The 144,179-nt window shown below is 46.3% G+C and overlaps 1 protein-coding gene and 13 non-coding genes across 14 annotated transcripts; 7 read left to right on the top strand and 7 right to left on the bottom strand.

Moving 5' to 3' along the window:
- Positions 1–44,907: 44,907 nt before the first annotated feature.
- On the top strand, positions 44,908–47,595 carry LOC137335633 (zinc finger protein 850-like; the record flags this gene model as incomplete). The annotated part of the gene is made up of 1 exon (XM_068000930.1): positions 44,908–47,595. A coding segment is annotated over one exon (2,442 nt), but the record flags the coding sequence as incomplete, so codon positions are not given.
- A 19,833-nt stretch (positions 47,596–67,428) lies between these two features.
- trnas-cga (transfer RNA serine (anticodon CGA)) lies at positions 67,429–67,510 on the top strand. Its single transcript has one exon. It is a non-coding gene; the product is annotated as a tRNA-Ser (tRNA).
- Positions 67,511–73,586: 6,076 nt separating this feature from the next.
- Positions 73,587–73,660, bottom strand: trnat-cgu (transfer RNA threonine (anticodon CGU)). Its single transcript has one exon. It is a non-coding gene; the product is annotated as a tRNA-Thr (tRNA).
- A 4,153-nt stretch (positions 73,661–77,813) lies between these two features.
- Positions 77,814–77,902, top strand: trnap-agg (transfer RNA proline (anticodon AGG)). The gene is given in 2 exon segments: positions 77,814–77,849; positions 77,867–77,902. It is a non-coding gene; the product is annotated as a tRNA-Pro (tRNA).
- A 5,761-nt stretch (positions 77,903–83,663) lies between these two features.
- Positions 83,664–83,745, bottom strand: trnas-gcu (transfer RNA serine (anticodon GCU)). The gene has a single exon. It is a non-coding gene; the product is annotated as a tRNA-Ser (tRNA).
- Positions 83,746–104,134: 20,389 nt separating this feature from the next.
- On the bottom strand, positions 104,135–104,207 carry trnak-cuu (transfer RNA lysine (anticodon CUU)). Its single transcript has one exon. It is a non-coding gene; the product is annotated as a tRNA-Lys (tRNA).
- A 770-nt stretch (positions 104,208–104,977) lies between these two features.
- On the bottom strand, positions 104,978–105,051 carry trnai-aau (transfer RNA isoleucine (anticodon AAU)). Its single transcript has one exon. It is a non-coding gene; the product is annotated as a tRNA-Ile (tRNA).
- A 1,890-nt stretch (positions 105,052–106,941) lies between these two features.
- Positions 106,942–107,031, top strand: trnap-ugg (transfer RNA proline (anticodon UGG)). Its single transcript is given in 2 exon segments — positions 106,942–106,977; positions 106,996–107,031. It is a non-coding gene; the product is annotated as a tRNA-Pro (tRNA).
- A 526-nt stretch (positions 107,032–107,557) lies between these two features.
- trnai-aau (transfer RNA isoleucine (anticodon AAU)) lies at positions 107,558–107,631 on the bottom strand. The gene has a single exon. It is a non-coding gene; the product is annotated as a tRNA-Ile (tRNA).
- A 4,400-nt stretch (positions 107,632–112,031) lies between these two features.
- Positions 112,032–112,121, top strand: trnap-ugg (transfer RNA proline (anticodon UGG)). The gene is given in 2 exon segments: positions 112,032–112,067; positions 112,086–112,121. It is a non-coding gene; the product is annotated as a tRNA-Pro (tRNA).
- Positions 112,122–123,688: 11,567 nt separating this feature from the next.
- On the top strand, positions 123,689–123,759 carry trnag-gcc (transfer RNA glycine (anticodon GCC)). The gene has a single exon. It is a non-coding gene; the product is annotated as a tRNA-Gly (tRNA).
- Positions 123,760–126,609: 2,850 nt separating this feature from the next.
- trnak-uuu (transfer RNA lysine (anticodon UUU)) lies at positions 126,610–126,694 on the bottom strand. Its single transcript is given in 2 exon segments — positions 126,610–126,645; positions 126,658–126,694. It is a non-coding gene; the product is annotated as a tRNA-Lys (tRNA).
- Positions 126,695–138,189: 11,495 nt separating this feature from the next.
- trnar-ucu (transfer RNA arginine (anticodon UCU)) lies at positions 138,190–138,281 on the bottom strand. The gene is given in 2 exon segments: positions 138,190–138,225; positions 138,245–138,281. It is a non-coding gene; the product is annotated as a tRNA-Arg (tRNA).
- A 2,637-nt stretch (positions 138,282–140,918) lies between these two features.
- trnar-acg (transfer RNA arginine (anticodon ACG)) lies at positions 140,919–140,991 on the top strand. Its single transcript has one exon. It is a non-coding gene; the product is annotated as a tRNA-Arg (tRNA).
- The last annotated feature ends 3,188 nt before the right edge of the window (positions 140,992–144,179 follow it).

Genomic DNA, 144,179 nt, shown 5'->3' with positions numbered 1-144,179 from the left:
CTCTGTCACATTCGCCCTCTCACATTCACTCTCTCACATTCACTCTCTCACATTCGTCCTCTCACATTCGCCCTCTCACATTCCCTCTCTCACATTCCCTCTTTCACATTCGCTCTCTCACATTCCCTCTCTCACATTCACTCCCTCACATTCACTCCCTCACATTCACTCCCTCACATTCACTCTCTCACATTGACCCTCTCACATTCGCCCTCTCACATTCACCCTCTCACATTCGCTCTCTCACATTCGCCCTCTCACATTCACTCTCTCACATTCACTCTCTCACATTCGCCCTCTCACATTCACTCTCTCACATTGACCCTCTCACATTCACCCTCTCACATTCGCTCTCTCACATTCACCCTCTCACATTGACCCTCTCACATTCACTCTCTCACATTCGCCCGCTCACATTCACTCTCTCACATTCACTCTCTCACATTCGCCCTCTCACATTGACCCTCTCACATTCGCTCTCTCACATTCACCCTCTCACATTCACCCTCTCGCATTCACTCTCTCGCATTCACTCTCTCGCATTCACCCTCTCACATTCACTCTCTCACATTCGCTCTCTCACATTCACTCTCTCACATTCACCCTCTCACATTCACTCTCTCGCATTCACTCTCTCGCATTCACTCTCTCGCATTCACCCTCTCACATTCACTCTCTCACATTCACTCTCTCACATTCACTCTCTCGCATTCACCCTCTCACATTCACCCTCTCGCATTCACTCTCTCGCATTCACCCTCTCACACTCACCCTCTCACATTCACCCTCTCACATTCACTCTCTCGCATTCACCCTCTCGCATTCACTCTCTCGCATTCACCCTCTCACACTCACCCTCTCACATTCACCCTCTCACATTCACTCTCTCACATTCACCCTCTCACATTCACTCTCTCACATTCACCCTCTCACATTCACTCTCTCATTCACTCTCTCTCATTCACTCTCTCACATTCACCCTCTCACATTCACTCTCTCACATTCACCCTCTCACATTCACCCTCTCACATTCACCCTCTCACATTCGCGCTCTCACATTCGCCCTCTCACATTCACCCTCTCACATTCACCCTCTCACATTCACTCTCTCACATTCACTCTCTCACATTCGCTCTCTCACATTCACCCTCTCACATTCACCCTCTCACATTCACCCTCTCACATTCACCCTCTCACATTCACTCTCTCACATTCGCTCTCTCACATTCACCCTCTCACATTCGCGCTCTCACATTCGCCCTCTCACATTCACCCTCTCACATTCACCCTCTCACATTCACTCTCTCACATTCACCCTCTCACATTCACCCTCTCACATTCACCCTCTCACATTCACCCTCTCACATTCACCCTCTCACATTCGCGCTCTCACATTCACCCTCTCACATTCACTCTCTCACATTCCCTCTCTCACATTCACCCTCTCACATTCACTCTCTCACATTCACCCTCTCACATTCACTCTCTCACATTCACTCTCTCATTCACTCTCTCACATTCACCCTCTCACATTCACCCTCTCACATTCACCCTCTCACATTCACCCTCTCGCATTCACTCTCTCACATTCGCCCTCTCGCATTCACCCTCTCGCATTCACTCTCTCACATTCACTCTCTCACATTCACTCTCTCACATTCACTCTCTCGCATTCACCCTCTCTCACATTCACTCTCTGCCATTCCCTCTCTCACATTCGCTCTCTCACATTTACTCTCTGCCATTCACTCTCTCACATTCCCACTCTCACATTCACTCTCTCACATTCCCACTCTCACATTCACTCTCTCACATTCACTCTCTCACGTTCACTCTCTCACATTCGCTCTCTCACGTTCGCTCTCTCACATTCGCTCTCTCACGTTTACTCTCTCACATTCGCCCTCTCACATTCGCCCTCTCACATTCGCTCTCTGACATTCACCCTCTCTCACATTCGCCCTCTCACATTCACTCTCTCACATTCACCCTCTCAATTTCACCCTCTCACATTCGCCCTCTCACATTCGCCCTCTCACATTCGCCCTCTCACATTCGCCCTCTCACATTCGCCCTCTCACATTCACCCTCTCACATTCACCCTCTCACATTCACTCCCTCACATTCTCTCTCTCACATTCACCCTCTCACATTCACTCTCTCACATTCGCCCTCTCACATTCTCTCTCTCACATTCACCCTCTCGCATTCACTCTCTCACATTCGCCCTCTCACATTCTCTCTCTCACATTCACCCTCTCACATTCACTCTCTCACATTCGCCCTCTCACATTCTCTCTCTCACATTCACCCTCTCGCATTCACTCTCTCACATTCACCCACTCACATTCACCCACTCACATTCCCTCTCTCACATTCACTCTCTCACATTCCCTCTCTCACATTCCCTCTCTCACATTCCCTCTCTCACATTCCCTCTGTCACATTCGCCCTCTCACATTCACTCTCTCACATTCGCCCTCTCACATTCCCTCTCTCACATTCACTCTCTCACATTCCCTCTCTCACATTCCCTCTGTCACATTCGCCCTCTCACATTCACTCTCTCACATTCACTCTCTCACATTCGCCCTCTCACATTCGCCCTCTCACATTCCCTCTCTCACATTCCCTCTTTCACATTCGCTCTCTCACATTCCCTCTCTCACATTCACTCCCTCACATTCACTCCCTCACATTCACTCCCTCACATTCACTCTCTCACATTGACCCTCTCACATTCGCCCTCTCACATTCACCCTCTCACATTCGCTCTCTCACATTCGCCCTCTCACATTCACTCTCTCACATTCACTCTCTCACATTCGCCCTCTCACATTCACTCTCTCACATTGACCCTCTCACATTCACCCTCTCACATTCGCTCTCTCACATTCACCCTCTCACATTGACCCTCTCACATTCACTCTCTCACATTCGCCCGCTCACATTCACTCTCTCACATTCACTCTCTCACATTCGCCCTCTCACATTGACCCTCTCACATTCGCTCTCTCACATTCACCCTCTCACATTCACCCTCTCGCATTCACTCTCTCGCATTCACTCTCTCGCATTCACCCTCTCACATTCACTCTCTCACATTCGCTCTCTCACATTCACTCTCTCACATTCACCCTCTCACATTCACTCTCTCGCATTCACTCTCTCGCATTCACTCTCTCGCATTCACCCTCTCACATTCACTCTCTCACATTCACTCTCTCACATTCACTCTCTCGCATTCACCCTCTCACATTCACCCTCTCGCATTCACTCTCTCGCATTCACCCTCTCACACTCACCCTCTCACATTCACCCTCTCACATTCACTCTCTCGCATTCACCCTCTCGCATTCACTCTCTCGCATTCACCCTCTCACACTCACCCTCTCACATTCACCCTCTCACATTCACTCTCTCACATTCACCCTCTCACATTCACCCTCTCACATTCACTCTCTCACATTCACCCTCTCACATTCACTCTCTCATTCACTCTCTCTCATTCACTCTCTCACATTCACCCTCTCACATTCACTCTCTCACATTCACTCTCTCACATTCACCCTCTCACATTCACCCTCTCACATTCACCCTCTCACATTCGCGCTCTCACATTCGCCCTCTCACATTCACCCTCTCACATTCACCCTCTCACATTCACTCTCTCACATTCACCCTCTCACATTCACTCTCTCACATTCGCTCTCTCACATTCACCCTCTCACATTCACCCTCTCACATTCACCCTCTCACATTCACCCTCTCACATTCACTCTCTCACATTCGCTCTCTCACATTCACCCTCTCACATTCGCGCTCTCACATTCGCCCTCTCACATTCACCCTCTCACATTCACCCTCTCACATTCACTCTCTCACATTCACCCTCTCACATTCACCCTCTCACATTCACCCTCTCACATTCACCCTCTCACATTCACCCTCTCACATTCGCGCTCTCACATTCACCCTCTCACATTCACTCTCTCACATTCCCTCTCTCACATTCACCCTCTCACATTCACTCTCTCACATTCACCCTCTCACATTCACTCTCTCACATTCACTCTCTCATTCACTCTCTCACATTCACCCTCTCACATTCACCCTCTCACATTCACCCTCTCACATTCACCCTCTCGCATTCACTCTCTCACATTCGCCCTCTCGCATTCACCCTCTCGCATTCACTCTCTCACATTCACTCTCTCACATTCACTCTCTCACATTCACTCTCTCGCATTCACCCTCTCTCACATTCACTCTCTGCCATTCCCTCTCTCACATTCGCTCTCTCACATTTACTCTCTGCCATTCACTCTCTCACATTCCCACTCTCACATTCACTCTCTCACATTCCCACTCTCACATTCACTCTCTCACATTCACTCTCTCACGTTCACTCTCTCACATTCGCTCTCTCACGTTCGCTCTCTCACATTCGCTCTCTCACGTTTACTCTCTCACATTCGCCCTCTCACATTCGCCCTCTCACATTCGCTCTCTCACATTCACTCTCTCGCGTTCCCTCTCTCGCATTCCCTCTCTCACATTCACCCTCTCCCATTCCCTCTCTCGCATTCGCCCTCTCGCATTCACCCTCTCACATTCACCCTCTCTCGCATTCCCTCTCTCGCATTCACTCTCTCACATTCACTCTCTCACATTCACTCTCTCACATTCACTCTCTCACGTTCACTCTTTCACGTTCGCTCTCTCACGTTCACTCTCTCACATTCACCCTCTCACATTCACCCTCTCACATTCACTCTCTCACATTCACTCTCTCACATTCACCCTCTCACATTCACCCTCTCGCATTTTCACCCTCTCCCATTCACTCTCTGCCATTCCCTCTCTCACATTCACTCTCTGCCATTCACTCTCTCACGTTCCCTCTCTCACGTTCCCTCTCTCGCATTCCCTCTCTCACATTCACTCTCTGACATTCCCTCTCTCCCATTCCCTCTCTCGCATTCACCCTCTCCCATTCCCTCTCTCGCATTCCCTCTCTCACCTTCCCTCTCTCACATTCCCTCTCTCGCATTCCTTCTCTCACATTCCCACTCTCACATTCACTCTCTCACATTCACTCTCTCACGTTCACTCTCTCACATTCGCTCTCTCACGTTCGCTCTCTCACATTCGCTCTCTCACGTTTACTCTCTCACATTCACCCTCTCACATTCGCCCTCTCACATTCGCCCTCTCACATTCGCTCTCTCACATTCACTCTCTCGCGTTCCCTCTCTCGCATTCCCTCTCTCACATTCACCCTCTCCCATTCCCTCTCTCGCATTCGCCCTCTCGCATTCACCCTCTCTCATTCACCCTCTCTCGCATTCCCTCTCTCGCATTCACTCTCTCACATTCACTCTCTCACATTCACTCTCTCACATTCACTCTCTCACGTTCACTCTTTCACGTTCGCTCTCTCACGTTCACTCTCTCACATTCACCCTCTCACATTCACCCTCTCACATTCACTCTCTCACATTCACTCTCTCACATTCACCCTCTCACATTCACCCTCTCGCATTTTCACCCTCTCCCATTCACTCTCTGCCATTCCCTCTCTCACATTCACTCTCTGCCATTCACTCTCTCACGTTCCCTCTCTCACGTTCCCTCTCTCACGTTCCCTCTCTCGCATTCCCTCTCTCACATTCACTCTCTCCCATTCCCTCTCTCGCATTCCCTCTCTCACATTCACTCTCTGCCATTCACTCTCTCACGTTCCCTCTCTCACGTTCCCTCTCTCACGTTCCCTCTCTCACGTTCCCTCTCTCACGTTCCCTCTCTCGCATTCCCTCTCTCACCTTCCCTCTCTCACATTCCCTCTCTCGCATTCCCTCTCTCACATTCCCTCTCTCACATTCCCTCTCTCGCATTCCCTCTCTCACATTCACCCTCTCCCATTCACTCTCTCGCATTCCCTCTCTCTCATTCCCTCTCTCACATTCCCTCTCTCACATTCCCTCTCTCGCATTCGCACTCTCGCATTCACCCTCTCGCATTCACCCTCTCACATTCACCCTCTCTCGCATTCCCTCTCTCGCATTCCCTCTCTCGCATTCGCACTCTCGCATTCACCCTCTCGCATTCACCCTCTCACATTCACCCTCTCTCGCATTCCCTCTCTCGCATTCCCTCTCTCGCATTCGCACTCTCGCATTCACCCTCTCGCATTCACCCTCTCACATTCACCCTCTCTCGCATTCCCTCTCTCGCATTCCCTCTCTCGCATTCGCACTCTCGCATTCACCCTCTCGCATTCACCCTCTCACATTCACCCTCTCTCGCATTCCCTCTCTCACATTCCCTCTCTCGCATTCGCACTCTCGCATTCACCCTCTCGCATTCACCCTCTCACATTCACCCTCTCTCGCATTCCCTCTCTCACATTCCCTCTCTCGCATTCCCTCTCTCACATTCACCCTCTCCCATTCACTCTCTCGCATTCCCTCTCTCTCATTCCCTCTCTCACATTCCCTCTCTCACATTCCCTCTCTCGCATTCGCCCTCTCGCATTCCCTCTCTCGCATTCCCTCTCTCGCATTCACTCTTTCACATTCACTCTCACATTCACCCTCTCACATTCACTCTCTCGCATTCACCCTCTCACATTCACCCTCTCACATTCACTCTCTCATTCACTCTCTCACATTCACCCTCTCACATTCACCCTCTCACATTCACTCTCTCACATTCCCTCTCTCACATTCACCCTCTCACATTCACTCTCTCACATTCACCCTCTCACATTCACTCTCTCACATTCACTCTCTCATTCACTCTCTCACATTCACCCTCTCACATTCACCCTCTCACATTCACCCTCTCACATTCACCCTCTCGCATTCACTCTCTCACATTCGCCCTCTCGCATTCACCCTCTCGCATTCACTCTCTCACATTCACTCTCTCACATTCACTCTCTCACATTCACTCTCTCGCATTCACCCTCTCTCACATTCACTCTCTGCCATTCCCTCTCTCACATTCGCTCTCTCACATTTACTCTCTGCCATTCACTCTCTCACATTCCCACTCTCACATTCACTCTCTCACATTCCCACTCTCACATTCACTCTCTCACATTCACTCTCTCACGTTCACTCTCTCACATTCGCTCTCTCACGTTCGCTCTCTCACATTCGCTCTCTCACGTTTACTCTCTCACATTCGCCCTCTCACATTCGCCCTCTCACATTCGCTCTCTCACATTCACTCTCTCGCGTTCCCTCTCTCGCATTCCCTCTCTCACATTCACCCTCTCCCATTCCCTCTCTCGCATTCGCCCTCTCGCATTCACCCTCTCACATTCACCCTCTCTCGCATTCCCTCTCTCGCATTCACTCTCTCACATTCACTCTCTCACATTCACTCTCTCACATTCCCTCTCTCGCATTCCCTCTCTCGCATTCACTCTCTCACATTCACTCTCTCACATTCACTCTCTCACATTCACTCTCTCACGTTCACTCTTTCACGTTCGCTCTCTCACGTTCACTCTCTCACATTCACCCTCTCACATTTAGCCTCTCACATTCACTCTCTCACATTCACTCTCTCACATTCACCCTCTCACATTCACCCTCTCGCATTTTCACCCTCTCCCATTCACTCTCTGCCATTCCCTCTCTCACATTCACTCTCTGCCATTCACTCTCTCACGTTCCCTCTCTCACGTTCCCTCTCTCGCATTCCCTCTCTCACATTCACTCTCTGACATTCCCTCTCTCCCATTCCCTCTCTCGCATTCACCCTCTCCCATTCCCTCTCTCGCATTCCCTCTCTCACCTTCCCTCTCTCACATTCCCTCTCTCGCATTCCCTCTCTCACATTCCCTCTCTCACATTCACTCTCTCACATTCACTCTCTCACGTTCACTCTCTCACATTCGCTCTCTCACGTTCGCTCTCTCACATTCGCTCTCTCACGTTTACTCTCTCACATTCGCCCTCTCACATTCGCCCTCTCACATTCGCTCTCTCACATTCACTCTCTCGCGTTCCCTCTCTCGCATTCCCTCTCTCACATTCACCCTCTCCCATTCCCTCTCTCGCATTCGCCCTCTCGCATTCACCCTCTCTCATTCACCCTCTCTCGCATTCCCTCTCTCGCATTCACTCTCTCACATTCACTCTCTCACATTCACTCTCTCACATTCACTCTCTCACGTTCACTCTTTCACGTTCGCTCTCTCACGTTCACTCTCTCACATTCACCCTCTCACATTCACCCTCTCACATTCACTCTCTCACATTCACTCTCTCACATTCACCCTCTCACATTCACCCTCTCGCATTTTCACCCTCTCCCATTCACTCTCTGCCATTCCCTCTCTCACATTCACTCTCTGCCATTCACTCTCTCACGTTCCCTCTCTCACGTTCCCTCTCTCACGTTCCCTCTCTCGCATTCCCTCTCTCACATTCACTCTCTGACATTCCCTCTCTCCCATTCCCTCTCTCGCATTCACCCTCTCCCATTCCCTCTCTCGCATTCCCTCTCTCACCTTCCCTCTCTCACATTCCCTCTCTCGCATTCCCTCTCTCACCTTCCCTCTCTCACATTCCCTCTCTCGCATTCACTCTCTCACATTCCCTCTCTCGCATTCCCTCTCTCACATTCACCCTCTCCCATTCACTCTCTCGCATTCCCTCTCTCTCATTCCCTCTCTCACATTCCCTCTCTCACATTCCCTCTCTCGCATTCGCACTCTCGCATTCACCCTCTCGCATTCACCCTCTCACATTCACCCTCTCTCGCATTCCCTCTCTCGCATTCCCTCTCTCGCATTCCCTCTCTCGCATTCACTCTTTCACATTCACTCTCACATTCACCCTCTCGCATTCACTCTCTCGCATTCACCCTCTCACATTCACCCTCTCACATTCACTCTCTCATTCACTCTCTCACATTCACCCTCTCACATTCACCCTCTCACATTCACTCTCTCACATTCACTCTCTCACATTCACTCTCTCACATTCGCTCTCTCACATTCGCTCTCTCACATTCACTCTCTCACATTCACCCTCTCACATTCACTCTCTCATTCACTCTCTCACATTCACCCTCTCACATTCACTCTCTCATTCACCCTCTCACATTCACCCTCACATTCACTCTCTCACATTCACCCTCTCACATTCACCCTCTCACATTCACTCTCTCACATTCGCTCTCTCACATTCGCTCTCTCACATTCACTCTCTCACATTCACCCTCTCACATTCACTCTCTCATTCACTCTCTCACATTCACCCTCTCACATTCACTCTCTCATTCACCCTCTCACATTCACCGTCTCACATTCACACTCTCACATTCACCCTCTCACATTTACCCTCTCACATTCACTCTCTCATTCACTCTCTCACATTCACTCTCTCACATTCGCCCTCTCACATTCACCCTCTCGCATTCACTCTCTCGCATTCACTCTCTCACATTCACTCTCTCACATTCCCACTCTCACATTCACTCTCTCACATTCACCCTCTCACATTCACCCTCTCGCATTTTCACCCTCTCCCATTCAATCTCTGCCATTCCCTCTCTCACATTCACTCTCTCACATTCACTCTCTGCCATTCGCTCTCTCACATTCGCTCTCTCACATTCACTCTCTGCCATTCATTCTCTCACATTCCGACTCTCACATTCACTCTCTCACATTCACTCTCTCACGTTCACTCTCTCACATTCGCTCTCTCACGTTCGCTCTCTCACATTCGCCCTGTCACATTCGCTCTCCAACATTCGCTCTCTCACATTCGCTCTCTCACATTCCCACTCTCACATTCCCACTCTCACATTCACTCTCTCACGTTCCCTCTCTCACATTCCCTCTCTCGCATTCCCTCTCTCACATTCACTCTCTCCCATTCCCTCTCTCCCATTCCCTCTCTCACGTTCCCTCTCTCCCATTCCCTCTCTCACATTCCCTCTCTCACATTCCCTCTCTCGCATTCCCTCTCTCACATTCACCCTCTCCCATTCCCTCTCTCGCATTCACCCTCTCTCGCATTCCCTCTCTCGCATTCCCTCTCTCGCATTCCCTCTCTCACATTCACTCTCTCACATTCACCCTCTCACATTCACCCTCTCACATTCACTCTCTCACATTCACCCTCTCGCATTCACCCTCTCACATTCACTCTCTCACATTCACTCTCTCACATTCACCCTCTCACATTCACTCTCTCACATTCACCCTCTCACATTCCCCCTCTCGCATTCACCCTCTCGCATTCACCCTCTCGCATTCACCCTCTCACATTCACCCTCTCACATTCACCCTCTCACATTCACTCTCTCACATTCACCCTCTCACATTCACTCTCTCACATTCACTCTCTCACATTCACTGTCTCACATTCACTCTCTCAGGTTCGCTCTCTCTTTCCCTCTCTCGCATTCACCCTCTCGCATTCACCCTCTCACATTCACCCTCTCACATTCAGTCTCTCACATTCACCCTCTCCCATTCACTCTCTGCCATTCACTCTCTCACATTCGCTCTCTCACATTCACTCTCTCACATTCCCACTCTCACATTCACCCTCTCACATTCACTCTCTCACATTCACCCTCTCACATTCGCCCTCTCACATTCACTCTCTCACATTCCCACTCTCACATTCACTCTCTCACATTCGCCCTCTCACATTCACTCTCTCACATTCACCCTCTCACATTCACCCTCTCACATTCGCTCTCTCACATTCCCACTCTCACATTCACTCTCTCACATTCGCCCTCTCACATTCCCACTCTCACATTCACCCTCTCACATTCACTCTCTCACATTCACCCTCTCACATTCGCTCTCTCACATTCCCACTCTCACATTCACTCTCTCACATTCGCCCTCTCACATTCCCACTCTCACATTCCCACTCTCACATTCACCCTCTCACATTCACTCTCTCACATTCACCCTCTCACATTCGCTCTCTCACATTCCCACTCTCACATTCGCTCTCTCACATTCGCTCTCTCACATTCCCACCTTCACATTCACTCTCTCACATTCGCCCTCTCACATTCACTCTCTCACATTTACTCTCTCACATTCGCTCTCTCACGTTCACTCTCTCACGTTCACTCTCTCACATTCGCCCTCTCACATTCGCCCTCTCACATTCGCTCTCTCACATTCACTCTCTCGCGTTCCCTCTCTCGCATTCCCTCTCTCACATTCACCCTCTCCCATTCCCTCTCTCACATTCCCTCTCTCGCATTCCCTCTCTCCCATTCCCTCTCTCGCATTCGCCCTCTCGCATTCACCCTCTCGCATTCACCCTCTCTCGCATTCCCTCTCTCGCATTCCCTCTCTCGCATTCACTCTCTCACATTCACTCTCTCGCGTTCCCTCTCTCACGTTCACTCTCTCGCATTCCCTCTCTCACATTGACCCTCTCACATTCACCCTCTCCCATTCCCTCTCTCGCATTCCCTCTCTCGCATTCCCTCTCTCGCATTCACCCTCTCCCATTCCCTCTCTCGCATTCGCCCTCTCGCATTCACCCTCTCGCATTCACCCTCTCTCGCATTCCCTCTCTCGCATTCCCTCTCTCACATTCCCTCTCTCACATTCGCCCTCTCACATTCACTCTCTCACATTCCCTCTCTCACATTCCCTCTCTCACATTCGCCCTCTCACATTCCCTCTTTCACATTCCCTCTCTCACATTCACCCTCTCACATTCACTCCCTCACATTCACTCCCTCACATTCACTCTCTCACATTCACTCTCTCACATTGACCCTCTCACATTGACCCTCTCACATTCGCTCTCTCACATTGACCCTCTCACATTCACCCTCTCACATTCACCCTCTCACATTCACCCTCTCACATTCGCCCTCTCACATTCGCTCTCTAACATTGACCCTCTCACATTGACCCTCTCACATTCGCTCTCTCACATTCGCTCTCTCACATTCACCCTCTCACTTTCGCTCTCTCACTTTCGCTCTCTCACTTTCGCTCTCTCACTTTCGCTCTCTCACTTTCGCTCTCTCACTTTCGCTCTCTCACATTCGTTCTTTCACTTTCGTTCTCTCACATTCCCTCCCTCACATTGCCTCTCTCACATTCACCCTCTAACTTTCGCCCTCTCACATTCGCCCTCTCACATTCGCCCTCTCACATTCGCTCTCTCACGTTCGCCCTCTCACATTCGCTCTCTGACATTCACCCTATCTCACATTCGCCCTCTCACATTCGCTCTCTGACATTCACCCTCTCTCACATTCGCCCTCTCGCATTCACTCTCTCACATTCACCCTCTCAATTTCACCCTCTCACATTCGCCCTCTCACATTCGCCCTCTCACATTCGCCCTCTCACATTCGCCCTCTCACATTCACCCTCTCACATTCACCCTCTCACATTCACTCCCTCACATTCTCTCTCTCACATTCACCCTCTCACATTCACTCTCTCACATTCGCCCTCTCACATTCTCTCTCTCACATTCACCCTCTCGCATTCACTCTCTCACATTCGCCCTCTCACATTCTCTCTCTCACATTCACCCTCTCACATTCACTCTCTCACATTCGCCCTCTCACATTCTCTCTCTCACATTCACCCTCTCGCATTCACTCTCTCACATTCACCCACTCACATTCACCCACTCACATTCCCTCTCTCACATTCACTCTCTCACATTCCCTCTCTCACATTCCCTCTCTCACATTCCCTCTCTCACATTCCCTCTGTCACATTCGCCCTCTCACATTCACTCTCTCACATTCGCCCTCTCACATTCCCTCTCTCACATTCACTCTCTCACATTCCCTCTCTCACATTCCCTCTCTCACATTCCCTCTGTCACATTCGCCCTCTCACATTCACTCTCTCACATTCACTCTCTCACATTCGCCCTCTCACATTCGCCCTCTCACATTCCCTCTCTCACATTCCCTCTTTCACATTCGCTCTCTCACATTCCCTCTCTCACATTCACTCCCTCACATTCACTCCCTCACATTCACTCCCTCACATTCACTCTCTCACATTGACCCTCTCACATTCGCCCTCTCACATTCACCCTCTCACATTCGCTCTCTCACATTCGCCCTCTCACATTCACTCTCTCACATTCACTCTCTCACATTCGCCCTCTCACATTCACTCTCTCACATTGACCCTCTCACATTCACCCTCTCACATTCGCTCTCTCACATTCACCCTCTCACATTGACCCTCTCACATTCACTCTCTCACATTCGCCCGCTCACATTCACTCTCTCACATTCACTCTCTCACATTCGCCCTCTCACATTGACCCTCTCACATTCGCTCTCTCACATTCCCTCTCTCACATTCACCCTCTCACATTCACTCCCTCACATTCACTCCCTCACATTGACCCTCTCACATTGACCCTCTCACATTCCCTCGCTCACATTCGCCCTCTCACATTCACTCTCTCACATTCACTCTCTCACATTGACCCTCTCACATTCGCCCTCTCACATTCGCTCTCTCACATTGACCCTCTCACATTGACCCTCTCACATTGACCCTCTCACATTCGCCCTCTCACATTCGCCCTCTCACATTCGCCCTCTCACATTCACTCTCTCACATTCACTCTCTCACATTGACCCTCTCACATTCGCCCTCTCACATTCGCTCTCTCACATTGACCCTCTCACATTGACCCTCTCACATTGACCCTCTCACATTCGCCCGCTCACATTCGCCCTCTCACATTCGCCCTCTCACATTCGCTCTCTCACATTGACCCTCTCACATTGACCCTCTCACATTCGCCCTCTCACATTCGCTCTCTCACATTGACCCTCTCACATTGACCCTCTCACTTTCGCTCTCTTACTTTCGCTATCTCACTTTCGCTCTCTCACGTTCGCCCTCTCACATTCGTTCTTTCACTTTCTTTCTCTCACATTCCCTCCCTCACATTGCCTCTCTCACATTCACCCTCTAACTTTCGCTCTCTCACATTCGCCCTCTCACATTCGCCCTCTCACATTCGCCCTCTCACATTCGCCCTCTCACATTCGCTCTCTCACGTTCGCCCTCTCACATTCGCTCTCTGACATTCACCCTATCTCACATTCGCCCTCTCACATTCGCTCTCTGACATTCACCCTCTCTCACATTCGCCCTCTCGCATTCACTCTCTCACATTCACCCTCTCAATTTCACCCTCTCACATTCGCCCTCTCACATTCACCCTCTCACATTCGCCCTCTCATATTCGCCCTCTCACATTTACCCTCTCACATTCACTCTCTCACATTCCCTCTCTCACATTCACTCTCTCACATTCCCTCTCTCACATTTGCTCTCTCACATTCCCTCTCTCACATTCGCTCTCTCACATTCACTCTCTCACATTCACTCTCTCACATTCACTCTCTCACATTCCCTCTCTCACATTCCCTCTCTCACATTCACCCTCTCACATTCACTCCCTCACATTCACTCTCTCACATTCACTCTCTCACATTCACTCTCTCACATTCCCTCTCTCACATTCGCTCTCTCACATTCCCTCTCTCACATTCACTCCCTCACATTCACTCCCTCACATTCACTCTCTCACATTCACTCTCTCACATTCACTCCCTCACATTCACTCCCTCACATTCACTCCCTCACATTGACCCTCTCACATTCGCCCTCTCACATTCCCCCTCTCACATTCGCTCTCTCACATTCACCCTCTCACATTGACCCTCTCACATTCGCCCTCTCACATTCACTCTCTCACATTCACTCTCTCACATTCGCCCTCTCACATTCGCCCTCTCACATTGACCCTCTCACATTGACCCTCTCACATTCGCTCTCTCACATTCACCCTCTCACATTCACTCTCTCACATTCGCCCTCTCACATTCACCCTCTCACATTCACCCTCTCACATTCGCCCTCTCACATTCGCTCTCTCACATTCGCCCTCTCACATTCACCCTCTCACATTGACCCTCTCACATTCACCCTCTCACATTGACCCTCTCACATTCACCCTCTCACATTGACCCGCTCACATTCGCTCTCTCACATTCACTCTCTCACATTCGCCCTCTCACATTCGCCCTCTCACATTCACTCTCTCACATTCGCCCTCTCACATTCACTCTCTCACATTCGCCCTCTCACATTCGCCCTCTCACATTCACTCTCTCACATTCACCCTCTCACATTCACCCTCTCACATTCACTCTCTCACATTCACTCTCTCACATTCGCCCTCTCACATTCGCCCTCTCACATTCACTCTCTCACATTCACTCTCTCACATTCACTCTCTCACATTCGCCCTCTCACATTCACTCTCTCACATTCGCCCTCTCACATTCACTCTCTCACATTCGCCCTCTCACATTCACCCTCTCACATTCACCCTCTCACATTCACCCTCTCACATTCACTCTCTCACATTCGCCCTCTCACATTCGCCCTCTCACATTCACTCTCTCACATTCACTCTCTCACATTCACTCTCTCACATTGACCCTCTCACATTCACTCTCTCACATTCACCCTCTCACATTCACTCTCTCACATTCACCCACTCACATTCCCTCTCTCACATTCACTCTCTCACATTCCCTCTCTCACATTCCCTCTCTCACATTCCCTCTGTCACATTCGCCCTCTCACATTCACTCTCTCACATTCGCCCTCTCACATTCACTCTCTCACATTCACTCTCTCACATTCCCTCTCTCACATTCGCCCTCTCACATTCCCTCTCTCACATTCCCTCTTTCACATTCGCTCTCTCACATTCCCTCTCTCACATTCACTCCCTCACATTCACTCCCTCACATTCACTCCCTCACATTCACTCTCTCACATTGACCCTCTCACATTCGCCCTCTCACATTCACCCTCTCACATTCGCTCTCTCACATTCGCCCTCTCACATTCACTCTCTCACATTCGCTCTCTCACATTCGCCCTCTCACATTCACTCTCTCACATTCACTCTCTCACATTCCCTCTCTCACATTCGCCCTCTCACATTCACTCTCTCACATTGACCCTCTCACATTCACCCTCTCACATTCGCTCTCTCACATTCACTCTCTCACATTGACCCTCTCACATTCACCCTCTCACATTCGCTCTCTCACATTCACTCTCTCACATTCGCCCTCTCACATTGACCCTCTCACATTGACCCTCTCACATTCGCTCTCTCACATTCACCCTCTCACATTCACTCTCTCACATTCGCCCTCTCACATTCACCCTCTCACATTCACCCTCTCACATTCGCCCTCTCACATTCGCTCTCTCACATTCGCCCTCTCACATTCACCCTCTCACATTGACCCTCTCACATTCACCCTCTCACATTGACCCTCTCACATTCACCCTCTCACATTGACCCGCTCACATTCGCTCTCTCACATTCACTCTCTCACATTCGCCCTCTCACATTCGCCCTCTCACATTCACTCTCTCACATTCGCCCTCTCACATTCACTCTCTCACATTCGCCCTCTCACATTCGCCCTCTCACATTCACTCTCTCACATTCACCCTCTCACATTCACCCTCTCACATTCACTCTCTCACATTCACTCTCTCACATTCGCCCTCTCACATTCGCCCTCTCACATTCACTCTCTCACATTCACTCTCTCACATTCACTCTCTCACATTCGCCCTCTCACATTCACTCTCTCACATTCGCCCTCTCACATTCACTCTCTCACATTCGCCCTCTCACATTCACCCTCTCACATTCACCCTCTCACATTCACCCTCTCACATTCACTCTCTCACATTCGCCCTCTCACATTCGCCCTCTCACATTCACTCTCTCACATTCACTCTCTCACATTCACTCTCTCACATTGACCCTCTCACATTCACTCTCTCACATTCACCCTCTCACATTCACTCTCTCACATTCACCCACTCACATTCCCTCTCTCACATTCACTCTCTCACATTCCCTCTCTCACATTCCCTCTCTCACATTCCCTCTGTCACATTCGCCCTCTCACATTCACTCTCTCACATTCGCCCTCTCACATTCACTCTCTCACATTCACTCTCTCACATTCCCTCTCTCACATTCGCCCTCTCACATTCCCTCTCTCACATTCCCTCTTTCACATTCGCTCTCTCACATTCCCTCTCTCACATTCACTCCCTCACATTCACTCCCTCACATTCACTCCCTCACATTCACTCTCTCACATTGACCCTCTCACATTCGCCCTCTCACATTCACCCTCTCACATTCGCTCTCTCACATTCGCCCTCTCACATTCACTCTCTCACATTCGCTCTCTCACATTCGCCCTCTCACATTCACTCTCTCACATTCACTCTCTCACATTCCCTCTCTCACATTCGCCCTCTCACATTCACTCTCTCACATTGACCCTCTCACATTCACCCTCTCACATTCGCTCTCTCACATTCACCCTCTCACATTGACCCTCTCACATTCACTCCCTCACATTCACCCGCTCACATTCACTCTCTCACATTCACTCTCTCACATTCGCCCTCTCACATTCACCCTCTCACATTGACCCTCTCACATTCGCTCTCTCACATTCCCTCTCTCACATTCACCCTCTCACATTCACTCCCTCACATTCACTCCCTCACATTGACCCTCTCACATTGACCCTCTCACATTCGCCCGCTCACATTCGCCCTCTCACATTCGCCCTCTCACATTCACTCTCTCACATTCACTCTCTCACATTGACCCTCTCACATTCGCCCTCTCACATTCGCTCTCTCACATTGACCCTCTCACATTGACCCTCTCACATTGACCCTCTCACATTCGCCCTCTCACATTCGCCCTCTCACATTCGCCCTCTCACATTCACTCTCTCACATTCACTCTCTCACATTGACCCTCTCACATTCGCCCTCTCACATTCGCTCTCTCACATTGACCCTCTCACATTGACCCTCTCACATTGACCCTCTCACATTGACCCTCTCACATTCGCCCGCTCACATTCGCCCTCTCACATTCGCCCTCTCACATTCGCTCTCTCACATTGACCCTCTCACATTGACCCTCTCACATTCGCCCTCTCACATTCGCTCTCTCACATTGACCCTCTCACATTCACTCTCTCACATTGACCCTCTCACATTGACCCTCTCACTTTCGCTCTCTCACTTTCGCTCTCTCACTTTCGCTCTCTCACTTTCGCTCTCTCACGTTCGCCCTCTCACATTCGTTCTTTCACTTTCTTTCTCTCACATTCCCTCCCTCACATTGCCTCTCTCACATTCACCCTCTAACTTTCGCTCTCTCACATTCGCCCTCTCACATTCGCCCTCTCACATTCGCCCTCTCACGTTCGCCCTCTCACGTTCGCTCTCTCACGTTCGCCCTCTCACATTCGCTCTCTGACATTCACCCTATCTCACATTCGCCCTCTCACATTCGCTCTCTGACATTCACCCTCTCTCACATTCGCCCTCTCGCATTCACTCTCTCACATTCACCCTCTCAATTTCACCCTCTCACATTCGCCCTCTCACATTCACCCTCTCACATTCGCCCTCTCATATTCGCCCTCTCACATTTACCCTCTCACATTCACTCTCTCACATTCCCTCTCTCACATTCGCTCTCTCACATTCCCTCTCTCACATTCACTCCCTCACATTCACTCCCTCACATTCACTCTCTCACATTCACTCTCTCACATTCCCTCTCTCACATTCCCTCTCTCACATTCCCTCTCTCACATTCACTCCCTCACATTCACTCCCTCACATTCACTCTCTCACATTCACTCCCTCACATTCACTCCCTCACATTCACTCCCTCACATTGACCCTCTCACATTCGCCCTCTCACATTCCCCCTCTCACATTCGCTCTCTCACATTGACCCTCTCACATTCGCCCTCTCACATTCACTCTCTCACATTCACTCTCTCACATTCGCCCTCTCACATTCACTCTCTCACATTCGCCCTCTCACATTGACCCTCTCACATTGACCCTCTCACATTCGCTCTCTCACATTCACCCTCTCACATTCACTCTCTCACATTCGCCCTCTCACATTCACCCTCTCACATTCACCCTCTCACATTCGCCCTCTCACATTCGCTCTCTCACATTCGCCCTCTCACATTCACCCTCTCACATTGACCCTCTCACATTCACCCTCTCACATTGACCCTCTCACATTCACCCTCTCACATTGACCCGCTCACATTCGCTCTCTCACATTCACTCTCTCACATTCGCCCTCTCACATTCGCCCTCTCACATTCACTCTCTCACATTCGCCCTCTCACATTCACTCTCTCACATTCGCCCTCTCACATTCGCCCTCTCACATTCACTCTCTCACATTCGCCCTCTCACATTCACTCTCTCACATTCGCCCTCTCACATTCGCCCTCTCACATTCGCCCTCTCACATTCACCCTCTCACATTCAATCTCTCACATTCGCCCTCTCACATTCGCCCTCTCACATTCACCCTCTCACATTCACTCTCTCACATTCACTCTCTCACATTCACTCTCTCACATTCACTCTCTCACATTTGCCCGCTCACATTCACTCTCTCACATTCACTCTCTCACATTCACTCTCTCACATTCACTCTCTCACATTCACCCTCTCACATTCACTCTCTCACATTCACCCTCTCACATTCACTCTCACATTCACTCTCTCACATTCACTCTCTCACATTCACTCTCCCACATTCACTCTCTCACATTGACCCTCTCACATTCGCCCTCTCACATTCACTCTCTCACATTCACTCTCTCACATTCACCCTCTCACATTCACTCTCTCACATTCACTATCTCACATTCACTCTCTCACATTGACCCTCTCACATTCGCCCTCTCACATTCGCTCTCTCACATTGACCCTCTCACATTGACCCTCTCACATTGACCCTCTCACATTCGCCCTCTCACATTCGCTCTCTCACATTGACCCTCTCACATTGACCCTCTCACATTCGCCCTCTCACATTCGCTCTCTCACATTGACCCTCTCACATTCACTCTCTCACATTCACTATCTCACATTCACTCTCTCACATTGACCCTCTCACATTCGCCCTCTCACATTCGCTCTCTCACATTGACCCTCTCACATTGACCCTCTCACATTGACCCTCTCACATTGACCCTCTCACATTTGCCCTCTCACTTTCGCTCTCTCACGTTCGCCCTCTCACTTTCGTTCTTTCACATTCCCTCCCTCACATTGCCTCTCTCACATTCACCCTCGAACTTTCGCTGTCTCACAATCACCCTCTCACTTTCGCCCTCTCACATTCGCCCTCTCTCACATACGCCCTCTCGCATTCGCTCTCTGACATTCACCCTCTCTCACATTCGCACTCTCACATTCACCCTCTCACATTCGCACTCTCACATTCACCCTCTCACATTCGCCCTCTCACATTTGCCCTCTCACTTTCGCGCTCTCACGTTCGCCCTCTCACATTCGTTCTTTCACTTTCGTTCTTTCACATTCCCTCCCTCACATTGCCTCTCTCACATTCACCCTCGAACTTTCGCTGTCTCACAATCACCCTCTCACTTTCGCCCTCTCACTTTCGCCCTCTCACATTCGCCCTCTCACATTCGCCCTCTCACATTCGCCCTCTCTCACATACGCCCTCTCGCATTCGCTCTCTGACATTCACCCTCTCTCACATTCACCCTCTCACATTCACCCTCTCACATTCGCTCTCTCACATTCACCCTCTCACATTCACTCCCTCACATTCACTCTCTCACATTCGCCCTCTCACATTCTCTCTCTCACATTCACCCTCTCGCATTCACTCTCTCACATTCCCTCTCTCACATTCCCTCTCTCATATTCGCCCTCTCACATTCGCCCTCTCACATTGACCCTCTCACATTCCCTCTCTCACATTCACCCACTGACATTCGCCCTCTCACATTGACCCTCTCACATTCCCTCTCTCACATTCACCCACTGACATTCGCCCACTCACATTCGCCCTCTCACATTCACTCTCTCACATTCCCCCTCGAACTTTCGCTCTCACATTCGCTCTCTCACATTCCCTCTCTCACATTCACCCTCTCACATTGACCCTCTCACATTCACTCTCTCACATTCCCCCTCGAACTTTCGCTCTCTCACATTCGCTCTCTCACATTCGCCCTCTCACATTCACTCTCTCACATTCACCCTCTCACATTCACTCTCTCACATTCACCCTCTCACATTGACACTCTCACATTCACTCTCTCACATTCCCCCTCGAACTTTCGCTCTCTCACATTCACTCTCTCACATTCACTCTCTCACATTCACTCTCTCACATTCACCCTCTCACATTCGCCCTCTCACATTCGCCCTCTCACATTTGCCCTCTCACATTTGCTCTCTCACTTTCGCCCTCTCACATTCGTTCTTTCACTTTCGTTCTCTCACATCCCCTCCCTCACATTGCCTCTCTCACATTCACCCTCTCACTTTCGCCCTCTCACATTCGTTCTTTCACTTTCGTTCTCTCACATTCACTCTCTCACATTCACCCTCTCACATTCACTCTCTCACATTCGCCCTCTCACATTCGCTCTCTCACATTCGCCGTCTCACATTCGCTCTCTCACTTTCGCCCTCTCACATTCATCCTCTCACATTCGCCCTCTCACATTCACCCTCTCACATTCGCCCTCTCACATTCGCTCTCTCACTTTCGCCCTCTCACATTCACTCTCTCACATTCACCCTCTCACATTCACCCTCTCACATTCGCTCTCTGACATTCACCCTCTCTCACATTCGCCCTCTCACATTCGCCCTCTCACATTCGCTCTCTGACATTCACCCTCTCTCACATTCGCCCTCTCACATTCGCTCTCTGACATTCACCCTCTCTCACATTCGCACTCTCACATTCGCCCTCTCACATTCACCCTCTCACATTCGCCCTCTCACATTCACTCTCTCACATTCGCGCTCTCACATTCACCCTCTCTCACATTCACTCTCTCACATTCGCCCTCTCACATTCACCCTCTCACATTCGCCCTCTCACATTCGCCCTCTCACATTCACTCTCTCACATTCACCCTCTCACATTCACTCTCTCACATTCGCCCTCTCACATTCGCTCTCTCACATTCACCCTCTCACTTTCGCCCTCTCACATTCGTTCTTTCACTTTCGTTCTCTCACAGTCCCTCCCTCACATTGCCTCTCTCACATTCACCCTCTAACTTTCGCTCTCTCACAATCACCCTCTCACATTCGCCCTCTCACATTCGCCCTCTCACATTCGCCCTCTCACATTCGCTCTCTGACATTCACCCTCTCTCACATTCGCCCTCTCACATTCGCTCTCTGACATTCACCCTCTCTCACATTCGCTCTCTGACATTCACCCTCTCTCACATTCGCCCTCTCACATTCGCCCTCTCACATTCACCCTCTCACATTCGCCCTCTCACATTCGCCCTCTCACATTCCCTCTCTCACATTCCCTCTTTCACATTCGCTCTCTCACATTCCCTCTCTCACATTCACCCTCTCACATTCACTCCCTCACATTCACTCTCTCACATTCACCCTCTCACATTCCCTCTCTCACATTCCCTCTCTCACATTCGCCCTCTCACATTCACTCTCTCGCATTCACTCTCTCACATTCGCCCTCTCGCATTCCCTCTCTCACATTCGCCCTCTCACATTCACTCTCTCGCATTCACTCTCTCGCATTCACCCACTGACATTCGCCCTCTCGCATTCACTCTCTCACATTCACTCTCTCGCATTCACTCTCTCGCATTCACTCTCTCACATTGACCCTCTCACATTCCCTTTCTCACATTCACCCTCTCACATTCACCCTCTCACATTCACCCTCTCACATTCCCTCTCTCACATTCCCTCTCTCACATTCACTCTCTCACATTCACCCTTTCACATTCACCCACTGACATTCGCCTTCTCACATTCACCATCTCACATTCGCTCTCTCACATTCACTCTCTCACATTCCCCCTCGAACTTTCGCTCTCTCACATTCACTCTCTCACATTCCCTCTCTCACATTCGCTCCCTCACATTCCCTCACTCACATTCACCCTCTCACATTCACCCTCTCACATTCACCCTCTCACATTCACTCTCTCACATTCCCCCTCGAACTTTCGCTCTCTCAGATTCGCTCTCTCACATTCGCCCTCTCACATTCACTCTCTCACATTCACCCTCTCACATTCACTCTCTCACATTCCCCCTCTCACATTCGCCCTCTCACATTCGCTCTCTCACATTCGACCAGTCACATTCGCTCTCTCACATTCACCCTCTCACATTCGCCCTCTCACATTCGCCCTCTCACATTCACCCTCTCACATTCGCTCTCTCACATTCCCCCTCGAACTTTCGCTCTCTCACATTCGCTCTCTCACATTCGCCCTCTCACATTCACTCTCTCACATTCACCCTCTCACATTCGCCCTCTCACATTCACCCTCTCACATTCACCCTCTCACATTCACCCTCTCACATTCACCCTCTCACATTCGCCCTCTCACATTCACCCTCTCACATTCGCCCTCTCACATTCACCCTCTCACATTCGCTCTCTCACATTCCCCCTCGAACTTTCGCTCTCTCACATTCGGTCTCTCACATTCACCCTCTCACATTCGCCCTCTCACATTCACCCTCTCACATTCGCTCTCTCACATTCGCCCACTCACATTCGCTCTCTCACATTCACCCTCTCACATTCGCCCTCTCACATTCGCCCTCTCACATTCACCCTCTCACATTCGCTCTCTCACATTCCCCCTCGAACTTTCGCTCTCTCACATTCGCTCTCTCACATTCGCCCTCTCACATTCACTCTCTCACATTCACCCTCTCACATTCGCCCTCTCACATTCACTCTCTCACATTCACCCTCTCACATTCACCCTCTCACATTCACCCTCTCACATTCGCCCTCTCACATTCACCCTCTCACATTCGCCCTCTCACATTCACCCTCTCACATTCGGTCTCTCACATTCACCCTCTCACATTCGCCCTCTCACATTCGCCCTCTCACATTCGCCCTCTCACATTCGCCCTCGCACATTCGCCCTCTCACATTCACCCTCTCACATTCGCCCTCTCACATTCACTCTCTCACATTCACTCTCTCACATTCCCCCTCTCACATTCACTCTCTGACATTCCCTCTCTCACATTCCCTCTCTCACATTCGCCCTCTCACATTCGCCCTCTCACATTTGCCCTCTCATTTTCGCCCTCTCACATTCGTTCTTTCACTTTCGCTCTCTCACTTTCACTCTCTCACATTCACCCTCTCACATTCCCTCCCTCACATTGTCTCTCTCACATTCACCCTCTAACTTTCGCTCTCTCACATTCACTCTCTCACATTCCCCCTCTCACATTCCCCCTCTCACATTCCCCCTCTCACATTCGCCCACTCACATTCGCCCTCTCACATTCCCTCTCTCACATTCACTCTCTCACATTCCCCCTCTCACATTCCCCCTCTCACATTCACTCTCTCACATTCACTCTCTCACATTCACCCTCTCACATTCGCTCTCTGACATTCACCCTCTCTCACATTCACCCTCTCACATTCACTCTCTCACATTCACTCTCTCACATTCACTCTCTCACATTCGCCCTCTCACATTCACCCTCTCACATTCACTCTCTCACATTCACTCTCTCACATTCACTCTCTCACATTCGCCCTCTCACATTCACTCTCTCACATTCACTCTCTCACATTCACCCTCTCACATTGACCCTCTCACATTCGCCCGCTCACATTCGCCCTCTCACATTCGCCCTCTCACATTGACCCTCTCACATTGACCCTCTCACATTCGCCCTCTCACATTCGCCCTCTCACATTCACTCTCTCACATTCACTCTCTCACATTCGCCCTCTCACATTCACTCTCTCACATTGACCCTCTCACATTCACTCTCTCACATTCACCCTCTCACATTCACCCTCTCACATTCACCCTCTCACATTCACCCTCTCACATTCCCTCTCTCACATTCCCTCTCTCACATTCCCTCTCTCACATTCCCTCTCTCACATTCACTCTCTCACATTCACCCTCTCACATTCACCCACTGACATTCGCCTTCTCACATTCACCATCTCACATTCGCTCTCTCACATTCACTCTCTCACATTCCCCCTCGAACTTTCGCTCTCTCACATTCACTCTCTCACATTCCCTCTCTCACATTCGCTCTCTCACATTCCCTCACTCACATTCACCCTCACACATTGACCCTCTCACATTCACTCTCTCACATTCCCCCTCGAACTTTCGCTCTCACATTCGCTCTCTCACATTCGCCCTCTCACATTCACTCTCTCACATTCACTCTCTCACATTCGCTCTCTCACATTCGCCCACTCACATTCGCTCTCTCACATTCACCCTGTCACATTCGCCCTCTCACATTCACCCTCTCACATTCGCCCTCTCACATTCACCATCTCACATTCCCCCTCTCACATTCCCCCTCTCACATTTGCCCACTCACATTCGCCCTCTCACATTCGCTCTCTCACATTCCCCCTCTCACATTCCCCCTCTCACATTCCCCCTCTCACATTCCCCCTCTCACATTCGCCCACTCACATTCACCCTCTCACATTCCCCCTCTCACATTCCCCCTCTCACATTCCCCCTCTCACATTCACTCTCTCACATTCCCCCTCTCACATTCCCCCTCTCACATTCCCCCTCTCACATTCGCCCACTCACATTCGCCCTCTCACATTCCCCCTCTCACATTCACTCTCTCACATTCACTCTCTCACATTCCCCCTCTCACATTCCCCCTCTCACATTCCCCCTCTCACATTCGCCCACTCACATTCACTCTCTCACATTCCCCCTCTCACATTCACTCTCTCACATTCACCCTCTCACATTCACTCTCTCACATTCCCCCTCTCACATTCCCCCTCTCACATTCGCCCACTCACATTCGCCTTCTCACTTTCCCCCTCTCACATTCACTCTCTCACATTCCCCCTCTCACATTCCCCCTCTCACATTCACCCACTCACATTCACTCTCTCACATTCCCCCTCTCACATTCACTCTCTCACATTCACCCTCTCACATTCGCTCTCTGACATTCACCCTCTCTCACATTCGCCCTCTCAGATTCACCCTCTCACATTCACTCTCTCACATTCACTCTCTCACATTCACTCTCTCACATTCGCCCTCTCACATTCACTCTCTCACATTCGCCCGCTCACATTCGCCCTCTCACATTCACCCTCTCACATTCACTCTCTCACATTCACTCTCTCACATTCGCCCGCTCACATTCACTCTCTCACATTCACCCTCTCACATTCACTCTCTCACATTCACTCTCTCACATTCGCTCTCTCACATTCACCCTCTCACATTCACTCTCTCACATTCGCCCGCTCACATTCGCCCTCTCACATTCACCCTCTCACATTGACCCTCTCACATTCGCCCTCTCACATTCGCCCTCTCACATTCACCCTCTCACATTCACTCTCTCACATTCACTCTCTCACATTCACTCTCTCACATTCGCTCTCTGACATTCACCCTCTCTCACATTCACCCTCTCACATTCGCTCTATCACATTCGCCCTCTCACATTCCCTCTCTCACATTCCCTCTTTCACATTCGCTCTCTCACATTCCCTCTCTCACATTTGCCCTCTCACATTCGCCCTCTCACATTCACCCTCTCACATTCTCTCTCTCACATTCACCCTCTCGCATGCACTCTCTCACATTCACCCACTCACATTCCCTCTCTCACATTCACTCTCTCACATTCCCTCTCTCACATTCCCTCTCTCACATTCCCTCTCTCACATTCGCCCTCTCACATTCGCCCTCTCACATTCACTCTCTCACATTCGCCCTCTCGCATTCACCCTCTCACATTCGCCCTCTCACATTCACTCTCTCACATTCCCTCTCTCACATTCGCCCTCTCACATTCGCCCTCTCACATTCATCCTCTCACATTCGCTCTCTGACATTCACCCTCTCTCACATTCGCCCTCTCACATTCACTCTCTCACATTCCCCCTCTCGCATTCCCCCTTTCACATTCGCTCTCTCACATTCACCCTCTCACATTCGCTCTATCACATTCGCCCTCTCACATCCCCTCTCTCACATTCCCTCTTTCACATTCCCTCTCTCACATTCCCTCTCTCACATTCACCCTCTCACATTCACTCTCTCACATTCACCCTCTCACATTCACCCTCTCACATTCACCCTCTCACATTCGCTCTATCACATTCGCCCTCTCACATCCCCTCTCTCACATTCCCTCTTTCACATTCCCTCTCTCACATTCCCTCTCTCACATTCACCCTCTCACATTCACTCTCTCACATTCACCCTCTCACATTCACTCTCTCACATTCGCCCTCTCGCATTCCCTCTCTCACATTCGCCCTCTCACATTCACTCTCTCGCATTCACTCTCTCACATTCCCCCTCGAACTTTCGCTCTCTCACATTCCCTCTCTCACATTCCCTCTCTCACATTCCCTCTCTCACATTCCCTCTCTCACATTCACCCTCTCACATTCACCCTCTCACATTCCCTCTCTCACATTCACCCTCTCACATTCGCTCTCTCACATTCGCCCTCTCACATTCCCCCTCGAACTTTCGCTCTCTCACATTGACCCTCTCACATTGACCCTCTCACATTCCCTCTCTCACATTCACCCTCTCACATTCGCTCTCTCACATTCGCCCTCTCACATTCACTCTCTCACATTCACTCTCTCACATTCCCTCTCTCACATTCCCTCTGTCACATTCACCCTCTCACATTCGCCCTATCACATTCACTCTCTCACATTCGCTCTCTCACATTCCCCCTCGAACTTTCGCTCTCTCACATTCGCTCTCTCACATTCACCCTCTCACATTGACCCTCTCACATTCACTCTCTCACATTCACTCCCTCACATTCCCCCTCGAACCTTCGCTCTCTCACATTCGCTCTCTCACATTCACCCTCTCACATTCGCTCTCTCACATTCACCCTCTCACATTCGCTCTCTCACATTCGCCCTCTCACATTCGCCCTCTCACATTCACTCTCTCACATTCCCCCTCGAACTTTCGCTCTCTCACATTCGCCCTCTCACATTCACTCTCTCACATTCGCCCTCTCACATTCACCCTCTCACATTCACCCTCTCACATTCACTCTCTCACATTCCCCCTCGAACTTTCGCTCTCTCACATTCGCTCTCTCACATTCACTCTCTCACATTCACTCTCTCACATTGACCCTCTCACATTCACCCTCTCACATTCACTCTCTCACATTCACTCTCTCACATTCACCCACTCACATTCACTCTCTCACATTGACCCTCTCACATTCACCCTCTCACATTCACTCTCTCACATTCACTCTCTCACATTCACTCTCTCACATTCACCCTCTCACATTCACCCTCTCACATTCACTCTCTCACATTCTCCCTCTCACATTCCCCCTCGAACTTTCGCTCTCTCACATTCACTCTCTCACATTCCCCCTCGAACTTTCGCCCTCTCACATTTGCCCTCTCACATTTGCCCTCTCACATTTGCCCTCTCACATTTGCCCTCTCACTTTCGCCCTCTCACATTCGTTCTTTCACTTTCGTTCTCTCACATTCCCTCCCTCACATTGCCTCTCTCACATTCACCCTCTAACTTTTGCTCTCTCACATTCACCCTCTCACATTCGCCCTCTCACATTCGCTCTCTCACAATCACCCTCTTACATTCGCTCTCACATTCACCCTCTCACATTCACTCTCTCACATTCGCTCTCTCACAATCACCCTCTTACATTCGCTCTCTCACATTCACTCTCTCACATTCACCCTCTCACATTCACCCTGTCACATTCGCTCTCTCACATTCGCTCTCTCACATTCCCCCTCTCACATTCGCCCTCTCACATTCGCCCTCTCACATTCGCTCTCTCACGTTCGCCCTCTCACATTCGCTCTCTGACATTCACCCTCTCTCACATTCGCTCTCTGACATTCACCCTCTCACATTCGCACTCTCACATTCGCCCTCTCACATTCGCCCTCTCACATTCGCGCTCTCACATTCACCCTCTCTCACATTCGCCCTCTCACATTCGCCCTCTCACATTCGCGCTCTCACATTCACCCTCTCTCACATTCGCTCTCTCACATTCACCCTCTCACATTCACTCTCTCACATTCCCTCTCTCACATTCGCCCTCTCACATTCACCCTCTCACATTCACTCTCTCACATTCGCTCTCTGACATTCACCCTCTCTCGCATTCCCCCTCTCGCATTCCCCCTTTCACATTCGCTCTTTCACATTCACCCTCTCACATTTGCTCTTTCACATTCGCCCTCTCACATTCCCTCTTTCACATTCGCTCTCTCACATTCCCTCTCTCACATTCACCCTCTCACATTCGCCCTCTCACATTCACTCCCTCACATTCGCCCTCTCACATTCGCCCTCTCACATTCTCTCTCTCACATTCACCCTCTCGCATTCACTCTCTCACATTCACCCACTCACATTCCCTCTCTCACATTCCCTCTCTCACATTCCCTCTCTCACATTCCCTCTCTCACATTCGCCTTCTCACATTCGCCCTCTCACATCCCCTCTCTCACATTCCCTCTTTCACATTCCCTCTCTCACATTCCCTCTCTCACATTCACTCTCTCACATTCACTCTCTCACATTCACTCTCTCACATTCACCCTCTCACATTCGCCCTCTCACATTCACTCCCTCACATTCGCCCTCTCACATTCGCCCTCTCACATTCTCTCTCTCACATTCACCCTCTCACATTCGCGCTCTCACATTCACCCTCTCTCACATTCGCTCTCTCACATTCACCCTCTCACATTCACTCTCTCACATTCCCTCTCTCACATTCGCCCTCTCACATTCACCCTCTCACATTCACTCTCTCACATTCGCTCTCTGACATTCACCCTCTCTCGCATTCCCCCTCTCGCATTCCCCCTTTCACATTCGCTCTTTCACATTCACCCTCTCACATTTGCTCTTTCACATTCGCCCTCTCACATTCCCTCTTTCACATTCGCTCTCTCACATTCCCTCTCTCACATTCACCCTCTCACATTCGCCCTCTCACATTCACTCCCTCACATTCGCCCTCTCACATTCGCCCTCTCACATTCTCTCTCTCACATTCACCCTCTCGCATTCACTCTCTCACATTCACCCACTCACATTCCCTCTCTCACATTCCCTCTCTCACATTCCCTCTCTCACATTCCCTCTCTCACATTCGCCTTCTCACATTCGCCCTCTCACATCCCCTCTCTCACATTCCCTCTTTCACATTCCCTCTCTCACATTCCCTCTCTCACATTCCCTCTCTCACATTCACTCTCTCACATTCACTCTCTCACATTCACTCTCTCACATTCACTCTCTCACATTCGCCCTCTTGCATTCCCTCTCTCACATTCGCCCTCTCACATTCACCCTCTCACATTCGCTCTATCACATTCGCCCTCTCACATCCCCTCTCTCACATTCCCTCTTTCACATTCACTCTCTCGCATTCCCTCTCTCACATTCGCCCTCTCACATTCACTCTCTCGCATTCACTCTCTCACATTCCCCCTCGAACTTTCGCTCTCTCACATTCCCCCTCTCACATTCCCTCTCTCACATTCACCCTCTCACATTCACCCTCTCACATTCACCCTCTCTCTTTCCCTCTCTCACTTTCCCTCTCTCACATTCACTCTCTCACATTCACTCTCTCGCATTCACCCACTGACATTCGCCTTCTCACATTCACCCTCTCACATTCGCTCTCTCACATTCCCTCTCTCACATTCACCCTCTCACATTCGCCCTCTCACATTCACTCTCTCAGATTCACTCTCTCACATTCGCTCTCTCACATTCCCTCTCTCACATTCCCTCTCTCACATTCCCTCTCTCACATTCGCTCTCTCACATTCACCCTCTCACATTGACCCTCTCACATTCACTCTCTCACATTCACTCCCTCACATTCCCCCTCGAACTTTCGCTCTCTCACATTCGCTCTCTCACATTCACCCTCTCACATTCGCTCTCTGACATTCACCCTCTCACATTCGCTCTCTCACATTCGCCCTCTCACATTCACCCTCTCACATTCACTCTCTCACATTCCCCCTCGAACTTTCGCTCTCTCACATTCACCCTCTCACAATCACCCTCTCACATTCGCCCTCTCACATTCACTCTCTCACATTCACTCTCTCACATTCGCCCTCTCACATTCGCTCTCTCACATTCACTCTCTCACATTCACCCTCTCACATTCGCCCTCTCACATTCGCTCTCTCACATTCGCTCTCTCACAATCGCCCTCTCACATTCGCCCTCTCACATTCGCCCTCTCACATTCGCCCTCTCACATTCGCCCTCTCACGTTCGCCCTCTCACATTCGCTCTCTGACATTCACCCTCTCACATTCGCACTCTCACATTCGCCCTCTCACATTCGCCCTCTCACATTCGCCCTCTCACATTCGCTCTCTCACATTCACCCTCTCACATTCACTCTCTCACATTCGCCCTCTCACATTCGCTCTCTCACATTCACCCTCTCACATTCACTCTCTCACATTCCCTCTCTCACATTCGCCCTCTCACATTCACCCTCTCACATTCGCACTATCACATTCGCCCTCTCACATTCGCCCTCTCACATTCCCTCTCTCACATTCCCTCTTTCACATTCGCTCTCTCACATTCCCTCTCTCACATTCACCCTCTCACATTCACTCCCTCACATTCGCCCTCTCACATTCGCCCTCTCACATTCACTCTCTCACATTCACCCACTCACATTCCCTCTCTCACATTCACTCTCTCACATTCCCTCTCTCACATTCCCTCTCTCACATTCGCCCTCTCACATTCGCCCTCTCACATTCACTCTCTCGCATTCACTCTCTCACATTCGCCCTCTCGCATTCGCCCTCTCACATTCACTCTCTCACATTCCCTCTCTCACATTCGCCCTCTCACATTCGCCCTCTCACATTCGCCCTCTCACATTCGCTCTCTCACATTCGCCCTCTCACATTCACCCTGTCACATTCGCTCTCTGACATTCACCCTCTCTCACATTCGCGCTCTCACATTCACTCTCTCACATTCACCCTCTCACATTCGCCCTCTCACATTCGCTCTCTCACATTCGCCCTCTCACATTCACCCTCTCACATTCGCTCTCTGACATTCACCCTCTCTCACATTCCCCCTTTCACATTCGCTCTCTCACATTCACCCTCTCACATTCGCCCTCTCACATTCACTCTCTCGCATTCACCCTCTCACATTCACCCTCTCACATTCGCTCTCTCACATTCACTCTCTCACATTCGCCCTCTCGCATTCCCTCTCTCACATTCGCCCTCTCACATTCGCCCTCTCGCATTCACTCTCTCACATTCCCCCTCGAACATTCGCTCTCTCACATTCCCTCTCTCACATTCCCTCTCTCACATTCACCCTCTCACATTCCCTCTCTCACATTCATTCTCTCACATTCACCCTCTCACATTCACCCTCTCACATTCGCCCTCTCACATTCGCCCTCTCACATTCGCCCTCTCACATTCGCTCTCTCACATTCGCCCTCTCACTTTCGCTCTCTCACATTCGCCCTCTCACATTCGCCCTCTCACTTTCGCTCTCTCACATTCGCCCTCTCACATTCGCCCTCTCACATTCGCCCTCTCACATTCGCCCTCTCACATTCGCCCTCTCACTTTCGCCCTCTCACTTTCGCTCTCTCACATTCGCCCTCTCACATTCGCCCTCTCACATTCGCCCTCTCACATTCGCCCTCTCACATTCGCCCTCTCACATTCGCCCTCTCACTTTCGCTCTCTCACGCCCTCTCACATTCACCCTCTCACATTCACCCTCTCTCACATTCAACTCTCACATTCACTCTCTCACATTCACCCTCTCACATTCACCCTCTCACATTCACCCTCTCTCATTCACCCCCTCACATTCGCCCTCTCACATTCGCCCTCTCACTTTCGCTCTCTCACATTCGCCCTCTCACATTCGCCCTCTCACATTCGCCCTCTCACATTCGCCCTCTCACATTCGCCCTCTCACTTTCGCTCTCTCACGCCCTCTCACATTCACCCTCTCACATTCACCCTCTCTCACATTCACTCTCTCACATTCACTCTCTCACATTCACCCTCTCACATTCACCCTCTCACATTCACCCTCTCACATTCACCCTCTCACATTCGCTCTCTGACATTCACCCTCTCTCAAATTCGCCCTCTCACATTCACCCTCTCACATTCGCTCTCTCACATTCACCCTCTCTCACATTCCCCCTCTCGCATTCCCCCTTTCACATTCGCTCTCTCACATTGCCCCTCGAACATTCGCTCTCTCACATTGACCCTCTCACATTCCCTCTCTCACATTCACCCTCTCACATTCCCTCTCTCACATTCCCTCTCTCACATTCACTCTCTCACATTCACCCTCTCACATTCACCCTCTCACATTCACCCTCTCACACTCACCCTCTCACATTCACCCTCTCACATTCACACTCTCACATTCACCCTCTCACATTCACCCTCTCACATTCGCCCTCTCACATTCGCCCTCTCACATTCACCCTCTCACATTCACCCTCTCACATTCGCCCTCTCACATTCGCCCTCTCACATTCGCCCTCTCACATTCGCCCTCTCACATTCGCCCTCTCACATTCCCTCTCTCACATTCACTCTCTCACATTCACCCTCTCACATTCCCTCTCTCACATTCACTCTCTCACATTCCCTCTCTCACATTCACTCTCTCACATTCCCTCTCTCACATTCACCCTCTCACATTCACCCTCTCACATTCCCTCTCTCACATTCACCCTCTCACATTCACTCTCTCACATTCACCCTCTCACATTCACCCTCTCACATTCACCCTCTCACATTCACCCTCTCACATTCACCCTCTCACATTCCCTCTCTCACATTCACCCTCTCACATTCGCCGTCTCACATTCGCTCTCTCACATTCGCCCTCTCACATTCGCCCTCTCACATTCGCCCTCTCACTTTCGCTCTCTCACGCCCTCTCACATTCGCCCTCTCACATTCGCCCTGTCACATTCGCCCTCTCACTTTCGCTCTCTCACGCCCTCTCACATTCACCCTCTCACATTCACCCTCTCACATTCACCCTCTCACATTCACCCTCCCACATTCACTCTCTCACATTCACCCCCTCACATTCGCCCTCTCACTTTCGCTCTCTCACGCCCTCTCACATTCACCCTCTCACATTCACCCTCCCACATTCACCCTCTCACATTCACCCTCTCACATTCGCTCTCTCACATTCCCTCTCTCACATTCACCCTCTCACATTCACCCTCTCACATTCACTCCCTCACATTCACCCTCTCACATTCACTCCCTCACATTCACTCTCTCACATTCACCCTCCCACATTCGCTCTCTCACATTCGCTCTCTCACATTCGCTCTCTCACATTCACTCTCTCACATTCACCCTCTCACATTCACTCCCTCACATTCACCCTCTCACATTCACCCTCTCACATTCGCTCTCTCACATTCACCCTCTCACATTCACCCTCTCACATTCGCCCTCTCACATTCACTCTCTCACATTCACCCTCTCACATTCCCTCTCTCATATTCCCTCTCTCACATTCCCTCTCTCACATTCACCCTCTCACATTCCCTCTCTCACATTCACCCTCTCACATTCGCTCTCTCACATTCACCCTCTCACATTCGCTCTCTCACATTCACCCTCTCACATTCGCCCTCTCACATTCGCCCTCTCACATTCGCTCTCTCACATTCACCCTCTCACATTCGCTCTCTCACATTCACCCTCTCACATTCCCTCTCTCACATTCACCCTCTCACATTCCCTCTCTCACATTCCCTCTCTCATATTCCCTCTCTCACATTCACCCTCTCACATTCCCTCTCTCACATTCACCCTCTCACATTCCCTCTCTCACATTCCCTCTCTCACATTCCCTCTCTCATATTCCCTCTCTCACATTCGCCCTCTCACATTCGCCCTCTCACATTCGCCCTCTCACATTCACCCTCTCACATTCCCTCTTTCACTTTTGCTCTCACACATTCGCTCTCTCACATTCCCTCTTCCCTTTTGCTCTCTCACATTCACCCTCTCACATTCACACCCTCACATTCACCCTCTCACATTCGCTCTCTCACATTCACCCTCTCACATTCGCTCTATCACATTCCCTCTCTCACATTCACTCTCTCACATTCCCTCTCTCACATTCACCCTCTCACATTCACCCTCTCACATTCACCCTCTCACATTCCCTCTCTCACATTCACCCTCTCACATTCGCTCTCTCACATTCACCCTCTCACATTCGCTCTCTCACATTCCCTCTCTCACATTCACTCTCTCACATTCCCTCTCTCACATTCACCCTCTCACATTCACCCTCTCACATTCACCCTCTCACATTCCCTCTCTCACATTCACCCTCTCACATTCACCCTCTCACATTCCTATCTCACATTCACCCTCTCACATTCACCCTCTCACATTCACCCTCTCACATTCACCCTCTCACATTCACCCTCTCACATTCCCTCTCTCACATTCACCCTCTCACATTCACCCTCTCACATTCGCCCTCTCACATTCGCTCTCTCACATTCGCCCTCTCACATTCGCCCTCTCACATTCGCCCTCTCACTTTCGCTCTCTCACGCCCTCTCACATTCGCCCTCTCACATTCGCCCTCTCACATTCGCCCTGTCACATTCGCCCTCTCACTTTCGCTCTCTCACGCCCTCTCACATTCACCCTCTCACATTCACCCTCTCACATTCACCCTCTCACATTCACCCTCTCACATTCACCCTCTCACATTCACCCTCCCACATTCACTCTCTCACATTCACCCCCTCACATTCGCCCTCTCACTTTCGCTCTCTCACGCCCTCTCACATTCACCCTCTCACATTCACCCTCCCACATTCACCCTCTCACATTCACCCTCTCACATTCGCCCTCTCACATTCGCTCTCTCACATTCCCTCTCTCACATTCACCCTCTCACATTCACCCTCTCACATTCACTCCCTCACATTCACCCTCTCACATTCACTCTCTCACATTCACCCTCTCACATTCACCCTCCCACATTCGCCCTCTCACATTCACTCTCTCACATTCACTCCCTCACATTCACCCTCTCACATTCACTCTCTCACATTCACCCTCTCACATTCACCCTCTCACATTCACCCTCCCACATTCACCCTCTCACATTCACTCTCTCACATTCACTCTCTCACATTCACTCTCTCACATTCGCTCTCTCACATTCACTCTCTCACATTCACCCTCTCACATTCACTCTCTCACATTCACCCTCTCACATTCGCTCTCTCACATTCACCCTCTCACATTCACCCTCTCACATTCGCCCTCTCACATTCACTCTCTCACATTCACCCTCTCACATTCCCTCTCTCACATTCCCTCTCTCACATTCACCCTCTCACATTCCCTCTCTCACATTCACCCTCTCACATTCGCTCTCTCACATTCGCTCTCTCACATTCACCCTCTCACATTCGCCCTCTCACATTCGCTCTCTCACATTCACCCTCTCACATTCGCTCTCTCACATTCACCCTCTCACATTCCCTCTCTCACATTCACCCTCTGACATTCCCTCTCTCACATTCCCTCTCTCACATTCCCTCTCTCATATTCCCTCTCTCACATTCCCTCTCTCACATTCACTCTCTCACATTCGCCCTCTCACATTCGCCCTCTCACATTCGCCCTCTCACATTCGCCCTCTCACATTCACCCTCTCACATTCACCCTCTCACTTTTGCTCTCACACATTCGCTCTCTCACATTCCCTCTTCCCTTTTGCTCTCTCACATTCACCCTCTCACATTCACCCTCTCACATTCACCCTCTCACATTCGCCCTCTCACATTCGCCCTCTCATATTCGCCCTCTCACATTCACTCTCTCACATTCACCCTCTCACATTCACTCTCACATTCGCTCTCTCACATTCGCTCTCTCACATTCACCCTCTCACATTCGCCCTCTCACATTCGCCCTCTCACATTCACTCTCTCACATTCGCCCTCTCACATTCACACTCTCTCATTCACTCTCACATTCGCTCTCTCGCATTCGCGCTTTCGCTTTCCCTCTCTCACATTCCCTCTCTCACATTCGCTCTCTCACTTTCGCTCTCTCACATTCACTCTCTCACATTCGCCCTCTCACATTCGCCCTCTCACACTCGCCCTCTCACACTCGCCCTCTCACATTCGCCCTCTCACATTCGCCCTCTCACATTCGCTCTCTCGCATTCGCGCTTTCACATTCCCTCTCTCACATTCCCTCTCTCACATTCGCTCTCTCACTTTCGCTCTCTCACATTCGCCCTCTCACATTCGCCCTCTCACATTCGCTCTCTCGCATTCCCTCTCTCACATTCCCTCTCTCACATTCGCTCTCTCACTTTCGCTCTCTCACATTTGCTCTCTCACATTCGCCCTCTCACATTCGCTCTCTCACATTCGCCCTCTCACATTCGCTCTCTCACATTCACTCTCTCACTTTCGCTCTCTCACATTTGCTCTCTCACATTCGCTCTCTCACATTCGCCCTCTCGCATTCCCTCTCTCACATTCCCTCTCTCACATTCGCTCTCTCACTTTCGCTCTCTCACATTTGCTCTCTCACATTCGCTCTCTCGGATTCCCTCTCTCACATTCCCTCTCTCACATTCGCTCTCTCACTTTCGCTCTCTCACATTTGCTCTCTCACATTTGCTCTCTCACATTCGCCCTCTCACATTCACTCTCTCACATTCGCTCTCTCACTTTCGCTCTCTCACATTTGCTCTCTCACATTCGCTCTCTCACATTCGCCCTCTCGCATTCCCTCTCTCACATTCCCTCTCTCACATTCGCTCTCTCACTTTCGCTCTCTCACATTTGCTCTCTCACATTCGCCCTCTCACATTCACTCTCTCACATTCGCTCTCTCACATTCACTCTCTCACTTTCGCTCTCTCACATTTGCTCTCTCACATTCGCTCTCTCACATTCGCCCTCTCACATTCCCTCTCTCACATTCCCTCTCTCACATTCCCTCTCTCACTTTCGCTCTCTCACATTTGCTCTCTCACATTCGCTCTCTCACATTCACTCTCTCACATTCACTCTCTCACATTCGCTCTCTCACATTCCCTCTCTCACATTCCCTCTCTCACATTCACCCTCTCACATTCACTCTCTCACATTCACCCTCTCACATTCACCCTCTCACATTCCCTCTCTCACATTCCCTCTCTCATATTCCCTCTCACATTCACTCTCTCACATTCACCCTCTCACATTCGCCCTCTCACATTCGCCCTCTCACATTCGCTCTCTCACATTCACTCTCTCACATTCACCCTCTCACATTCCCTTTCTCACATTTGCTCTCTCACATTCGCTCTCTCACATTCACTCTCTCACATTCGCTCTCTCACATTCACTCTCTCACATTCGCCCTCTCACATTCGCCCTCTCACATTCGCTCTCTCACATTCGCCCTCTCACATTCGCCCTCTCACATTCGCCCTCTCACTTTCGCTCTCTCACGCCCTCTCACATTCGCCCTGTCACATTCGCCGTGTCACATTCGCCCTCTCACTTTCGCTCTCTCACGCCCTCTCACATTCACCCTCTCACATTCACCCTCTCACATTCACCCTCTCACATTCACCCTCTCACATTCACCCTCCCACATTCACTCTCTCACATTCACCCCCTCACATTCGCCCTCTCACTTTCGCTCTCTCACGCCCTCTCACATTCACCCTCTCACATTCACCCTCCCACATTCACCCTCTCACATTCACCCTCTCACATTCACCCTCCCACATTCACTCTCTCACATTCACCCCCTCACATTCGCCCTCTCACATTCGCTCTCTCACATTCCCTCTCTCACATTCACCCTCTCACATTCACCCTCTCACATTCACTCCCTCACATTCACCCTCTCACATTCACCCTCCCACATTCGCTCTCTCACATTCGCTCTCTCACATTCGCTCTCTCACATTCACTCTCTCACATTCACCCTCTCATATTCACTCCCTCACATTCACCCTCTCACATTCACCCTCTCACATTCGCTCTCTCACATTCACCCTCTCACATTCACCCTCTCACATTCGCCCTCTCACATTCACTCTCTCACATTCACCCTCTCACATTCCCTCTCTCATATTCCCTCTCTCACATTCCCTCTCTCACATTCACTCTCTCACATTCACCCTCTCACATTCCCTCTCTCACATTCACTCTCTCACATTCACCCTCTCACATTCCCTCTCTCATATTCCCTCTCTCACATTCCCTCTCTCACATTCACTCTCTCACATTCACCCTCTCACATTCCCTCTCTCACATTCACCCTCTCACATTCACGCTCTCACATTCGCTCTCTCACATTCGCCCTCTCACATTCGCTCTCTCACATTCACCCTATCACATTCGCTCTCTCACATTCACCCTCTCACATTCGCCCTCTCACATTCGCTCTCTCACATTCACCCTCTCACATTCACCCTCTCACATTCGCTCTCTCACATTCACCCTCTCACATTCCCTCTCTCACATTCACCCTCTCACATTCCCTCTCTCATATTCCCTCTCTCACATTCCCTCTCTCACATTCCCTCTCTCACATTCCCTCTCTCACATTCGCCCTCTGACATTCGCCCTCTGACATTCGCCCTCTCACATTCGCCCTCTCACATTCACCCTCTCACATTCACTCTCTCACATTCCCTCTTCCCTTTTGCTCTCTCACATTCACCCTCTCACATTCACCCTCTCACATTCACCCTCTCACATTCGCTCTCTCACTTTCGCTCTCTCACTTTCGCTCTCTCATATTCACCCTCTCACATTCGCCCTCTCACATTCGCCCTCTCACATTCGCCCTCTCACATTCACTCTCTCACATTCGCCCTCTCACATTCACTCTCTCTCATTCACTCTCACATTCACCCTCTCACATTCGCCCTCTCACATTCGCTCTCTCGCATTCGCGCTTTCGCATTCCCTCTCTCACATTCCCTCTCTCACATTCGCTGTCTCACTTTCGCTCTCTCACATTCACTCTCTCACATTCGCCCTTTCACATTCGCCCTCTCACACTCGCCCTCTCACACTCGCCCTCTCACACTCGCCCTCTCACACTCGCTCTCTCACATTCGCCCTCTCACATTCGCTCTCTCGCATTCGCGCTTTCGCATTCCCTCTCTCACATTCCCTCTCTCACATTCCCTCTCTCACTTTCGCTCTCTCACATTTGCTCTCTCACATTTGCTCTCTCACATTCGCCCTCTCACATTCACTCTCTCACATTCGCTCTCTCACATTCACTCTCTCACTTTCGGTCTCTCACATTCGCCCTCTCACATTCGCCCTCTAACTTTTGATCTCTCACACTCACTCTCTCACATTCACCCTCTCACATTCACCCTCTCACATTCGCTCTCTCACATTCGCCCTCTCACATTCACTCTCTCACATTCGCCCTCTCACATTCGCTCTCTCACATTCGCCTTCTCACATTCGCCCTCTCACATTCACCCTCTCACATTCACTCTCTCACATTCACCCTCTAACTTTCGCTCTCTCACATTCGCTCTTTCACTTTTGCTCTCTCACATTCGCTCTCTCACATTCACCCTCTCACATTCCCTCTCTCACATTCGCCCTCTCACATTCGCCCTCTCACATTCACTCTCTCACATTCGCTCTCTCACATTCGCTCTCTCACATTCGCCCTCTCACATTCGCCCTCTCACATTCTCTCTCTCACATTCGCCCTCTCACATTCGCCCTCTCACATTCCCTTTCTCACATTCACTCTCTCACATTCACCCTCTCACATTCACTCTCTCACATTCACTCTCTCACATTCACCCTCTCACATTCGCTCTCTCACATTCGCTCTCTCACATTCGCCCTCTCACATTCACCCTCTCACATTCACTCTCTCACATTCACTCTCTCACATTCCCTCTCTCACATTCGCTCTCTCACATTCACCCTCTCACATTCGCCCTCTCACATTCGCCCTCTCACATTCGCCCTCTCACATTCGCTCTCTCACATTCGCTCTCTCACATTCACCCTCTCACATTCGCCCTCTCACATTCGCCCTCTCACATTCACTCTCTCACATTCGCCCTCTCACATTCGCCCTCTCACATTCGCCCTCTCACATTCGCTCTCTCGCATTCGCGCTTTCGCATTCCCTCTCTCACATTCCCTCTCTCACATTCGCTCTCTCACTTTCGCTCTCTCACATTCGCCCTCTCACATTCGCCCTCTCGCACTCGCTCCCTCACATTCGCTCCCTCACATTCGCCCTCTCACATTCGCCCTCTCCCATTCGCTCTCTCGCATTCGCGGTTTCACATTCCCTCTCTCACATTCACTCTCTCACATTCGCTCTCTCACTTTCGCTCTCTCACATTCGCCCTCTCACATTCGCCCTCTCACATTCGCTCTCTCGCATTCGCGGTTTCACATTCCCTCTCTCACATTCCCTCTCTCACATTCGCTCTCTCACTTTCGCTCTCTCACATTCGCCCTCTCACATTCGCTCTCTCGCATTCGCGGTTTCACATTCCCTCTCTCACATTCACCCTCTCACATTCACCCTCTCACATTCACCCTCTCACATTCGCTCTCTCACATTCGCTCTCTCACATTCCCTCTCTCACATTCACCCTCTCACATTCGCTCTCTCACATTCACCCTCTCACATTCACCCTCTCACATTCACCCTCTCACATTCGCTCTCTCACATTCCCTCTCTCACATTCGCTCTCTCACATTCACCCACTCACATTCACTCTCTCACATTCACCCTCTCGCATTCACCCTCTCACATTCCCTCTCTCACATTCACCCTCTAACTTTCGCTCTCTCACATTCGCTCTCTCACATTCGCTCTCTCACATTCCCTCTCTCACATTCCCTCTCTCACATTCCCTCTCTCACATTCGCTCTCTCACATTCACCCTCTCACATTCACTCTCTCACATTCGCCCTCTCACATTCGCTCTCTCACATTCACCCTCTCACATTCGCTCTCTCACATTCCCTCTCTCACATTCGCTCTCTCACATTCACCCACTCACATTCACTCTCTCACATTCACCCTCTCGCATTCACCCTCTCACATTCCCTCTCTCACATTCACCCTCTAACTTTCGCTCTCTCACATTCGCTCTCTCACATTCGCTCTCTCACATTCCCTCTCTCACATTTCTTCTCTCACATTCGCTCTCTCACATTCACCCTCTCACATTCACTCTCTCACATTCACTCTCTCACATTCGCCCTCTCACATTCGCCCTCTCACATTCACCCTCTCACATTCGCTCTCTCACATTCACCCTCTCACATTCGCTCTCTCACATTCACCCTCTCACATTCACCCTCTCACATTCACTCTCTCGCATTCACCCTCTCACATTCACTCTCTCACATTCACCCTCTCACATTCACTCTCTCACATTCACTCTCAAATTCACTCTCTCACATTCACTCTCACATTCCCTCTCTCACATTCCCTCTCTCACATTCCCTCTCTCACATTCCCTCTCTCACATTCCCTCTCTCACATTCCCTCTCTCACATTCACTCTCTCACATTCACTCTCTCACATTCACCCTCTAACTTTCGCTCTTTCACATTCGCTCTCTCACATTCCCTCTTTCACTTTTGCTCTCTCACATTCGCTCTCTCACATTCGCTCTCTCACATTCGCCCTCTCACATTCGCCCTCTCACATTCGCCCTCTAACTTTCGATCTCTCACATTCACCCTCTCACATTCACCCTCTCACATTCACCCTCTCACATTCACCCTCTCACATTAACCCTCTCACATTCACCCTTTCACATTCACCCTCTCACATTCACCCTCTCACATTCACTCTCTCACATTCACCCTCTCACATTCACCCTCTCACATTCACTCTCTCACATTCACCCTCTCACATTCACTCTCTCACATTCACTCTCTCACATTCACCCTCTCACATTCACCCTCTCACATTCACTCTCAAATTCACCCTCTCACATTCCCTCTCTCACATTCCCTCTCTCACATTCCCTCTCTCACATTCACCCTCTCACATTCACTCTCTCACATTCACCCTCTCACATTCACCCTCTAACTTTCGCTCTTTCACATTCGCTCTCTCACATTCCCTCTTTCACTTTTGCTCTCTCACATTCACTCTCTCACATTCGCCCTCTCACATTCGCCCTCTCACATTCGCCCTCTAACTTTCGATCTCTCACATTCACTCTCTCACATTCACCCTCTCACATTCACCCTCTCACATTCGCTCTCTCACATTCGCCCTCTCACATTCACCCTCTCACATTCACCCTCTCACATTCACTCTCTCACATTCACCCTCTCACATTCACCCTCTCACATTCGCTCTCTCACATTCGCCCTCTCACATTCACCCTCTCACATTCACCCTCTCACATTCGCTTGCTCACATTCACTCTCTCACATTCGCCCTCTCACATTCACCCTCTCACATTCACCCTCTCACATTCACCCTCTCACATTCCCGCTCTCACATTCACTCTCTCACATTCACCCTCTCACATTCACTCTCTCACATTCACCCTCTCACATTCACCCTCTCACATTCACCCTCTCACATTCACTCTCTCACACTCGCCCTCTCACATTCACTCTCTCACATTCACTCTCTCACATTCACCCTCTCACATTCACCCTCTCACATTCGCCCTCTCACATTCGCTCTCTCACATTCGCCCTCTCACATTCACCCTCTCACATTCGCTCTCTCACATTCGCCCTCTCACATTCACCCTCTCACATTCACTCTCTCACATTCACCCTCTCACATTCACCCTCTCACATTCGCTCTCTCACATTCGCCCTCTCACATTCACCCTCTCACATTCACCCTCTCACATTCACCCTCTCACATTCCCGCTCTCACATTCACTCTCTCACATTCACCCTCTCACATTCACTCTCTCACATTCACCCTCTCACATTCACCCTCTCACATTCACTCTCTCACATTCACCCTCTCACATTCACCCTCTCACATTCACTCTCTCACATTCACTCTCTCACATTCACCCTCTCACATTCGCCCTCTCACATTCACCCTCTCACATTCACCCTCTCACATTCACCCTCTCACATTCACTCTCTCACATTCATTCTCTCACCCTTTCACTCATGGTTTCGGACCACTGAAAGATGATGCGATAGGTTTGGATTTCAGCACAGGGAGGAGGGAGAGTGCGGGATGGGGGATTTACAGCTTTGAGGGAGCAAGAGAGGAAAGAATGTTCCGTGGAAACTAACATAGCCTGTTCTGAATTTCGATCCTGTATTTCCAGTGATGACTTTTAAACCTCTTCATGTCAAGATCTGACGGAGTCATTCGAATCATCAGGACCTGAATATCATCGGCCTTTGTATGTGGAAGGAGAAATGTTCGTCTGTTCTGTCTCTGGGAGAAGATTTCAAACACCCGAGTGAGAGTGTTCCAATGCACTGACTGTGGAAAGAGCTTTAACCAGTGACACAGCCTGAAAAAACATTACACCATTCACAGCGGGGAGAAACCGTTCACGTGTTCTGTGTGTGGACGAGGCTTCAACTGATTATCCAACCTGGAGAGACACAAGGACACCCGGAACACGGAGAAATGTGGGGACTGTGGGAAGGGATTCAATTACCCGTCACAGCTGGAAATTCATCGACGCAGTCACACTGGGGAGAGGCCGTTCACCTGCTCCGTGTGTGGGAAGAGATTCACTCAGTCATCCACCCTGCTGACACACCAGCGAGTTCACACTGGGGAGAGGCCGTTCTCCTGCTCCGTGTGTGGGAAGGGATTCACTCGGTCATCCAACCTTCTGACACACCAGCGAGTTCACACTGGGGAGAGGCCGTTCACCTGCTCCGTATGCAAGAAGAGATTCACTCAGTTATCCCACCTTCTGTCACACCAGCGAGTTCACTCTGGGGAGAGGCTGTTCACCTGCTCCGTGTGTCAGAAGAGATTCACTCAGTCATCCCACCTTCTGTCACACCAGCGAGTTCATACTGGGGAGAGGCCGTTCACCTGCTCCGTATGTAAGAAGAGATTCACTCAGTCATCCAGCCTTCTGTCACACCAGCGAGTTCATACTGGGGAGAGGCCGTTCACCTGCTCCGTATGTAAGAAGAGATTCACTCAGTCATCCAACCTTCTGTCACACCAGCGAGTTCACACTGGGGAGAGACCTTTTAAATGTTCTGACTGTGAGAAGAGGTTTCAAAGCAAAAGTAATCTGCTGAAACACCAACGCACTCACACTGGGGAGAGGCCGTTCACCTGCTCTGTGTGTGGTAAGGGATTCACTATTTCATCTGAACTGCTGTCGCACCAGCGAGTTCACACTGGGGAGAGACCTTTTCAATGTTCTGACTGTGAGAAGAGGTTTAAAAGTAAAATTAATCTGCTGACACACCAATGTATTCACACTGGGGAGAGGCCGTTCACCTGCTCCGTGTTTGGAAAGAGATTCACTCGGTCATCCACCCTGCTGACACACCAGCGAGTTCACTCTGATGAGAGACCTTTTAAATGTTCTGACTGTGAGAAAAGCTTTAAAAGCAGAAACGAACTGCTGAGACATCGACGCACTCACACTGGGGAGAGGCCATTCACCTGCTCCGTGTGTAAGAAGAGATTCACTCGGTCATCCCATCTTCTGTCACACCAGCGAGTTCACTCTGATGAGAGACCTTTTCAATGTTCTGACTGTGAGAAGAGGTTTAAAAGCAAAAGGAATCTGCTGACACACCAACACACTCATCCTGGGGAGAGGCCGTTCACCTGCTCTGTGTGTGGGAAGAGATTCACTCAGTCATCCACCCTGCTGACACACCAGCGAGTTCACTCTGAAGAAAGACCATTTAAATGTTCTGACTGTAAGAAAAGCTTTAAATGCAGAAACGAACTGTGGAGACACCAACGCACTCACACTGGGGAGAGGCCGTTCACCTGCTCCGTGTGTGGGAAGGGATTCACTTGGTCATCCCACCTACTGAGACACCAGCGAGTTCACACTGATGAGAGACCTTTTCAATGTTCTGACTGTGGGAAGAGATTTAAAATCAGAAACGAACTACTGAGACACCAACTCACTCACACTGGGGAGAGACCGTTCACCTGCTCGAAGCGGAAGAAGAGATTCACTCGGTCATCACACCTTCTGTCACACCAGCGAGCTCACACCTGGGAGAGTCCGTTCACCTGCTCCGTGTTTGGGAAGAGATTCACTCGGTCATCCCACCAACTGAGACACCAGAGAGTTCACACTGATGAGAGACCTTTTAAATGTTCTGACTGTGAGAAGAGGTTTAAAAGTAAAATTAATCTGCTGACACACCCATGTACTCACACTGGGGAGAGGCCGTTCACCTGCTCCGTGTTTGGGAAGAGATTCACTCGGTCATCCACCCTGCTGACACACCAGCGAGTTCACTCTGATGAGAGACCTTTTAAATGTTCTGACTGTGAGAAAAGCTTTAAAAGCAGAAACGAACTGCTGAGACATCGACGCACTCACACTGGGGAGAGGCCGTTCACCTGCTCCGTGTGTAAGAAGAGATTCACTCGGTCATCCCACCTTCTGTCACACCAGCGAGTTCACTCTGAAGAGAGACCTTTTAAATGTTCTGACTGTGAGAAGAGGTTTAAAAGCAGAAACGAACTGCTGAGACACCAACGCACTCACACTGGGGAGAGGCCGTTCATCTGCTCTGTGTGTGGGAAGAGATTCACTCGGTCATCCCACCTTCTGTCACACCAGCGAGTTCACTCTGATGAGAGACCTTTTAAATGTTCTGACTGTGAGAAGAGGTTTAAAAGCAGAAACGAACTGCTGAGACACCAACGCACTCACACTGGGGAGAGGCCGTTCATCTGCTCCGTGTGTAAGAAGAGATTCATTCGGTCATCCCACCTTCTGTCACACCAACGTACTCACCCTGGGGAGAGACCTTTCAATGTTCTGTCTGTGAGAAGTGTTTCAAAAGCACAAATGATCTGCTGAAACACCAACGCACTCACACTGGGGAGAGACTGTTCACCTGCTCCGTGTGTGGGAAGGGATTCACTCAGTCATCACACGTGCTGAGACACCAGCGAGTTCACATATGACTGCAGGGGTTGGATTCTGCCGTTAATCCCATCCAGGAATGAACCATGTTCATTCTGACAGTTGGGGTTTGTTTCTGCTGATGTTAATAATCCCTATAACTGGGCTGGAGTTTAATATTCTGGATATCTGTTAAATAAATCAGCTTTATTTTAAACCCTTGTTGTAGATTTTGGTCTTTCCCACCTGAGTGTTTAGCATCACCTGACTGGAGCTCAGAAAGGACAATCTGGGGGGAGGATCGTCCGGTGGGAACAGAACTTCAGCCTGGACACAGTCCTTCAGGGCCACACTGAGAGGGGCAAACGGCACTTTGGTCTTTCTCATCTCTCTTCACTGACAGCAAGGTGGCCGTGAGGCATCCAGTCTAAAAATGACTGTGGTAATTATTCTTTGAAGATTTAACCTGTTTGAGTGACAGTCCTGAGTCTACCATTTAAGGCAGGCGTGAACTCATTTAAAATAAATCCGTTAAAAATAAATGAGTTAAAGTCTGCATCAAAATAGCAGAGGGAGGAGTTCACAGGAGCCTGTTAACTGCTGGTACAATTATACAACAGTCATTCGATCTCCAGATAAAGAAGGACCTGCAGTGTGTTTCCAGAATTCATGGTTTTATTGATGTGTGCGTGTTAGACACCAGGATCACTAAAAATACACGACCCGGACCATCCACAGGGTGGGGGCGATCCCGACATTTACTCTGGGATCACTCCCACTGCGGAACTCCACCACTGAGCCTGCTGAAGGTTGCAGGCTCAGGGAGTGGGGCCTCCAGGAGTGGATTGTGAGAAAGCTGGGTTTCAGTATCCTGATAAATATATGCCGAGGAACCAGAGGAATCCTTACTGAGGAACCGTCTGGGATTTTACCTGTCAGTGTGGGTCTAGCGGTGAATGATTCCTGACTCCCTGAACTGTCTTACATTTAACCCAGATCGGATCAGGATGAATTCAGTTTGCAGGAGAATTGGGACAAATATCACCCACAATCGAGGGAGACAAAAGCAGCCATTCGAGAAGCTCAGAGATCTTTGGAAAAGAAGATGGTGCACAATTGTGGGAATAATAGCAAACGTCTTTCCAGCAACGTCAGGAGTCAAGACAATTTAAGATGGTTTAGGGCCACTGAAAGACAGTTCAGGACAGATTCCCGGGCTATGGCAGAGTTGTTAAATGACTATTTCTCATCAGCCTACACTCGTGTGGATGATGCTCAGATTCCAGCTGTGGGATGTGCTGTCAACAATAACATTATAAATATTAAAATAGAAAGGGATGTCATCTTGGATAAAATATGAAATCTCAAAATAGATTGTGTTCCAGGTCCAGATGATATCCACCCACGGGTGTTTAAAGAGATGGGACGGGTGCTCTGTGAGCCCCTTGCCTGTATCTTCAACAGCTCAATAGAGTCAGCGATAGTCCCCTGAGATTGGAAGGTAGCTCATGTAGTTCCCATATTCATTAAAGGGGACAAATCAGAGCCAGAGAATGACAGGCCGATCATTGTGACCTCGATCTGAGGGAAGATGCTTGAATGGATCCTAAGAGATGCTGTTTATGATCACGGGGAAAGAGAAGGGGCCATTAGAGATACTCAACACGGCTTCTGGGAAAGAAGATCGAGTCTTACAAACTTGCTTGAGTTTTTTGAAGAAGTTGCTGGGTTAGTGGATGAGGGTAATCCGGTTCACATTGTCTATCTCAGGGGTGTCAAACTCATTTTCTATGGTGAACCTGACCCGATATCCTGGCACTTGGCCTGAGCCACATTGAGCAAAAGTTATTAAACTCGAAACAGATGAAGATGAACTTTATTGGTACTTACTTACATTTAGATTTTATTTACAGCTACTGCTGCTCCTGATACCTGGCACCTCTTCGCTTGAACCATTGCATCAACATTTGGAGTCAATGAGTGGGCTGAGGCCTGTCTTGGATAAAAACATGAGGACCACTTGTCATTACAGAACTGTGTGCCCCAAACACTAACCGTGGAAGTGAATTTCACAGTCTCACAACTCTCTACGTAAACAAGTTTCTCTTGATCACTGCTCTAAAACAGAGAGTGGAGTTAAAGGTCGCTACTGAGACTGCTAAAAGGTGGAAAATGGAGTTCCACAATGATCGGTGCTGGGACCGCTGTTCACAATTTACATAAACGATTTGGACTCGGGAATCGATGTACAATTTCAAAATTTACAGATGACACCGTATTGGGAATGGGGGCAGGGCGGTGTTTGTTAATACTGATGAAGACTACGAGAAAATACAAGAAGACATTAATAAACTTGCAGAATGGGGGTGTAATTAGCAAAATGAATTTTAATAAAGATGAGGGTGAAGTGGAGCATTTTGGTAGCAAGAACAAGGAGGCCACAGACTGCTTGGACAATAAGAGTCTAAATGTCGTAGAGGAGTCGAGGGATCCAGGGACACAGATACACAAATCACTAAACATAAGAACATAAGAACATAAGAAATTGGAGCAGGAGTCGGCCAATCGGCCCCTCGAGCCTGCTCCGCCATTCAATAAGATCATGGCTGATCTGATCCCAACCACAAATCTAAAGAACACAAGAAGTCGGAGCAGGACCCGGCCACATAGCCCCTGGGCCCTCTCCGCCACCCACAGGGCATTGACCGATCCGAACTCAGCTTCATGTCCAATTTCCTGCCCGCTCCCCATAACCCCTAATTCCCTTTACTTCTAGGAAACTGTCTATTTCTGTTTTAAATTTATCTAATGATGTAGCTTCCACAGCTTCCTGGGGCAGCAAATTCCACAGACCTACCACCCTCTGAGTGAAGAAGTTTCTCCTCATCTCAGTTTTGAAAGAGCAGCCCCTTATTCTAAGATTATGCCCCCTAGTTCTAGTTTCACCCATCTTTGGGAACATCCTTACCGCATCCACCCGATCAAGACCCTTCACAATCTTATATGTTTCAATAAGATCGCCTCTCATTCTTCTGAACTCCAATGAGTAGAGTCCCAATCTACTCAACCTCTCCTCATATGTCCGCCCCCTCATCCCCGGGATTAACCGAGTGAACCTTCTTTGTGCTGCCTCGAGAGCAAGTATGTCTTTTCTTAAGTATGGAGACCAAAACTGTATGCAGTATTCCAGGTGCGGTCTCACCAATACCTTATATAACTGCAGCAATACCTCCTTGTTTTTATATTCTATCCCCCTAGCAATAAAAGCCAACATTCCGTTGGCTTTCTTGATCACCTGCTGCACCTGCATACCAACTTTTTGATTTTCTTGCACTAGGACCCCCAGATCCCTTTGTACTGCAGTACTTTCCAGTCTCTCGCCATTAAGAAAATAACTTGCTCTCTGATTTTTCCTGCCAAAGTGCATAACCTCACATTTTCCAATATTATATTGCATCTGCCAAATCTCCGCCCACTCACCCAGCCTGTCTATATCCCCTTGCAGGTTTTTTATGTCCTCCTCACTCTCTACTTTCCCTCCCATCTTTGTATCATCTGCAAATTTTGATATGTTGCACTCGGTCCCCTCCTCCAAATCGTTAATATAGATTGTAAAGAGTTGGGGACCCAGCACCGACCCCTGTGGAACACCACTGGTTACTGGTTGCCAGTCCGAAAATGAACCATTTATCCCAACTCTCTGCTTCCTGTTTGATAACCAATCCTCCACCCATGCCAGAATATTACCCCCAATCCCGTGATTTTTTATCTTAAGTAATAATCTTTTATGTGGCACCTTGTCGAATGCCTTCTGGAAGTCTAAATACACTACGTCCACTGGTTCCCCTTTATCCACCCTATACGTTATATCCTCGAAGAACTCAAGCAAATTTGTCAGACATGACTTCCCCTTCATAAAGCCATGCTGACTTTGTCCTATTAAATTATGCTTATCTAAATGTTCCGTTACTGTCTCCTTAATAATAGACTCCAAAATTTTACCCACCACAGATGTTAAGCTAACTGGCCTATAATTTCCAGCCTTCTGCCTACTACCCTTTTTAAATAACGGTGTTACATTAGCAGTTTTCCAATCTGCCGGGACCTCTCCTGAGTCCAGGGAATTTTGGAAAACTATCACCAAAGCATCCACAATCCCTACTGCCACTTCCCTCAAGACCCTAGGATGGAAGCCATCAGGTCCAGGGGATCTATCCGCCTTGAGTCCCATTATTTTACTGAGTACCATCTCTTGAGTGATTTTAATCGTATTTAGCTCCTCCCCCCCGAGAGTCCCCTGTTTGTCCAGTGTTGGGATATTCTTAGTGTCCTCTACTGTAAAGACTGAAACAAAATATTTGTTCAGCATTTTTGCCATCTCCATGTTTCCCACCATTAATTTCCCGGTCTCATCCTCTAAGGGACCTATGTTTGCCTTAGCCACCCTTTTTCTTTTTATATAACTATAGAAACTCTTGCTATCTGTTTTTATATTTTTTGCTAATTTCTTTTCATAATCTAACTTCCCTTTCTTAATCAATCCTTTAGTTACTTTTTGCTGTCTTTTGAAGAATTCCCAATCTTCTATCCTCCCACTAAGTTTGGCTACTTTATATGTCCTTGTTTTTAGTCGGATACTATCCTTGATTTCTTTACTTTGCCACGGGTGGCTGTCATTTCTTTTACACCCTTTTTTCCTCAGTGGAATATATTTATTTTGAAAGTTGTAAAATAACTCCCTAAATGAACACCACTGCTCATGTACCGTCTTACCCTTTAATCTATTTTCCCAGTCCACTTTAATCAATTCCGCTCTCATACCATCATAGTCTCCTTTATTCAAGCTCAGTACGCTTGTTTGAGAATCAACCTTCTCACCCTCTAATTGGATATGGAATTCAACCATGTTGTGGTCGCTCGTTCCAAGGGGATCCTTAACTAGGACATTATTAATTAATCCTGACTCATTACACAGGACCAGGTCCAAGGTTGCCTGCCCCCTTGTAGGATCAGTTACATACTGCTCAAGAAATCCATCCCTGATGCACTCAATGAACTCGTCCTCAAGGCTGCTCTGCCCAATTTGATTTGTCCAGTTAATATGATAATTAAAATCCCCCAAAATTATGGCTGTTCCCTTATTACATGCCCCGACTATCTCCTGATTAATACTTCTTCCAGCAGAGTTGCAACTATTAGGAGGCCTATATACTACGCCCACTAATGTTTTTTTTCCCTTATTATTCCTTATCTCCACCCAAACTGTTTCATTATCTTGATGCTTTGTCCCAATATCATTTCTCTGTATTACAGTGATTCCTTCCTTTATTAACATAGCCACCCCACCTCCCCTTCCTTCCTGCCTGTCCTTCCTGATTGTTAAATACCCTGGCATATTTAATTCCCAGTCGTTGTCACCCTGCAGCCATGTTTCTGTAATGGCCACAAGATCATACCCATACGTAGTTATTTGTGCCGTTAACTCGTCCATTTTATTACGAATGCTACGTGCATTCAGATAAAGAACTTTCAAATCTGTTTTGTGACGCTTAGTTCCTGCTTTTTCCTTTTTTAACACTTTACCTATTACTCCATACCTTCTGTCCCTTCCTGTTACGCTTTCCTCTCTCTCCCTGCTCAGGTTCCCAACCCCCTGCCACTTTAGTTTAAACCCTCCCCAACAGCACTAGCAAACACTCCTCCTAGGACAGCGGTCCCGGCCTTGCCCAGGTGCAGACCGTCCGGTTTGTACTGGTCCCACCTCCCCCAGAACCGTTTCCAGTGTCCCAGGAATTTGAATCCCTCCCCCTTGCACCATTCCTCTAGCCACGTATTCATTTGAAATATCCTCCTATTTCTACTCTGACTAGCACGTGGCACTGGCAGCAATCCTGAGATTACTACCTTTGAGGTCCTATTTTTTAATTTACCTCCTAACTCCCTATATTCTGCTTTTAGGACCTCATCCCCTTTTTTACCTATATCGTTGGTGCCTATGTGCACCACGACAGCTGGCTGTTCGCCCTCCCCCTCCAAAATGTTCTGTAGCCGCTCCGAGACATCCTTGATCCTTGCACCAGGGAGGCAACACACCATCCTGGAGTCTCGGTTGCGGCCGCAGAAACGCCTGTCTATTCCCCTTACAATTGAGTCCCCTATCACTATAGCTCTGCCACTCTTTTTCCTCCCAGCCTGTGCAGCAGAGCTACCCGTGGTGCCAGGAAGTTGGCTGCTGCTGCCTTCCCCTGATAAGTCATCCCCCCCAACAGCATCCAAAGTGGCATATCTGTTTGAGAGGGGGATGGACACAGGGGACCCCTGCACTACCTGCCTGCATCTCTTACTCTTCCTGGTGGTCACCCATTCACTTCCTGCCTGTATACCCTTTACCTGCGGTGTGACCAACTCGCTAAACGTGCTATCCACGAGTTTCTCTGCATCGCGGATGCTCCACAGTGAGTCCACCCGCAGCTCCAGCTCCGAGATACGATCGGTCAGTAGCTGCAGGTGGACACACTTCCCGCACACATGGTCGGCAGGGACACTGGTGGTGTCCATGACTTCCCACATCTTGCAGGAGGAGCATATCACGGGTGCGAGGTCTGCTGCCATGACTTGCCTTAGCTGAGTTACCCCTTTTAAATTACGTTGAAATTAGAAAATGTTAACTATACTAGGGACCTAGGTTCACTAAAAAAAAAACACTATCTGCTAAAAGTACTGACGCAGGTTAAAAAGGTCATAAAAAAGCAAACCAAGCACTGGGGTTCATTTCTGGAGGGATAGAATTGAAAAGCAGAGAAGTTATGTTAAACTTGTTTCGAACCTTGATTTGACCACACTTGGAGTACCGTGCACAGTTCTGATCTCCATATTATAAGAAGGATATAGAGATACTGGAGAAGGTGCAAAAATGAATTCCAAAGGATGTCACCAGATAAGTGGTCCCTGGATTTGGTGTCCCAGTGTAAGTGGTCCCTGGATTTGGTGTCCCAGAGTAAGTCCTCCCTGGATTTGGTGTCTGTGTCAGTGGTCCCTGGATTTGGTGTCCCAGTGTAAGTGGTCCCTGGATTTGGCCTCCCAGTGTAAGTGGTCCCTGGATTTGGTGTCCCAGTGTAACTGGTCCCTGGATTTGGTGTCCCAGAGTAAGTGGTCCCTGGATTTGGTGTCCCAGAGTAAGTCGTCCCTGGATTTGGTGTCCCAGTGTAAGTGGTCCCTGGATTTGGTGTCCCAGAGTAAGTGGTCCCTGGATTTGGTGTCCCAGTGTAAGTGGTCCCTGGATTTGGTGTCTGTGTCAGTGGTCCCTGGATTTGGTGTCCCAGTGTAAGTCGTCCGTGGATTTGGTGTCCCAGTGTAAGTGGTCCCTGGATTTGGCCTCCCAGTGTAAGTGGTCCCTGGATTTGGTGTCCGAATCTAAGTTGTCCCTGGATTTGGTGTCTCAGTGTAAGTGACCCTTGATCTGGTGTCGCAGTGTAAGTGGTCCCGTGTGTTTTGAGACATCGCTCGTGGCATTTTTCTCCTCTTTCCACCCATAAAAAAATCGGTGCTATCTTATTAATGCCATTAACTAGCTCTCGGGTAGGACACAGAAAAAATGAGACCTTGTAAGTTTCCCTGAGAACGAAAGGTTCGAATTAAAGAACATTTAGCAATTAAACCAGGCTGGACGGGGCGGGCCTGGGGTGTGACTGAGTAACGGAAAAGTGGCGGCCAGTTATTTTGCACCATGGGGGAGAGACCGAGAACTCGGGATTCTGTATAATTTATTTATTTATTTTGTTTGTTGACCCACTGGCACCAACCTCGATGGGATGGCAATAAATAATATTCTGTTCAGCAATTCCAGCTTGCAATGGCGGAGTATTTCCCCAGAATTCCCCGCGGTTCAGAAAGTGCCCGATCAATGATAGCAGGAGACTATTGCGCAGGCGCAGGACCGGACTGTGCTCTGATCATGCGCAGTGCGAGTGGTGGCGAGGGACTGAGGAGCAACAGGCGAGTCGGAGGCCGGTGGGAGACCGGGCAGGAATTGGAACTGTGGGTGGGCGAGGAAGTTTCACAAACACCTGGGGGCGGCTTGAGGCAACAAATAAGAGAAAAAAGGTCCTGTGTTTGCACATTGGTGTCATCCAGTCGTGAATGGTGGTGGACAATTAAACAACTAACGGGAGGAGGAGGCTCTGCAAACATCCCCATTCTCAATGATGGCGGAGTCCAGCACCTGAGTGCAAAAGACAAGGCTGAAGCGTTTGCAACCATCTTCAGCCGGAAGTGCCGAGTGGATGATCCATCTCAGCCTCCTCCCGATATCCCCACCATCACGGAAGCCAGTCCTCAGCCAATTCGATTCACTCCACGTGATATCAAGAAACGGCTGAGTGCACTGGATACAGCAAAGGCTATGGGCCCTGACAACATCCCAGCTGTCGTGCTGAAGACTTGTGCTCCAGAACTAGCTGCACCTCTAGCCAAGCTGTTCCAGTACAGCTACAACACTGGCATCCACCCGACAATGTGGAAAATTGCCCAGGTATGTCCTGTCCACAAAAAGCAGGACAAATCCAATCCGGCCAATTACCGCCCCATCAGTCTACTCTCAATCATCAGCAAAGTGATGGAAGGTGTCGTCGACAGTGCTGTCAAGTGGCACTTACTCACCAATAACCTGCTCACCGATGCTCAGTTTGGGTTCCGCCAGGACCACTCGGCTCCAGACCTCATTACAGCCTTGGTCCAAACATGGACAAAAGAGCTGAATTCCAGAGGTGAGGTGAGAGTGACTGCCCTTGACATCAAGGCAGCATTTGACCGAGTGTGGCACCAAGGAGCCCTAGTAAAATTGAAGTCAATGGGAATCAGGGGGAAAACTCTCCAGTGGCTGGAGTCATACCTACCACAAAGGAAGATGGTCGTGGTTGTTGGAGGCCAATCATCTCAGCCCCAGGGCATTGCTGCAGGAGTTCCTCAGGGCAGTGTCCTCGGCCCAACCATCTTCAGCTGCTTCATCAATGACCTTCCCTCCATCATGAGGTCAGAAATGGGGATGTTCGCTGATGACTGCACAGTGTTCAGTTCCATTCGCAACCCCTCAGATAATGAAGCAGTCCGAGCCTGCATGCAGCAAGACCTGGACAACATCCAGGCTTGGGCTGATAAGTGGCAAGTAACATTCGCGCCAGATAAGTGCCAGGCAATGACCATCTCCAACAAGAGAGAGTCTAACCACCTCCCCTTGACATTCAACGGCATTACCATCGCCGAATCCCCCACCATCAACATCCTGGGGGTCACCATTGACCAGAAACTTAACTGGACCAGCCATATAAATACTGTGGCTACAAGAGCAGGTCAGAGGCTGGGTATTCTGCGGCGAGTGACTCACCTCCTGACTCCCCAAAGCCTTTCCACCATCTACAAGGCACAAGTCAGGAGTGTGATGGAATACTCTCCACTTGCCTGGATGAGTGCAGCTCCAACAACACTCAAGAAGCTTGACACCATCCAAGATAAAGCAGCCCGCTTGATTGGCACCCCATCCACCACCCTAAACATTCACTCCCTTCACCACCGGCGCACTGTGGCTGCAGTGTGTACCATCCACAGGATGCACTGCAGCAACTCGCCAAGGCTTCTTCGACAGCACCTCCCAAACCCGCGACCTCTACCACCTAGAAGGACAAGAGCAGCAGGCGCATGGGAACAACACCACCTGCACATTCCCCTCCAAGTCACACACCATCCCGACTTGGAAATATATCGCCGTTCCTTCATCGTCGCTGGGTCAAAATCCTGGAACTCCCTTCCTAACAGCACTGTGGGAGAACCGTCACCACACGGACTGCAGCGGTTCAAGAAGGCGGCTCAGCACCACCTTCTCGAGGGCAGTTAGGGATGGGCAATAAATGCCGGCCTTGCCAGCGACGCCCATATCCCGTGAACGAATAATAAAAAAAAACATTGGTGACAGGCCCGCCCGGATGAGCAGTGTGACTGGGCTCCATCTTAGGAGAGGAAATCATGGTGGATTTAAAGCATGCGCGCCCATCTTGGTACAGGAAAAAGGAGTGGGCGGGGTTTCAGGGTCCCAGTGACCGTGAACAAAGAGTGGGCGGGGCTTCAGGGTCCCAGTGACCAGGAACAAAGAGTGGGCGGGGTTTCAGGGTCCCAGTGACCGTGAACAAATAGTGGGCGGGGTTTCAGGGTCCCAGTGACCGGGAACAAAGAGTGGGCGGGGCTTCAGGGTCCCAGTGACCAGGAACAAAGAGTGGGCGGGGTTTCAGGGTCCCAGTGACCGGGAACAAAGAGTGGGCGGGGCTTCAGGGTCCCAGTGACCGGGAACAAAGAGTGGGCGGGGCTTCAGGGTCCCAGTGACCGGGAACAAAGAGTGGGCGGGGTTTCAGGGTCCCAGTGACCGGGAACAAAGAGTGGGCGGGGCTTCAGGGTCCCAGTGACTGGGAACAAAGAGTGGGCGGGGCTTCAGGGTCCCAGTGACCGGGAACAAAGAGTGGGCGGGGCTTCAGGGTCCCAGTGACCAGGAACAAAGAGTGGGCGGGGCTTCAGGGTCCCAGTGAACAGGTACAAAGAGTGGGCGGGGTTTCAGGGTCACAGTGACCAGGAACAAAGAGTGGGCGGGGCTTCAGGGTCCCAGTGACCAGGTGCAAAGAGTGGGCGGGGCTTCAGGGTCCCAGTGACCGGGAACAAAGAGTGGGCGGGGTTTCAGGGTCCCAGTGACCGGGAACAAAGAGTGGGCGGGGTTTCAGGGTCCCAGTGACCGGGAACAAAGAGTGGGCGGGGCTTCAGGGTCCCAGTGACCGGGAACAAAGAGTGGGCGGGGCTTCAGGGTCCCAGTGACCGGGAACAAAGAGTGGGCGGGGCATCAGGGTCCCAGTGACCGGGAACAAAGAGTGGGCGGGGCTTCAGGGTCCCAGTGACCGGGAACAAAGAGTGGGCGGGGCTTCAGGGTCCCAGTGACCGGGAACAAAGAGTGGGCGGGGCATCAGGGTCCCAGTGACCGGGAACAAAGAGTGGGCGGGGCTTCAGGGTCCCAGTGACCGGGAACAAACAGTGGGCGGGGCTTCAGGGTCCCAGTGCCTCATTTATTTTATTCTCACTCTGCCCACAGCGGGTGTAGAACTGAACCCAATCTGAGGAGAGGGAGGGAGAAAACTGGGGGTGGAGGGAAGAAATATTGGAGACAGTGCGATGGGTTTGGATTTCAGCACAGGGAGGAGGGAGAGTGTGTGGGACGGGGATTTACAGCTATGGGGGAACAAGAGAGGAAAGAATTTTCCATAGAAACTAAAATAGTCTGTTCTGAATTTCGATCCTGTATTTACAGTGATGACTTCGTAAACTCCTTTTACAGGGTGTTAGTAGGGGAGGATTTGCTGATGGGAAATTCAAATCAAGAATCATGTCAAATCTGATAGAGTTACTCGATTCATCAGGACCTGAATATCATCGACCTTTGAACGTGGAAGGAGAAATGTTTGTCTGTTCTGTCTTTGGGAAAAGATTTCAAACATCAGTGTGAGTTGAAAAGCACCGAGACACACACACCCGAGTGAGAGTGTTCCAGTGCACTGACTGTGGAAAGAGCTTTAACCAGTTACACAGCCTGAAAGAACATCACACCATTCACAGCGGGGAGAAACCGTACACGTGTTGTGTGTGTGGACAAGGCTTCAACTGATCGTCCAACCTGGAGAGACACAAGGACACCCGGACCACGGAGAAACCGTGGAAATGTGGGGACTGTGGGAAGGGATTCAATTCACCGTCTGAGCTTGAAACTCATCGACGCAGTCACACTGGGGAGAGGCCGTTCACCTGCTCCACACAGAACAGGAAAAGGGCAGTTTCCGGTCTGGGGTGCATAACCTAATCTCACCCGGAGTGGTACTGAGCCCCACAGAGTAGGAAATGCCAAGGTTCAGTCTCAGGCCTCTGCGGAGTTAGCTGTTCTCAGGGTCGTGGGTTCGAGTCCCACTTCGGGTGGTTTGTGTTTTAATTCTTCGGCTGATTTCACAAGCGATCCCCAGTTCTAAATTCCCCCGGAAGAGAGTTCAAGGAGTATTTGATATAAATCAGATTCAAGGGCTTGATTCTGGACTTTGATCTCTCTCCAACCGCTCGCCGCTACAGATTGAACTTGATTTCATCTTCGCTGCATCTCGGCGTCAGTGCGGATCAGAGGGTCTTCAGGGCCGTCTCTCCCTTCACAGCCCATCAGTGGGAGCTCGGGCCCGTCTCTCCCTTCACAACCCATCAGTACCTAGAAAAGAACGCAGAATTTTACACAAATAACGTGTTCTATAAATTTTCATAAACACTTCAGTGATTTTCACTCCGTGTCCAACATTTTAAGCTCTCCCCCGGAGTGTCAGCTTTCTGTGTTTAAAACTTTTCCTTGTATTTCACTCCGAGTCCAACACTGTGAGGTCTCCCCTAGTGTATTAGTATTTAGTGTTTATAAAGAGTGTAAATTATTGACCGGGGGTTTATGTGTAGTGGGTTTGAGGATGAGCTCTGATTCCCGCTCCCTGATGGATTGAATGGAGGAAAGAATGAATGAGAGAGGCGCGATGTGGGGGACGGGATGATTGAAGAATGTGTCCACGAACCTGGTTAAAAGTGGCCCAAACACAAGATAATATTCAGATATCATCAGCAGAACATGAACACAACCTGAGCTCCGAGATCTGGTCGGTCCCATTCCCCCGAAGTAAGGAATGAGCGGGAGAGGCAATTCCACTCGGTTTATATTTTCTTCCAAGGCGAAGCCACACAGTCCAACTGGCGATGGAGCCGAAATAACTCAGTTGGGAGTCTGAAGATGTAAAACTCCCTGGTTCAGTTCCGAATTTCAGCAATGTTTGGTTGTTCTGCTCACGTTCCTTCGGTCGAATCTCTCATTGGAGGCTTGGGGAAGGAATGGAGAGACATCAAGGATAAGAAATATTGGTAGCATCTTTATTTAGCTTTATTTCTCTATTCCCTTCTGAATTTTTCTCTTTTTTTGCCTCTGTGCCGAGCGAACATTTGATTTGAAGCATTTGATTCCTAAACTGATGCCTTTTCCAGATCTTGGGGTGGTCAGACGCGCTCTGTCTGTTTTTGTTAGCACTTGTGGCCATTTACGGGAACAGGCCCCGAGTTACACGTTCATCAGCAAACCGACAGAGAGAAAACACAGCGGGAATAAAACTCGTTGACTCTCGTTGTTACACACTGAGTGACACAGGCTGTAATGTGTGTCAGTAAACATACCCGGATACTGAGTGACACAGATTGTAATGTGTGTTTGCAAACATACACGGATACTGAGTGACACAGATTGCAATGTGTTTCAGTAAAATAGCCGGATACTGAGTGACACAGATTGTAATGTGTGTCAGTAAACATACCCGGATACTGAGTGACACAGGTTGTAATGTGTTTCAGTAAAATAGCCGGATACTGAGTGACACAGATTGTAATGTGTGTCAGTAAACATACCCGGATACTGAGTGACACAGGTTGTAATGTGTTTCAGTAAAATACCCGGATACTGAGTGTCACAGATTGGAATGTGTGTCAGTAAACATATCCTGATACTGAGTGATACAGATTGTAATGTGTGTCAGTAATCATACCCGGATACTGAGTGACACAGGTTGTAATGTGTGTCAGTAATCATGCCCGGATACTGAGTGACACAGATTGTCATGTGTGTCAGTAATCATACCCGGATACTGAGTGACACAGATTGTAATGTGTGTCAGTAAACATACCCGGATACTGAGTGACACAGGTTGTAATGTGTGTCAGTAAACATACCCGGATACTGAGTGACACAGATTGTAATGTGTGTCAGTAAACATACCCGGATACTGCATGGCACAGATTGTAATGTGTGTCAGTAAACTTGCACAGATACTGAGTGACACAGGTTGTAATGTGTATCAGTAAACATACCCGGATATTGAGTGACAGAGCTTGTAATGTGTTTTTTTGATTCGTTCATGGGATGTGGGCGTCGCTGGTGAGGCCTGCATTTATTGCCCATCCCTAATTGCCCTTGAGAAGGTGGTGGTGAGCCGCCTTCTTGAACCGCTGCAGTCCGTGTGGTGAAGATTCTCCCACAATGCTGTTAGGAAGGGAGTTCCAGGATTTTGACCCAGCGACGATGAAGGAACGGCGATATATTTCCAATTCAGGATGGTGTGCGACTCGGAGGGGAATGTGCAGGTGGTGTTGTTCCCATGTACCTGCTGCGCTTGTCCTTCTAGGTGGAAGAGATCTCGGGTTTTGACGTGCTGTCGAAGAAGCCTTGGCGAGTTGCTACACTGCATCCTGTGGATGGTCCACACTGCAGCCACTGTGCGCCGGTGGTGAAGGGAGTGAATGTTTAGGGTGGTGGATGGGGTGCCAATCAAGCGGGCTGCTTTGTCCTGGATGATCAGTAAACATACCCGGATACTGAGTGACACAGATTGTTATGTGTATCAGTAAAGATACCCGGATACTGAGTGACACAGGTTGTAATGTGTGTCAGTAAACATACCCGGATACTGAGTGACACAGATTGTTATGTGTATCAGTAAACATACCCGGATACTGAGTGACACAGATTGTTATGTGTATCAGTAAACATACCAGGATACTGAGTGACACAGATTGTAATGTGTGTCAGTAAACATACCCGGACACTGAGTGACACAGATTGTAATGTGTGTCAGTAAACATACCCGGACACTGAGTGACACAGATTGTAATTTGTGTCAGTAAACATACCCGGAAACTGAGTGACACAGGTTGTAATGTGTATCAGTAAACATACCCGGACACTGAGTGACACAGATTGTAATTTGTGTCAGTAAACATACCCGGAAACTGAGTGACACAGGTTGTAATGTGTATCAGTAAACATACCCGGATACTGAGTGACACAGATTGTAATGTGTATCAGTAAACATACCCGGATACTGAGTGACACAGATTGTAATGTGTATCAGTAAACATACCCGGATACTGAGTGACACAGATTGTAATGTGTATCAGTAAACATACCCGGAAAAAATGGTTTCAGAAATGGAAAGAAATAGAGAGATAGAAAAGGAGAGAAAAGAGTCAGATGGAAAGAGATGGAGACACAGAAAGATGAATGAGAAAAGAAGGATGAAAGTAAAATATAAAGAAAGATGTGTTTCTCCGCCCCAGGGGAACATTTTTTCAAACATTGTAATGAAAATTATCAAAATTATTCCCCGTGACATCTTGTGTGGATTTGCTTGTTTGTAAAATCTGGGTTTTAAAAGTTACCATAACAATTTAATGGCTAGTACAGGGAACGAGCCCGCGACCTTAGCGTGATTAGGCCCAAGTTTTAACCAACTGAGCTAACCGGCATTACATTTTTTACGGTCATGGGCTTGGGGCACGCGTTGGCAGTTTGTTTTCACACTGGGGAACAGGGTTATTGCAAAAACATTGAACAAACTGCTTCCCTTAAACATTGTTACTTGTTTCTGCATAAAACTGGCGAGCGTGTAAATCGAAATTAACAGATAATGAGCATTTTAACATGACAAATTTAATTCTGGTAATTATTATGGTCTGAACCGTGAAGAGCCCATGCCTAAAACACTGCCCCGCTGTAAAACCAGTAGGCAGGACCCTGAGGTACTGCGAAAGCCCTGGATTGAGGTTTCCGTCGTGTTGTGGTTATCATATTCGCCTGATACGCAAAAAAGCTCCATTTCAGGTCCAGCGTAAAAACATTGATTTGAGGAACTTGCTTCGGAAAAACCTCCAAGCGACAACCTGTGCTTAGAGAAGGGACAATTATTGAGTCTTCCTGTTAACTTTAACAACAGCTGTATCAAATTCCTGGTGTCATAAACTCTCAATATTTTTTAACCAGACTCTTGAAATGCAGCAGAAAGTTATCGGTTAAAACAATTATTCATCTTCCACAGACTTTCATTAGTTTCATTAATTAATTTAATAACGTTCATTGGTCACTGCAACCGCAAGCTTTAGCTCGGTGTAATATTAATGTTGTTAATCATGCGATGTGATGTTTTTCTCTGGCACAATCATTTAGCGCGTTCGGCTCTTAACCGAAAAGTTGGTGGTTTGATGACCCCCCCACCCCCCGCCAAGGGACGACACAATATCCCGGATTTCAATGCGTGTTTTCACTGTAAGAAAATGCACCATAAATGAATTTGATGAAAAGTGACTAATATTGTTGACTTGAAATAGTTAGTGTACTACTTGACATTGCACCACATCAGAATCCAAATTAAGGTTCGGGGACAAACATATGAACGGAGGCAGAGGACAAGGCTGAAGTATTAAATGTGTACTTTGTATCTGTCTTTACAAAGGAAGAAGAAACTGCCAAAGCCAACAAAAGAGGAGGTCATGGAGATGCTGGATGGGATAAAAATTGATAAAGAAAAGGTACTAGAAAGGCTGGCTGTACTTAAAGTGGGCAAGTCACACGGTCCGGATGGGATGCATCCTTGGTTTCTGAGGGAAGTAAGGGTGAAAATTTCAGAGTTGCTGGCCATAATCTCCAATCGTCCTTAGATATGGGGGTGGTGCCAGACGACTGGAAAATCTCAAATGTTACTCCCTTTTTAAAAACGTGTGCAAGGATAAACCCAGCAACTACAGGCCAGTCAGTTAAACCTCGGTGGTAGAGAAGCTTTTGGAAACGATAAATACGGGATAAAAATAACAGCCAGTTCGACAAGTGTAGATTAATAAAGGAAAGCCAGCACGAATTTGTTAAAGGCAAATCTTGTTTAACTAACTTGATTGAGTTTTTCGATGAAGTAAAGTGCCACATAATATGCTTCTCAGCAAAATCGAAGTCCATGGAATAAAAGCATGGATACTAAATTGGATAAATGACAGGAAACAGACAGTCGTGGTGAAGGTATTTTTTTCGGACTGGAGGAAGGTAGACAGTGTTGTTTCCCAGGGGTCGGGACTACGACCACTGCTTTTTGATATATATTAATAAATTGGACTTGTCCGGACAGGAACAATTTCAAAATTCACAGATAACACAAAACTAGGAATTGTAGTAAATAGTGAAGAGGATAATAATAGTCTTCAAGAGTACACAGACGGGCTGGTGGAATGGGCGGACACATGGCAGATAACATTTAATGCAGAGAAGTGCGAAGTGATATATTTTGGCAGGAAGAATGAGGAGAGGCAATATAAACTAAATGATACAAATGAGGTGCGGGAATAGAGAGTCCTGGGGGCATATGTGCACACATCTTTGAAGGTGGCAGGACAGGCTGAGAACGTGGTCCTGGGCTTTATAAATATAGGCATAGAGTACAAACTCAAGAAAGTTATGTTGAACCTTTATAAAACACTGGTTCGGCGACAACCAGAGTATTCTGTCCAATTCTGGGCACCGCATTTTAGGAAGGACGAGAAGGCCTTAGAGAGCATGCAGATAAGATTTACTAGAATGGTTCCAGGGATGAGGGACTTCAGTTATGTGGACAGACTGGAGAAGTTGGGATTGTTCTTCGAGCAGAGTCGGTTGAGAGGAGATTTGATAGAAGTGTTCAAAATCATGAAGGATTTAGAAAAAGTAAATAAAGAGAAGCTGTTCCCATTGGCAGAAAGGTCGAGAACCAGACGACATAGATTTAAGGTGATTGGCAAAAGAAACCAAAGGCGAAATGAGTAAAACTTTTTTACGCAGCGAGTGGTTATGATCTGGAAGGTGCTGCCTGAAACGGTGGAAGCAGATTCAATCGTGGCTTTCACAAAGGAATGGGATAAATACTTGAAGGGAAAAAATTGCAGGGCCACGTGGAAAGAGCGGGGGAATGGGACTAACTGGATTGCTCTTACAAAGGGATGGCACGGTCTGGATGGGCCGAATTGATTTCCTTCTGTGCTGTAATCATTCTATGATTCGATGATTGGATGGACAGAGCGGTCTAATAGGATAGGCGATCGGTTGTGGGGAGCAGGGAAACTTTCGACTGGTTGCACGGCTGTGTTACTGACGGCTCGTTGGTCTCGGATTATGGTTTTCACTTTGGGCGTTTCACTAATTGATATGTGAGAGGTCCGGGGTTCAAATTCCTGGACGAGCCCTCCTGTGTCACTATTTTCAGTGGAAATTCATTCATTTCTTTTTCACATCTTTTCAGCGTTGCAGAATACAGGATTGACTTAATTCCAGAGCATGTTTGACGTTTCGTGGCTCGAATGCAGAGGATTTGTCGACGCAACACCACATAGGGAAAGGAAAATGTCTCAACGTGGTGTGCAGATTGAAGCTGAATGTGAATCTATCTCTTTTCAGGGGTGCAGAAAGAAAATGCTCTTTCATCGGCCGGGAATCAATCCCCGTCTCCTAGGGTGGCAGGTGAGAATTCTACCAGTGAAACAGCAACGTCCGGACGGTCGCGGCTGCATGTGTCCAGTTGGAAACCTGTCTGAAAGAACATATAGTCTCACAAATCTCCTGTGAGTACCCTGTTCATTCTGATTTACAGCCGTGCATCAAAGGCGCTCGCAGCTGCGGTAGTCGCGTGGTTCAGACGTTAGATCTGAAACCCAATGGGGTATTCCGGCAGAAGTTGGAATCGTGCTATCGGCGCTATTGTGTAAAGTTTTGTTCAATGCTCAAATAAATATGAACTGGAGATAACGGGCTGCAATTCCTTCCCTCAGAGAGATACTCCACCGCGGCAGATCATTTTAACTGGGAGCCCAGTGGTCACTTGCAAAATATCAAGATACGTGAAGGGAACTTCACAATATTCCACAACTGTCCAAAACTGGGCACCGCACTTTATAAAGGATGTGAAGGCGTCAGACAGGGTGCAGAAATATTTACTGGAATGGTTCCAGGGATGAGGTCTTCAGTTACGTGGGTAGACTGGAGAAGCTGGAGTTGTTCCCTTCGAGCAGAGAAAGTTGAGTGGAGATTTGATAGAAGTGTTCAAATCATGACGGGTTTAGATAAAGTAAATAAAAAAAAACTGCTCCCGTTGGCGGAAGGGTCGAGAACCAGAGGACGCAGATTTACGGTGGTTGACAAAAGAACCAAAGGCGAGAAAAGGAAAAACTTCTTAAACTAGCGAGTGGATATAATCTGGAATGCATCGCCTGAAAGGGTGGTGGAAGCAGATTTAATCCTTGTTTCTAAGAGGAACTGGATAAGTATTTGAAGGGAAAATATTTGCAGGTATACGTGGAAAGAACGGGTAATGGGACGATCTGGATTGCACTAAAAGAGAGCTGGCACAGGCTCGATGGGCCGAATGGCCTCCTTCTGTGCAGTGACGATTCCATGATTCTATATCTCCCAATCTCCATCGTAAATGCTGCAAACTTGACGTTAGGTTTTTTCGATACTTTTATCTCTCTATCTCTCTCTGTCTCTGTCTCTCTGTGTTTCCCCCTGATGGACTTCTCAGGCAGCCTTGAACGGCCAAAGCTGATCGAACCTGCGACACCAGCAGAGAACGGTAAAGATCGAAAGACTGAGACGGGAGGAAAACTAAAAATCCAACCCAGATGATGAACTCGCAGATAATATCTACACATTAATGTCTCTTCGTCCTCATAGTGAAAACATCAGTAATTTTATTCCAGTATAAAAAGAAAGAAAGTCTTGTCTTTATAAAGCGCTTTTCACGACCTCAAGACCTCCCAAAGCGCTTTACAGCCAATGAGGTATTTTTGAAGTGTCGTCACTGTTATACTTGTGGTAGAGTGGATAATCTGCGGATGCCGAGACAGATAACAATGTAACTTTCGAGAAATTAATTCTGAAAAGTCTCACTTGGCATGACAAGTCGCACATTGAAAACGAATGTGGTAAAGAGAGGCTAATATTGTTGATATGAAATAGTTAGTGAACAACTTCACATTGCTGTACATCGGAATAGAAAAAGTGATTGGATGGATCGCAGGATGGCCGATCGGCGATGGGTTGCACCGAATTCTGCACTGGTTGCACCCTTTTGGTAGCAGTAGCTGTTCTGTTTTTGCATAGCTGCGATGGCCGAGTGGTTAAGGCGTTGGACTCGAAATCTAATGGCGTTTTCCTGCGCAGGTTCGAATCCTGCTCTTAGCGCTATTTCTTATAGATTTGTTCAATGATCAAACAAATCAGGACTGGAGTTGACGGACCGTGTTCCCTCCCTCAGAGAGATGATCCAGCGTGGCAAATGCTTTTAATTCGGAGCCAATGGTCTCTTGCAGAGTTGCACGGCACGTGAAAGAATCTCTTCCAAGCTCCATCTTAAATTCTGCTCGTTCGCAAAGCTTGATATTTATCCGATTTGTTTCTATACTTTAATCTCTCCCTGTCCCTGTCTCTTGACTCTCTGAATTTTCCCCTGATGGACTTCTCAGGTTTTCTTGAACGGCCAAGGATGATCGAACCTGCAACACCAGCAGAGAAGGGTAAAGATGGAAAGACTGAGACGGGGGGAGAAGCAAAGGTGCAACCCAGTTGATGTATTCGGAGCTATTGTCCACACATTTATGTCTCTTCGACCTCACAGTGAAAAAAATCAGAAATTTGAGTACAGTGCACTTATGGTAGAGTGTTTAAATGCGAGTGTTGAGAAATACAACAATCGAACCGTTGCCATGGTGATGATCGAATCTAAACACGAGACCACAAGGAAACGCTGAAAATTCTTTGGTGCGAACAAGCAGCCCAACGCGGCCTTTCCCACTTGCCTCTTTGTAATTCAGGTCATTATCGTGCGAGACAAGCTGCCCGCAAAAAAATGGCATTTTCTGTTCAAACTACTATCGCGACAGAAGGTGATGTTCAGGCAATGACAGCACCAAGTGCAACTTGGCATGTACATGAAATGGAAAGTGAGGTAAAATACTGCCACAAGCTGCTGATGGACATGTTTCCATTTCCAAAATTCACGAACCTGAATGCAGCTCATGGGAAAACTGCAAGGCCACGCAGGTCCATCATGAATCATTTGAAGCAACTGGCAGTTTAAAGTGGCATCTCCTCCTGCTTCTGTCGGGGGTGAAGGAGAGACACCGTCGTTCTAAACGTACAGTTTGATTTTGTACAGAACTGTACAGAGAAGGAGCACATATACTGGGGCTGTGAGATATTCTATATTATTCATATTTAACCACAAGAATGTCCGCAGTCAGAAGCTGAAAAGAAGGGAGAGATAAGAGGCCTGAAAATAAACACAGAGCTGAATGAATCACGGAAGAGTGAAAGAAAAGTAAATCTTACCAGTTCTGCTGTGTTCCGTGCGCAATCTTGGGCGCTCCCCGATGGACTGATGGTGAGAATTTAATGCTCCCACCAACGCATGAGTTCGATTCCAAGTCAGCGAATTAACTTTAGCAAAAGTTATTAAATTAATTACATGAAACTAATTAAACCCTGTTGGTAGATGAATGACTGTTTTATTCACCATTAATCAAACGATAACTTTCTATTTCTTATGAAGGGGATGTTGACGTGGTTACCGAGAGACAGTCAAAACTTTAATCAGATTTTTATGCTTTGCAGGTGATCAAATTTCATCATTTTACAGACTGTATCTTAAGGGTATGATTAAAAGCTCAGTGCAGCTGTTGTTAAATTTAAAATGAATAGGAAATTGTCGCCTTTTATTACAAGAACGCCCGAACCGGTTCTACGATCAAGATGAAAGTAACGCAACGAGGAACATCTGATACAAAAATCCCCACCGTTTTGCTTTTCCAACATAAAGGGTGTGACATTTATTTTCTGAACATAGAAACAGTCTGGTCTCGCTCACTACAGAAATCTCCATGTCACAGCGAAACAGCTCTCCTGCAGCGAGTGCGGCCTCCCTTCGGGCCTTTCGGGGGCTTGTCTGCCAAGGAGAATTGTAATTTTCTTGCTTCCAAAACATACATTGAAACCCTGGAACTTTGAGGCGAAGAATCCTGAGGAAAAATCAAATAACAGCTCGAACCATCAAACTTCCGTGCTAACCGACAGCACCAACTAGACAGGCGAAGAGGTCACCTGCTAAACCAATAATTAATTGGGCTAAACTTTGAGTTTGCAGCGACCAATATAACAACTGTCTACAGTCAGTCCAAAATGAATGGTTGAAGCTTGTAGGAGTGAAAATCCAAACAGCCGGTCTTCACTCTTAAAGCAGCAACTGTGAAGAAAAACATGCCGGAGAAATACTCGCTTTCAGTGCGGTGACACTGGGCCAGAGTAAAGTTCAGTTAATATGATTGGTGAGTGGCTGGAGGGTGGATTTAGAACTCCTGACCGACCGCACTGTGCATTTTCCAGATCTGCTTGGAGCACCAATCCCTTCAATTCATCACTTACAATTCGATTCTCGGTTTCTTTTGGCTGACGCTTGGTGAAATTTTACAAATTGGAAGCGATCAGTGTCAAAGCTAACCACGTCACCGACATGCTCGCAGATATAAAGCGGCCACACTCTGCTTCAGCAAGATGAAAGCCGAGAGCGATTTCACGGTCAAGTATAATGGCTAACAAAACTTATTCAAAGAAAGTGCAGGTCGTTGAGTTGCCTTTAAATTCCTGATTGTTCGCATTGAACTTCTTCCCATTGCGTTTGAGAGCCACGTGGGACGATTTGGGGACTTCATTTCATTTTATGCAGAAGTTTCAAATGCAGTTCAAGGTCAAAAGTCCTGGGACCACTGTTGTTCACAATTTATCGGTGCTGTGACCACTGTTGTTCACAATTTACCGGTGCTGGGACCACTGTTGTTCGCAATTTATCGGTGTTGGGACCACTGTTGTTTACAATTTATCGGTGTTGGGACCACTGTTGTTTACAATTTGTCGGTGCTGGGACCATTGTTGTTCACAATTTATCGGTTCTGGGATCACTGTTGTTCACAATTTACCAGTGCTGGGACCACTGTTGTTCACAATTTACCAGTGCTGGGACCACTGTTGTTCACAATTTGTCGGTGCTGGGACCACTGTTGTTTACAATTTACCAGTGCTGGGACCACTGTTGTTCACAATTTACCAGTGCTGGGACCACTGTTGTTCACAATTTACCAGTGCTGGGATCACTGTTGTTCACAATTTACCAGTGCTGGGACCACTGTTGTTCACAATTTACCAGTGCTGGGACCACTGTTGTTCACAATTTACCAGTGCTGGGATCACTGTTGTTCACAATTTACCAGTGCTGGGACCACTGTTGTTCACAATTTACCAGTGCTGGGACCACTGTTGTTCACAATTTATCGGTGCTGGGACCACTGTTGTTTACAATTTGTCGGTGCTGCGACCATTGTTGTTCACAATTTATCGGTTCTGGGATCATTGTTGTTCACAATTTACCAGTGCTGGGACCACTGTTGTTCACAATTTGTCGGTGCTGGGACCACTGTTGTTCACAATTTGTCGGTGCTGGGACCACTGTTGTTCACAATTTATCGGTGCTGGGACCACTGTTGTTCACAATTTGTCGGTGCTGGGACCACTGTTGTTCACAATTTATCGGTGCTGGGACCACTGTTGTTCACAATTTGTCGGTGCTGGGATCACTGTTGTTCACAATTTACCAGTGCTGGGACCACTGTTGTTCACAATTTACTAGTGCTGGGACCACTGTTGTTCACAATTTACCAGTGCTGGAACCACTGTTGTTCACAATTTGTCGGTGCTGGGACCACTGTTGTTCACAATTTATCGGTGCTGCGACCATTGTTGTTCACAATTTATCGGTGCTGGGATTACTGTTGTTCACAATTTATCAGTGCTGGGTTTGAGAATGCATACGGGGCGCCCTTTTAATAAAAATGCATATGGGGTAAGCTTTTAGTGGTTTATAGTGAGATACCTCCATAGCGAAGTAGCAGTGTGGTGAACCAATGGTTAATATAAGTAGCCCATTTTGCTAGCTAGAATTAGAAACAATGAGCTTCTTCTTTGACCACCTGTTTACGTTATTAATTTTCTTTATGTATAAGCCTGCCTTGTGTTAATCAAGCAAAGAGATATGATAAAGTTGAATTCTAGTATAAGGAGTTGTCATGCAGCTGCATTAATGAATGGATCTCCCTTTGCAGGCAAGGTCAAAAAACATCCCAAGCCAGAGATAAGGTCGCCTCCCTTTTCCTTGGCATACGCATGAACAAGTATTACCTGTGAGTGGTCGGTCATTATGTCAGTTAGCATGGCTTGCCAAGACTCAGCTTATGATTGGTTTTAACCCCTTGCTACTCATGTCCCTCCCCACTCTGAAAATGTATAATTGTGTGGATCTGCCTATGTAATTTTGCCTGCTCTATGAGATTGACCAGACTCTGTCAAGAGTTGAAATCAATTCTATAGATAAGGTCAGCTGCAGCTAATAAATTGTGTTAAACTTTCAAGTGTTATTCTCATCAGTTATTGCTGAACCAGACTAATGGTAAAGAAATCCGGTATCGTCAGGTTCACGGTTGTTCACAATTTATCGGTGCTGGGTTCACAGTTGTTCACAATTTATCGGTGCTGGGACCACTGTTGTTCTCAATTTGTCGGTGCTGGGACCACTGTTGTTCACAATTTATCGGTGCTGGGTCCACTGTTGTTCACAGTTTATCGGTGCTGGGACCACTGTTGTTCTCAATTTATCGGTGCTGGGACCACTGTTGTTCTCAATTTATCGGTGCTGGTACCACTGTTGTTCTCAATTTGTCGGTGCTGGGACCACTGTTGTTCACAGTTTATCGGTGCTGGCGCCACTGTTGTTCACAGTTTATCGGCGCTGGGACCACTGTTGTTCACAATTTATCGGTGCTGGGACCTCTGTTGTTCACAATTTATCGGTGCTGGGACAACTGTTGTTCACAATTTATCGGTGCTGGGACCACTGTTGTTCACAATTTATCGGTGATGGGACCACTGTTGTTCACAATTTACAATCATGATTTAGTCATAGGAATCGGAAATACAATTTCAAAATTGACAGACAGCACATAATTGGGAGCTGTAGTTAATACAAAGGAAAAATGCGAAAAATACAGGAAGACGTCAGTAAACTTGCAAAATGGGCGTGTAAATGGCAAATTAGTTTCAATATTTATTGTGTATTCCCTTGCCTTGTTTGCCCTCCCTAAATGCATTACCTCATTCTCCAGATTGAATTGCATTTGCCACTATTCTATCCACCTGTCCAGTCCACTGATATCTTCCTGCAGTCCACAGCTTCCCTCCTCACCATCAACCACACGACCAATTTTTGCATCTTCTGCAAAATTGTTAATAATACTCCGTACATTTAAATCCAAATCAATGATCTGTGCTACGAAAAGCAGCGACCTAGTACGGATCCCTGCGGAACCCCACTCGAGACAGCCTTGCAGTCACAAAAACACCCATCGACCATTGCTTCCTGCCACTCAGTCAATTTTGGATCAACTTGCCAATTTCCCTTGGATCCAATGGGCTTTTACACTTTTGACCAATCTGCCATGTAGGAATTTGTCAAAAGCCTCGCGAAAATCTATGTAGACTACAAAAAACGCACTACCCTCATCCACCTTCATTGATACCTCCAAAAAAATTCAATTCAAACGACCTTCCCTTAACAAATCCATGCTGACTGCCCTTCATTAATCCGTCCCTTTCTAAATGAAGATGAATACTTTCCCCCAGAATTGTGCTCAATACCGAGGTTAGGCTGACTGGCCTGCAATAATTCGATCTATTCCTTTCTCCCTTTTTAAACAACGGTACAACTTCAGCAGTCCTCCAATCCTCCGGCAACACACCTGCAGCCAGGGAGGATTGGAAAATGATGGTCAGAGCCTCCGATATTTCCTTCCTTGCTTCTGTTAACAGCCTGGGATGTATTTCATCCGGGCCTGGCGATTCAGCTGGAGTGATTTGGGGACTTCCTTTCCCTCTTTGCAAACGTTTGCACCGCAGGTCAAGATCACAAGTCTTGGTCCAAATTAGGACTACTTCCGTGTTTGAACCTCAAATCGCGAAATGGACCCCGACCCCAACGAGCCCAGAAACAAGAACGTGTCTTCAAATTAACGTGTTGCAGACACATTCCATGAGAGGTCTGTCTGTGCAATGAAAGGGCGTTTTTGAACTGTCATTCGGTTATCCGTTTCCTCCTGAACAAATACCACAGTGTTATTTTGTCGCTCAATTCCACAAATTAGGTAAAATAACCAGCTGCACAAGGCACTGCTGGGAGTTGAACCAAGGATCTTCTGTTTACGAGACAGACGCTTTAACCAACTAAGCCACAGCGCCAATTGATGACACTTTGCCCCCACCTCCTCTCATTAATATCTATCAGCGACACTTCACTATTGGGGGTTCAGGCCGTTTTATCTTTGTCTGTTTCGCTTGTCCGTTTACCTGTGCATTCCGACACTGACTGGATTTCTCGCTGTGTTTATCTTTGTGTATCCATCAGTGCGTTGATACACGGATGATTATGTGTGATTGTATTTGTTACATTAAATAAATTCGGGGATCAGACAATTCTCGCTCTGACATTGGAGAACTATTGAGCCGAACTTTACAGCGAAGTGTTGTTTATTGTCGTGCTGAAACTAAAAAAAAGCGTGAGAGGAGCAAAAAGGGAAAAGGAGAAAAACTTGTGAGGGAAAATTAGGACAACTCTCAAGGTTTTTCCAAATATATTAAGAGAACGAAGGGAGGCTTGGAGTAATGTGGGCCGCTTGAAGACAGGTGGAGGTGATATTGTAATTGAAAATCAGGAAATGGCAGAGTTGCTAAATTTTTACTTTGCATCGGTCGTCACAGAAATGGATGAGGCTAAAAGCAGAGACACGAGGAAAACTGTTAATAAATCAAGGGGTTTCGTTTTAGTAAAATAATGGCAATGGAGAAAATAATTAGGCTAAAGATAGACAAATCTCCACGACCTGATGTTTACCATCCCAGGGGATTGAAAGGAACAAGTGAGGAAATTGTACATGCTTTAGTCATGATCGATCAAAACTCTCTTGATTTAAGAATTGTTATTTAATGAAGCGCATCTTGATTGGAGGCTTCTGTTTGAGAAAGATCTCGAAGTGATAATTGAGAGACCGAAAATGAAGCTGTTTGGCAGGAGCGCTGATGCTGTCGGTTGTTCGCTGCTCTCGTGTTGCACAATTATTGAGCGTGCGTTACTTATTTACAAGCAGTATGGGCTCCAGAAATGACCAGGTTGTGAGTTCGAGCGTCTTCTAAAACAATCAAACCTTTTACTCCGAACATTTTGACTGGAGTTCAAGGTACAACTGGTATGTTCAATAACGCATCTACTTCTTAGTGTTCCCGTGGGAGCTCTTGGGTTCCTCCGGCCTGCCGTCTTGCAATAGCAGGTGCCAGTTTACTTGTTCATAGGGGGAGAGGGGACTTATAGCGGCAGCTCATATGGCAAAGGGGCCGGTACGAGATCTTTAAATCTAAAGAACCAAACAAACAATTCTTCTTTTCGTTAAGCCGATATTCATCGGTTGGAAGTTTCGTGTTGGCAAAATTTGGAAGGGAAATATGCTGCCTGGTGTCACTGTGTAACGGAAGAAATTATTCAGCTTACAGATATTAATACGCTGAAAGGTCGAGAGGCCTTTTCCAACTCCCGTGTGGGACAAGTTCAGCATTTGAGACGCTGGGTAAAGTGCTATTTTAATTGGTGCTAACGAATGACAAGACATTTGGAACAAACAAAAAGAATTGTAAACTCACGAGTTCACTGTCCATGTTTCTTACATCATGTTCAAGAGGAACAAGGATTCTCCTCAACACGTTGCTGAGAATTTTATCAAACGGACCTCACCCTCGTTCGACGACTGCAGGGATAATTCAGAGATCTCCCATGAATATGCACGATGGGAGTTTATGTAGTATCGAGCCTGGGTAGCTCAGTCGGTAGAGTATCAGACTTTTAAAGTGGGCAGTGAGTTGAAGGTCCAGCGTTTAATTCCCTGTCCAGGCTCCAAATTTCGGAATAGCTGGCAAGCTGTGACTTTGCAGCGGGACCTGCGATGTGTTGTCAAAGTTTCGGAAGTATCCTTTTTCCCAGTGTGGGCAGTAATGTGTTGTCTGAAGCGGTTCACCATCAGGAATTCTAGTTCACTATATTAATTTCGCAACACTCATTAAACTCTGTAAAAAAGACGAATGCTTGTTCAAATCGCCATTAATCAACCAGTAACTTTCTGTTTCCGGCTGAATGAAATGCTAACTTTTTTATGCTCTCATTCACCAGGCCGAAATTAGGGAGTTCAGAGGGGAAGTGAAAAAGGAAATGAGAGGCAAAGAGAAATATGACTATGGACTGACGGCCATCATAAAAGGGAATCCAAAAGTCTTCTGCAGGCATGTAAACAGTAAACGGGCAGTAAGCGGAGGCGAGAGGCGGATTCGTCCGGATCAAGGAGATCTACGAATGGAGGCAGAGGGGATGGCCGAGGTACCAAATGAGTACTTTGCATCTGTCTTTACCAAGGAAGAAGATGCTGCCAGAGTCTCAGCAAAGGAACTTATAGTTGAGATACTGGATGGTCTAAAAATTGAAAAAGAAGAGGCACTTGAACGGCTGGCTGTACTTAAAGTAGGTAAACCTCCTGGTCCGGATGGGATGCATGCTGTGTTGCTGAGGGAAGTAAGGGTGGAAATTGCGGAGGTACTGGCCATAATCTATCAACATCCTTAGATATGTGGGTGGTGCCAGAGGACTGGAGAATTGCAAAGGTTGCACCCTTGTTCAGAAATGGGTGCACGGATAAACCCAGCAAATATAGGCCAGTCAGTTTAACCTCAGTGGTGGGGAAACTTTTAGAAACGATATTCCGGGACAGAATTAACAGTCACTTGGTCGAGGGTGAATTGATTAGGGAAAGGCAGCACGGATTTGTTAAATACAAATCGTGCTTAACTAACCTGTAAGAGTTTTTGATGAGGTAACAGAGAGGATAGATGAAGGCAATTCAGTTGATGCGGTGTATGTAGACTTTCAAAAGGTGTTTGATAAAGTGCTGCATGGTAGGCTTATCATCAAGAAAGGGACAGGAAACAGAGATTGCTGGGGAACGGTTGTTTTTCGAACTGGAGAGAGTTGTACAGTGGTGTTCCCCAGGGATCAGTGCTCGGACCACTGCTTTTCTTGATATATATTAATGACTTGGACTTCAGTGCACAGAGCACAATTTCAAAATTTGCAGATGAAACAAACCTTGGAAGGGTAGTAAACAGTGTTAAGGACAGTGATAGACTTCAAATGACATAGACAGGCTGGTGGCATGGGCGGAGACGTGGCAGATGAAATTTAACGCTGAAAAATGCGAAGTGATACATTTCGGTTGGAAGAACGAGGAGAGGCAATATAAACTCCAGGGCACAAATGTGAAAGCGGTACAGGAACAAGGAGAGGTTCATGTGTACAAATAGTTGAATGTGGCAGGGCAGGTTGAGAAAGCGGTTAAAAAGCATTCGGGGTCCTGGGCTTTATAAATAGATGCATAGAGTGCAAAAGTATAGAAGTCAGGATGAAACATTATAACACATTGGTTCGAACACAACTGAAGTATTGTGTCCGGTTCGGGACACCGCACTTCAGGAAAGATGTGAAGGCCTTGGAGGGGGAGCAGAAAAAAATTACCAGTATAATTGCAGGGATGAGGGACTTTAGTTACGTGGATAGACTGGAGAATCTGAGGTTGTTCTCCTCGGAAAAGAGACGGTTTTGTGGAGATTTGATAGAGGTATTCAAAATCATGAAGGATCTCGACATAGAAGATGGAGAGAAACTGTTCCCATTGGCGGAAGGGTCAAGAACCAGAGGACATCGGTTTCAGGTGATTGGCAAAATAACCAAAGGTGACATGAGGAAAAACTTTTTCACACAGCAAGAGGTTCGGATCTGAAATGCACTGCCCGAGGGTGTGATGGAGGCAGATTCAATCATGGCCTTCAAAAGGGAACTGGATAAGTACTTGAAAGGACAAAAAATGCAGGGCTTCGGGGAAAGGCGGGGGAGTGTTTCTAGCTGGATTGCTCTTGCAGAGAGCGAGCACGGACTCGATGGGCCGAATGGCCTCTTTCCGTGCTGTTGCCTTTCCATGATTCAACTCAATGTGCGTGAGGCGATGCAAAGGGAACAGAGCGTGCCTCAAATCGACACACCTCTCAGTATCCTCCCAAGCAATGCAGTTTAAGAGCAAATAATTCTGAAACGTCTCACTTGACAACTCAAGTCGTACACTCGAAACCAATTTGGTAAAGGGAGACTAATATTGGTGATTGGAAATATTTAGTGTGCAACTTGATATTGATGGACACCGGAGCAGAAAACGAGATTGGATGCACAGACGTGGTCTGAAAGGATGGCCGATCGGCTGTGGGAGGCAACGAACTTTTATACTGGCTGCATAGCTGAAATAATAGCGGCTCGTTGGTCTAGGGTTATGATTCTCGCTTAGGGTGTTTCATTGAGTGATATGCGAGAGGTCCCGGGTTCAAATCCCGGACGAGCCCTCCTTTTAGTGAAAAGTCACCAATTGGCTTCTGATATCTTTTCAGTGTTGCTGTTGGTTGAACTGAATGAAATCCAGAGTATGTTTGAGCTCCAGTGGACTCAATGCCGAAGTTTCGTCGGCGCAACACACGTGAAGGAAATAAAATGTCTCAAGATGATGAGGAGATTGAAGCTGAATTTGGATTTTTCCCAATTCAGGCGGATATTAGATGACGGGATAGAAAGTCACATATCCAAGTTTGCCGATGACACCAAGATGGGCAGCATTGTAAGCAGTGCAGATGGAAACATAAAATTACAGAGAGGCATTAATATAATAAATGAATGGGTAAAATTGTGGCAAATCGATATCAATTTAGTCAAGTGTGAGCTCATCCACTTTGGACCAAAAAGGATCGATCAGAATACTTTGTAAATGGTGAAAAGCTCGAAACAGTGGAGGTCCAAAAAGACTGATGTGTCCATGTACATACATCATTAAAATATCATTGACAGGTACAAAAAATAATCAAAAATGTTAATGGAATGTTGGTCTTTATATCTAGAGGACGAGAATACAAGGGGCTAGGCATTATGCTACAGCTATACAAAGCCCTGCTTAGACCACACCTGAAGTACTGTACTCAGTTCTGGGTAACGCACCAAAGGAAGGATATATTGGCTGTGGAGTGAGTGCAGCGTCGATTTACTGGAATGTTACCTGGACCCCAAGGGTTAAAATACGCGGAGAGATTACACAAACCAGGGTTTACCTCGAATTTAGTCGATTAAGGGCTGATTTGATCGAACTTTTCAAAATATTAAGGGGAACTGATGGAGTAGATAGAGAAAAACTATTTCCGCCGGTTGGGATGTCTAGGACGAGGGGACATCGCCTCAACATTAGGGTCAGGACTTTCAGGAGTGAAGTTGGGAAACACCTCTGCAAGCAAAGGGAGCGAGAAGTTTGGAACTCTCTTCCACAAACGGCAGTTGATGCGAGCTCAATTGTTAATTTTAAACCTGAGATTGATCGATTTTTGTTAACTGAAGTTATTAAGCGATACGGGGCTAAGGCGATTATATGGAGTTCGGTCATATATCAGCCATGATCTGTTTGAATTGCGGAACAGGCTCGAGGGGAGAAATGGCATACTTATATTCCTCAGCTCCCCATTGGTGAGAATGATTCTGCATTGGCCGGAAATCGAACCAAAGTCTCCCGCATAAGAATTGAGAATTCGACCCCTGCACAACCAATGCGCGCGTTCTTAATAGCGGCAAGTGTCCATTTGGAATCCGATCTGAACGAACATGCCGTTTACAGCTGCGGTGGCCGAGTGTTTAAAGCGTTGGACTCAAAATTCAATTGAGGTTTTCCTGCGCAGTGTTGAATTCTGCTCGCAGAGCCACTGTTCAAAGATCACTTCAGTGCTGAAATAGATTATTTGGAGTTAATTGACCGCATTTATCTCTCTCCCAGAATGAGAGATTCTACAGCGTGGCCGGTGCTTTTAATTAGTGTCGGATCTTCTCTTGAAAGACTTCAAGACCCGAGAAGGAATCTCTCCCAACCTGTAACTTAAATTCTGCTAGTTTGCAAAACCTGACATTTATACTCTTTATTTTCTTTGCCTGCATCTCTCTATCTCTCCCTGTCTCTGTCTCTTGTCTCTCTGTGTTGTCCCCGATGGACTTCTCAGGTTTCCTTGAATGGCGAGAGCTGATCTAACCGGCAACAATAGCAGAAAAGGGTAAAGGAAAAAAAAAGACTGAGACAGTAGGAAAAGGAAAGGTGCAACCCAGCTGATAAATTCGTAGCTAATGTCTCCACATTCATGGCTCTTCGCTCTCATAGTGAATGAAAGCAGCAATTTGAGTAAAGTTTACTTATGGTGGAGTGTAAACAACAATGTCGTTTCAGAGTAATTCATTCTGTAAAGTGTTACTTGATAATACAAGTCGTCCATTCAAAAGGAATTTGATATTGTTGATATGATATAATTGGTGTAGAACCTGACATTTTTCGACATCGTATATCGTACAAGAAAGCGGGATTGTATGGACAGAGCGTTCTGAAAGGATGGCGGATCGGCTGCGTTGCAGTAAAATTTTACAGTGGCTGCACGGCTCTGTTGCCAGTTGGTCTTCGGGTCTGATTCTCGGTCAGGGAGTTTCACTGGTTCAAAACCCGTTGAGCCCCGTTGTGTCCCCATTTTCAGTCAAAGATCACCAATTGGCTTCTCATTTCCTTTCAGTGGTGCAGAAGGCAGGTTTGACTTATCTCCAGCAGAGCATGTTTGAGCACCAGAGGACAGAATGCAGAGGGTTTGTTCACGCAACACACGTAGACGAAATGAAGATAATCTTTCAAGAAGTTGTACAGATTGAAGCCGGCACATGAATTTATCCCAATTCAGGCGATCTCAAGGGCACAGAATACAAAAGGTAAAGGATGCTGCATTGTCCTGGAAACAAACTCATGGTTTACCGCCGGAAGGCAAGGGTTCCACAATGAACCACCAATGCACACACGGCTGCAGACTGCACGTGTAGCGTTGGATACATGTCTGGAACATGCAGTCTGGCAGAATTCCTGTGACTGAATAAGTAGGTCAAACATGGACTTGAAATTCACGGGGGGTTCAAAACCAGTTCATACTGCTACTGTAAACAATGGTTAAATAAATAAGAGCTGTAATTACCAAGCAGTGCTTGTTTCTCCCAGAAATAACAATATTATCCAGCCATATGTCCACCTCCAAGATTTAATATAAGATATGTGATTTGAGAACCTCTTATTCACTCACTCACCTGACGAAGGGGATAATCTCCGAAAGCTTGTGATTTAAAATAAAATTGTTGGACTATAACCTGGTCTTGTAAGATTCCTTACAAGATTTCACGACATGCGACGAATTGCCTTTAAGCTGCACCCTAAATTCTGTTCAATCACAGAATTTGGAGATTCATACTATTTTTCTTTGCATGTATCTCTCTATCTCTGTCTGCGTTTCTTCTCTCTCTGTGTTTCCCCCTGATGGACTTATCCGGCTTCTTTGAACAGCCAGGTCTGGAAACCCAGGCGTTCCAGAAGGGTTTCTGGAACGCCCGGGTTTCCAGAATGTCAGATCTTCAGTCCATTTGTTGGATTTCGACGGGATGAGCTTTGCGATTTTCGTCTCCGTTTTTGGAAAATATAAACCCAGATGGGTTTTCACCTCCTCGGGTCCCGTCACCTTCTGGTAATGGGAATGAACCCGATCTCGCACTCGGTCTTAATATCTGTATTTTCATTGCTTAAGAATAAAATTACGGGGTTACAGTTATTTTGAGGACACATTTTAGAAATTAACACATAACAGACTTATTCGAAAACTAGAAGCACGTGGGATTAAAGGACCGGTGGTAACGTGAGCACGTAATTAGCTAAAGGATAGGAGGCAGAGAGCAGTGGTGAACGGATGTTTTTCTGACTGGAGAGAAATATGTAGTTTGATCCCCCAGGGGCCGGTATTAGGACTATTGCTTTTCTTGTTATATATACATGACTTGGATGTACGAATAGGGAGTACAGTTTCGAAGTTTGCGGATGATACAAAACTTGGCAACATAGAAAATAGTGAGGAAGATAGTAGCAGACTTCAGGAGAACATGGACAGACTGGTGAAATGGGCAGTCACGTGACAGATTTAACGCCGATCAGTGTGAAGTGATGCACTTTTGGAAGAAGAACAAGAAGAGGCAGTATAATCTAAATGGAACAATTTATGGGGGGTTCCAAGAGCAGAGGGACCTGGGGGAGCATATTCACAAAACAGGGCAAGTTGATAAGGTAGTTAAAAAAGCGTATGGGATATTTGGCTTTGTAAATGGGGGCATTGAATTTAAATACAAGGAAGTCACACTAAACCTTTACAAACAACTGGTTAGGCCTCAGCTGGAATGTATATTACACTTCTGGGCAACATATTATAAGAAGGATGAAAAGGGATTGAAGAGGATTCAGAGCAGGTTGGCCTGGATGATACCAGGGATGAGGGACTTTAGTTATTTGGAGAGATTGCAGAAGCTGAGATTATTCTCCTTACAGCAGAGAAGATTAACGGGAGACCTAATAGAGGTATTCAAAATAATGAGGAGTTTTGAAAGAGCAAGTAGGGAGATACTGTTTCCTCTGGCAAGTGGGTCGCTAACCAAAGGTCATAGATTTAAAATATTTGGCAAAATAACTAGAGAGGAATCTAAGAGATTTTTTTTCACACAGAGGGTTTGTTAAGATCAGGAACGCACTTCCTGAAAGCAGATTCCATGGGATCATTCAAAAGGCAATTGGACATGTACTTGAAGAGGACTAATTTGCAGGGTTATGGGGAAAATCTGGGGTGTGGGTCTAATTTGGACAGGTCTTCGAAAAATAGCCGGCACAGGTACGGTGGCCGAATGGCCTCCTTCTATGCTGTAAGAGTCTATGATTCTATGATTACCTTCTGAATCGTTGGAATTGATAATATTCAGTGTTGTGGAGCCAAGAAAATTTTAACCATGATATTCGGCTTCTCCATTCCCTTATGAATATCGGAGATTTTTATGTCCAGGCGGGGTGGGACTGAATGGGGGATAGAGTACGGAGATTGGAATGGAAGCCCAGCAGAATGAACTTGATCTCAGCAGCAGGCGGTGAACCTTCTTCTCCAGAGAGATTCGTCATTTCAGTTCAGAAGGAAAAAGGTATCAAGAAAATCGGGTGAAACAGATACGGAATGATCCGGGACTGACAGCACATCCCTTTTAAACCGACACAGGCACGGAATGATCCGGGAATGACAGCACATCCCTTTTAAACAGACACAGACACGGAATGATCCGGGACTTACAGCACATCCCTTTCAAACCGGCACAGGCACGGAATGATCCGGGACTAACAGCACATCCCTTTTAAACAGACACAGACACGGAAAGATCCAGGACTTACAGCACATCCCTTTTTAACAGACACAGACACGGAATGATCCGGGACTAACAGCACATCCCTTTAAACAGACACACATGCGGAATAATCAGGGGCTTCCAGCACATTGCTTTTAAACAGATCGACACACGGAATGATCCGGGACTGACAGCACATCCCTTTTAAACAGACACAGACACGGAATGATCCTGGACTAACAGCACATCCCTTTTAAACAGAAAGAAGCACGGAATGTTCCGGGACTAACAGCACATCGCTTTTAAACAGATACTGACACGGAATAATCAGGGACTGACATCACATCCCTTTTAAACAGACACAGACACGGAATAATCAGGGACTTACAGCACATCTCTTTTAAACAGATAGACACACGGAATGATCCGGGACTTTCAACACATCGCTTTTAAATAGACACACACACGGAATGATCCGGGACTTGCAGCACATCGCTTTTGAACAGATAGAGACACGGAATGATCCGGGACATACAGCACATACCTTTCAAACAGGCACAGACACGGAATGATTCGAGACTTCCAGCGCATCGCTTTTAAACAGACACAGACTCGGAATGATCCGGACATAAATCATAATTATGGTACATAAGTTTCTCTTACGTTGACCATAACATTGACTCGTTTAACAATGACACCACTGTGCACTTTGATTATTCGCGAACTCACAATCTCAACACCTTCGTGGTTGGAACTGTTGCTGATTTCAGCAAACAATGCAAAAACCTCCGTCTGCAGTTTCGAGAAGGGATCCGACTTTCTGGATGAAATAATCAAGATTAAACAGATCACCGACGAGGATGGGATTCGAACCCACGCGTGCAGAGCACAATGGATTAGCAGTCCATCGCCTTAACCACTCGGCCACCTCGTCACATGCGCAAACTTGCGAAAGCTCCTTTATTCAAAATGAAAATACTGGCTGTGTTGCCAAACTGAAATAAAAAAGGAAATGCTGGATATACTCAACAGGTCAGGCAGAATCTTTAGATATCGATACAGAGTTAACATTTCATATCGGTGACCATCACATGAGTATGCTATTATAATCCTGACTTGCGCCTTGTGGGATGGCTTTGGGGAGTCAGGAGGTGAGTCACTCGGCGCAGAACATCCAGCCTCTGACCTGCTTTTGTCGCCACAGCATTTAGGTGGCTGGTCCAGTTAACTTTCTGGTTCATGGTGACCACCAGGATGTTGATGGTGTGGGATTCCTGGAAAGATTCCAGGAATGAGGGGCTTGAGTTTCATGGATAGACTGGAGAAGCTGGGGTTATTCTCCATGGAATAGAGACGGTTGCGAGGATATTTAATAGAGGTATTCAAAATCATGAAGGATCTGGACAGAGTAGATAGACATAAACTGTTCCCATTGGCGGAAGGGTCAAGGACCAGAGGATTTAAGGTGTTTGGCAAAAGAGCCAAAGGTGACATGAGGAAAAACTTTTCCACACGGCGAGTGTTTAGGATCTGGAATGCACCGCCCGAGGGGGTGGTGGAGGCAGATTCAATCATGGCCTTCAACAGGGAACTGGATAAGTATTTGAAACGAGAAAATAATACAGGGCTACAGGGAAAGGGCGCGGTGGGGCGGTGGGGTCCAGCTGGATTGCTCTTGCAGAGAGCCGGTATGGACTCGATGTGCCGAATGGCCTTTTTCCATGCTGTAACCTTTCCATGATTCTATTCTATGTGTCGGGGGCGATGCAAAGCGACCGGAGCATGACGTAAATCGACCTGCTCATGTCCATTCCCTGATAATAAATCCTAGTGTGATGCAAAGAAGAAATTCATAATTATGGTACATATCTTTCATCTTATGCTCACCATAAGAGGTACTTCGTTCACCAGGGGGCCATTGCGCACTTTGATTGATACTTCACCTGGATCACCCCTTACACTCCCAACACCTCCGTGCAAGAAACATTTTGGGTGACGATTCAGACTTTGCTGATTTGTGCAAACAGATGTAAGCCAGCAATGGGGAAACGCATTTCTTTGGAAAGAAGATTTTTAGGTGAGGCGGCCAAAATAAACAGCTCGACTAATTGTGGTCGAGGTGGGATTCCAACCAACATAATCGAAAAATTGGCTCCAGCATCTCAAACAGATAAGCTACTCTCCTACCTACAAGTCTGCGCATTTTTGATGAAAAAGTTCAGAGGGCTGAAACCTTACCTCTGGTTCTTTCTCCACAGGCGCTGCCTGACCTGCTGAGTGTTTCCAGCATTTTCTGTTTTCATTTTTGTGATTTCACAATGGCTGTTTTCCTGAAAACACCCAATTTGACCCAATGACAAAGCTCACACTTCACTTTCCCCACGCGCTTTAAAGTCTGTCGTTTCTGAACAAAATTCCCCTCCGCGCCGGACATTCAAAGGACCTTTCGCTCACGGCCAACCTCCTGTAATCGACACTTTTTCACCATTGCCGCTCTTCTCATTTCTCCTCATTCCTTTTCAATCGGACATTTCAACAGACCTATTAAGATCAAGCGGAATATTTCCGACTTGACTGCACCGCCCAGATTGCCAAAACTGCATCTTTCAGCCGTCATTCGCAACTATGTAGCGCCGCCCGTCTCTCCCGCACATCAACTGCTCGGGGAAAAGCGCCAACGACCATGAAAACAAAACCCAGTTCTTCAGTTCACATCCCCCGTGTCACAAGATACCCCATGGAAATTTCACGGGAAAGTATGCCGCTGTCCTTCCGAATGCCAGCCCTGCTTTCTTAGTGCTTGTCTCTGGAAGAGTCACGGAGATCGAAATGTATCGATTGGTTTCAAGGCACAAATGAACATTGGTGCGAACGGGACATGTGCCCCCGAGAAACATCGGTCGATATCGAGCAAACATAAAGGCGTAAGAATGTGAAAGTAAATGTTAGAGTGGGCAAGGCCGCAGTAAAGTCTCAATGAAATGGATCATGATTGTGGAAGGAAGAAAAAGCTGGAAGAAGCGGCGGGTCTGAATTTTGGATCATCCAGCAGAGACACATGAGAGAAGAAAAACAGGATACGGACACAGGTGCTGGAGGCAGAAAGAAAAAGAATGAAATAAGAGGAATGAAAAGAGAGTGACTTACTTGAGAGCGAAGAGACATTAATGTGTAGACATTGGCTGCAGCAGCTGGATTGCCCCTTTACTTTTCCGACTGTTTCAATCTTTCTTTAACCTTCTCTGCTGGTGTTGCAGGTTCGATCAGCCAACGCCGTTCAAGGAAGCCTGAGAAGTCCATCAGGGGACAACACAAGAGACAGAGACAGGGAGGATTAGAGAAATGCATGCAAAGAAAATAAAGAGTATTAATAGAATCATACAATCATAAAATGGTTACAGCACAGAAGGAGGCTATTCGGTCCATCGAACCCGTGCCGGCTCATTGTAAGAGCGATCCAGTTGGTCCCACTCCCGCGACGCTTCCCGGTAGCCCTGCATTTATTTCCCTCCAAGTATTTATCCAATTCCTTTTCGAAATTCACGATTGAATTTGGTTCCACCACCCTTTCAGGCAGCGCCTTCCACATTATAACTACTCGCTGGGTAAAGAAATGTTTCCTGATGTCGCCTTTGGTTCTTTTGGCAGTCACCTCAAATCTCTGTCCTCTGGTTCTCGACCCTTCCGCCAATGGGAAGAGTTTCTCTTTATTTACTTTATCCAAACCCTTCATGATTTTGAACACTTCGATCACATCTCCTCTTAACCTTCTCTGCTCGAAGGAGAACAGCCCCAGCACGGGGTAAATGCCGTCAATTAGCTTCAATTCATTTATTTGTGCATTCAACAGCTCTTTAAGCGTTACTGTGAAATAATGGTAGCGCGGCCACGCGGTCTAAGGTGTCACATTTAATTTCTATGGAGGCGTGGGTTTGAATCCCACTGCTCTTAGAATTTCTGCCAATGATTATTTTGACCTGTTCACAGAAAACCCGATTGTAGTGCGATGGAGCAGAGGATATGAAAGAAGCTGAAAGTGAAAGTGCAGATATTATTTTCATCACGGGGACAGGACACGTTCCCACAGGAGAGGGCCTCTCTCTTTAATATTCCTTCCAGCAGAGTGGGACGGGTGATCAAAGTGACCGGGCTCTTGCGGCGCGATCAGTCAGTGCGCGGTCCTTATATGACAGTCCAGGGTCGGGAAATGGCGAGGTTGTGAATTGAGTCTCATCCAGATCAACCAATCCTTTTCTTTGTGAACATTTCGAACGGAGTATAATGTGCAATTGGTGTGTTACAAAATGCATCTAGTTATTTGTTCAGCCATGTGGTTCCTCCGGCCGACGCTGCTGTAAAAACAGATGAGATGTTTAGTTTTATTAGTTTACAGGAAGGAGGCTGCGGAATTGGAGCTGCAAACCGTGATTTTGATCCATCTACAAATTATGGGATTTAACTGGAGCTTTAAACCAGCGGGTTAGACCGCTCAGTCACGATACTTTCATTCTTGCGATTTTCAGGAGCTACAAGAGGGTTGTTTCCCTTCTTTGATGAACATTCGTGATCCTGTTGCGGTTTTGCTGCAAAGTTCGAATTCCCACCGCCAAAATTCAGCCCTGAACTTCAACGGTAGTGAAATTGGAATCCACAACTTTAGAACTGCTAATTGGAAGTCCAACGTGCTACCCATTGCGCCACAAATCGGCTATCGATTATGTGATTTCACATTACCCATTTGCTGCTTATGATTTTTTGCTGCGGTGGAGCAAGTGGTTCGAAAGCTCAGTGGGGATTCACAGCAGCTCCTGAGAAATCTACACAGCGACGGTTTCTCCAATGCCTCGTGATCTGTCTGTCTGTCTGTCTGTCTCTATTCGTCTTGCTCGCTCTCGCTTTCTCTCTTGAACTCTCACTCTCCCCGTTTATTTCAAGAAGGCTGGAATACAAAGGGGCGGAAGTTATGATACAGCTGCACAGAGCTCTGGTGAGACCCCATCTGGAGGACATCATTCAGTTCTGGGCACCCCACCTCAGGAAGGGTGTGTTAACCTGGAGGCTCGAGGGGCTGAATGGCCTATTCCTGTTCCTATGCTTCAATAAATGAAACAATAATTCAAGTATAGAGACCCTAATGTATAAGGGTATCCGTTCACCACGACTTTCTGCCTCCGATCCCTGAGCCAATTAGGTGCCCACGTTACCACTGGTCCTTTAATTCCACGTGCTTCTAGTTTTCGCATAAGTCTGTTACGTGTTAATTTCTAAAATGCGTCCTGAAAATAGCTGTAACCCCGTAATTTTATTCTTAAGCAATAAGAATACGGATGTTCCGACCGAGTGATAGATTGGGTTCATTCCCATTACCCGGAGGTGACGGGACTGAGGAGGTGAAATCCCATCTGGGTTTATATTTTCCGAAAACGGAGACGGAAAATAGCAAAGCTCATCCCGCCGAAATCCAACAATTGGACTGAAGATCCGACAGTCTTTTCCATCCCCGGTTTCCAGACCTGGCCGTTCAAGGAAGCCTGATCAGTCCATCAGGGTTAAACACCGAGAGAGAAGAAACGCAGACAGCGATAGAGAGATGCATGCAAAGAAATAAAATAGTATAAATCTCCAAATTCCGTGATTGAGCAGAATTGATGGTACAGCTTTTTTGAAATTCTGTCTCAAGTCTTGAAATCTCATAGGTGAACATTGGGCTGGATTATCCCTTAACCTCTGAGAGAAGTAAACACTGCCTGGTAATTACAGCTCTTATTTATTTGACTGTTTCACAATCGTCGTGTAAGTTGGTTTCGAGCCCCCAGTGAATTTCACGACCATGCTTGATCCATAATTTAACACAAAGGGCACCGCGCAACTGTAGAGTCGATTGCGTAGGGTAATCACAGGAACTCTGCCAGATTGCATGTTCTAGACATGTATCCAAAGTTACATGTGCTACCTGCAGCCGTGTGTCCATTGGTGGTTCAGTGGTGGAACCCTCGCCTGCCGGCGGGAAACCAGAGGTTTGGTTCCAGGCCAATGCAACATCCTTTACCTTTTTTGTTCTGTCCCCATGAGATTGTCTGAATTGGGATAAATTCATGTGCCGGATTCAATCTACAACTTCTTGAAAGATTATCTTCATTTCGTCTACTTGTGTTGCATGGACAAACCCTCTGCATTCTTTCCTCTGGTGCTCAAACATGCTCTGCTGGAGATAAGTCAAACCTGCCTTCCACACTGCTGAAAAGATGTAAGAAGCCAATTGGTGATTTTTGGCTAAAAATGGGGACATAACAGGGCTCATTCGGAATTTTGAACGATTCGAACTTCCTGAGCGACATTCAGACCCAAAGACCAACAAACAACAGAGCCGTGCAGTCGCTGTAAAATTTCGCTGCCATGCAGCCGTTCCGCCATCCTTTCAGAAGGCTCTGTCCATACAATCCCGCTTTCTTCTACGATGCACGATGTAGAGCAATATCAGGTTCTACACTGATCATTTCATATCAACAATATTTCTCGCTTATTATCAAATTTGCTTTGAATGTAAGACTTGAATAATCAAGTAACACTATGCAGAATGAATTGCTCTAAACAACATAATCGTCTGTCTCGACATCGGCATAGTTTCCATTCTACCATAAGTATAGTTTACTCAAATTGCAGCTTTCAATCACTATGAGAGTAACATAAATGGACATATGCAGTGCGTGTACGTACGAGTATTGGTGGCTCTGGGATAGAATTCTAGCCTCTGACACGGATTCGGTTCGCGGACAAAGCATGAATGTTTCGTGTTTTGCACCATATTAGGAAGATGAGTAGGCCATTTAGCCCCTCGAGCCGGTTCCGCAATTCAGTGAGATCATGGCTGATCTGTGACCGAGTTCCATATAACCGCCTTCGCTCCGTATCCCTTAATACCACTGGTTAACGAAAAAATCTATCAGTCTCAGGTTTCAAATTAACAATTAAGCCAACACTGTCGCTTGCAGAAGAGAGTTCCAAACTTCTACCCCCCTTTGCTTGTTGAAGTGTTAACTAATTTCACTCCTGAAATTCCTGACTCTAATTTTTAGGCCAGGTTCCTGAGTCCTAGACATTCGAACGAGCGGGAAGAGTTTCTCTCCATCAACACCAACAGTTCCCCGTCATATCTTGAAAACTTCAATCAAATCAGCCCTTATTCTACTGAATTCCAGGGAATACAACCCTAGTTTGTGTAATCTCCCCTCGTAATTTAACCCTTGGATTCCAGGTTTCAATCTAGCAAAATTACACTGCACTCCCTCCACGGCCAAAATATCCTTCCTAAGGTGTGGTGCCCAGAATTGAACACAGTACTCCAGGTGTGGTCTAACCAGAGCTTTGTGTAGCTGTAGCATAATATCTATCACCTTGTATTCTGGTCCTTTAGATATAAACGCTAGTTTTCCATTAGCCTTTTTGATTATTTTCTGTACCTGTCCATGACATTTTAATGATCTATGTATATGGACCGTTAAGTCCCTTTGGAACTCCACGGTTTCGAGCATTTCACCAGTTAGAATGTATTCTGATCAATGCTCTATAGGTCCAAGTTGGATGACCTCACACTTACCTAAATTGAAATCCATTTGCCACAGTTTTGCCCATTCATTTATTATATTAAATACTCTCTGTAATGTTCTGCTTCCATCTACTTTGCTTACAGTGCTGCCCATCTTGGCGTCATCTGCACATGTCGCTCTCTATCCCGTCATCTTATATCAATGAGACCGACTGCACTGGGGTAAATTCACATTCAGCTTCAATCTCCTCATCATATTGAGACATTTTTTTTCCCACCTGTGTTGTGCCTTGGAAATTTCCGCACTCTGTCCTCTGGAGCTCAAACATTCTCTGGACAGAATTCAATTCGACCAACAGCAACACTGAAAAGATATCGGAAGCACATTGGCGACTTTTCACTAAAAGCACAGAAACAGGAGGGGTCATGCGGGATTTGAAGCTGAGATCGCTCGCGTATCACATAACACAACCCTCTAAGCGAAAATCATACCCCGAGACCAACAAACCGCTGATGCTGAAGCCGTGGAGTCAGTTGAAAGGTGCGCTGCCTCCCACAGCCGATCGGCTATCCTTTCAGACCTCTTCTGTCCATCCAATCTCGTTTTCTGTTCCGGTGCACAGCAATATCAAGTTGTACATTAACTACTTCCAGTCACCAATATTAGTCTCCCTTTAACAAATTGGTTTCGACTGTACGACTTGAATTATGAAGTAAGACGTTTCAGAATTAGTTGCTCTGAAACTACATTGCTTGGGAGGAGACTGAGAGATGTCGATAAACAGCAAAACCTTGGAGTGCATGTCCACAGATCCCAGAAGGCAGCAGAACAGCCAGATAAGGTGGTTAAGAAGCCATAAAGAATATTCTCCTTTATTAGCCGAGGCATAGAATATAAGAGCAGGGGCGGTTCTGGTAGAAATTTATAAAACAATAGTTAGGCAACAGCAAGAATACTGCATACAGTTGTGGTCACCACATTACAGGAAAGGTGTGATTGCACGAGAAAGGGGACAGAGGAGATTTAAGACAATGCTGCCAGAACTGGAGAATTTTAGCTATGAGATTAGATTGGATAAGCTGGGGTTGTTTGCTTTGGAACTGAGGAGGCTGTTGGGAGATTTAATTGAGGTGTATAACATTATGACGGGCCTCGATCGAGTGTATAGTAAGGACCTATTTCCCTTCGTAGGGAGGTCAATAATCAGGATACATCAATCTTAGGTAATCGGTAGAATGATTAGAGGGGAGTGAATTTTTTTTTCCATCCAGAGGGTGGTGGGTGTGGGGGTCGGAAAATCACTGCCAGAAAGGGTGGGAGAGGCGGAAACCCTCATCGCATTGAAATATAAAAACTTCAATATGCACGTGAAGATCCGTAACCGACAAGATTAGGGACTAAACGCTGGAAAGTGAGATGAGGCTCGGTACCGATTTTTCGGCCGGCACAGGCACGATGTGCAGAATGGCTTCCTTCTTTGGCATAACTTTCTCGGATTCTATGATATAATTGCCGTCTGTCTCGGCATCGCGATAATATACACTCGACCAGAAGTATACTTTAATCAAATTGATGCTTTGTTTCACTGTGAGAGCGAAGAGACATCAGTGTGTAGACAATAGCTGCAGCAGCTGGGTTGCACCTTTACTTTTCCAACCGTATCAGTGCCTTTTTGTTACCTTTCTCTGCTGGTGTTGCAGGTGAGATCAGCCTTCGCCGTTCAAGGAAGCCTGAGAAGCCGGTCGGGCACAACAGAGAGAGAAGAGACAGAGACAGGGAAAGATAGAGAGATGCATGCAAAGAAAATAAAGAATATAAATGTCAGGTTTTGCAAACGACCAGAATTTAAGTTACAGATTGGGAGATATTCCTTCTCGGGTCTTGAAATCTTGCAAGAGAAGATTGGACGCTCAATGAAAAGCACCAGCCACGTTGAAGTATCTCTGATGCTGGGAGAGCGGTAAATGCAGTCAATTAACTCCAATTAATCCATTCTCGCCTGCCACGCAGGAGACCCGGGATCGATTCCCGGCTAATGCAAGATCTTTTTGCATTTTGCACCAATGAGGAACTTCGGAACAGGATTGTGGTGTTTGGTCCGTCGAGTCTGTTCCGCAACTCAATGCGATCATGGCTGAGTTATGACCGAAATCCCTGCACCCGCCTTAGTCCCATATCTCGAAATATCTTTGGTTAACAAAAATCGATAAATCACGGGTTTCAAATTAACAATTGAGCTCGCATCAACTGCTGTTTATGGAAGAGAGTTCCAAACTTCTCCAACACTTTGCTTGTAGAAGTGTTTCCTAACTTCACTCCTGAAATTCCTGACTCGAATGTTTAGCCTATGTCCCCGAGTCCTCGACACCCCAACGAGCGGAAATAGTTTCTATCCATCTACCACATCAGTTCCTCTTAATATCTTGAACATTTCGATCACATCAACCCTTAATCTACTAAATTGAAGGGAATACAACTATAGTTTGTGCAATCTCTCCTCATAATTTATTGCTTGGAGTCCAGTTATCTTTCTAGTAACTCACACTGCACTCCCTCCAAGGCCAATATATCCTTCCTAAGGTGCGGTGCCCAAAACTGAACACAGTACTCCAGGTGTTATCCAACCAGAGCATTGTGTAGCTGTAGCATAATGTCTATTCTCATCCTCTAAACATATAGGCCACCATTCCATTAGCCTTTTGGATTATATTCTGTTCGTGTCCATGACATGTAATTGATCTCTGTCCATGGACACCTAAGTTCCTTTGGAACTGCACAGTTTCGAATTTTTCACCTTTTATAAAGTATTCTGATCTATCCTTTTGAGGTCCAAAGTGGATGACCTCACACTTGCTTATATTGAAATCCATTTGCCACAGTTTTGCCCATTCATTCATTATATTAATGTCTCTCTGGAATTTACCAGAATGATACCCGGACTTCAAGGGTTAAGTTACGAAGATAGATTACACAAATTGGGGTTGTATTCTCCAGAGTTTCGAAGGTTAAGGGGTGATCTGATCGAAGTTTATAAGATATTAAGGGGTACAGATAGGGTGGATAGAGAGAAACTATTTCCGCTGGTTGGCGATTTTGGAAGTCGGGGGCAATGTCTAAAAATTGGAGCCAGACCTTTCAGAAGCGAGATTAGAAAACATTTCTACACACAAAGGGTTGTAGAAGTTTGGAACTCTCTTCCGCAAACGGCAATTGATATTAGCTCAATTTATAAATTTAAATCTGAGATAGAAAGCTTTTTGGCAACCAAAGGTATTGAGGGATATGGGCCAAAGGCAGGTGCATGGAGTTAGATCACAGATCAGCCATGATCTTATCAGAATGGCGGAGCAGGCACGAGGGGCTGAATGGCCTACTCCAGTTCCTGTGTCCCTATTCCTATATAATCTACACTGCTTATAACGCTGCCCATTTTGGTGTCATCGGCAAACTTCCATATGTCGCTCTCCATCCCGTCATCTAATATCAATGAGACCGCCTGAATAGGGGGAATTCACATTCAGCATCAATCTCTGCATCATCTTGAGACATGTTATTTACTTCACATGTGTTGCACTTTGGAAACTTCAGCTTTCTCTCCTCTGGAGCTCAAACATGCACTTTAATCCTACCAACAGGAACACTGAAAAGATGTCAGAAGCCAATTGGTGAATTTTACACTCAACGTAGCTGAACAGCAAGAGCTTATCGGGGATTTGAGCCCGGGACTTCTCGGATATTAATCAAACAAAGCCCCCGAAGCAAAAATCATACATCGAGACCAACCAGGCGCTGTTACTTCCATCATGCAGCCAGTGTAAAGTTTCGCTGTCTCCCATAGCCGATCGGCTACCCTTTCAGACCTCTTCTGTCCATCCAATCTCGTTTTCTATTCCGGTATACAGCAATATCAAGTTGTACACTAACTATTTCCAGTCACCAATATTAGTTTCCCTTTACTAAATTGGTTTCGTCTCTACGACTTATATTATCAAGCAAGACGTTTCAGAATTATTTGCTCGGAAACTACATTGCTTTGGAGGATACTGAGGGGTGTCAATAAAAAGAGGGACCTTGGAGTGCTTGTTCACAGATCCCTGAAAGTAAGAGGAGAGGTAGTTCAGGTGGTGAAAAAGGTATAAAGGATACTTTGCTTTATTAGCCGAGGCATAGAATGTAAGAGCAGGGAGGTTATTCTCGAACTGAATAAAACACTAGTTCGGACACAGCTGGAGTATTGCGTACAGTTTTGGTCACCACATTACAGGAAAGATCGGACTACACTAGAAATGGTACAGAGATTTACGACGATTTTGCGAAGAGTAGAGAATTTTGGCTATGAGGATAGATTGGATAGGCTGAGGTTGTTTTCTCTGGAACCGACGAGGCTGAGGGGAGATTTAATTGAGGTGTATAAAATTATCACGGGCCTCGATCGAGTGGATAGGAAGGACCTGATTCACGTAGCAGAGAGTTCAATAAAAAGGGTCATAGATTTAAGGTAATTGGTAGAAGGATTAGAGTGGAGCAGAGGGGATTTTTTTTCCACCCAGCGGGTGGTGAGGGTCTGGAACTCACTGCCTGAGAGGATGGGAGAAGCAGAAACCCTCATCGGGTTTAAAAAGCACATCGATATGCACTTGAAGAGCGGTAGCCTACAAGACGACAGACTAAACGCTGGTAAGTCGGTTGATGCTGGATATCTCTTTTCCGGCCGGTACAAACATGATGGGCCGAATGGCCTCCGCTAACGTAAATTTTAATGATTCTATGATTCTTTGATATAATTGCCGACTGTCTCGGCATGGTGATAATATACACTATACCATTAGAACACTTTAATCAAATTGGTGCGTAGTTTCACTGTGAGAGCGAAGAGATCTTAATGTTTAGACATTGACTGCAGCAGCTGGGTTGCACCTTTACTTTTCCTACCGTCTCAATCTTTCTTTAACCTTCTCTGCTGGTGTTGCAGGATCGATCAGCCAACGCCGTTCACGGAAGCCTGAGAAGTCCATCAGAGGACAACACAAGAGACAGAGACAGGGAGAGATAGAGAAATGCATGCAAAGAAAATAAAGAGAATACATAGAATCATAGAATCATAAAATGGTTACAGCAGAGAAGGAGGCCATTCGGCCCATCGAGCTCGTGCCGGCTCGTTGTTAAAGCAATCAATATAGTCCCATTCCCCCGCTCCTTCCCGTTAGCCCTGAATTTATTTCCCTTCAACTATTTATCCAATTCCTTTTTGAAAGCCACCTTTCAATCAGCGCATTCCAGATTATAACTACTCGCTGGGTAAAGAAGTGTTTCCTTATGTCGCCTTTGGTTCTTTTGCCAATCACCTTAAACCTGTGTCCTCTGGTCCTTGACCCATCCGCCAATGGGAACAGTTTCTCTTTATTTACTTTATCCAAACCATTCATGATTTTGAACACTTCGATCAAATCACCTCTTAACGTTCTCTGTTCTAAGGAGAACAGCCCCAGCACCGGGCAAATGCGGTCATTAGCTTCAATTCATTTATTTGAGCCTTAAACAGCTCTTTAAACATTACTGTGACATTAGGGTAGCGTGGCCTCGCTGTCAAAGGTGTTAAATTTAATTTCTGTAGAGGCGTGGGTTTGAATCCCACTGCTGTTAGAATTTCTGCCAATGTTTACTTTGATCTGTTCACAGAAAACCCGATTGTAGTGCGATGGAGCAGAGGATGTGAAAGAAGCTGAAAGTGAAAGTGCAGATATTATTTTCATCAGGGGGGCAGGACACGTTTCCACAGGAAAGGGTCTCTCACCTTAAGATTCTTTGCAGCAGAGGAGGACAGGTGATCAAAGTGACCGGGCTCGAGCAGCGCAATCAGTCAGTGCGCGGTCCTTATATGACCGGACAAGGTCGGGAAATGGCGAGGTTGTTAGTCGAGTCTCACCTAGATCAACGAATCCTTTTCCTTGTGAACATTTCGAACGGAGCTGAACGTATAATTGAGTGTTCCAAAATGCAACAATTATTTGTATCGTCATGTGGTTCCTCTTGTTGCAATATCAGATGTGATATTTAGTGTTATTAGTTTACAGGAGGGAGGCTGCGGTATTGGAGCCGCAAACTATGATTTTGATCCATCGACAAATTATGGAATTTAGCTTGAGGTTTAAACAAGCGCGTTAAACCGCTCAGCCACGATACTTTCCATCTTGCGATCTTCAGGAGCTACTTTTACAGGAATAGAATTACTGCAAGCAAGAATTCTACCCCTCAAGCACCAATGCTCGCAGGCAGCAGGATGAATGTGTCCAGTTGGAAACCTGTCTGAAGGAACATGCAGTCTGACAGAGCCGGAAGTCCAGCAGATTGACTTTTGTGGTGAGCAGATGATGTGCCTCCATCTTGAGAGTGTTTCGCCAATCCAGCTCATAGAGGATTAAGCATTATAAATTCGGGTGGGACTGGAGCCACTTGTATCAGAGGAAGTGGAGGGGGTTATTTCCCTTCCTTGACGAGCATTAATGATCCTGTTGCGGTTTTGCTGCAAAATTTCACTTCCCAGCGCCGAAATCACCGAACCCTGAACTAAATTTCAACGATGGTGAGATTTGGACACACAACTTTTGCAGTGATTAGAAGTCCCACGTGCTACCCATGGCGCCAAAATCGGCTGTCGATTAGGTTAGTTCACGTTACCCATATGCTGCTTTGGAACTTTTTCTGCGGTGCAGTAAGTGGTTCAAAAGCTCAGTGGGGATTCACAGCGCTCCTGAGAAATCGACACAGGGACGGTTTGTGCAATGCATAGTCCTCTCTCTCGCTCCCATTTGCTCACTCTCGCTTTCTCTCTTGAGCTCTGACTCTCCCCGTTTATCTCAAGAGGGCTGGAAAACAAGGGGTGGTTGTTATGTTACAGCTGCACACAGCTCTGGTGAGACACCATCTGGAGGATTGCATTCAGTTCCGGGCACCCACCTCAGGAAGGATGTATTAACCTGGACGCTCGAGGGGCTGAATGGCTTACTCATGTTCCCAAGTTCCAATGAATGGAACAATAATTCAAGTATGGAGACCCTAATGTATCAGGATGAGTGAGTGAAGAATGTTTTCTGTTTGAAGTACTGATTTCATTAATTGAATACTCCCAGTGTCCGACCTCATTGCAGCCCAGTCCGTACAAACTGCTCGCACAAAGTGGCATTTTCTGTGAGAACACGAAAGACTTGTTCAGGCCATGACAGTACCGAGTGCGGGTAGGCCTGCGCGTGAAATGGAAAAGTGAGGTGAAATACTCCAACAAGCACCGGATGTCTCTGTTCCCATTTCCAAAATGCACGCACGCACGGGCCCATGATCTCCACTCACACTCTCCTTCCAATCTCACACATCTCGCTTTGGTTTGAAATCGTGTATGTTTTCACAATGGGATTTAATTTGAAGAAAGCAGTGCTGTAACAACCCGGGGATATTGAAGAGATGCAGTACAAGAAGATACATAAAAGGCAAATGATAACATTGACTGTTCTCACACTGTGAGCTACAGTTAAAGGCTGACAACATTTAAAGTCTCATGCAGCAGGTCCGGGTCCAAATCTTTCACGTGGCATCTCCTTCTGTTTCTGTCACTCCTTTTCCTCCACGGAGAGTGGATTTGGAATTCCTGTGCGGCTGCATTGCGCATTTTCCAGATCTGCTTCGAGCGCAATTCACTCCAGTTCATCAATTGCACACATTAGTTTGATCAAGGAGAGAGGACACCTTTTCACAGACAAGGGCTGTTCATCCTATTGTTTTTCTAGCAGAGGAGGGCAGATGATCAAAGTAACCGGATTGGGTGAACTGTCCGTACAGGTGCCTGGTGGGCTCGTGGTTATGATTCGGCGTTCACACCTATAGAATTAATTACATGAAACCAAATAAACTCGACGAAAAGAGGAATATTTCTTTAAACACCATTAACCAACCTATAACTTTCTGTTGCAGACTGAAAGAGACGCCAACGAGGTTACCGAGTGACAGTCACAAGTTTAATAATGATTTGTTTTGTATGTGAAACGCTTTTCAGACTGCATTTTAGGAGACTGGTTGCACAGCTTGCTAGAGTAAAACATGCCACAATGTCGTGATCGCGGGTTTGATTCCTGTATGGGCTGATAAAGGCCTTTGTTTTGGGTTTTCGTAATTTTAAAATCCAAGCTTAACAATCAGATCCACAGACAAATTCACGGGACAATTTTATTGAATAACATCCATTGTAACTTTACCCCTGGGCCGGAGAAACAAGTCTTTCTTTTTCTTTTTCTTTCTCCGGTTTGCAGAGAAACGTTTAACTCGCGGCCTGTTCCCATTAATGATCATCAGCAACAACAGAAAGACAGAGCGGGTCTGACCGCCCCGAGATGTGGAAAAAGGATCAGTTTAGAACAAATGCATCAAATCAAATGGTCACCCGGCACCGAGAGAGGAAAAACCAAGAGGAAAAGGCAGAATGTAACAGAGAAATAAAAACCAAATGCAGACGATATAAATATTTCCCATCCTTGATGTCTCTCTGTTCCATCCCCAATCCTTCAGTGGCGGGGATAAAATTTCACTGCAAATAAATGCGAGAATCGACCCAAAGAAGAAGAAACTTAATAACCAACCACAGTCCATAGATAAACACCACACTCATATGTACACATCCACTGTTCAAGATATAAACACCGCACTCACAGACACACAACAGTTCATATATAAACATCGAACTTATATATACACACTCACAGTCCATAGATAAACACCACACTCATATATACACATCCACTGTTCAAGATATAAACACCGCACTCACAAACACACAACAACAGTTCATATATAAACATCGAACTTATATATACACACCCACAGTTCATACATAAACATCACACTCATAAAACACACCCACAGTTCATATGTCAATAGTGCACTCATATATATATACATCCACAGTTCATATATAAACATCACACTCATATATACACATCCACAGTTCATATATAAACATCACACTCATATATACACTCCCACAGTTCATATATAAACATCTCACTCATATATACACACTCACAGTTCATATATAAACATCGCACTCATATATACACACCCACAGTTCATATGTCAATACTGCACTCATATATACACACCCACAGTTCATATATAAACATCGCACTCATATATACATACCCACAGTTCATATATAAACATCGCACTCATATATACATACCCACAGTTCATATATAAACATCGCACTCATATATACATACCCACAGTTCATATATAAACATCGCACTCATATATACACACTCACAGTTCATATATAAACATCGCACTCATATATACACACCCACAGTTCATATGTCAATACTGCACTCATATATACACACCCACAGTTCATATATAAACATCGCACTCATATATACACACCAACAGTTCATATATAAACATCGCACTCATATATAAACACCCACAGTTCATATGTCAATACTGCACTCATATATACACATCCACTGTTCGGATATAAACATCTCACTCAAATACACTCACCCACAGTTCATATTTAAACATCGCACACCTATATATACAACGACAGTTCATATATAAACATCGCACCCACATATACAAATCCACAGTCCATAGATCAACATCGCACTCATATATACATACCCACATTTCATATATAAACATCGCACGCATATATAAACACCCACAGTTCATATCTAAACATTGCATTCATATACACTCACCCACAGCTCATATATAAATAGCGCATTCATTGATAGTCACCTACAGCTTATATATTAAAATCGCATTTTTTTTATTCGTGCATGCGATGTGGGCGTCGCTGGCGAGGCCAGCATTTATTGCCCATCCCTAATTGGCCTTCCAGAACTGCTGCAGTCCGTGCGGAGAAGCTTCTCCCACAGTGCTGTTAGGAAGGGAGTTCCAGGATTTTGAACCAGCGACGATGAAGGAACGGCGATATATTTCCAAGTCGGGATGGTGTGTGACTTGGCGGGGAACGTGCAGGTGGTGTTGTTCCCATGTGCCTGCTGACCTTGTCCTTCTAGGTGGTAGAGGTCGCGGGTTTGGGAGGTGCTGTCTAAGAAGCCTTGGCGAGTTGCTGCACTGCATCCTGTGGATGGTAAACACTGCAGCCACTGTGCGCCGGTGGTGAAGGGAGTGAATGTTTAGGGTGGTGGATGGGGTGCCAATCAAGCGGGCTGCTTTTTTTCCTGGATGGTGTCGAGCTTATGTGTTGTTGAGCTGCACTCATCCAGGCGAGTGGAGAGTATTCCATCACACTCCTGACTTGTGACTTGCAGATGGTAGAAAGGCTTTGGGGGGTCAGGAGGTGAGTCACTCGCCGCAGAATATCTAGCCTCTAACCTGCTCTTGCAGCCACAGTATTTATATGGATGGTCCAGTTAAGTTTCTGGTCAATGGTGAGACACAGGATGTTGATGGTGGGGGATTCGGCGATGGTAATGCCGTTGAATGTCAAGGGCAGGTGGTTAGACTGTCGCTTGTAGGAGATGGTCATTGCCTGGCCCTTGTCTGGCGCCAATGTTACATGCCACTGATGAGCCCAAGCCTGGGTGTTGTCCAGGTCTTGCTGCATGCCGGCTCGGACTGCTTCGTTATTTGAGGGGTTACGAATGGAACTGAACACTTTGCAATCATCAGCGAACATCCCCATTTCTGAACTTATGATGGAGGGGAGGTCATTGATGAAGCAGCTGAAGATGGTTGGGCCGAGGACACTGCCCTGAGGAACTCCTGCAGCAATGTCCTGGGGCTGAGATGTTTGGCCTCCAACAACCACTACAATCTTCCTTTTTGCTAAGTATGACACCAGCCACTGGAGAGTTTACCCCCTGATTCCCATTGATTTCAATTTTACTGGAGCTACTTGGTGCCACACTCGTTCAAATGTTGCCTTGAAATGAAGGGACATCACTCTCACCTCACCTCTGGAATTCAGCTCTTTTGTCCATGTTTGGACCAAGGCTGTAATGAGGTCTGCAGCCGAGTGGTGCTGGCGGACCACAAACAGAGCATCGGTGAGCAGGTTATTGGTGAGTAAGTGCCGCTTGATAGCACTGTCGACGACACCTTCCATCACTTTGCTGATGATTGATAGTAGACTGATGGGGCGGTAATTGGCCGGATTTGATTTGTCCTGCTTTTTGTGGACAGGACATACCTGGGCAATTTTCCTCGTTGTCGGGTAGATGCCAGTGTTGTAGCTGTACTGGAACAGTTTGGCTAGAGGCGCAGCTCGTTCTGGAGCACAAGTCTTCAGCACTACAGCTGGGATGTTGTTGGGGCCCATAGCCTTTGCTGTATCCAGTGCACTCAGCCGTTTCTTGATATCACGTGGAGTGATTCGAATTGGCTGAAGACTGGCTTCTGTGATGGTGGAGATATCTGGAGGAAGCTGAGATGGATCATCCACTCGGCACTTCTTCCTGAAGATGGTTGCAAACGCTTCAGCCTTGTCTTTTGCACTTACGTGCTTGATTCTGCCATCATTGAGGATGGGGATGTTTACACAGCCTCCTCCTCCCGTTAGTTGTTTAATTGTCCACCACCATTCACGACTGGATGTGGCAGGACTGCAGAGCTTTAATGTGATCCGTTGGTTGTGGATTCGCTGAGCTCTGTCTATGGCATGTTGCTTCCGCTGTTTAGCATGCATGTAGTCCTGAATTGTAGCTTCACTAGTTTGGAACCTAATTTTTAGGTACGCCTGGTGCTGTTCCTGGCATGCTCTTATGCACTCCACATTGAACCAGGGTTGATCCCCTGGCTTGTTTATTAATGGTAGAGTGAGGAATATGCCGGGCCAAGATATTACAGATTATGCTGGAATACGATTCTGCTGCTGTTGATGGCCCGCAACACCTCATGGATGCCCAGTTTTGAGCTGCTAGACCTGTTCTGAATCTATCCCATTTAGCACGGTGGTAGTGCCACACAACACGTTGGATGGTATCCTCAGTGCGAAGACGGGACTTCATCTCCACGAGGACTGTGCGGTGGTCACTCCTACCAATACTGTCATGGACAGATGCATTTGCGACAGGTAGATTGGTGACGACGAGGTCAAGTAACTTTTTCCCTCGTGTTGGTTCTCTCACCATCTGCCGCAGTTCCAGTCTGGCAGCTGTGTCCTTCGGGCCTCGGCCAGCTCAGTCAGCAGTGATACGACCGAGCCACTCTTGGTGATGGACATTGAAGTCCTCCATCTAGAGTACATCCTGTGCCCTTGCTACCCTCAGTGCTTCCCCCAAGTGGTGTTCAACATGGAGGAGGATTGATATATCAGCTGAGGGAGGGCGGTTGGTGGTAATCTGCAGGAGCTTTTCTTGCACTTGTTTGACCTGATGCCATGAGATTTCCTGGGGTCCAGAGTCAATGTTGAGGACTCCCAGGGCCACTCCCTCCTGACTGTATATCACTGCACCGCCACCTCTGGTCGGTCTGTCCTGCCGGTGGGACAGGACATGCAAAGGGATGGTGATGGAAGAATCTTGGACGTTGGCTGAAAGGTATGATTCTGTAAGTATGGCTATGTCAGGCTGTTGCTTGACTAGTCAGTGGGACAGCTCTCCCAATTTTGGCACAAGTCCCCAAATGTTAGTGAGGAGGACTTTGCAGGGTCGACTGGGCTTGGTTTGCCTTTGTCGTGTCTGGTGCCTAGCGGTCACCATTGCTGTGGCTCATTTATACTCACTCACAGTTCACATATAAACATCGCATTCATATATACTCACCCACAGTTCATATATAAACATCGCACTCATATTTTTACACCCACAGTTCACATATAAACATCGCTCTCATATATAAAATCATTCGGTTTATAAAGCAACAGCGCGCTCATACACCCACACCCAGTTTATAGTAGCAGATCGGTACCGATCGCCGATAGAGCTCTCAGATTCCGAGAGTCCGAAGTAGCAGCGACCGAACAAATTCTGGATCTCATCCTTAACACAGACCGGTCGATCCACCTGTAAAATTACATCGCACTTGGATATCAGGGAGGGTAATGGTTTCTGAGAATGTATCAGGGAGCCTAATGGCTTCTTAGTGGCGATCCATCGGGGCAAGGGGATCTCAGAGAGGGGAAGGGACTGTCAGAGGGTATCAGAGAGTGCAAGGGGATCTCAGAGCGGGGAAGGGATAGTCAGATGTCATCAGAAAGTGTCAGGGGGCTCAGAGAAGGGAAGGGACTGTCAGAGGGCATCGGAGAGTACATTAAGAACTGAGAGAGGGGAAGGACTGCCGAGTCTGAGAGAGTGTAAGGGGGCTCAGGGCAGATCTGTGTAAGGGGCACTCAGTGGGTATGAGAGAAGGTAAAGAACGCTGACAAGGTTCAAAGATGATCATGGACTCTCTGAGGTCAGAGACAGAGTGTATCAGAGAAGTTAAGGAGCTCAGCGAGAATCAAAGAGGGTAAGGGGGGCTCAGGATGTATCAGAGAGGCGAATGGATCCAGAGATTTCATCTTCGAAATATTACAATTTCGAACCTTCAACATTTTTGATAACAGCAATAAATGAAGCCGATTGAACCGATAATCTGCCGTGTCCCATCTGGAGGGAATGAGAAGGTCGAATCGGGAGGGACCGGATATTTGGCAACGCTCAAGGTTTCATTTCACACAGCTCAGTGTTGTGTCTGTTTTTTAACTGGATTTCATGAACTCGAGAAAAGAGGTTGCAATTTGAAAATTTTATTCCCCATTGTGAAAAATAGAACACATATCGCCCAACGTGGGGCTCGAACCCACGACCCTGAGATTAAGAGTCTCATGCTCTACCGACTGAGCTAGCCGGGCTGGTTGCTAAAATTCTTCCCATTCTATTATTGTAGAGAGACAGCTGTTGGCTTTGCTGCAGGGGTTCAGTTCGTTCTGCAATCTCAGGGTTTCTCCTTCTGTGCACCTGATTTTCATTCTGGAGTCAGTCTGATGCCTTTTGCACGTCATTCAGCACCACGCTGAGCTGAAAAGGAACATCGGAACAGGAGAGGGCCATTCAGCCCCTCTTCCTGCTGTGCCATTCAATTCGATCATGACGTGATCTGCAACTCAACTCTCCTTCCCCGCCTTGGACACATATCCCTTGGAACGCAAACCGAGAAATGATCTATCAATATCAGTCTTGAAAATTTGAATTGAGCCACAATCCACATCCTTTTGGCCGAGGGAGTTCCAGCTTTCGGCCGTATTTTGTTTGCTAAAGTAATTCCTGATTTCTTGCCTGATTGGTCTGTCTCCAATTTCAAGATTAAAACCCCTCATTATGGATTCCGCCAACATCGAGAGAGATGACACAAAGATAGACAGATTTATAAGCAGTGTGGATGGAAGAATGAGATTACAGAGAGATATTACTAGATTAAGTGAATGGGCAAAACTGCGGCAAATGGATTTCAACGTAAGCAAGTGTGAGGCCGTCCACTTTGGACCTCAAAAAGATAGATCAGAAAATATATCAATGGATGTCACTCGACAAAATTAACCTTATGACATTTTGTGTGGATTCGCTTGTTTCGAAAGTCTGCCAAACTTTTAAAAGTTAACAAAATATTGCAATAGAAACCATACGGCCCGTACGGGGATCGAACCCGCGAACTTGGCGTTATTAGCACCACGCTCTAACCAACTGAGCTAACCGGCCATGTAGACATCTTAGCTTTATGGGCTTACCCGCGTGTTGGGTAGTTTGTGTTTATTTTTACAACAGCTGACAGGGTTTTACAACGAATATTGAATAAACCACATCACTTAAACATTGTGACTTGTTTCTGTATATACTGTCGAGGATGTGGATCAAAATTAACAAACAAAGAGCACTTTAATGTAACAAATTAAATTCCGATCAATATTATTTTACTAACAATGAACAGCCCATCCATAAAACACTGCCTCGCTATAAAACCTGTGGGCAGGACCCTGAGCTACTGTGAAAATGATATCACCGCAACGTGATTCGATCACGCTGCCTTTTGACGTTGAGTCAGATGTCTGTCTCTCTATCTGTCTGTCTGTTTATCCGTCTGATTGGGTCTCGGCCTTATTCTCAGGCCAGGCTTTTTGTTTGCTGGCTGCAGGCCTCGCTCCCCGACTGACTGAACAACTACCGAGCCGTGTGTCAGAATCAATGACTGTGACTGACTGTCTGCCCATTTATGGCCACATTTCTGAGTTCCTGCCATCGCTCTGTGTCGCAGGCCTGTCTCTGTCCCTTAGGATCACAACACACCCACAAGCTTCACGACTGAACGCAGGTTTGGTCAGTCTGTCCTCGCAGGTCCTTCGGAAGCTCATGATTTTGAACTGAATTATTTTTCCTGAGTGTCTTGTGAAGTTTTGTTCAGTGATATGTTTGCGAAAGAGAACGGAGGAAATAGTTAGTGTGCAACTCGACATTTCTCTACATCGGAATAGAAAACGTGATTGGATGGATAGAAGAGGTCTGAAAGGATGGCCGATCGGCTGTGGGTGGCACCGAATTCTGCAGTGGCTGCAGTGGTTCATTACCGGGAATGAAAATGAGGTAATATACTACCACAAGCTGCCGGTGAAAATCATTCAATTTCCCAAACTTGACCCACCGAATCAAATGAAGCTCCTGGGAAAGCTACAAGACAACACCGGTCTATCGGGCATCGTTTGAAGCAACTGGCAGTTTAAAGTGGCATCTACAGCCATGCAAGTACTGCCATGTGCCGCTGCGATCGCCGAGTGGTTGAAGCGTTAAATTCAAGATCAAATGGAGTTTTCCTTCGCAGGTTTGATTTCTGCTCGCTGAATTATTGTTTAAAGATCCGTTCAATGCTCAAATGAATGAACTGGATCTAACTCACTTCATTTATCTCTCTCAGTGCATGAGAGATACTCGAGCGTGGCCGACGCTTTTAATGGGGTGCCCAATGTACTCTTGCAAAATTCAAATACACAAGAAAGAATCTTGCCCAATCTGAAACTAAAATTCTGCTACTTTGCAGAACCACCCATTTATAAGCGACTTTATTTAGATGAATCTCAGTATCTCTCCTTGTCTCTTGTCTCGATGTTGTCCCCTGATGGACTTCTCAGGCTTCCTGGAACGGGAAAGGCTGATCGAACCTGCAACACCAGCAGGGAAAGGTCAAGGAAAAAAAGATTGAGACGGTCGGAAAAGTAAAGGTGCAACCCAGCTGATAAATTCGTAGCTAATGTCTCCACATTTTTGTCTCTTCGCCCTCACAGTGAAAGGAAACAGCAATGTGAGTAAAATATACTTATGGTAGCTTGTATACTCTGACGATGCCGAGACAGATGCCAATGTAGCTTCAGATTAACTAATTCTGAAAAGTATTATTTGAAGAAACAAGTCGTACATTGTAAACGAATTTAGTAAAGAGAGGCTAATATTGGTGACTGGAAATAGGTAGTGTACAACTTGATATTGCTGCAAATAGGAATAGAAAACGAGATTGGGTGGACAGAAGCAGTTGGAAAGGATAGCCGATCGGCTGAAGACTATGGTGAAATTTTAGACCGGCTGCAGGGCTTTCTAGCAAGCGGCTCGTTGGTCTAGGGGTATGATTCTCGCTTTGGCCGTTTTTCTAATGGAATATGCGAGAGGTCCCGGGTTCAAATCCCGGACGAGCCCTGTTATCTCACTGCTTTTTAGTGAAAAGTCACCAATTGGATTCTGACATCTTTGCAGTTGTTCGAATTGAATTATATTTGAGCTCCAGAGGACAAAGTGCAGAAGTTTCCAAGGCGCAACACACACGGAGTAAATAAAATGTCTCAAGATGATGTGGAGATTGAAGCTGAATGTGAATTTACCCCAATTTCGGCGGTCTCATTGATATTCGATGACGGGATCGAGAACCACATATCCAAGTTTGCCGATGACACAAAGATGGACAGAATTTTCAGCAGTTTGGATGGAAGAATGAGATTACAGAGAGATATTACTAGATTAAGTGAATGGGCAAAACTGCGGCAAATGGATTTCAACGTAAGCAAGTTTGAGGCCGTCCACTTTGGACCTCAAAATGATAGATCAGAAAACATATTAATGGATGTTACTCCAAAAAATTGACCTCATGACATTTTGTGTGGATTCGCTTGTTTCTGAAGTCTGCCAAACTTTTAAAAGTTACCAAAATATTGCAATAGGAACCTTATGGCCCGTACGGGGATCGAACCCGCAACCTTGGCGTTATTAGCACCACGCTCTAACCAACTGAGCTAACCGGCCATGTATACATCTTAGCTTTATGGGCTTACCCGCGTGTTGGGTAGTTTGTGTTTATTTTTACACCATCTGACAGGGTTTTACAACGAATATTGAATAAATCACATCACTTAAACATTGTTACTTGTTTCTGTATATACTGTCGAGGATGTAGATCAAAATTAACAAACAAAGAGCACTTTAATGTAACAAATTAAATTCCGATCAATATTATTTTACTAACAATGAACAGCCCATCCATAAAACACTGCCCCGCTTTAAAACCTGTGGGCAGGACCCTGAGCTGCTTTGAAAATGATATCACCGCAACGTGATTCGATCACTCTGCGTTTTGACGTTGAGTCAGATGTCTGTCTGTCTATCCGTCTGATTGGGTCTCTGCCTTATTCTCAGGCCAGGCTTTTTGTTTGCTGGCTGCAGGCCTCGCTCCCCGACTGACTGAACAACTGCCGGGTCGTGTGTCAGAATCAATGACTGTGACAGACTGTCTGCCCATTTATGGCCACATTTCTGAGTTCCAAATCGCTCTGTGTCGCAGGCCTGTCTCTGTCCCTTAGGATCACAACACACCCACAAGCTTCACGACTGAATGAAGGTTTGGTCAGTCTGTCCTCGCAGGTCCTTCGGAAGCTAATGATTTTGAACTGAATTATTTTTCCTGAGTGACTTGTGAAGTTTTGTTCAGTGATATGTTTGCGAAAGAGAACGGAGGAAATAGTTAGTGTGCAACTCGACATTTCTCTACATCGGAATAGAAAACGTGATTGGATGGATAGAAGAGGTCTGAAAGGATGGCCGATCGGCTGTGGGTGGCACCGAATTCTGCAGTGGCTGCAGTGGTTCATTACCGGTAATGAAAATGAGGTAATATACTACCACAAGCTGCCGCTGAAAATCATTCCATTTCCCAAACTTGACCCACCGAATCAAATGAAGCTCCTGGGAAAGCTACAAGACAACGCCGGTCTATCGGGCATCGTTTGAAGCAACTGGCAGTTTAAAGTGGCATCTACAGCCATGCAAGTACTGCCATGTGCCGCTGCGATCGCCGAGTGGTTGAAGCGTTAAATTCAAGATCAAATGGAGTTTTCCTTCGCAGGTTTGATTTCTGCTCGCTGAATTATTGTTTAAAGATCCGTTCAATGCTCAAATGAATGAACTGGATCTAACTCACTTCATTTATCTCTCTCAGTGCATGAGAGATACTCGAGCTTTTAATTGGGTGCCCAATGTACTCTTGCAAAATTCAAATACACAAGAAAGAATCTTGCCCAATCTGAAACTAAAATTCTGCTACTTTGCAGAACCACCCATTTATAAGCGACTTTATTTAGATGAATCTCAGTATCTCTCCTTGTCTCTTGTCTCGATGTTGTCCCCTGATGGACTTCTCAGGCTTCCTGGAACGGGAAAGGCTGATCGAACCTGCAACACCAGCAGGGAAAGGTCAACGAAAAAAAGATTGAGACGGTCGGAAAAGTAAAGGTGCAACCCAGCTGATAAATTCGTAGCTAATGTCTCCACATTTTTGTCTCTTCGCCCTCACAGTGAAAGGAAACAGCAATGTGAGTAAAATATACTTATGGTAGCTTGTATACTCTGACGATGCCGAGACAGATGCCAATGTAGCTTCAGATTAACTAATTCTGAAAAGTATTATTTGAAGAAACAAGTCGTACATTGTAAACGAATTTAGTAAAGAGAGGCTAATATTGGTGACTGGAAATAGGTAGTGTACAACTTGATATTGCTGCAAATAGGAATAGAAAACGAGATTGGGTGGACAGAAGCGGTTGGAAAGGATAGCCGATCGGCTGAAGACTATGGTGAAATTTTAGACCGGCTGCAGGGCTTTCGAGCAAGCGGCTCGTTGGTCTAGGGGTATGATTCTCGCTTTGGGCGTTTTTCTAATGGAATCTGCGAGAGGTCCCGGGTTCAAATCCCCGACGAGCCCTGTTGTCTCACTGCTTTTTAGTGAAAAGTCACCAATTGGATTCTGACATCTTTGCAGTTGTTCGAATTGAATTATATTTGAGCTCCAGAGGACAAAGTGCAGAAGTTTCCAAGGCGCAACACACACGGAGTAAATAAAATGTCTCAAGATGATGTGGAGAATGAAGCTGAATGTGAATTTCCCCCAATTTAGGCGGTCTCATTGATATTAGATGACGGGATCGAGAACCACATATCCAAGTTTGCCGATGACACAAAGATAGACAGAATTATAAGCAGTTTGGATGGAAGAATGAGATTACAGAGAGATATTACTAGATTAAGTGCATGGGCAAAACTGCGGCAAATGGATTTCAACGTAAGCAAGTTTGAGGCCGTCCACTTTGGACCTCAAAAAGATAGATCAGAAAACATATTAATGGATGTTACTCCAAAAAATTGACCACATGACATTTTGTGTGGATTCGCTTGTTTCTCAAGTCTGCTCAACTTTTAAAAGTTAACAAAATATTGCAATAGGAACCTTATGGCCCGTAAGGGGATCGAACCAGCGACCTTGGCGTTATTAGCACCACTCTCTAACCAACTGAGCTAACCGGCCATGTATACACCTTAGCTTTATGGGCTTACCCGCGTGCTGGGTAGTTTGTGTTTATTTTTACACCATCTGACAGGGTTTTACAACGAATATTGAATAAATCACATCCCTTAAACATTGTTACTTGTTTCTGTATATACTGTCGAGGATGTAGATCAAAATTAACAAACAAAGAGCACTTTAATGTAACAAATTAAATTCCGATCAATATTATTTTACTAACAATGAACAGCCCATCCATAAAACACTGCCCCGCTATAAAACCTGTGGGCAGGACCCTGAGCTGCTTTGAAAATGATATCACCGCAACGTGATTCGATCACGCTGCGTTTTGACGTTGAGTCAGATGTCTGTCTGTCTATCCGTCTGATTGGGTCTCTGCCTTATTCTCAGGCCAGGCTTTTTGTTTGCTGGCTGCAGGCTTCGCTCCCCGACTGTCAGAATCAATGACTGTGACTGACTGTCTGCCCATTTATGGCCACATTTCTGAGTTCCTGCCATCGCTCTGTGTCGCAGGCCTGTCTCTGTCCCTTAGGATCACAACACACCCACAAGCTTCACGACTGAACGCAGGTTTGGTCAGTCTGTCCTCGCAGGTCCTTCGGAAGCTAATGATTTTGAACTGAATTATTTTTCCTGAGTGACTTGTGAAGCTTTGTTCAGTGATATGTTTGAGAAAGAGAACGGAGGAAATAGTTAGTGTGCAACTCGACATTTCTCTACATCGGAATAGAACACGTGATTGGATGGATAGAAGAGGTCTGAAAGGATGGCCGATCGGCTGTGGGTGGCACCTAATTCTGCAGTGGCTGCAGTGGTTCATTACCGGTAATGAAAATGAGGTAATATACTACCACAAGCTGCCGCTGAAAATCATTCAATTTCCCAAACTTGACCCACCGAATCAAATGAAGCTCCTGGGAAAGCGACAAGACAACGCCGGTCTATCGGGCATCGTTTGAAGCAACTTGCAGTTTAAAGTGGCATCTATAGCCATGCAAGTACTGCCACGTACCGCTGCGATCGCCGAGTGGTTGAAGCGTTAAATTCAAGATCAAATGGAGTTTTCCTTCGCAGGTTTGATTTCTGCTCGCTGAATTATTGTTTAAAGATCCGTTCAATGCTCAAATGAATGAACTGGATCTAACTCACTTCATTTATCTCTCTCAGAGCATGAGAGATACTCGAACGTGGCCGGCGCTTTTAATTGGGTGCCCAATGTACTCTTGCAAAATTCAAATACACAAGAAAGAATCTTGCCCAATCTGCAACTAAAATTCTGCTACTTTGCAGAACCACCCATTTATAAGCGACTTTATTTAGATGAATCTCACTATCTCTCCTTGTCTCTTGTCTCGATGTTGTCCCCTGATGGACTTCTCAGGCTTCCTGGAACGGTAAAGGCTGATCGAACCTGCAACACCAGCAGGGAAAGGTGAAGGAAAAAAAAGATTGAGACGGTCGGAAAAGTAAAGGTGCAACCCAGCTGATAAATTCGTAGATAATGTCTCCACATTTTTGTCTCTTCGCCCTCACAGTGAAAGGAAACAGCAATGTGAGTAAAATATACTTATGGTAGCTTGTATACTCTGACGATGCCGAGACAGATGCCAATGTAGCTTCAGATTAACTAATTCTGAAAAGTATTATTTGAAGAAACAAGTCGTACATTGTAAACGAATTTAGTAGAGAGGCTAATATTGGTGACTGGAAATAGGTAGTGTACAACTTGATATTGCTGCAAATAGGAATAGAAAACGAGATTGGGTGGACAGAAGCGGTTGGAAAGGATAGCCGATCGGCTGAAGACTATGGTGAAATTTTAGACCGGCTGTAGGGCTTTCTAGCAAACGGCTCGTTGGTCTAGGGGTATGATTCTCGCTTTGGGCGTTTTTCTAATGGAATATGCGAGAGGTCCCGGGTTCAAATCCCGGACGAGCCCTGTTGTCTCACTGCTTTTTAGTGAAAAGTCACCAATTGGATTCTGACATCTTTGCAGTTGTTCGAAATGAATTATATTTGAGCTCCAGAGGACAAAGTGCAGAAGTTTCCAAGGCGCAACACACACGGAGTAAATAAAATGTCTCAAGATGATGTGGAGATTGAAGCTAAATGTGAATTTCCCCCAATTTAGGCGGTCTCATTGATATTCGATGACGGGATCGGGAACCACATATCCAAGTTTGCCGATGACACAAAGATAGACAGAATTATAAGCAGTGTGGATGGAAGAATGAGATGACAGAGAGATATCACGAGATTAAGTGAATGGGCAAAACTGCGGCAAATGGATTTCAACGTAAGCAAGTTTGAGGCCGTCCACTTTGGACCTCAAAATGATGGATCAGAAAACATATTAATGGATGTTACTCCAAATAATTGACCACATGACATTTTGTGTGGATTCGCTTGTTTCTCAAGTCTGCCAAACTTTTAAAAGTTACCAAAATATTGCAATAGGAACCTAATATTGGTGACTGGAAATAGGTAGTGTACAACTTGATATTGCTGCAAATTGGAATAGAAAACGAGATTGGGTGGACAGAAGCGGTTGGAAAGGATAGCCGATCGGCTGAAGACTATGGTGAAATTTTAGACCGGCTGCAGGGCTTTCTAGCAAGCTTTCTCGGGGTCTGATTCTCGCTTTGGGCGTTTTTCCAATGGAATATGCGAGAGGTCCCGGGTTCAAATCCCGGACGAGCCCTGTTGTCTCACTGCTTTTTAGTGAAAAGTCACCAATTGGATTCTGACATCTTTGCAGTTGTTCGAATTGAATTATATTTGAGCTCCAGAGGACAAAGTGCAGAAGTTTCCAAGGCGCAACACACACGGAGTAAATAAAATGTCTCAAGATGATGTGGAGATTGAAGCTGAATGTGAATTTACCCCAATTTAGGCGGTCTCATTGATATTAGATGACGGGATGGAGGACCACATATTCAAGTTTGCCGTTGACACAAAGATAGACAGAATTATAAGCAGTGTGGATGGAACAATGAGATTACAGAGAGATATTACTCGATGAGGTGAATAGGCAAAACTGCGGCAAATGGATTTCAACGTAAGCAAGTTTGAGGCCGTCCACTTTGGACCTCAAAAAGATAGATTAGAAAACATATTAATGGATGTTACTCCAAAAATTGACCTCATGACATTTTGTGTGGATTCGCTTGTTTCAAAAGCCTGCCAAACTTTTAAAAGTTACCAAAATATTGCAATAGCCCGTACGGGGATCGAACCCACGACCTTGGCGTTATTAGCACCACATTCGAACCAACTGAGCTAACCGTCCATGCATATATTTTGGCTTTATTGGCTTACCCGCGTGTTGGGTAGTTTGTGTTTATTTTTACACCGGCTGACAGGGTTTTGCAACGAATATTGAACAGACCACATCCCTTAAACATTGTTACTTGTTTCTGTATATACTGTCGAGGATGTAGATCAAAATTAACAAACAAAGAGCACTTTAATGTAACAAATTAAATTCCGACCAATATTATTTTACTAACAATGAACAGCCCATCCATAAAACACTGCCCCGCTATAAAACCTGTGGGCAGGACCGTGAGCTACTGTGAAAATGATATCACCGCAACGTGATTCGATCACGCTGCGTTTTGACGTTGAGTCAGATGTCTGTCTGTCTATCCGTCTGATTGGGTCTCTGCCTTATTCTCAGGCCAGGCTTTTTGTTTGCTGGCTGCAGGCCTCACTCCCCGACTGACTGAACAACGACCGGGCCGTGTGTCAGAATCAATGACTGTGACTGACTGGCTGCCCATTTATGGCCACATTTCTGAGTTCCTGCCTTCGCTCTGTGTCGCAGGCCTGTATCTGTCCCTTAGGATTACAACACACCCACAACCTTCACGACTGAACGCAGGTTTGGTCAGTCTGTCCTCGCAGGTCCTTCGGAAGCTAATGATTTTGAACTGAATTATTTTTCCTGAGTGACTTGTGAAGCTTTGTTCAGTGATATGTTTGAGAAAGAGAACGGAGGAAATAGTTAGTGTGCAACTCGACATTTCTCTACATCGGAATAGAACACGTGATTGGATGGATAGAAGAGGTCTGAAAGGATGGCCGATCGGCTGTGGGTGGCACCTAATTCTGCAGTGGCTGCAGTGGTTCATTACCGGTAATGAAAATGAGGTAATATACTACCACAAGCTGCCGCTGAAAATCATTCAATTTCCCAAACTTGACCCACCGAATCAAATGAAGCTCCTGGGAAAGCGACAAGACAACGCCGGTCTATCGGGCATCGTTTGAAGCAACTTGCAGTTTAAAGTGGCATCTATAGCCATGCAAGTACTGCCACGTACCGCTGCGATCGCCGAGTGGTTGAAGCGTTAAATTCAAGATCAAATGGAGTTTTCCTTCGCAGGTTTGATTTCTGCTCGCTGAATTATTGTTTAAAGATCCGTTCAATGCTCAAATGAATGAACTGGATCTAACTCACTTCATTTATCTCTCTCAGAGCATGAGAGATACTCGAACGTGGCCGGCGCTTTTAATTGGGTGCCCAATGTACTCTTGCAAAATTCAAATACACAAGAAAGAATCTTGCCCAATCTGCAACTAAAATTCTGCTACTTTGCAGAACCACCCATTTATAAGCGACTTTATTTAGATGAATCTCACTATCTCTCCTTGTCTCTTGTCTCGATGTTGTCCCCTGATGGACTTCTCAGGCATCCTGGAACGGTAAAGGCTGATCTAACCTGCAACACCAGCAGGGAAAGTTAACGAAAAAAAAGACCGAGACGGTAGGAAATGTAATGGTGCAACCCAGCTGATAAATTCGGAGCGAATGTCTCCACATTTATGTCTCTTCGCCATCACAGTGAAAGAAAACAACGTTAATAGTGAAGTACACTGATGGTAACTTATATTCTACGCCGATCCCGAGACAGATGACAATGTTGCTTCAGATTAACTAATTCTGAAAAGTCTTATTTGATAAAACAATTCGTTCATTGGAAACGAATTTGGTAAAGAGAGACTAATATTGGTGACTGGAAATAGATCGTGTGCAACTTGATGTTGCTGCACATCGAAATAGAAAACGAGATTGGATGGACAGACGAGGTCTGAAAGGATGGCCAATCGGCTGAAGACGGTGGAATGATTCTCGCTGAGGGTGTTTCAACGATGTGAATGTGCGAGAGGTCCCGGGTTCAACTCCCGGACGAGCCCTTTTATCTCACTGTTTCTGTGTTCGAAGTCACCAATTGGATTCTGACATCTTTGCAGTTGTTCGAATTGAATTGTATTTGAGCTCCAGAGGACAAAGTGCAGAAGTTTCCAAAGCGCAACACACACGGAGTAAATAAAATGTCTCAAGATGATGTGGAGATTGAAGCTGAATGTGAATTTACCCCAGTTTGACCGGTCTGATTGATATGAGATGACGGGATCGAGAATCACATGTCCAAGTTTGCCGATGACAGAATTGTAAGCAGTGTCGGTGGAAGAATAAGATTACGGAGCGATATTACTCGATTAAGTGAATGGGCAAAACTGTGGCAAATTGATTTCAATGTAGGCACGTGTGAGGCCGTCCACTTTGGACCTAAAAATGTTCCATCAGAATACTTTATAAATGGTGAATTGCTCGAAACTCTTGAGGTCCAAAGGGACTTCGGGGTCTATGTACATACATCATTGAACTGTCATGGACAGGTACAGGAAATAATCAAATCGTCAAATAGAATGTTGGCCTTTACATCAGGAGGGTTAGAATACAAGGGGTTAGAAGTCATGCTTCAGCTATACAAAGTTCCTGGTTGGACCAAACCTGGAGTCCTGTGATCAGTTCTGAGCACCGCACGTTAGGAGTGATATATTGGCCTTGGGGGGAGTGAAGCATAGATTTACCAGAATGGTATCTGGATTCCCAGCGCTAAATTATGAGGAGAGATTACACAAACTCGGGTTGTTGTGGGGAAAATGCTGGAGTCTATAATTAAGTATAGGGTGACTGAACACCTCGAGAATTTACAGTTAATCAGAGAGAGCCAGCATGGATTTGTGAAAGGTAGGTCGTGCTTGACAAACCTGATTGAATTTTTTGAAGAGGTGACTAAAGTAGTGGACAAGGGAATGTCAATGGATGTTATTCATATGGACTTCCAGAAGGCATTTGATAAGGTCCCACATCAGAGATTGTTAGCGAAGATAGAAGCCCATGGAATCGAAGGAAAAGTACGGACTTGGTTCGAAAGTTGGCTGAGCGAAAGGCGACAGAGAGTAGGGATGGGTAGGTACTCACATTGGCAGGATGTGACCAGTGGAGTCCCGCAGGGATCTGTCTTAGGGCCTCAATTATTTACAATATTCATTAACGACTTCGATGAAGGCATCGAAAGTCTCATATCTAAGTTTGCCGATGACATAAAGATTGGTGACATTGTAAGCAATGTAGATGAAAACATAAAATTACAAAGCGATATTGATAGATTAGGTGAATGGGCAAAACTGTGGCAAATGGAATTCAATGTAGACAAATGTGAGGTCATCCACTTTGGATCAAAAAATGATAGAACAGGGTCCTTTCTAAATGGTAAAAAAGTTAAAAACAGTGAATGTCCAAAGGGACTTAAGGGTTCAGGTACATAGATCATTGAAGTGTCATGACCAGGTGCAGAAAATAATCAAGAAGGCTTATGGAATGCTGGCCTTTATAACTAGAGGACTAGAGTACAAGGAGGCAGAAGTTATGCCAGAGCCGTACAAAACCCTGGTTAGACCACACCTGGAGTCCTGTGTGCAGTTTTGGGCACCGCACCTTCGGAAGGACATATTGACCTTGGAGGCAGTGCAGCGTAGGTTTACGAGAATGATACCCGGAATTCAAGGTTTAAGTTACGAGGAGAGATTACACAAATTGGAGTTGCATTCTCTACAGTTTCGAAGGTTAAGGGGTGATCTGATCGAAGTTTATTAGGGGAACAGATAGGGTGGATAGAGAGAAACTATTTCCACTGATTGGGGATTCTAGGAGTAGATGGCACAGTCTAAAAATTAGAGCCAGACCTTTCAGGAGTGAGATTAGAAAACATTTCTACACACAAAGGGTTGTAGAAGTTTGGAACTCTCTTCCGCGAACGGCAATTAATACTAGCTCAATTGCTAAATTTAAATCTGAAATGGACAGTTTCTTTTTGGCAACCAAAGGTATTACGGGATATGGGCCATAGGCAGGTACATGGAATTAGATCACAGATCAGCCATGATCTTAACAATTGGCAGAGCAGGAACGAGGGGCTGAATGGCCTATTCCTGTTCCTATGTTGCATTCCCGAGAATTCAGAAGATTAAGGGGTGATTTGATCGAAGTTTCAAGATATTAAGGGGAACTGAAGGGGTAGATAGAGAGAAACTATTTCCGCTGGTTGGGGAGTCTAGGATGAGGGAACATAGCGTAAAAATTAGAGCCAGGACTTTCAGGAATAAAGTTAGGAAACACTTCTACACGCAAAGGTTGGTAGAAGTTTGGAACACGGTTCAGCAAACGGCAGTTGAAGCGACCTCAATTGTAAATTTTAAATCTTAGATTGACAGGTTTTTGTTAACCGAAGTTACGAAGAGATATGGGGCTGAGGCGGTTATAGGGAGTTAGGTCACAGGTCAGACATTTTTAAAATATTCATGGAATGTGGGCGTCGCTGGCAAGGCCAGCATTTATTGTCCATCCCTTACTGCCCTTGAGAAGGTGGTCGTGAGCCGTCTTCTTCAACTGCTGAAGTCCGTGTGGTGAAGGTTCTCCCACAGTGCTGTTAGGTTGGGAGTTCCAGGATTTTTACCCAGTGACGACGAGGGAACGGCGATATATTTCCAAGTCGGGACGGGTTGTGAATTGCAGAGCAACGTGCAGCCGGTTTTGTTCCCATGTGCCTGCTGCTCTTTTCCTTCTAGGTGGTAGAGGTCGTGGGTTTGGGAGGTGCTGTTGAAGAAGCCTTGGCGAGTTGCTGCAGTCCACCCTGTGGATGGTACACACTGCAGCCACTGTGCACCGGTGGTGAAGGGAGTGAATGTTTATTGTGGAGGATGGGGTGCCAATCAAGCGGGCTGCTTTGTCCTGGATGGTGTCGAGCTTCTTGAGTGTTGTTGGAGCTGTACCCATCCAGGCAAGTGGAGATTATTCCATCACCTTCCTGATTTATGCCTTGTCGATGGTGGAAAGGCTTTGGAGAATGAGGAGGTGATTCACTCGCCACAGAATACCCAGCCGCTGACCTGCTCTTGTCGCCAGAGTATTTATGTGGTTGGTCCAGTTAAGTTTCTGATCCGTTGTCACCCCCAGGATGTTGATTTGAGTGATTCTGCGATGGTAATGTCGTTGAAAGTCAAGGCGAGGTGGTTAGAAAGTCTCTTGACTGGCACTTGTCTGGCGCGAATGTTACTTGCCACTTATGAGCCCAAGCCTGGATGTTGTCCAGGTCTTGCTGCATACAGGCTCGGACTGCTTCATTTTCTGAGGGGTTGCGAATGGAACTGAACACTGTGCAATCATCAGCGAACATCCCCATTTCTGACGTTATGATGGAGGGAAGTTCATTGATGAAGCAGCTGAAGATGGTTGGGCCAAGGACACTGCCCTGAGGAACTCCTGCAGCAATGTCCTGGGGCTGAGATGATTGGCCTCCAACAAACTCTGCCATCTTCCTTTGTGCTCGGTATGACTCCAGCCACTGGAGAGTTTTCTCCCTGATTCCCATTGACTTCAAATTTACTCGGGCTCCTTGATGTCACACTCGTTCAAATGCTGCCTTGCTGTCAAGGCAGTCACTTTCACCTCACCTCTGGAATTCAGCTCTTTTGTCCATGGTAGGACCAAGGCTGTCATGAGATCTGGAGCCTATTTGTCCTGGTGGAACCCAAACTGAGCATCGATTAATAGCTTATTGGTGAGTTCGTGCCGCTTGATAGCACTGTCGACGACACCTTCCATCACTTTGCTGATGATTGAGAGCAGACTGATGGTGCGGCAATTGGTCGGATTCTATTTGTCCTGCTTTTTTGTGGACTTGATAGCAGAACATGCTCGATGGGCGAAATGGCCGACTCCTGTTCCCGTGTTCCTCATTGGTGCAGAATGTAAAACGATCCTGCATTGGCCAGGTATCAAAACCGGGTCGCATGATAAGCAGGCGAGAATTCAACGCCAATGCCACCAATCCTCGTATGGCCATTTGCTGCATGTGTCCATTTGGAATCCTGTTTGAAAGCACATGTCGTCTGACGGAGGCCCTGTGATAACCCTCCGCAGTCTGACCTACAGCTGTGCAAGAACTGCTTTGTGCAGCTGCAATGGCCCAGTGTTTGAAGCGTTGGACTCACACCCCACTCGGTTTTTCTTGCCCCGGTTTGAATTCTACTCGGTGAGTTACTGTTTTACGATCTGTTCAATGTCCAAATGAATAAACTAGAGCTAATTGACCGCGTTTACCTTTTTCAAAGCAGGAGAGGCATTCCACCGTGGCGGGCGACCAATGCTTTCTTTCAAGATTTCAAGACACGAGAAGGAATATCTCCCAATCAGCAATTTAAATTCTTCTAGATTGCAGAACCTGGCATTTATACTCTTTGTTTATTTCCTTGCATCACTGTATCTGTCACTGATTCTGTCTCTTGTCGACAATTGTTTAATTTTTTACATAAATTATTCATGTGTATAATTTATTATATAATAATTCATGTGTTTAATTTATTATCTAAACAATTCAATTGTTTAACTTATATAAATAATTCAATAGTTTAACTTAATATATCAATAATTGAATTGTTTAATGTATTATATAATGAAATTGTTTAATTGATTGCATAAAAACTTCGTGTTTAATTTATCATATAAATAATTCATTAAAAAAATTTGTTATATAATCAAATGTTTAATTTATTATATAAAGAACACAAGTCTTTCATTTGTTAATAAAAAATTCAATTTTTAAATTTCTTTTATGATAATTTGTGTTTAATTTATTATATAAATAATTCAATAGCTTAATTGGTTATCTAAATAATTCAATTGATTAATTTATTATATGAATAAGTCAATTGTTTAATTTATTATATAAATATTTCAATCCTTTAATTTTATATATAAATAATTCAATAGTATATTTTATCATATCAATAATTCAATTGTTTAATTTATTATATAAAGACAAATGTTTAATTTATTATATAAATAATTCAATTGTTTACTTTATAGTATAAACAATTTAATTGCTTCATTTATTATATAATTTATTCAAGTGTTTATTTTTTATACAAACACTTCAAATGTTTAATTATCAAAATAATTAAAATGTTTAATTTATTATAAAAATAACTCAATAGTTTGTTATATAAATAATTCAATAGTTTAATTTATTATATAAATAATTCATTAGTTTCATTTATTATCGAAATAATTCAATTGATTTATGTATTATATAAATAATTCAAGTGTATAATTTATTATATAAATAATTCACGTGTTTAATTGTTATGAATAAATTTAAAAAATAATTGTATAATAAATTAAAGGGTTCAATTTATTATACAAATAATTCAATTGATAGAATTCTCAGGCTTCCTTGAATGGTGAAAACTGATCTAACCAGCAACACCAGCAGTCTGAGACGGTAGGAAAAGTAAAGTTATAACCCAGCTGATGAGTTCGTAGCCAATGTCTCCACATTTATGTAGCTTCAGAGCACTTCATTCTGCAAACTGATCACTATAAAGCAAGTCGTACATTCAAAACGAATTTGGTGAAGAGAGGATAATATTGTTGACTTGAAATAATAAGTGCTGAATCTGATATCGCTGTACATCATATATTGTAGAAGAAAGCGAGAATGGACGGATATTGTGTTCTGGAAGGTTGGCTGATCGGCTGCGTGACAGCGAAATTTTACATTGGCTGCACGGCTCTGTTGCCAGTTGATCTTTGGATCTGATTCCCGCTCAGGGAGTTTCACTGGTTCAAATCCAGGATTTCCCACGAAAGCCCAAATAAAGTTTCACTCTCTCCGGTCCTCCATAAATTCTGCTGTCGCAAACTCTCTCACTCCGGCAGCTGGGGAACAGTGGAAAACTGATGGGTTTGTTGTCGCATCTGGAATGCGGTTTTGAACTGTTGCTATTCGCCGAGACAGCGCTGCTGGAGCCTTTCATGATCTCGTTCAGTGAAGAGAGACTGGCAGGCGGCTCCCAGACAGGGCTCAGGCCGGGACCGGGCAGTGGCTCGATGAGAAAGCGGAACTGTTGCTGTTGCTGCTTCCGCCTCTGGAAGTCCCTGCGGCGGTCGGTACTGATCTCCCTCTTATGGATACGGCTCCAGCTGTTGGATGTGGATCTCGTGGCGCAACGGTAGCGCGTCTGACTCTAGATTAGAAGGATGCGTGTTCAAATCATGTCGAGGTCATTGCGTTTTCACAGCGATTAAGTGTCTCTCTGCTTGAAAGCGGGACCGTCTTTTTGGGATGGGCTGTTCACTGTTTGTAAAATAATAATTATTGTGGAATCATTGAATGGACACAGTCCAGAAGGAGGCCATTCGACCTATCGAACCCGTGCCGGCATTATGTAAGAGCAATCCAGTCAGGCCCTTTCCCGGTAGCCCTGCATTTTTTCCCCTTGAAGTATTTATCAAATTCCTTTTCAAAAGCCACGATTGAATCTGCTTCCACCACCCTTTCAGGCAGCGCATTCGAGATTATAATTATTCGTTGCGTAAAAAGGTTTTTCCTCATGTCTCCTTTGCTTCTTTTGCCAATCACCTTAAATCTGTGTCCTCTGGTTTCCGACTCTTCCGCCAATGGGAACAGCTTCTCTTTATTTACTTTATCTGAACCCTTCATGACTTTGAAAACTTCTATCAAATCTCCTCTGAACCTTCTCTGCTCCAAGGGAACAATCCCAGCACGCGGCAAATGCGGTCAATTTGCTCTAATTCATTTATTTGAGCATTAAACAGACCTTTAACCAGTGGTGCTGTTTTATGGAAGCGTGAGCTGGTGGTCAAAGGTGCGTGGATCCAATGTCTGGGGTGTTTCTGGGTTCAAATTTCACCACTGATAGCATTTTTGGCAATGTTCATTTTGACCTGTTCACAGAAAACTCGATTGTAATGCGATGGAGCAGAGGATGTGAAAGCAGCTGAAAGTGAAAGTTCAGATATTAGTTTCATCACGGGGACAGGACACGTTTCCACAGGTAAGAACATTTTATGTTCAGATTCTTTCCAGCAGAGTGGGACAGGTGATCAGAGTGACCGGGCTCTAGTGGTGCAATCGGTCAGTGCGCCGTCTTTTTATGCCGTAGATTCTAGGGAAATGCCGGGGTTTTTAATTCGAGTCTCATCTAGATCAAACAATCCTTTTCCTTATGAACATTTCGACCGGAGTTGAAGGTACAATTGGTGTGTTCCAAAATGCATCTACTTATTTGAATTGCCATGTGGTTCCTCCGGCCTACGCTGTTGCAATAGCAGATGAGATGTTTAGTATTACTTGTTTACAGGAGGGAGGCTGCGGTTTTGGAGACGAAAACTATGATTTTCATCCATTTACAAATCGTGGGATTTAACTGGAGCTTTAAACCAGCGCCTCCGACCGCTCAGCCAGGATACTTTCCATCTTACACTTCAGGAACTAGTTTTACAGGAATAGAATTACTGCAAGCAAGAATTCCACCCCTCAAGCACCAATGCTCGCAAGTAAATTTCTCCGCATCGTGATAACATACACTCTACCATAGGTATACTTTAATCAAATTAATGTTTTGTTTCATTCTGAGTGCGAAGAGACATTAATGTGTCGACATTGGTTGCATCAGCTGGATTGCCCCTTTACTTTTCCTACCGTCTCATTCTTTTATTTCTTTACCCTTCTCTGCTCGTGTTGCAGGTTAGATCAGCCTTCCCCGTTCAAGGAAGCCTGAGAAGTCCATTGGGGACAGCACAGAGAGAGAAAAGCTAAAGACAGGGAGAGATAGAGCGAGCCCAGGGGCTGAGTGGCTGGGTCCTGCTCCTACTTCTTGTGTTCTTTAGATTTGCAGTTCGGATCAGATCAGCCATGATCTTATTGAATTGCGGAGCAGGCTCGAGGGGCCGATTGGCCTACTCCTGCTCTTATTTCTTATGTTCTTATGTGATGAATGCAAAGAAAATAAAGTTTATAAATGTCAGGTGTAGCAAACCAGCAGAATTTAAGTTACAGATTCCTTCTCGGGTCTTGAAATCTTGCAAGAGAGGTTTTAACATCCAATTGAAAGCACCGGCCACGCTGTTGTATCTCTCCTGCTGAAAGAGAGGTAAATACGGTTAATTAACTGTTTGAGCATTGACGAGATTTTTAAATAGTCGCGCTACCAGCAGAATTCAAACCTCGGCAGGAAAACCCCATTGGAATTTTGAGCCCAACTCTTTAACCACTCAGCCATCGCAGCTGAAAACGGCATGTTCGTTCAGATAGAATTCCAAATGGACACATGCAGGAATGATTGGTACAAGCATTGGTGGTTCAGGGGTAGAATTCTCGCCTGCCACGCGGGAGACCCGGGTTCGATTCCCGGCCAATGCATCGGCATTTTGCACCAAAAAGTACCACCGGAACATGGTCAATTGGCCACTGTTCAAAGGTCTGTTTAATGCCAAAATTAATGAAGTGGAACTAAGTGACCACATCTTCCTGGTACTGGGGTTGTTCTCCTTGGAGCAGTGAAAGTTCAGAGGAGATTTGAGAGAAGTTTTCAAAGCCATGAAGGGTTCAGATGAAATCAATCAAGAGAAGCTGTTCTAATTGGCGGAAGGGTCGGGAACCAGAGGACACAGATTTGAGGGGTTTGGCAAAAGAACCAAAGGCGACATGAGGAAAAACTTTTTTATTCAGCGAATAGTTATGATCTGGAATGCGCTGCCTGAAAGGGTGTTGGAAGCAGATTCAATCGCAGCTTTCAAAAAGGAGTTTGATAAATACTTGAAGGGGAAAATGTAGGGCCACGGGGAATGGGACTAACCGGATTGGTCTTACAAAAGGCAGGTACGGGATTGATGGGTCGGATGGTCCAGATGTCCAGATGGTCCATTCTATGATTCTATGATAATTATTAATCTTAGAGTAAATGATCCTCTGACGAAGAATGATCATAATATGATAGAATTTCATATTGAGTTGAGAGTGCTGTCGTTAGTTCCGAAACTAGGCTCTTAAATTTAAACAAATCCAATTAAGTAGTTATCAATGGCAAGTTCGCTAAGGTAGTTTGGGAAATTAAATTAAAAATATGTTTGGAGATAAGCAATGGCGAACATTTAAAGAAATAATTCATAATTCTCAACGAAAATACATTCCCTTGAGGATTAAAAACTTCACCAGAAAAGTGGTACATCCTTGGTTAACTGGAGAAATTAAGGGTAGTATTACGTTAAAAGAAGAGGCTTACAATGTTGCCATAAAGAGTAGTAGACTGAGGATTTGAAGAGTTTTAGAAATGAGCAAAGGATGACCAACAAACTGATAAAAAGGGAGAAAATAGGATGAGGGTAAACCAGAAAGAAATGTAAAAATGGATTGTAAGAATTTCTACAAATGTGTATAAAGGAAGAGATTAGCGAAAGTAAACATTGGTCCCTTGGAGGCAGAGACAGGAGAAATTATATTCGGGAATAAGGAAATGGCAGAGACGTTAAACAACTACTTTTATCGTTCTTCACAGTAGAATACACAAAAAACATACCAGAAATAGTGGGGAATCAAGGGGCTAATGAGTGAGGAACTTAAAGTAATTAAGGTTAGTAAAGAAAAAGTACTGGTGAAATTAATGGGACTAAAAGCCAACAAATCCCCTGGACGAGATGACCTACATCCTAGGGTTTTAACAGAGGTGGCTGTAGATAGAGTGGATGCATTGGTTTCGATGTTCCAGAATTCCCAAGATTCTGGAACTGTCCCCGTGGATTGGAAGGTAGCAAATATAACCCCAAAGGAGGAAGGGAGGAAACAGGGAACTGCAGGCGATTTAGCCTGACAATAGTAGTAGGTAAAATGCTAGGATGTATAACCAGGGGCGTGGTTACAGGACACTTAGAAAACCATAATATGATTAGTCACATGCAACACGGATTTATGAAAGGCAATTAGTGTTTAACAAATCTATTAGAGCTTTTGATGCTGTAACTAGCAGGATAGATAAAGAAGAACCATTGGATGTAGTATATTTGGATTGTCAAAAGGTATTCGATACGGTTCCACATAAGAGGTAGGTACACAAGATTAGTGCTCATGGGATCATGGGTGATACATTAACATGTATTGAGGATTGGTCGACGGACAGAAAACGGAAAGTCGGAATAAACAGGTCATTTTCGGGTTGGCAGGCTGCAACTCATGTGGTGCTGTGAGCATCAGTGCTTGGGCCTGAGCTATTTACAATCGAAATTAATGACTGAGATGAGGCGACCGAGCGTAATATATCCAAGTTTGCTGACGATACAATGTTGGTGGGTTAGTAAGCTGTGAGGAGGACGCAAAGAGAATGCAAAGTGATATGGACAGGTTGGGTGTATGGGCGAGAAGGTGGCAAATTAAGTATAAAGTGGGGAAATCTGAGGTTATTTACTTTGCGAGGAATATATAAGCAGAATAACTTTAAAAAGGTGAGAGACTAAGCAATGTTGGTATTCAGGGTGATTTGGCTGTCATTGTACACGGATCTCAGAAAGTTAACATGCAGGTGCAGCAAGCAATTAGGAAAGCAAATGATATGTTGGCCTTTATTGAAAGGGGTTTGGAGTACAAGGATAAGAAAGTTTGCTGCAATTATATAGGGCTATGGTGAGACCACACCTGGAGTACTGTGTACAGTTTTGATCTCCTTACCTGTGGAACGATATACTTGCCTGAGAGTGAGGGCAACAAAGGTTCACTGGATTGATTCCTGGGATGAGATGTTTGCCCTCTGAGGAGAGGTTGAGTAGAATGACCCTATATTCACTGGAGTTTAGAATAATGAGATGATCTCATTGATATGTATAAAATTCTTAGAGGGTGTGACAGCTTGATGCTGGGAGGCTGCTTACCCTAGCTAGAGAGTCTACAAGTAACGGTCATAATCTCAAGATGAGGGGCCAGCTATTTAGCACAGAGATGAGACATAAATTCTTCATTGAGAGGGTTGTGAATCATTGGAATTCTTTCCCCCAGAAGACTGTGGATGCTGAATCGTTGAGTATGTCCAAAACTGAGATCGATAGATTTTTGGACACTAAAGGAATCAAGGGATATGGGGATAGGTCGGGAAAGTGGAGGTGAGTTCGAAGATCATCCATGATCTCATAAAATGGCGGAGCAGGGTCGAGGGACGCTCTCGCCCACTCCTGCTTCTTTTGGTCCGCTGGAAAGGCAGAACTTGCCAGCTGCTTTAAAACTTTTCGCCTGAACAGGGACTTGAACCCTGGACCCTCAGATCACTACCTGTTTTAAAAGTCTGATGCTCTACCGACTGAGCTACCCAGGCTCGTTGCTTGACTTGCTTCCATCATACGGATTCATGGTAGGACTGTGAATTATCCCTTGTCGCTGTTGAATCAGGGTGAGAGTCCGTTTTCTCGAATTCTCAGCAACGATTTGAGGAGAATCCTTGTTTCTGTTGAACATGATGTTAGAAACATGGGCAGCGAAATCGTGATTTTGCAGTTCTTCTTGGTTGTACAAAATGTCTTGTCATTCGTTAGCAGCAATTAAACAAAAACACTTTACCCAATGGCTCAAAAGCTAAACTTGTTCCACACGGGAGCTGGAATAGGCCTCTCGACCTTTCAGCCGATCAACAATTGAAAGTTGAATAATTTCACCCGATACAAGGTGACACCAGGCAGCAGGTTTGCCTCCCGAATTTTCCCTGCACGACACTTCAAATCGATCAATACCTGCTTCACGGAAAGAAGAATTGTGTTTTTGGTTCTTTGGATTTAAAGTTGTCGTGCCGGCCCCTTTACCATTTCAGCTGTCGCCAATTGCCCCCTCTCCTCTTATAAACTCTCGCCTGCAATTGCAAGACGGTAGGCCAGAGGAGCCTCAGTGCCCATATGGGGACATGAAGAAGTCGATGCGTTATGGAACCGGATGTAGGTTCAACTACTTTCGATGGCGCTGGAGCTCACAACTCCAGCATTTCTCGAGCGTATAATTATTGTAGAAATAACGCGCGGGGACCGATTGCGCCACTGGAGCCGCGCACGGTTTGAGTCACCAGTGCTCGCATCAAACAGCTTCATCCTCGGTCTCTCAATTATCGCTTCGTGATCTTTCCCACACAGAAGCCTCCAACCAAGAGGCGCTTCGTTAAACATCCGCAGTGACCTTTAAAAGCCGTGGAATCTGAAACAAAACCCCAGACGATAAGAACTTTGAATTATATTATTATTATTAATAACTTAAGGACAATTATTTTCATGCTACTTTGAGGATTTGGAGAAATTGGGAGCTGAAACTAAGAAACTCTCTCTGCGCTGTCGTTGATTGAAGAGATGGGCGTTATTTCATTTGGAAACCGAGACTCGGAACTTTCTGATGGAGAAGTGTGACAGAAGATTGTGGTTAGTGGCAGTTGCCGGGGAGATCCAGAAGAGAGGGAGAAAAGTCAAAGTCACAGCTGTGACAGCTCAAGTGCTCTGCTTATCTGTAATATCTGGAAAGTAATGTGAAATACAGGACAAACCAGTTTGGTCTCGGTTATCAAAAATACTGAAATTCCCGGGTTCAAAGGTGGATTCGGAAAGAGGGAACTGATTTAACCGCCAGACCAAAATCATTCCACATGAACCTGAAGCGTCTTGGGGAAAACGGCAGTGCGAACTGTTATGTTCGGGTCATGACTTGAAAGACCCTCCAATTACCGACAGTATCTTTGAACGAGTTGTGCAGCCAAACCGCGATAAAAGCCGCTTTGCATTCGTCAAACGTGAAGGTGACGATATTGGGGTTTGATGAGGGTCGATTTCACTTATTTGAAATCTCACCATGTGACCCGAAGATTGACGGCAGAATCGAGTTTTTCCTGTAAATCCTGAATTGAACGGAAAGGCGCAACAAGCAAGTCGGAGAAATGAAGAGCAGAAAATGTGGATGAAACTTGCACGAGTGAAAATCCCTGTCTGTTGGAAGACTCAGTCCCCAGTGGTGGAGAGCATTGGTATTTCAAGCTGTCTCACAGCTCACACACACACCATTGGTTCATTTAATCACCTTCAACAACTCGAATACATCATCACTTAATCTTCTGTACACAAGGAAATACAAACCTTTTATCTGCAACTTGTCCGCATAATTTAAACATTTTAGCTCCGGTCTCATTCTGGTGAATCTGCGTTGCACCCGCTCCAAGGCCAATATATCCTCCCTGAGGTGTGGTGCCGAGAACTGAATGCAGTACTCGAAATTTGCTCTTAGCAGAGTTTATATAACTGTAACATAATGTAAACCCCTTTGAATTCGAGCTCCCTTAAGATAAAGGTCAAAGTTCCATTAGCCTTTTTAATTATTTTTGTAACTGTCCACTGACTTTTAATGATTTCTGCACTTGGACCCGTAAACATCTTTCCTCCCCCACAATTCCTAGTTTCTCACCAGTTAGAAAATATTCTCATCTATGTTGCTTCGGTCCAAAGTGGATGACCTCACACTTCCCCATATTGAAAGATTGAACAGTCTTCGGCTCTTTTCCATCGAAAATAGAAGGCTGAGGGTGACCTGAAATAGGACTTTAAGATTATGCAAGGGTTTGATAGGTCAGACGGAGATAAGGTGTTTGCAATTTTGGGGGGACGAGTCCAAAATTGGGGCCATACATATAAGATAGTCACATTTAATCCAATATGGCATTCAAAAGAACCTTATTTACAAAGAGGCTCGCTAGAATGTGCAACTCGCTACCACAAGGAGTAGTTAAGGCGAAACGCATGGATGCATTTACGGGGAAGCGAGATAAACACATGGAGGAGAAAGGAATATTCGGATTTGCTCATAGGGTTAGATGAAGCGGGGTTGGATGAGGCTCGTCTGCAGCATAAACACCGGCATAGTCGAGTTGGGCCGAATTGTCTGTTTCTGTGATGTACATTCTATGTAATTCTATGTAAGCTCCATGTGGCACAGTTTTACCAACTCACTTCATCTATCAATTTCGCTTTGCAACTTTATGCTCCCATCTACATTACTCACTGTGCCACCTAACTTGGTGTCGTCGACAAACTTGGATATATGGCTCTCTTTTTCTTCATTTGCCTCATTTATGCACATAGTAAAAAGCTAATACCCCGGTACAGATCCCTGGGGGACACCACTAATCACATCCTGTCAATTTGAGCACAGATCCATTATCCCGACTCTCTGTCTCCTACCTTCTAACGAACTCCCCACCCATGTCAATAGGTTGCTTTAATTTCCATGTGCTCTCATTTCTGTAAACAGTCTCTTATGTGGTACCTTATCGAATGCCTCTGGAAGTCAATATACATATAACACCCAAAGACACTCCATTACCTACCACGTTATTACATCTTCAAGAAGTTCAACGAGTTTCGTTAGACTTGACTTACCCTTTACAAATCCATGCTGGCTTCTCTGATCAATTCATATTTATCCAAGTGCTCAATCATTCTTTCCCTAATAACAGATACTGCTAACTTCCCCACAAAAGACGTCAGACTTTTCCTACTTTATCTCTCCTCCCATTCCTAAATAATGGAATGGCATTGGCAATTTTTCAATCCATGGAACAATTCCTGAAACAAGAGAGTTTGAACGATCATGACTGAAGCATGTACAATTTTCTCAACTATTCCTTTTAATCCCCTGGGATGGTCTCCATCAGGTCCTGGTGATTTGTCGATCTTTAATCTAATTATTTTCTCCAATACCATTATTTTACTTAGACTGAATCCCCTTGATTTGTTACTGGGCTCGTTGTAGTCGGGATATAATTCTCGATTCGAGCTACATATCACGGAGAAGCCCAAATTCAGCCCTAGAATTTTGATCTTGATCTGCGGTACAAACTTTTGTAAAGAGGGAAAAGAAGTCTCCAAATCACTCCACCTGAATCTCAAGCGCTTTCGGAAGAAGTTCAGTTCAAACAATCTGGACTTTACAGGCACTTCAATGATCTGCACTTTCATTGAACGAGCTTTCTTTGCAATTGCCTTCCACCTTGAAACAGCTCTGGGCTTTCATCTCACTAAAGCAGAGTTTGGCCGCTTTGTATCTGTGAGCATGTCGGTGACGAGGTTCGCTCTGATATGGGTCGCTTTCAATTTTGAAGATCTCGTCAAGTTCAGGGAAAAGAAACCGAGAATCGAATTGTCCCTGTAAGTGATGAATTGAAGGGATTGGTGCTCTCAGCAGATCTGGAAAATACGCAGTGCGGTCGATCAGGAGTTCCAAATCTCCCCTTTCGCCACTCGGCGATCATATTAACTGAACTTTACTCTGGCCCAGTGTCACCGCGCTGAAATCGAGTATTTCGCCGGCACGTTTCTCTTAACTTCATAGTTGCTGGTTTCACTGTGAAGACCGGCTCGTTGGATTTTCACTCCTGCAAGTTTCAACCATTCATTTTGGAAAAGTAAACTGACAGTGGACACTTGTTATATTGGTCACTGCAGCCTCAAGGTTTAGCTCAGTGAATTACTGGTTTAGCAGGTGACCTCTTCACTTGTCTCGATGGTGCTATTGGTTCGATTGATTCGAGCCCTTATTTCATTTTTCCTGAGGATTCATCGCCTCAAAGTTCCAGGGTTTCAATGTGTGTTTTGTCTGCAAGAAAATGTACCGTGATCATTGCCGGCTGAGCAGAGCTAATATTCCACTATTTTCCCTGTGGAATAAAAAGAAACCTTGTGATCGCATTGCAGGCGCAGGAAACTTACAAAGGAATGGAACATTGGCTTCACGGAAATCACAATTCATCTTGACAGACACGGTCCCGAAAGGCTAATTCGCTGTGACATGGAGATTACTGTTGTGAGCGAGACCAGTCTGTTTCTCTGTTCAGAGAATAAATGGCGCACCCTTTATATTGGAAAAGCAAAACGATGAGGATTTGTGTCAGAGCCCGATGTCTTTCGTGTTTTATCAATTGTCCCCCGTTGCGTTACTTTCATCTTGAGCGCATAACCAGTTAGGGCGTTCTTGTGAAAAATGGCGACAATTGCCTGCTTTGATAAATTTAACAACGGCTGCACCAGATTCCTGGCGTCATAAACTGAACTTTTAATCCCATTCTTAAGATACAGTCTGTAAAATGATGAAATTTCATCACATGCAAAGCAAAAAATCAAAGATTCCGACCACTCGCTGTGTAAAGAAGTTTTCACTCTTGTCACCTTTGGTTCTTTTGCCAATCACCTTAAATCTATGCACTTTGCTTCATGTCCCTTCCGCCAATGGGAACAGTTTCACTCTATCTACTCTGTCTAGGCCCTTCATGATTTTGAATATCTATGTCATATCTCCTGTCAGCCTTCTCAGTTCCAAGGAGAACAATCCGAGCTTCTTCAGCCTATCCATGTAATTTAAGTCCCTCATCCCTGGAATCATTCCAGGAAATCTCCTCTGCACCCTCTCAAGGCATTCACATCCTTCCAAAAGTGCACTGCCCAGAACTGGACCAAATACCATTTGTGGCCGAGTGTTTTATAAAGGTTTATCATGACTTCCTTGTTTTTGTACTCTATGCCCCTCTTTATAAAGCCCAGGACCCCGTCTGTTTTTTAAACCGCTTTCTCAACCTGCCCTGCCACTTTCAACGATTTGTGCCCATGTACCCCCAGGTCCCTGTGTTCCTTTAACCCTTTTAGAATTGTGCCCTCCAGTTTATATTGCCTCCCCTCGTTTTTACCCACCGAAATGCATCACCTCGCATTGTTCCGCGTTAAACTTCATCTGCCACGTGTCCGTCCATGCCACCGGCGTGTCCATATCCTCTTCAAGTCTATCCACCTGACTGTTCGCCAAGTATTGTGTCATCTGCAAAATTTGATATTGTACCCTTTACTCCCAAGTCCAAGTCATTAATATATATCAAGAAAAGCAGTTGTCCCACCACCGACTCCTATGGAACACCATTGTCCACCTCCCTCCAGTCCAAAAAACAACAGTTCACCACAACTCTGTTGCCTGTCATTTAGCCAGTGCTGCATCCATGTTGCTATTTCCCCCTGTGTTCCATGGGCTGCAATCTTGATCGCAAGCCTACCACGTGGCACTTGATCAAACGCTTTTTGAAAGTCCATATACACCACGTCAACTGCATTGACCTCATCTACCCTCTCTGTTACCTCATCAAACAACTTTATCAAGTTGGTTAAACACGAATTGCCTTCAACAAATCCGTGCTGGCATTCCCTAATCAATCCACACTCGTCCAAGTGACTGTTATGAGTTCCAATACTTTCCCCATCACCGAGGTTACACTGACTGGCCTATAGTTGCTGGGTTTAACATTACACCATTTTTTTGAACAAGGTTGTAACCTTTGCAATTCTCCAGTCCTATGGCACCATCCCCATATCTAAGGATGCCTGGAAGATTATTGCCAGTTCCTCTGCAATTTCCCCCTTTACTTCGCTCAACATCCTCGAGTGCAACCCATCCAGACTAGTTGACTTATCTATTTTAAGTACTCATTTAGTACCTCTGCCATGCCCACTGCCTCCATGAGTAGATCTCCTTTATGGTCCCTAATCGTGCCCGACCCCTCCTCTTACTACCCGTTTACTGTTAACATGTCTGTGGAAGACTTTTTGATTCCCTTTTATGTTTTCCGCTATTCTTTTGCTCTCTCTATGCCCCTCTTATTTCCTTTTTCAGTTCCCCTCTGAACTTTCTCTATTCTCTCTGGTTGGCACTGGTGTTATCAATCTGACACCTGTCATACGCCACTTTTTCCCGCTTCATCTTACACTCTATCTCTCTTATTATCCCGAGAGCTCTGGCTTTAGTTGCCCCACCTTTTTACCTCGTTGGAATATACCTTCTCTGTACTCGAATCATCTTTTTAAAAGCCGCCCACTATCCAGTTATAGTTTTGCCTGACAATCTTTGATTCCAATTTACCGGGGCCAGACCTGTTCTCATCCCATTGAAATTGGCTCTCCTCCAATTGAGTATTTTTACTTTAGAGTGGGCAGAGTCCATTTCCATAGCTATTCTAATCCTTATGAAACTGATCACTGCTCCCTAAATGCTCCCCCACTTACACTTGCTCCACTTGGCCAGCCTCATTCCTTTGAACCAAGTCCAGCAATGCCTCCTTCCTCATTGGGCCAGAGACGTACTGGTCGAGAATGTTATCCTGAACACATTTCAAAAATTCTTCCCCTTCTTTGTGCCTTGTATTATTGTTATCTCGGTCTACATGAGGATATTTGAAATCCCCGGTTATTAATACGCTATGGCTTTTGCACCTCTCTGTAATTTCCCATTCAAATTTGCTCCTCTTTTTCTTCGCACTAGTTGGTGACCAAAAGAATACACCCAGTAGTGTGATCGCACCTCTATTGTTCCTTAAGTCTAACTCAGTACCCAGGAAAAATTCCCTTTTTCCTGGGCACTTTGTATAAAGCAGTAGTTAGCAGCAAAAAATGTTTGTCGTGGGACTGAGAAATGCTGAAACAGCCGGCACCATCTAAAACAGAGCTCCAAGTTTCGGTGCAAATGAAGTCTTGAACTGACAGAGCGGAGGGCGGATGGGGATTGAATTAAATCCCAATTCACTGAACCTAAACAAGTGAATCTGTCAGGAGTGGGAGTCCTGAGTTTGTGTGTAAGCTAAAACTGGATCGGTCCCGTTCTGCAACGAAAGAATAGCAGGCGGCTCCCAGACAGGGCTCAGGCCGGGACTGGCAGCTCTCCACTGGAAAGGGCTGGATTCGAGAGCGGGGCTTCTGCGCTGTTGCTGTTGATGCTTCCGCCTCTTCGAGTCCCTGTTGCGTTCGGTACCGATCTCCCTCATATGGATCTGGCTCCACGTGCTTGCGGTGGACCTAGTGGCGCAACGGTAGCGCGTCTGACTTCACATCACAATAATGAGTGTTCGAATCCTGTGGGGATCATCATATTTTCGCAACCATTCAGTGTCACTCTGTTTTATCGCGGGGCAGTCTTTCAGGGATGGTCCATTCATTGTATGTAAAATAATATTGATCATAGAATGAACACACCACAGAAGGAGGTCATTCGACCCATCAATTCCTTACCTGCTTTTTGTAAGAACAATCACATTAGTCCCATTCCCCGTCGCTTTCCCCGTGGCCCTGCATGTTCCCCTTCAAGTATTTATCAAATTCCTTTTTGAAAGCCACGATTGAATCTGCTTCCACCACCTTTTCAGGAAGCGCATTCCAGATCATAACCATCCGCTGCATAAATAAGATTTTCCTCATGTCGCCTTTGGTTCTTTTGCCAATCACCTCAAATCTGGGTCATCTGATTCTCGACACTTCCGTCAATGGGAACAGCTTCAATTATTAACTTTATCTAAACCCTTTATGACTTTGAACACTTCAATCAAATCTCCTCTGAACCTTCTCTGCTCGAAGGAGAATAACCCCAGCACGGCGGAAATGCGGCCAATTAGCTTCAGTTTATTTATTTGGGCATTAAGCAAAACGTGAAAGACTGGCAAGGCGATTCGCGAACAAAGCTCGTTGCTTTAAGATAATAAATCAAATCGCTGTGTGGGCGCTGGGTTCAAATCCTACTACTGATAGAATTTCTGGCAATGTTCATTTTGACCTGTTCGCAGAAAACCCGCTTGCAGTGCGATGGAGCAGATGATGTGAAAGAAGCTGAAAGTGAAAGTGCAGATATTAGTTTGATCACAGTGACTGGACACGTTTCCACGTGGAAGGGCCTCTTACACTTAAGATTCTTTCCAGCAGAGTGGGACAGGTGATCAAAGTGACCGGACTCTCGCGGCGCAATCAGTCAGTGCGCGGTCCTTATATGACAGGACATGATCGGGAAATGGAGAGATTGTTAATTCGAGTCTCAGCTAAGTCAAACAATCCGTTTGCTTGTGAACATTTCGACCAGAGTTGAAGGTACAATTGGTGTGCTCCAAAATGCATCTACTTATTTGAATTGACATGTGGTTCCTCCGGACTACTCTGTTGCAAAGTTTAGTATTTTTTCATTCGTTCATGGGATGTGGACGTCGCTGGCGAGGCCGGCTTTTATTGCCAATTCCTAATTGCCCTTGAGAAGGCGGTGGTGAGCCGCCTTCTTGAACCGCTGCAGTCCGTTTGGTGACGGGTCTCCCACAGTGCTGTTAGGAAGGGAGTTCCAGGATTTTGACCCAGCGACGATGAAGGAACGGCGATAAATTTCCGAGTCGGGATGGTGTGTGACTTGGAGGGGAATGTGCAGGTGGGGTTGTTCCCATGTGCCTGCTGCTCTTGTCCTTCTAGGTGGGAGAGATCGCGGGTTTGGGAGGTGCTGTCGAAGAAGCCTTGGCGAGTTGCTGCAGAGCATCCTTTGGATGGGACACACTGCAGCCACAGTGCGCCAGTGGTGAAGGGAGTGAATGTTAAGTGTGGTGGATGGGGTGCCAATCAAGCGGGCTGCTTTATCTTGGATGGTGTCGAGCTTCTTCAGTGTTGTTGGAGCTGCACTCATCCAATCAAGTGGAGAGTATTCATTCACACTCCTGACTTGTGCCTTGTAGATGGTGGAAAGGCTTTGGCGAGTCAGGAGGTGAGTCACTCGCCGCAGAATACCCAGCCTCTGACCTGCTGTTTTAGCCACAGTATTTATATGGCTGGTCCAGTTAAGGTTCTGGTCAATGGTGAGCCCCAGGATGTTGATGGTGGTGGATTTGGCGATGGTAATGCCATTGAATGTCAAGGAGAGGTGCTTAGACTCTCTCTTGTTGGATATGGTCATTGCCTGGCACTTGTCTGGCGCGGATGTTACTTGCCACTTATGAGCCCAAACCTGGATGTTGCCCAGGTCTTGCTGCATGCGGGCTCGGACTGCTTCATTATTTGAGGGGTTGCAAATGAAACTGAACACTGTGCAATCATCAGCGAACATCCCCATTTCTGACCTTATGATGGAGGGAAGGTCATTGATGAAGCAGCTGAAGATGGTTGGGCCGAGGAGACTGCCTTGAGGAACTCCTGCAGAAATGTGCTGGGGCTGAGATGTTTGGCCTCCAACAACCACGACCTTCTTCATTTGCGCTAGGTATGACTCCAGCCACTGGAGAGTTTTCCCCCTGATTCCCATTGACTTCAATTTTACTAGGGCTCCTTGGTGCCACACTCGGTCAAATGCTGCCTTGATGTCAAGGGCAGTCACTCTCACCTCACCTCTGGAATACAGCTCTTTTGTCCATGCTTGGACCAAGGCTGTAATGAGGTCTGGAGCCGAGTGGTCCTGGCGGAACCCAAACTGAGCATCGGTGAGCAGGTTATTGGTGAGTAAGTGCCGCTTGATAGCACTGTCGACGACACATTCCATCACTTTGCTGATGATTGAGAGTAGACTGATGGGGCGGTAATTGGCCGGATTGGATTTGTCCTGCTTTTTGTGGACAGGACATACCTGGGCAATTTTCCACAATGTCGGGTAGATGACAGTGTTGTAGCTGTACTGGAACAGCTTGGCTAGAGACGCAGCTAGTTCTGCAGCACAAATCTTCAGCACTACAGCTGGGTTGTTGTCGGGGCCCTAGCCTTTGCTGTATCCAGTGCACTCAGCCGTTTCTTGATATCACGTGGAGTGAATCGAATTGGCTGGAGACTGGCTTCCGTGATGGTGTGGATATCGGGAGGAGGCCGAGATGGATCATCCACTTGACACTTCTGGCTGAAGATGGTTGCAAATGCTGCAGCCTTGTCTTTTGCACTCACGTGCTGGACTCCGCCATCATTGAGGATGGGGATGTTTGCAGAGCCTCCTCCTCCCGTTAGTTGTTTAATTGTCCACCACCATTCAAGACTGGATGTGGCAGGACTGCAGAGCTTTGATCTGATCCGCTGGTTGTGGAATCGCTTAGCTCTGTCTATAGCATGTTGCTTCCGCTGTTTAGCACGTATCTAGTCCTGAGTTGTAGCTTCACCAGTTTGGCACCTCATTTTTAGGTACGCCTGGTGCTGCTCTTGGCATGCTCTTCTACACTCCTCATTGAACCAAGGTTGATCTCCTGGCTTGTTGGTAATGATAGAGTGAGGAATATGCCGGGCCATGAGGTTACAGATTGTGCTGGAATACAAATCTGCTGCTGCGGATGGCCCACAGCGCCTCATGGATGCCCAGTTTTGAGCTGCCAGATCTGTTCTGAATCTCTCCCATTTAGCACGGTGGTAGTGCCACACAACACGTTGGATGGTCTCCTCAGTTCGAAGACGGGACTTGGTCTCCACAAGGACTGTGCGGTGGTCACTCCTACCAATACTGTCATGGACAGATGCATTTGCGACAGGTAGATTGGTGAGGACGAAGTCAAGTAAGTTGTTTACAGGAGGGAGGCTGCGGTTTTGGAGACTCAATCTATGATTTTGATCAATCTATAAATCGTGGGATCAAACTGGAGCTTCAAACCAGCACCTTTGACCGCTCAGCCAGGATACTTTCCATCCTGCACTGCAGGAGTAGTTTTACAAGAATAGAATTACAGCAAACAAGAATTTTACTCCTCAAGCACCAATGCTCGCACGGCAGCAGGATGCATGTGTCCAGTTAGAAACCTGTCTGAAGGAACATGCAGTCTGATAGAGCCAGAAGTCCAGCAGATTGACTTTCGGTCTGAGCAGAGGATGAGTCTCCTCCTTGAGAGAGTTTCCCCAATCCAGCTCAGAGTGGATTTAGAATAATAAATTCGGGTGTGACTGGAGCCACTTGTGTAAGATGAAGTGTCGGGGGCAGTTTCCCATCCTTGACGGACATTAATGATCCTGTTGCGGTTTTGCTGCAAAATTTGACTTCCCAGCTCCCGAAACTAAAATTCAACTCTGGTGGGACTCGAACCCACAACCTTTGAATATCTCCTCCAATTATTAAGTAGAAGTCCAACACGCTATCCATTGCGCCACAGAGTCAGTTATGCATTATGTGGGAGAGCGGGGATCCTGTGCTGTGGTTGAGGCGGTCATGCTGCTCCTCCTTCCGCCTCTCACATTCCGAGAGCCGCGGCGGCAGTCTGCACGGATCACCCTCCAATGGATCCGGCTCCAGCCGCTTGTTGTGGGCCTGGTGCAAGAACAGTCGCGTCTGACTCCAAATCAGAAGGATGCGTGTTTTGAACCAGGTTGAAATCACAGCATTTTCACTGTGGCTCAGGGTCCTGCTGATAGATTTTGGATCAGGACAGTGTTTTAGTGATGGGCTGTTCAGTGTTTGTGCAACAATATCAAAATTAAGTTTGAGACATTAATGAGCTTTTTTTCTGTTACTTTCTGTTTACACCCTCTCCAGTTTTATGTAGAAACAGTTAACAATGTTTAAGTGTTGTGGTGTGCAGCGTTTGTGGAATCAGTGTAATTAAATTTGATACTTTCATCTATTCTTTCTCTAACCCAGACTCTGATCATTAGATTTGTAGCTTCACCCTGTTTAAAATAGGTTACTCAGTGATATAAATAAAAAAGTTACAACCCCGAAACCTCAGTGGGTATATTTGTTCCAATGCTTTGTGATTGTCTCGATTTTCATTCAAATTTTCAATCAGCAAATCCCAACGGGTGCTTTGGAATTGACAAACTAATTTATTATTTGGCTGGTTCCTGGAAATTATCCAGTGGGGATTTCCTTACCTGTACAGATATAGATATAAATACATTCCATCATTCCACAAATGACAGTTGTGTAAATAAATATATCTCGATATCCAACATGGGAAAGCAGCTCTTCACGTTCTTAAACAAATTTCCTCATTTTATTTTATTAATCCACTTACGTTTCAATGTAGAACATATATTCAGAGCATCTCTCTAAACTTAAAGAATAGTAAAACAATTTCAGGTTTTACAAACACATAACACGCTGTCGTATAAGTAAGATTAAGTCCGACTTTGTGAAATTTGTATTCTAATTGTCTTTCTGATGGTGCGAAAAATATTTCTAGATGTCCGTCCCCAACTTAACAGAGAAACTAAGATGAAAACCAAAAGGATTTTTCAAAAACTATTTGGAGCGATTTGATCGGTTCCCCTTCTCCTTTCTTTAATTGTTACCTTTTGCTAATTGTTCATCTTGATCCGTTTGCTTCATTTTTTTCAGTCATTTATGGTGAATTTCTATCCGTTAACGATCTTAAATATGTGATTTGTTTGTTCCCTCCATCTTGACTTGTGATTTGTTGACCTTCAGGTAAAAGTCTGAAACAGAAATGTGTTTATATTCAGGCGTGACTCTGCAGTGTGAGACCGAGAGGTGATGCCGGATGTGTGACCGAGAGAACAACTGTTGGAGGCAGAACTGTCCGTAACTTAACATACCCCGTGTGGCATTGCTCATGGTAAGTCGGATGACAATGTTTTATATTGACTGAACGGCTATGTATATAACACACCACGGATTTTACTGCTGGTTTAACTCCACAAAGTATAATCACCATAAATGACCAAAGCCTCAGATCAGTTAGAATTGAATTGCTGTTGGTGAGGGGAGTTTGTACATTGGAAGGAGTTTATACATTTACACCTCCAGGTAAACCTGCAAACCTCTCTCGCCTGTAGGTGACGTCACCATGAGGTGTCCACCTTTCTTTGCGCTTCTGGACTTCTGAAGTGTGATTGAACCTTCCCAAAAGTTTCCTATAATTAGTGAGGAAGGAAGGTATCAGTGTAAATGTGAGATATAAACGTCGATGTTTCACTGGGTACCATGGGAACCAGATACACTGCTCATTCCAGTTATTTGTCCAGCAGGAAACAGAAATCATTCTCTTCAACTGCACTCGCCCGAAGGAAAAGGAAACAAACAAAACTGCTCGGCTCTTTGTTTTCGCTTCTTCTGCTGGTTTACGTTCACTCACAGAGAAATTGACAGAGAGAGACTGAGAGATTGGATTGGCTTTTTCACTTTGTAATCGATTATACTTTGTACTTATTGTAAGAGACGGTTCCATCCCAATTGTCATGTGCCTGATATTCTCATTAATACTATGATGTGTTCAAAATGAGTTTCTACTAATTTTACAAAAGCTGAACAGCGAAACTGCTCTGAAACGAGTTTCGCTTCGCAACTTTTAATGGAGATGGGTTGCTGGTTGCAACTAAATCAGTTTGTAAAATCAGCCCTCTGGAACAGTATCCTCGAAACGTGTTTCGGACACATTGTATGAGAGGTCCGTCTGTGCAATGAAAGAGCACTTCCGCACTGCAGTTCTGGAATCCTTTCCTTGTTGACTCCGAAACTAATACAAATATTATTTTGTTAAAGATCATTTTGTTGCTGAACTCACAAATTGGGTAAATATCACATCGGAGGCTTAAGACAATAAAGGACCCGACGAAACAGGCATTTTGAGCAGCGAAGCCACGGAGCCAAATCAAGCTGCAAAATCACCATCTCCTCTCACTGATACCTGTCAGATACTCGCCACTGTCTGTTGGAGTTTGAGGCCGTTTGGTTCATTTCGATTTATCTTGCACATTTCGCTGTTTTATTAACTGTCAACCTGTCGGTTGATTCTGAATGAAAAGTGAATTAAATTACACCAGCTACCATGACTTGGGCCAGTGGCGCAATGGATAACGCGTCTGACTACGGATCAGAAGATTGTAGGTTCGACTCCTACCTAGCTCGGGTTCATACAATTTTATCTCTGACACTGGGGAACGAAGAATCAAATTTCGTAATAAGATATTGTTTATGGTGAAGCAGCAAAGAAAATATTCCATCTTGAAAGATTTGGGTTCAATTACAAAAAGAAACTGTGACCACAACGTTTTCCAACAAGCCGCCTTTGAAGTTGATGTCAGACACACGAACATTGCAGCCCGAGGTGGAGGCACCGCGCTGATGACCTTCAGGTGAAAACGGGCCGTTCAGACACTTCGTGTGACACAAGAGCTTTCCAATCCCCGCGAGATCCTGGACGCCGAGACGTTCGTTGAAAGCAGCATTCACCGGCAGGACCGCTATTCCGCTCCCTTTGCTGGTCTGCAGGAAATCCGATGCTGAAAATACAAAGTAAGACGGAGAGTATCTGGAAAACAGTTAAACTTTCAGTGTTCAGACTTTGGTGAGAACTATAAACAGGCCTTTGGATACATATAAACTGGGTGTGGATTAGGAGTTCGCTGTTCTTTTATAAACTGTGGGAGTGTAGATATGAGTGTGATGTTTATATGTGAACTATGGGTGAGTATATATGTGTGCGATGTTTATATATGAAGTGTAGGTGCGTATATATGAGTATGATGTTTATATATGAACTATGAGTGTGATGTTTATGTATGAACTGTGGGTGAGTATATATAAGTGCGATGTTTATATATCAACTATGAGTGTGAATATATGAGTGTGATGTTTATATATGAACTGTGGGGAGTATATATAAGTGCGATATTTATATATGAACTGTAGGTGCGTATATGTAAGTGCGATGTTTATATATCAACTGTGTGTGTATATATGAGTGCGATGTTTATATATGAACTATGGGTGTATATATATGAGTGTGATGTTTATATATGAACTGTGGGTGTGTATATATGAGTGCGATGTGTTTATATGAACTATGGGTGTATATATATGTATGCGATGTTTATATATGAACTATGGGTGTGTATATGAGTGCGATGTTTATATATGAAGTGCGGAATGACCGGGAGGGGCAATTCCAACATAAGGACACAAAGATCAATTAACAGTGGGGTGGAAATAGCTCAGTTGGGAGGGCGTTTCACTGAAGGTCTAAAGATCTCTGGTTTCGGCAGTTTGAGTTATTTAATTTCTGCTTCTTTGAATCCGAGAATGGTTACAGCACGGAAGGAGGCCATTCGGTTCATCGAGTCCATGCCGGAACTCTGCAAGAGCAATCCAGCTCGTCACACTCCCCCGCAGTTTACCCGTAGCCCTGCATTTTTTTCCCTTCAAGTACTTATCCAATTCCCTTTTGAAAGCCACGATTGAATCTGCCTCCAGCACTCACTCAGGCAGTGAATTCCAGATCTTAACCACTCGCTGTGTAAAAACGTTTTTCCTCATGTCGACTTTCATTCTTTTGCAATCACCATAAATCTTTGTCCTCTGGTTCTTGACCCTTCCGCCCATGGGAGCAGTTTCTCTCTATCTACTCTGTCCAGATCCTTCGTGATTTTAAATACATCGATTAAATCTCCTCTCAAAGTTCTCTGCTCTCAGGACAACAACCCCAGCTTCTCCAGTCTATCCACGTAACTGAAGTCCTACATCCCTGGAACAATTCTAATAAATGTTTTCTTCACCCTCTCTAAGGCCTTCACACCCGTCCCAAAGTGCGGTGCCGAGAACTGGACACAATACTGCAGTTGTGGCCGAACCAGTGTTTTATAAAAGCTCATCGTAACTTCCTTGTTTTTGTTCTCTTTGCCTCAATTTGTAAAGCACAGGATCCCATAAGCTTTTTTTAACCGTTTTCCCAATCTGCCCTGCCACCTTTAAAGATTTGTTCACAAATACCCCCAGATTTCTCGGTTCCTGCAGCTCCTTTAGAATTAAGCCCTTGAGTTGAAGTCGCCTCTCCTCGTTTTTCCTACTAAAATGTATCGCTTCGCTTTTCTCTGCGTTAAATTTGACCTGCCATGTGTTCGCCCATTCCACAAACCTGTCTTTGTCCTATCACTATCCTCTTCACTGTTCATTACACTTCCAAGCTTTGTGTCATCGGCAAATTTTGAAGTTGTGCACTGTACACCAAAGTCCAATTCATTAATATATATCAAGAAAAGCAGTGGTCCGAGTACCGACCCGTGAGGAACACGACTGTACACCTCCCTCCAGTCTGATGAACAACCGTTCACCACTGCTCTCTGTTTCCTGTCACTTAGGCAATTTCGTACTGCCACTGCCCCTTTTATTCCATGGGCTTCAACTTTGATGACAAGCCTATTATGCAACACTTTATCAAACGGCTTTTGGTAGTCCAGATATACCATGTCAACCACATTGCTCTCATCGAATCTCTCTTACCTCAACAAAAAACTCAACCAAGTTAGTTAAATACGATTTGCCTTCAACAAATCCGTGCTGGCTTTCCTTAATTAACCCACACTTGTCCATTGGCGATTAACTTTGTCTCGGATTATCGTTACTAAAAGTTTCCCCTTCACCGAGGTTAAACTGACTGGCCTGTAGTTCCTGGATTTATCCATAGACACCTTTTTGAACAAGGGTGTAATATTTGCAATTCTCCAGTCCTCTGGCACCACCCCCGTATTGGGTGATTGGAAGATTATGGCCAGTACCTCCACAATTTCCAATCCTAATTCCCTTAGCAAACTAGGATGCATCCCATCCGGACCAGGTGACTGATCTACTTTAAACACAGATGGCCTTCCTAATAGCTCTTCATTATTAATTTATATCCCATCTCGCATCTCAACAACTTCTTTTCCTGCAACTTGGGAGCATCTTCTTCCTTGGTAAAGACAAATGCAACGTACTCATTTTGTACCACAGCCATGCCCTTTGCCTCCATGCGTAGCTCTCCTTTTTGGTCCGTAATCGGTCCCACCCCTCCTCTTGCTACCCGTTTACTGTTCATGTGACAAAAGAAGACTTTTGGATTCCCTTTTATGTTAGCCACCAGTCTATACTCATACTCTCTCCATGCCCCTTTTTTCCCTTTTCACTTCCCATCTGAACTCTCTACATTCAGCCCGGTTCTCACTTGTATTATGAACCTGACATCTGTCCCACTCCTCTTTTTTCTGTTTCACCTTACTCTCTATCTCTTTCATCATCCAGGGAGCTCTGGCTTTATTTGCCCTACTCCCCCCCCCCCCCCA

This window comes from Heptranchias perlo, chromosome 20, assembly GCF_035084215.1.
Source record: "Heptranchias perlo isolate sHepPer1 chromosome 20, sHepPer1.hap1, whole genome shotgun sequence".
NCBI lineage: Eukaryota > Metazoa > Chordata > Chondrichthyes > Hexanchiformes > Hexanchidae > Heptranchias > Heptranchias perlo.
Note: the sequence above shows the minus strand (reverse complement) of the source record. Positions and strands in the feature narration are given on the sequence as shown.